This window comes from Podarcis erhardii, assembly GCF_964252035.2.
Source record: "Podarcis erhardii genome assembly, chromosome: 7".
NCBI classification, from domain to species: Eukaryota; Metazoa; Chordata; class Lepidosauria; order Squamata; family Lacertidae; genus Podarcis; species Podarcis erhardii.
Window position 1 is genome coordinate 46,335,371 of NC_138511.1, and position 106,439 is coordinate 46,441,809.

Below are 106,439 nucleotides of genomic sequence, written 5' to 3' on the forward strand. Positions count from 1 at the left end.
GTAGTGTTGGAAGGGACTAAGAGGGTCATCTAGTACAACTGGCTGTTTTCAACTCTTTGTCAGGCTAGATGGTAAATAAGAAATTTAGATGCGTGTGCAACTAAATTTACAAACTAAAGCAAAAATACAGCAGTAGGCAACACATGAAAAAATCCCTAAAGAGCCCGCTTAAATAAAACCAACTGCTGCATCCCATGTTGAGTTGTCAGGGAGCTTTCTGTCATTTTTCTGCACAATCCTGTACACATCTATTCAGATATACAGCTTCAGTCAATAGGATCTACACTCAGGTAAACCTGTATAGGATCGCAGCCTTTAGGCTGTACTTATTTTGATGAGTGTGGATATGCTTTATTTAGTATTTTTTAGGCAGAGGCGGTTAGTTTTGGGTGGCATGGAAGGGCAGTAAATAGTTATTGGATTTATTATTACTGTATTTTTAGTGCCAGGGAAGGGCAGAAGAAGTGCTTAGAATTTCTGCTATAGGTGCCTTGATTTGGTGGGGGTGGGGAGCAAATTGTCTCGATTCGACTGTATTTTTGTTCTCTTACTGCTATTCCTTATTGCTCGGACCTCCAGATGTGGCAAGGGACGTCTCAGCTGCTGGTCTTTTTTGCTGGTTGGTAATTCTAACACACCCAGCTTGGAAAAAATGCAAGTATTTCTATAAAGTCACGGAATATGGAGGGGTTTTGTGTCGTTCTTATAATTTACGTGCCCTGCGTTTGCTGTAAGCCTCGAATATAAACCTCAGAGAACTTAAACGGTGATGGTTTTGTTTTTTTTAACTGTCACGGTTTGGTGAGACGAGATTTTAAAAACGCATTAAGCAAACAAACGCATATTAAAAGAGGCGCATGTGTACAATGTATTCGTATGAAGGCAAGCAAAAACAGAGAAGAAAACAACCGTGAGGGGAGAGAGACCAAGGGGCGCGCCAGTCGCCGCCTCCTGTTCTCAAAGGCAGCCCGCACGGGCCTGTAAAGGGCTCCAGCTCCGCTCTTGGCACGCGCTTCCTTCCTTCCTGGCCGCGCCTCGGTTTCTATGACAACCACGGCCACCTCTTTCCCCCGCTCCCGCCCCTCTGCGTTAAGCGCGGCCCACGACTCGCCTCCGCCAATCACAGCCGGAGAAAGCGGCCGCGCGCCATGTGTGTTGTTATCCCGAGCGCTCACTGATGACGCAATGACGCGAGCGCCAGGCCATAACCCCCCATTTGGGCTTGGGCTGGACCCGGCGCCCACCCCGCCGCGGGCTGAGGTGAGTCGGTGTGGGGCGACTTGGCCGCAGAAGGCACTGAGCTCGACATGGTCTTCTTGCTATTCGGCGTGGTCTTGGCGGGGCCTTGACTCGGGGCGGGGGGGATGTCTTGGGCGCACCAGACCATAGAGGGGCCTGCATTTCTCCCTTGCTCGTGCTGTATCCGAGGCCTGCTTTGCAGGTCCGTCCCCCCCGCCCCGGCCTGGCGTGGAGCTTGAGGGCTTTCGCAGTGCGCCTCTGTAGTCCTTCCGTTTGCCCAAAGTAGCACTTCAGGCTGCTCCTCTTTGGCATTCGTAGCTCTTTCCCCCGTCAGCCTCAAAGCTCTAGTAGGGCAGCGCCTGTCCTTAGAATTCGAGTAAGCAAAGAAGGAAGATGCTTTGGTGCTGACTGTGCTTAGTCCCGTTAAGTTGGTGTCACCATAAGGTCAAGGAAAGGGAATTGTTTATCTCTTAAATAAAGGAAGCTGCGTTGTGCTAGGTAAGACCATTTGTCCGTTTAGTCCAGCATTGGCTACTCCAGCATTTCCCAACCTAGTGTCCTCTTAACTGTTTTGAGCTCCCAGTTCATCACCCACAACCAGCTTAGCCAATGGTCAGAGATGATGGGAGTTGCCCTACAGCATGCGTAAGCACACATGTTCTCCATTGCTTGTAGCAGTTGTTCTTCAGGATGTGAGGCATAGGTCTTTCAAATCACCTGCTCCCTGATCCTTTTACCTGAAGATTTCAAGTACTCCGTCTTGGATCACCTTCCTGCAAAGCATGTGCTGGAGTTTTGGTTCCTCTCTGATTGGTCTGCCATTAAGTAGTTTGGGAGTATTATTCACTTCTATAGCTTGATGCTGGTAGAATTTAGCTCTGGTTGACTGTTACCTGAAAACTCTTGAGTGTAGTGAGAGAGAATGAATGGGAGTAAATATGGCTTGCTACTGTTTCTTAACATATCTGGCCCTCACAGGAAATCAAGTGAGCTTCCATACATGCATCGTATACAGAATTGCTGCCCTGTTTATGCTTGTAGAAAAAAAGGTGGAGGAGGATTAAGTATAGGCTTCAGTGTTGTGTGGGTGCACATCGGTTTTCTTCAACATGCAAGAGGAAGAATAGGTTGTCAATGTATAAAACAGAAAAACAAGGGTGAAAAACAGCTTGTTACTTGTGACTGAAGTTTTCTTCCTACATGATTACTCCTTGTCTAATCTTGTCTTGAAAGCTTTAAAAATATGTGCCGTGGAATAAAACTTGTTAAGACTGTTTACAGAGAACAAGGGTTTTAATGGGCACTTCATTTTCTTGTGTTCTCATAGCAGCTTGAAACATGCTAAAATTTCATGGTACACATGGTCAACACCTGACTCCTGTGGTACTCTTGTAAACTGCCCTTTCAAAAATAGTCTCTCTCAGAGGAGCAGGGCAGTGGCCATCTCTTAGACTGTCCTGTGGCAAGCAAGATTTGGGAGGCACATGTGCTGAATAAATATGAAGGGTGTTATCTGCATGGTTACGGTATAGTAAAGTTGCACTGGTAAAGTAATTGTACACCTGATCTTTAAACCTTAAAATTATGCATTATTGGCTTTTGTAATAAGTGCTGACGCACAAGAATTACCTGCACTTGAAGAAGTAAGAGAGGCCTGGACAAAGCCTGGTTTCCATGGAATTTGAGTGAAATTGATCCAGGGTCTGTGAGTGTCTTCAGCTTCATAGGTAACCTATAATTTGGGTGCAGATGCTCATGAAATGTGAGCACTTCATACCTGTGAAGTGATTCTGGTGACTTTCTCCCTTTCTCACAATATCTCTGCACATTTTTGGATGCAATTAATTAACTTACAGGTTTTCCTCTACTGGAGATTGTATTAAGGAAGCTCTAGCCAACTGGTTTTGGGAGGACTTGGGTTGATATATTGAAACAGTTTGAACTGTATATGTACTAAAAGTTATCTTGAGATGCTCAGAATTGTTGGATCATTTTATTTTTAACTTGATGGAGTTAGCACAGAACTAAGAAGGTCCGAGTCTTGGCTTATCAGTGGAAGTACTGATGTTGTGGCATTTCTTCCTTTGGTTTCATGACAGAGCTGTGGTTTAAAGCACACTTCCACTCCCCCTTCCTAATTAAATTTTCTGGGAAGCCAAGTCTCCTGAGTCATAGTAGAGATAATTTCCAAGTGATTGAATAAGCAGGAGAAAGAATTGAGGTTATTAATATGGTTCAACTCAGACATCACACAGAGGTATGGTTTGTGTCAGTCTTCCTCCAAGCTGGTGTCTTCCAGATGTTTTGGACTACAATTCCCATCAACTCCAGGGATGGTGGAAGTTGTATTCTAATGGGTGCCAGGCACTAAAACCTGAATTAAGCTTATGTGCAGAAAGGAAGGGGGCATTTATGGAATAAATATAGTATGCTCGATAATAGAGTGATGTTGGACAGAAATTAAGTGGTTACCAGCTGTAATGTAAAGGTTGAGCAATAAATTACAATAAGTTACAATAAGTTACAATAAGTTACAATAAGGATTTGCTGAGTTAAGAATTTGAACTGGAATACAAAAGGAGGAGGTGAGAGGAGGTCTGGGAAATAAGTTAATGGAAATAAGTAATGGAAATTGTATTTTTTTAAAAAAGACTGTATTTTTGTATTTTTGTTATTTTTTGTGTATTTTCGTTTTTGTATTAATCTGGAAACTTTAATAACTATTTTTTTAAAAAAAATAAATAAATATAGTATGCTCATCTCTCTCTCTCGCTCTCTTTCCACTCCAGCTTCCTGGGATGTCGTGGAGATTGGAATTGTTCCAGACATGCTTGCTCTGGTGTTGCTCTGGGAGAACACCTTGATGGATGATTAGTACCATTCAGTGATGGGCTGTGGGACTAGCAAAGTACTTCCTGAGCCTCCCAAGGATGTTCATTTGGATCTCGTTAAAAAGGTGGAGCCATATACTGGTTATAAAACTGACATATATAAGCACTTCATCAAGGGTGATGGAGATGCCATCAAATCTGCTATCCCTTCTCCTCCTCGTCACACTAACCCACATGTGGAACAGGCAGAGCCTCGCAAGAACAGAGTGGCAAAGTACCGTGCAAAATTTGATCCCAGAGTGACAGCCAAGTATGATATCAAAGCCCTGATTGGCCGAGGCAGCTTTAGTCGTGTAGTACGGGTGGAGCACAAGGCTACCAAGCAGCCGTATGCAATCAAGTTAATAGAGACTAAGTACCGTGAAGGAAGGGAAGTGTGTGAGTCAGAGCTGTGTGTGTTGCGTCGTGTTCGGCACACCAATATCATCCAGCTCATTGAAGTGTTTGAGACTCAGGAGCGTGTCTACATGGTGATGGAATTGGCCACTGGAGGGGAGTTGTTTGACCGAATCATTGCCAAAGGTTCCTTCACGGAAAGGGATGCTACCCGAGTGCTGCAAATGGTGTTGGATGGAGTTAAATACTTACATACATTGGGCATAACTCACAGGGACTTAAAGCCAGAGAACTTGCTCTATTACCACCCAGGCATGGATTCTAAAATAATGATCACAGACTTTGGGCTGGCGAGTGCTCGAAAGAAGGGAGACGACTGCTTAATGAAGACTACCTGTGGGACACCAGAGTATATTGCCCCAGAGATCTTGGTCAGAAAGCCCTACACAAACTCAGTAGACATGTGGGCACTGGGTGTGATCTCATACATCCTACTAAGTGGGACTATGCCTTTTGAAGATGACAACCGCACCCGCTTGTATCGGCAAATTCTGAAAGGAAAGTACAGTTACTCAGGGGAGGTGAGTGTGTCAAGGTTCCAGCAAGGGAGTTGCCTGTTGTGCCAGTGTATTCTATGATGGTCTGAAATCTCTGGTCTCTACAGGAAACACCCTCATCCTTAAATCTTGAAGCCTACTGCAACCCTGGTCCTTTAAAAGCTACTGCTTTCAGAATATATAGTGTATGTTTTTTTGTTTCAGAAATTAGGCCCCCTTTTGCACAAAATGTCTTACAAGAAACAACAACAATGAGGTTGTCTGGGTGAAAGCAAAAGTAACAAGTGATTTCCAAGCAGTGGGAATCTCTGCCCCTGCTAATGGGAGGTGGTAAGGCCAGGCTTTTTCAGAAATGGAATTGAGAGTCATTTATCCATTTTTTGGAGATGTATTGCATTTCCTCTAAAGAAAAAAAAATCCTCTCAAAATGGTTTGCAAAGAAGAAAAATGTAAAAGAAGTATTAAACTAATACAGTGGTGCCTCGCAAGACGAAATTAATCCGTTCCGTGAGGCTCTTCGTATAGCGGTTTTTTCGTCTTGCGAAGCAAACCCATTGACAGCTTAGCGGATTAGCGCTATTAGCGGTTTAGCGGCTTTTAGCGCATCAGCTGATAAGCGGCTAAGGCTTAGGAAAAGGGGGGGGAAAGGGGAAAAAACCCCGCAGGAACTCGCAAGACATTTTCGTCTTGCGAAGCAAGCCCATATGGAAATTCGTTTTGCGAAGCGCCTCCAAAACGGAAAACCCTTTCGTCTAGCGGGTTTTCCGTCTTGCGAGATGTTCGTCTTGCGGGGCACCACTGTACAAAAATTCTTATTTTTCTTACATAAATTAACATTATTTAACATTTTAGCATTGGAATGGTTGGCTTTTAAGCAGTTTGGGAGGCCTCACTCCTTTGGAAGATAGAAGAATGCATGGGAGCTCTGCCAAGTCTTTACAACAGCTTCAGATGGGATGAGTTGAAAAGCCATTCCCCTCTAGGAGTCTGCCTGTCCTCAGGAAAGATGGAGCTAAATCTAACTTCTGAGTCTTGTCTGGTGCTGTTCAAAAGACCAGTGGACCCTCCAGAAGTTGTTGGACACCAGCTTCCATCAGCTCTGACTAGCATGGCCAATGGCCAGGGCGAATGGGAGCTGTTGTTTAGTAATATTTGGAGAGGCTCACATTCTCTGGAGAGGCAATGCTTTAGAGGCTATTTCTAGGAGGTGCTGGCATGTATCAATTAAATTTGTCATTGTACTGCTTTGGTCTGCTTCATTGTGTGTCTTATGGTTATAGAAAGAAGAATATATGAATGTGGAGATAAGTTCTATACTTCCTTCAATAAGTTACACTCAGAAATAGAAATAATTCAACTATTGCCCCTAGTGGCATCTCAGCAAGAACTGAGCCAAATGTTTTATATATGTAAGAGAGCAATTTTTCAGTCGGGGGTTGAGATGTGACAGTAAAATAACTGACTGAAAAACAAACGAGGTACTTGCTAGTTCTCAGGCTGTGATGACATTTCAGTAATGGATGAAGAGTCCTTTTTATATTATTTGGGGTGTAATGTTCTAGATGCTAAATCAGGATATAAGTTGCTTTTGAAAACATTGAGGCAATTTTCATGGCTGTGCAGGTTTTGATAAGTCTTCCAAATAATGTGCAGTTGGTCACTCTTTGATTTGACTTGTAGCTTCTGTATGTTTGTGGCTGGGTTGTGTCAGGCAGTCAGATTTCACAAGCAAGTAGGTAACCTACAGTAAGTAGGCACCCCATTTATATTCTGTAGAGTAGTAGTAGTAGTTGTTGTTGTTGGTTATTTTGCCATGCCTGTTTTGCTTCCTGTAGACCACAGCCAGTGAATCCAGATGATCCAACTAGTTTCTCTATTCGTGAATTGTGAATGAATCTGACAGCTGCTGTGTCCTGGCACTGATTTAAGCAACATGTTTCACAGTGTTTAGGAATGAGTGATAATCAATGGAGAAGTAGGTCAAAGAACTGATAGCGGGTGGTAGGCTCCCAAGCTCCCACAACCCCCGCCCCCCCCAATAATGGGTGTCTTGAAGAAACCATGCTTCGGCTAACCTGATAAATCTTGGAGAATCAGTTTTCTTCTTCTTATCTTTTCTGGTGTAATGGGAAGAAATCAGCCATAAGCTTGTTTTATCACTGGCCTTCCAAAAACAAATTAAGAGAACTTTTATTACACAGAAATCCTTTAAAACTGCACTGGATGCAGCTGTGGCAAACTGAGTGTAAGACTGAGAATGCGGGAGAAAAAGGCTGCTACAGAAAGGCCCCTACCCCCCTTTTTTAGCTTTAACTCTGTGAAATGAGCACACTTTTATCTGACAGTGGCACTCCCAAGAGGCATGTCTGTGGAGATCCGATCATAGAGTTATAGATTCGCCTGCAGTGACCCTCTGGGCTAAAGCATAAGAAATGTGCTTTTGAACCAGGGAGGAGAGTGTTTGCTAACATAGGCTCTCATAGAATTTCACAGGCAGAGAACTTGCATCATAGAAGAATCCAAAAAAGGTTAGATGTTTTTCCTTCTCTTCCTATCCCCAAAAGAAAAGGTGTACTTTCCAAGACAAGGCTTGCCTCAAATGCTGAACTGAGATTGTGGAGTCCTATTGAGAGAGAGTGCAAGAAGATCAAACGCATCCATTCTTAAGGAAATTAGCCCTGAGTGCTCACTGGAAGGACAGATCGTGAAGCTGAGGCTCCAATACTTTGGCCACCTCATGAGAAGAGAAGACTCCCTGGAAAAGACCCTGATGTTGGGAAAGATGGAGGGCACAAGGAGAAGGGGACGACAGAGGACGAGATGGTTGGACAGCGTTCTCGAAGCCACAAACATGGGTCTGACCAAACTGCGGGAGGCAGTGGAAGACAGAAGTGCCTGGCGTGCTCTGGTCCATGGGGTCATGAAGAGTTGGACACGACTAAACGACTAAACAACAACATTGAGAGAGAGAGATGTGAAAGCTGATATTCAGGCTGACTTGTGAAGTATTTCCATTTTCTTTATGAGAAATGAAGAGAGCTTACAATTTGGGTTCTTTTCCTGGAGCAGAGTGTCTGTTTTCAAGAGGCTAGTAGGCAATTGATGGGAAAGCTATACCTTAATAGCTCATTTAGGTCCTGCTGACCTCAACTACTCTAATTATCATTCTCTGGCTCCTGATGGTATAGAGTTGATGGCAAAGGCATGGCGTTTAAGTCAGTCTGGGGATATGTGACTTGGCAAGCCCTTTTGATGATGTTAGCTCCCTAGGTAAGGGTTACAATGCTTATCGAAGCTGGATCAGTACAGCCTATCCATCAGGAACTAATTGTGTTCTCTCCTGCCTCCCTGCTCCCTGCTGCTCTTTCTTTGCTTTATCAGGGCTTTGCTAAATAAGCTGAAGGAGCTAGTTTTACTGTCAAAAATCCTACAGGTAACATAGCAGAAAACTTCTTCTGTTCTAGTGTTTCAAATAGAGAGGAGAGTTCACATGCTTTTCAGAAATGTATCCTGTCACTCTTTTGCATTTCTGATTTGATGCTAACAAACTAGAAGGCTTCCAACTACTTAAAAGTTGGAATTCAAGGGAGAAGTAGCTATTTGCAACTTGGCATAATATGTGGAGTACAGGTACTGGAGGCTGTTGGCCTGTGGGGAAACTTAGTGCTTGGGAGCTGGTGTAGTGTAGAGGCTGATGTATAAATCAGGAAGTCCCAGCTTCAAATGTCACCTCTACCTTGAACTCATTAAGCTGCTTTAGGCAAGTTACTTTCTCACGGCCCTGGTTCTCCCATCTACAGTATGTGGGATAAAAACGCAGACTTAGGATTGTTGTAAAAATTACTGGAAAATATACATGGAACCAAGGACCTTATACCAAGTCAGGTGGTTGTTTTACTCAGTATTGTTCACAATGATTGGCAGGCAGTCTCAGGCAGGATTTGTTCCCAGCTCGACCTGGAGATGCTGGGTATTGAACCTGGGACCCTTCTGCATGCAAAACAAATGATCTACCTCTGAGTTATGCCTACTTCTTCTTGAAAGCACTTTGCCAATGTTAAAGTACTAAGACTTGCAACAAAATGTTGCAGTGTATCATCACCTTTGTAGAGGAGTGCTCCTCTTCAAGGTTCCAATCAGCCATGTCTTCCACCTTGATTTTCCATCTTTTTGGTCAGGAGATTATCTCCGCAGAATCTTTGCTGCTGTTAGTGCCCCTGCTGAGTCAAGATCAAGATGTCCTTTGGTCACAACAGTGGCAATGCTCAGGCCAGAGTCTGTTTCTGTTTCTAGTTGAATGCTACCATGTCATGCATCACCACAGTTCCCCATACCACTGCCATCCTGTTCCCCAAGCTCAGGTCACTATTCATATCATCTGGAATGATTCCCTCTCTTCCTACCGTTTGTTTTGAAACAGACAATGTAGTGCTGTAGAGAGTTACAGTCCTGGCAAGCTCTGAGTAATATTTGCAATAGTGCATGGAGCCTACGTTTGACAGAGTGGCAGGCAAACAGTTAGTTGTTTTACTATTATGTTCACCCATAATGGAAGCCACTAGCTGCATGTCATAAGAAGAGGAAAGAGTCCTGTTGGATAAGGCCAAAGGCTCATTTAGTCTAGCATCCTATTATCCCAGAAGCAGGATATGAGTGCAGCATCACTCTCCTTACTTGTGACCTAGCAAGCTGTATTTAGAGCCTTCAACAATGAAGACAGAACATACCTATCATGGCCAATAGTCACTTATTAATTTATCTAATCTTGTTTTAAAGCCATGAAAGTTGATGGCCACCAATACATAATTGTGGGAGTGAATTCCATAGTTGAACTATGCCCAGTGTGAAGAAGTACATTGCTTTTCCTGTGCTGAATCATACAACATTCAGCTTCCATTATGAGAGAGGGAGAAAAAGTTATCTCTATCCAATTTCTCCAACTATGCTGCCATGCATCTTAAATGCTGTCAGTCTGGCCTCAGTGGCTCAGCCTTTCAGCAGCCCCTCCTAGAAGGCATCATAAGAGTTGACTGGTACTCCGGCAAATAATTTTTGCATAGAACAACTTGGAAGTTTGTTGAAATAAATTGCATCATTTTTGTATCTTCATTTCTACTTGCCCCCACGTTCTTTGGTGCCTTTCGCTTGAACTGCTGCATTCTCAAATTCTTCCGTATATTGTTTGTGTTTCCTGGCTGCTCTGTCTCTGTGCTTGTTGTCTTAGATCCAGAACATTGTAGTGGTTAGAGTGTCAGGCTAGGAGTGGGGAGAATGGAGTTGAAATTCTCACTGAGCCATGAAGCTCACTGAGTACCCTTGAGCCAGTCAGTTACTACCACATTTTTTGCTCTATAAGACTCACTTTTTCCCTCCTAAAAAGTAAGGGGAAATGTGTGTGCGTCTTATGGAGCGAATGCAGGCTGCGCAGCTATCACAGAAGCCAGAACAGCAAGAGGGATTGCTGCTTTCACTGCGCAGCTATCCCTCTTGCTGTTCTGGCTTCTGAGATTCAGAATTTTTTTTTTCTTGTTTTCCTCCTCCAAAAACTAGGTCCGTCTTGTGGTCTGGTGCGTCTTATAGAGCGAAAAATACGGTATTTCTTTTGAACCTAGCTGACATCTGAAGAGCATTACAAAGATTATTATTAAATTTTTATACTGCCCTTCATCTGAATATTACAGGGCAGTTTACATTATAAAAACACAAAAACACATACCATAAAAAGAAAATAAAACAATGCCTGCCATCGATGGTTTAAAAGACCCTAGATTGTTTAGGAGAAGAGGGATGTTTTTGCCTGACACCTAAAGATAGTAACAAAGGTGCCAGGCAAGGCTCCCTGGAGAGAGCATTCCCCAAGAGGGGAGATAAAGGGTCGGGGAGAAAACCAGTGTGGTGCAGTGATTAAAAGTGTTGGACTATGACAGTGCAGTTCACTGAGTAAATGTGGGCCAGTCGGTCTGTCAGCCTAACCTACCTCACAGGGGAAGGGGAGAACCATACATGCCATGCTGAGCAACATGGAGGAAGGCAGTATAAAAATTTAACAAATCCTCTTTGCCTTGGCTTTTACTTCAAGATCTACTTTTACTTACTAAAGAAGCCCAGTGGAATCTGCGGGGAGTGTTTTAGAGGACATGTCTAGAGTTACTGGAAGCAAAGTAAGAATCCTGAAAACATACTTTGTAAACTTTCCTGATCATAATTTAAAAAGTGTAGGCTGCATTATCTGTCTTGAAAGAGTGGCTGAAATCTATTGTCATGGATATTTGTTGACTCGCTTGAGTAAATGGTCCACCAACGTCACACCCTCCCCTTCCTTTTGCTTTGTGACTCACACCAGCTTTTATTCTCTGATGAATACCACCTTCAGATGGGATGAGGCTTAAACACCTTGACGCACAATGCACTTTGAAGGGTCGTGTTGCATATTTAGCCTGGAACACGATGTGGTGCATAACAGTTTCTGGTTGACATTAGCTTGGGTTAGTGTGAAATGGAGGCATACAGAATTATAAAAGGGAAAGGGAAAGGAACATAACATAAATATTCAAAGACTGCCTTTGTATTTAAGCTCCTCCTAACACCATAGCATCTGCCTTCTTCCCATTTGACACTCAAGCTTAGCTTTTTGCTATAACTTCACCAAGTCAGCTTCACGGGACACAGTCCAAATAAAATTGGGATATCGTAAATATGTGTGATTTTTTCCTCCACTCCTCAATGCAAAAACATGTTTACTCATGGGAATTGGTATCCCAAACATGTAAGGGCTGTGTGCCATGTGGGGATGCAGGAGGAGCAGTGCAAATAAAGGGACAGTTTTTGCTGATGCCAGTGGGAGAGCATCTGCTTTGCATGCAGAAGGCCTCAGTTTCAGTTTCCAGTATCTCCATGTAGGACTGGGAGAAACCCCTTTCTGAAGCCCTGGAGATCTGGTCCACACATGCAATATTGAGCTGGATGGACCAATGGTATATCAGTGTATGGCAGCTTCCTGTGTTCTTGTGCACAGCCCTAAAAGAAAACTAAACATTCCCAAGTCTCATCTAAAAGCAAGCAGGAATTCAGTGCATGTGCATTGATCCCAATGGAAATTTGGCTTGCCTTTACTAGCAGGGATGTGTGTTTATGATGTTATGGTATTATTATTATTACCACATTTATTTATTTATTTATTTATTTATTTATTTAGTTATTTATTTATTTATTTATTTATACCCTGTTTTTCCCCTGACAGAGATTCAAGGCAGCTTACAGATAAAATATCGTGCAGTCAGATATTTTGGTGCTAAAAATATTTATACTTTAAACATCAACTTTAGGCAGGCAGTTTGCCACTTTAACTTTTGTACCCACTTGTCAATCCATAACTCCCTGGATGGCTTACTACAACATATTCATAGCATATAACAAGAAAATATAGCCATAATAATAAAGTGCTGCAATCCTGTATTGACTTACCTGGCAATAAGCTCCACTGAACTCCACTGCGTTTTCTTTTGAGTAGGATTGAACTATCAATGCCAGTAAGAGCCCAGAAAATTGAAAGTGATTTTTCTTTGACCCCCTCCATCACATTTGGCACTGTTACAAAAACGGTCCTGACTTTGGTAGACTTCCACCACACTTTGATAGTAGGGGCATTCAAGAGGTGGCTGATTGTAACAGGAGGGAGCAGGAGGTCTTTTGGTTAATGCTTTTTCTCCATACATCCCTATAAATGACTGCACAGTTCTTCTGAGTCTTCTGAGGATTTGACTTTCCTGCAATAGTTACAGAAGAATGTTCCCAGCAGGAAACTAACCCAACTGAGACTGTAAGGTTGTTTCTTTCTTTCCATTGACTGATATACAGTATTTGATTTTCTTTTTGAAATTTGAAAGGTCTGAATGCCTGTTTCAAAGGATTATTCATTCCAACTCCCTCCTTACCTATAGAAAGGGTGCTCGGAAGGTAAAATTCAATCTGATGCTTTCCATGCTTGGCCACACTGGCTGCTTCAAACATAACATGATGAATGAAATACATTCAAAGACACCAGACAGCACAAATTAGAGGGCCCTTTGAAAGAGGTGTTTCACTTTCCTTGGTCCACTTTGTGCTTTTTTGGCTGGATGTGAAGATTTGGCTGTCTCCTTGGATGGTGCTTTGGAAGCAACTTTTGGATTTTTAAGATAGTCTTCCTAGTGGTCTTATTAGAACCACCCCCACCATGTGTGAGATGCATTAAATGTTGCACATATTTCCCACAGAGGCCTAAAATTGTGCGTATGTACAAGAATGAACAAACAAATCAATGAAAATTCTGACTGGAATAAATAGAGGCTAGAAAATTCAGCTTTTACTGAGAAGAGGAACTGTTTTTAAGTGCACCTGAGAGTTCTGTCTCCTGGAAGAGAAGAGAAATCCATTTACAGAGGAATGTGCTCTTGCGTCCCAGATGAAGAGAGCATTGAGCGAGTATGGGTGAAGGCTGCATGTGACCTGAGGGGCCTCTACTTAAGAGACAGAGTGTTCTGGTCTCTCTCTCTCTCCCCCCCCTTTCTTTCTTTCATTTTTTTTCTTTCAAGACGGAGGAACATTGAAAAGAGCCTGAAATAGGCTGTCTCCATGCCTGAGGTGGAACGTTGAGGTCAGCCTGACAAATGCACACTCTATGATGAGGCTCAGAAGCCTTTTTTGCTCTGCCTCTTTTTCTTATCTCCTACACCTGACCTTAATGCAACTGTTCATCTCAGGCAGAGGTAGCCAACGTGGTGCCCTTCAGTTGCTGTTGGGTTACAACTGCCGTTATCCCTGACCATTGGCCATGCTGGCTGGGGCTGATGGGAGTTGGGGATCCAGCAACATCTGAAGGGCATCATATTGTCTATCTGCAGTGCTGATGTAGTTGACGTGGTTTTGTGCTGAGCTGTGTGGCTAACTAACTGGAACAGTGGTAGAAACTTTTGCAGAATTAGAAACTCGTAGCAATGGTTACCTAGGGTGAGTGCAAATCTGCTCGAAGTAACCAGATATCCTGTAGTAAAGATGTTTCTTTGGGGAAGGGGAGAATGGACCTATATTTGGACCTGTATTGCAAGCTGAATTTGACACTTCTCATTGTCAGTTTCTATGAATTACTAAGCATCTGTATTGTTTTCTGTAAAATGTCCACTTTCCATTATGGTGCATTAATTATAAACTTCTTTGAGTCTCCAGGAGAGTATTTTTCTCAAAAAACATTGGTACCTCGGGTTAAGCACTTAATTCGTTCTGGAGTTTCGTTCCTAACCTGAAACTGTTCTTAACCTGAAGCACCACTTTAGCTAATGGGGCCTCCTGCTGCCGCTGCGCCGCTAGTGCGATTTCTGTTCTCATCCTGAAACAAAGTTCTTAACCCAAGGTACTATTTCTGGGTTAGCGGAGTCTGTAACCTGAAGAATCTGTAGCCCGAGGTACCACTGTAAAGTGAAATAGTTTGAAAATCACACATCAAACACTTGTTTGAGATGGAAGTGAGTTCCTTGAATAATACTGGGACAAAACTAGTATTGCATTTGTTAAAATAAAAGTGATTATTTAGAGAACGTGGAGAATATCAAATCAAGCATACAAATGCACACACTCACAAAGCTTCTAGCTCTGATTTAAATGTGACAGAATGCACAGTACACATTGTAGTTTATTTGCCTTCTGAAGGTGCTCAGTCCATTTAATAAAATGAGAGGGATAGTCTCCCATCAGAATAGAGTGAAGACTTCTTCTGCAGCATGAATCCCCTGAAGAGTAAAGAGGCTATCTCAGTTGTTGCATCCCTTTTAGACTTATTTGTTCACCGTCTTGACATCATAAATACATAGTTTCAACAGACCGTTAAAATATTTTGGGCTTGGGTCCCTTTTGACACAAGCCTGATTTGCCATGCTTAAAGAGAGAGCGAAATATGTTGGCCTTACGTCACAACTGACTGGCAAGTTGTATAAGTAGAGGACAGCAAAGTTGGGCTATAATGCAAATAATTCCATCCCCCCCCGCCCTCCGTCACAGGGCATTGCAAAACCTTGTGAATAACCAAAGTAAACATTCCTGTAAAACTAAAAAAAGAAAGAAACCAAACTAGTTTAACTAATAATGCATGTTTCTTTTGGTCACAGTGGGAACCCACTGAATCCACCAGGCAATATGGTGAATCTATTCAGCTGCATATGGAGCCAGCAGAAGAGCCGTTCTTTCTGCCATACTAAGTCCACACATACAATGCAATTCTTTGGTGACCTAGAGGCTTTTTCTTGCCATTTACACCAGAAGGAAAGTTTCTTCCTTTTCTAATACAATATTTTTATCTTATAAAATACACAAAATCTTATCATAAATAAGTAAATATACAATAGATTATCTTGATACATTTGTCAGGAATATAAACTGATGGAAGTATCCAAAAGACTCAACATCTGTAAATTATTACAAATATTCTGCTCCTCAGAAAATCATGTATAAAACTGTTGTTACATTAATATTAAAATTTCTAAAGATTTATACATTCTCAGAAAAATGTTGCAACTGTGCCTTCTATTTCTGGGAGCCAACATGGTGTAGTGGTTAAGAGCGGTGAACTCATAATCTGGTGAACCAGGTTTGCTTCCCCGCTCCTCCACATGCAGCTGCTGGGTGACCTTGGGCTAGTCACACTTCTCTGAAGTCTCTCAGCCTCACTCACCCCACAGAGTGTTTGTTGTGGGGCGAGGAAGGGAAAGGAGATTGTTAGCCACTTTGAGACTCCTTAAGGGGAGTGAAAGGCGAGATATCAAGTCCAAACTCCTCTTCTTCTCTCCTCAGCTTTTGATATCATCAATCATGGCATCCACCTGGGAGATGGGCTTCAGGGGCACTGTTCCGCCATGCTTTCAATCTTATCTCCACGGCTGGTTCCAGAAGGTAGCATTGGATGAGTGCTCCTTAGCCCCTTGGATTTTGAGTTATAGGGTGCCACAGGACATAATAATGTCTCCGGTGCTATTTAACATCTACATTAAACCATTGGGAGCATTCATTAGGAGTTTTAGAGTAGTGGTAGGCAACCTAAGGCCCAGGGGCCGGATGCAGCCCAATTGCCTTCTAAATCTGGCCCATGGACGGTCCAGGAATCAGTGTGTTTTTACATGAGTAGAATGTGGTGGGCTAGATGAAGGCTGCTCCTTTTCTGTGGAATAGCATTCCTTGTCAATATATGGCAGGTGCCCATTATCTGCCCTTCCCAAAAACAACTGAAGACTTTTTTGTTCTGACAAGCTATCCCAGCTGGAGAAATCCAACTCTTCTGAAAGCTACTAAAAGCAAAGCCATTTTCAACAAATCTATTAGTCTTTGTATTGATATAGACATAACAAACCCAATCAGTTTATTTTTCAACTCTTTTATAGTTGAAACCTTATTTAATCTCCAGCTTTCATCAAAATTTATTGTAGCTGCCATAACTACATGCACTGTAAGTTGAGAACCTACATTTTACTACATTTAACACAAACTAAGAGCAACTGTTACTGTAAAGACAAGAAGGTTTATTGAACTCTTCCAAAAACCAAGCAGACCTTCCCACCCTGCTTGCTCAAATATGTCTCTTATCATTCTGTCCAAGCTCTGGTTTATGTTTACTTTATTCCCACCACTCCTTGTGTGGTCCAGTCTTTCTGAGAATTGGTAGCTTTCTCTGTCCCTCTCCTCCTTTCCCTCCTGCAGTTCTGGGAGAGTGCCAGTCTGGAGTCCCCAAACATGCTTCCCAATTAGTTATTTGTTTGGACCTAAATTCTTTTCTGGAAGAATTGTGTGGTTCTGCTAAAACCTGAGAATCAGCTCAAGCAACCAATCAAGCATTGATTGGTTAAATGGTAAGCTGTTCAGACAGTTGGTTATGGGGAGGAAGCTTCCCGCTGTCAGCTGTTTGTAGCACCTGCTGATACTGGATTTGCCGGCCCAGCTATATAGATTCATGCCCAGTGGCTTGTAGCTTGCAGAGTTCCCATACTGTGGCATGCTGCACATGAGGAACGTCTCTCCTGGGGGAGCCTTTATTTTGAGATATTTCAGGAGATTGATTTCCAGAGTGATTGGGAAACTAACTTACAGCTGTATTATCCTAGACCAAAGGGGGTTCAAATCTTGTAGAGATTGCATGATGAGTACAATTCAAGAGATTTGTCTAGTTACGTGTCTGTCATCTTGAACTTTCTGAGATATATGGAGTGACATTCCTAGTGACATCCAGATCTGATAATGGCTTAACTGCTTGCCAGTACCCACTTAAAACTAGGCAGCACAAAATTTCCTTTATATTGTTCATTTATCAAGGAACACCAGTGGATACATCTGGAGACCTTCATGGTCTATTTTTGCATGATGTGTCAAGTCACCAGACTCTTCCTGTAGACCTGGATTTGCCAACCTCTTTGAGCCTGTGGGCGCATTAGCAAACCAGAAAAATGCTTGAGGGCACCACACACATGCCACAACTCTTCCTCCCCGACTGTAGGGCCTCTAAAATTGTCCCAATGTCACAATTAGGTTTCAAAAAAGGAGTCTTATTAGCCAGATGTAATTTCCGTGGGAGGATGGGACCTTACCATGCACCAGGGAAACCCTCTGTGCCATCGAGCAGTAGTTGTTAGCAGTGATATGTTGCTCTCCTGGCTTCCCAACACTGCATGTCACTGCCAGTTTCTGAAAGGGAGAGGGGCAAGGCATTGGGAGCTTTGATGCAGTGCAGGCACAGTGGTGGAACCAACCTGATGCTACTCCAGGGGAGCAATACTATTAATAGCAGAGCAAGTGACTATGTGTAGGCAGTCAGCTGAATAAACCCATTAGGGCTAGGGCCAACCTAGCCAAGGCCAGTGTTTCTGTTCCCCTTCTTCCCTTGTGGTTCTGTACTCCCCACCCCATCCCATTCCTTGCTATATTGCTGTTTTCACTATTTATGATATTGGTGTTGCTTAATAACTGCTTCAGAAACCAAACATTTAGTTTGGCTGAGCCAGTCCAGTCTCTGGCAAATTTATATATAGTTATCCTTGCCCTGATTTGAGAAATGGGCCACTCTGGTACTCTTGCAGCAGAGAGTCTATTATAGCATTTTAGGCTGGGAGGTGTACGTTTGTGTCTCCACAAATTTTGACTGCATGACTTAGAATCCTGAGAATCTCCTCTCCCTTTTTCTTTAAATGCCTGTTTCCAGCCCTCAAGGTACCAAAGAGAAGCTTGAAAGTGTGTTGGCAATGCCTGTATACTATCAAAAGAAATTGTGGGGAGCAAATGGAAGAGGATTTGCTGTCAGCAGGGTTTCTGTGGCCTACATAACTTCTTGCCTTTCCCCATGACTAGCTGAATAACTTCTATAAATCTTCTAAATTTGCATAGTCTATGCATATTGCAGTATCCAGTATTTCTTGGTGTTGAATTTGATCTACCTTAGACAAGAATTATACCTGCTTTTGGGTTGGTATAACCATGGGTCCTTCTAGCTCAGTTTTGTCAATGCTGGCTGGCAGAGGCTCTCCAGGGTTTCACAGTTTCCCAGCCTTATCTGGAGACATCGGGTATTGAATCCTATGGCACTCAAAGCCAGTGCTCTGCCACTGATCTACAGCCCTTCAAGAGTACAGGGCTGCCATCTGTTTCTGTACTTCTGTGTTGTTAAGAAACACAAGTAACCCAGACAGTACAAAATAAGGGTGGTGCCTGTTGAGGATGGTACCCACCGAAGATGCAGCAATTGTTTACGGCGGCTTTACTTTTTCATTTGAGCAGTGTTTTACAGGGTTTCTGACTGCTTGGCTTGCTCAGGCTTTTGCTGACTACCACCAACTGCCTGGCAATCTGTTTCTCAGGATTCATTAACTTCTTTTCTCTGGTGTGTAGTAAAAAAGTATTTCTTGCTTGAGTGGGTTGATGCATTTAAGCTTGCCTAGTGCTTGGTCTTAAATGTGGCTGCCTTTAGTTGTGCATAGTGTATGCCTGTGTCTTAAGACTCTGTTTCTTAGGATGATGTGTGTCTGTTGTATGTTATCCAATGACCTCTTTTTAACAAGGGGTTTGTGCAAGGGAGACCACGTTGGCTATTTTCATTTGAGAAAACTAGGTTATAGGAGATGATGGCACCAGATGGCCGCATATCCTTAGAGTGCTGTGGATTATTAAAGGGTTTGTCATGCTCTTATCCTTTTTTCCTCCCTCCCGATACTGTCAAGTGCCCATTGCTTAAGATCTGTCATGAGTTGTGTCATCTAAGAGCAGGGGTGGGCCTAATTTCAAAAGCTCTCTGGAAGTGATCAGATCTCTGGCAAGAGTGATCCTATAGGAGAGAAGAAGAAGGGGTGGCAGAAATTAAAAAGGCCAACTCTACCATGTGTGCCTGGATGGATTATCCCCAAGCGAATGCAACTTTCAACAGAAGATAGGTTCCCCATTCCTGTTTTAGAAGCTGTACAGTTCAGGGCCTCAACACACCCTGGTCTGACTTAAGAACTCCTAGGTACCCATACTTTCCTGTTAGATGTTGGTAGGCCCCTCATCAATGGCACAAGAATCTATTGGAAGGAGTACTGGCAATTCTTCTCAATGTCTTATTCATCTTGCTATGCATACAGCTGATCCCACAGTTTTGGTGAGGAAGGCTTATAATTGTGGAAGGGAAAAACCTCTACATTCCTGTCCCTGTTGAAAGCCTGGAGCACACATCATCATAAGATGATAGAGTTGTCCTTCTTCTAGGCTGGGAGATGCCTGTTGTTGCACAGGCAGTCCTGATTCATCCAGCCGATCAGCTCCTGATCCCAGTTTTATTCTTCTTGTTCAGGAATTAGAAGCATGTCCTTGGAAGCCTGCCCTAAGGTCACTGTTGTTGGGGGCTGACACTGTGAGGCCAGAAGTACTGTGATATAATTCTTTCCAGCCCAGATTACATCTGAAAGAATTTTTAAGCTGAACATTAAAACAAGCAATACTTCTGAGTATGGGGACGGGTCAGAGAGGGGCAGTGGTAGTTTCTTCTTTTTTCTCTTAAGAGGCCCAGATAAAGGATAAAGTATTCAAGCTTCTCCTGCTGTTAATGCTGGCTACAGGGAAAATATTGTCCTAGTTCACACAGGAGCCTGTAAACAAGGCTCTGGGTGACTGTAGCAGCAACTAAGGATTCCAACAGCTACTACAGCCAGTTGCAGATAGCCCCCCTCAGTCCTCTCTCATTGTGGCTGCTCACCCTTCCTATGGCAGTAATGCTTGCTTTCTTGCTTCTGCTGGTCCAAGAGGGTGAAGGAAGTAATTGCTTGCTGCAATTTATTGGGAATCCAGTAGCTCTATTTTTATTTTTGCTTCTTTGAATTCTTTGCTTGGAAACCTTTAAGGTGCATCACAGACAGAAGTCACCTGGATCCCCAACTCTTTAATGGATCTCCTCATCTCAGATCAAAATAAACATACCCACTCCAGATGTTTGCCCTTGCCATGAGAAGAGTTTATGAGGAAGTGTGGGCCATTTCTTTTGACTTGGGGTTTTGGACTAACACCCCTAAACTGCACTAAAATGCAAATGTCAGCACAGTTTGCAGTGCCCATTTTGTCACTTACTTTGAAAAGGCCGACAGCAGTATGCCTAGCTCTGATTTGTGATTGAGATGAACAGTCTAGATAATTTTTTGTGTGAGTAAAGTTCAGATTTTAATTTATATTAAGTTGCTGGTCAGCCCATCACGTGCACAGTTAGCTATGTATTGAAATGGCCTCTATGATTTATTTATTTTTAAGCATGGAGAGTAACTGCTAGCTTGGTGCTGAAAGCTCCTTATGGACCAAGAACCTTTGGTCATGTTTTTAAGCTAGATGAGTGGTTCAGATTTTATTTAATCTTTCTTAATGTAAGATTAAAAGCAAGCTTAGAAAGTTCTGGTGGCAAGACCAGCTCCTTGGAAGCTTATTGCAGGATTAGAAGTGTATTTCTTCTTGCTATCCAGAAAGCTCCCTTGTGCTACAACAGACATTAACTCATTTGTCTCACTGTGGAAGATTATAATCCACTTTCCAGTAAAGTAACCCTAGCATTTAGTTCACAGCAGGGCTTAGTGATGAATCGAACTGCCTCCTCAAGAAATCCGAGAGAGTGTGGTGTTACAAAAGTTTCCTTCCTCACAAGCTTCCACTCTATACAAGGCTGTGGTTCTGTCTGCACTACAGACTTGGTGTTGCACAATAAAGCCTTTAATACTGAGCCGAAGGAAATAGACATGTTTCACAACAGCATACAATTAAACTATGGGATTCACTCCAAAGAAGGCAGTGATGGCCACCAACTTGGATGGCTTTAAAAGAGGATTAGACAAATACACAGAGGATAAGGCTATCAGTGGCTACTAACCACAATGGCTTTGTTGGGGGACAGTATTCTTCTGAATTCCACTTGCTGGAAACTGCAGGAGGGGAGAATGTTCTTGTGCTGAGGTCATTCATGCAGGCTTCCCATTGGCATCTGATTGGCCACTGTAACAGAGGCGGTTTTAGGGTAACGAGACTGGTGCGGCACACTGGGTACCATGCTGCAGGGGGCACCACAACAATGCTGTAGAGCAGAGCATGAGAGGCAGGGTGCCACTGAAATTGGAGAGCCCCAAATTCACCACTGACCGTAAGAACAGAGTGCTACATTAGATGGCCTGTTGGTCTGATCCAGCAGGCTCTTATATTCTTTCTTCAATAGTTATCAGCAACTAGAGGACTTGTAGGTCAGTCTCGCTCAGGGGAGCTTGCTGTTGGACTTATAAACAGTATGGCCCCAAATAACAATGTATTATAGGAGAAAGGAAATACAGAAGGAAGACACAGACTGGCTTTGTTCAATGAAATGCAGATACGCAGAATCCATGTGCTCATCTAAACATGTACTTGAGGGCAGCTTTGAGCTGCCATAGGAATATAGGATACAGTAATACCTCCACGAACGTCCGCCTCGTCTAGCGTCCATTCCAGCGAACGTCCACAGCAAACCCGGAAGTACCAGAACGAGTTACTTCTGGGCTTGCCGCATGCGCAGAAGCGCTAAATCGCTCTTTGCACATGCGCAGAAGCGCAAACCGCTCCACTTGCGTGCGCAGATGTGGCACTTTGCCCTGCGTACTTTTCAGCTAGCGGCTCCGGAACAGATCCCAGTCACAAAACAAGGTACAACTGTACATCTAGCTCAGCATCAGCTAGACCAAGACTTATGCTAGACTTATGTAGATTTTTCAGTTTCTTTGTTCTGTATGGGACAATGACAATAAAGATGTATCGTATCGTATCGTATCGTATCGTATTGTCAACCTGGTCCCTACCGCCCACTGGGCGTTTCAGGATTCTAAGTGAGCGGTAGGGGGTTCTATGGCACAAGCTAAATCCTCCTTCCATTGAGCACTGGTGGGCGGTAGGAAAATTTCACCATCAAGAAAGATGTATTAGTGGGCAGTAGGTAAAAAAAGATTGACTACCCCTGAGCTAGACTGACTAGTAACAAGTAGCTCTTTATAGTTTCAGGCAAGAGTCTTTCCCCAGCTCTCCCTGGAGATGTTAGGGGATGAATCTCAGAATTTCAAGCTTATGCTTTCCATTTGAGCTATAGTGCTTCCCTTATTACTGGTTTACCTATAAGAAGGACTCACGTGCTTACCTCTGCTTAAAAACCTCCAATGAAAGGAAGCCCACCACATTCCGAGCTAGTCTGCCTCTCTGCCAAACAGCTTTTACCATCAGAAAGTTCTTCCTAATGTTTAGTTGGAATCTCCATGCTTGTAATTTGAATCTATTGAGGGCCTAACCTTTGGAAAAACAGAAAACAAGCTTGCACTATCTTCTTTGTGACAGCCCTTAAGATATTTGAAAATTGCTATCTTATCTCCTCCCAGTCTCCTCTACTCCAGACTAAACATACCCAACAACACCCTCAATCATTCCTCATAAGGTTTGCAGAACAGCAAGAGTCTTGATCCAGGTTGGTACTTTGGTTGGGGGAGGATTACCTTAACATTTTCTCCATCACTGTTTCATGTTGAAAATCCCTCACACACCCCTCAGAATCTGCTATTTGCTGTTTTGATTGTTTTGATTTTGTTTTTGTTTTTTAAGTGGCAGAGAATCCCAATCATTGGGCTTCCAATATGTGGTGAATATCATGTATACTTTGACCCTCTTTGGGCAAGTTACTTTAAGGCTCAATTTCTATTAATCTGAAAAGGAGAAGTGAAAGATTATACTGTAAAAATGATTTCTCCCCTACCCCCTGCTTCCATTGATGTCGTTCTTCCATCAAAGTTCAACCCTGCTGCTGTGGTTCTGTGAAATGGATCAACTTTGTCAGGAACTTGACAAAGAAGCTGGTAAACTCATCTTGGCTATAACCTCAGCAGGATATACTCTTTTTTCCTTTTTTCTTCAGGAGGGTAGCTTAATTAAATCAAGCCAAAGATACATACAGTACAGCAGGTGAAACCTGCAGCAGCATAAACAGATCAATAAACCGATTTGTGTTTGCTGACCAGAAGAGATTTCTAATTACTAGTGCTCTGTACTCCCCATTTCTGATGGCGTGGGAGTAATTGAAAGCATAAGAAATCCAATTCCCTCTTGTTTGGGAGTTTGTTTCTGTTTAGCTCCACTTAACTGGACTGGTAATGCTGACTCGTCTGTCGAGGCTGAAGGTGGTAATTTATTTCCAGTTGTCTACTTGGGATCCTAGTTCCTTATTCAAGAGTTGCTTAAATTTTTTAGTAGGAGTTTATTTTTAGAGGTTTCAATAGCACATCAAAGTATATATGTGTGTGTATTTATTTATATCTGCCTAAAAGCACACATGTGCCCCAGACTTCCTGCTTCCATACTGTCTGAATCCTGTATCAAAAAGAGAACGAAAGCTTTGCTGATAAATAACTGTGAGCAGCACTGAAGGGGAAATTATCCTCCAATTTGTGAACCTATGGAAATACTGTATATTCTGTATTGTTGTATAATATCTAGGATTTATTGCATGGAGAATCAAATAATATTATTATTACTGTTGTTTTTGTTGTTATTTAATCTATACACTGCTTGCATGCCAAAATGGCTTCTAAGTGGTTTGCAACTATAAAATCAGAATCAAAATACACAATAACATTGAAAGATCCATAATTAAAATATACAATAAAACAAACAATTAAAAAAGCATAATGAAAACAGTGAAAACCCATTTCAGGAGATATGGGAGATAATCCAGCAAGTTTCTTAATACACGTGAAAGTGTTCACACACACCAAAACTGATTTTTAAAACTATTGATTTAGCATGTTTAGAACTTTTCTGAAGTTCTGTCAGAGTGCAAATACTGAAAACCCAAGTATTAGTAAATGCCTTTTGACTTTTCACACAAAACTTAATTAAGAGATGTAGCAGTATGGTTGCTCATTAATCATACGTTTGCTGCCCCTGTAGTTCTGCTGCGCTGAAATCCATTAGTCTCCAGTCATGTACCTGCCAATGTACATCAGCATCTGTGGCTTCTTACACTGCTCTGGGTGAAGGAATAACAAGGGCGAGGCAAGTGATGTGGTTCCTTCCACTTGCCAGAGCAAGTGTGATAGGAATGCACACTTATTTAAAACAAGACTGCTTGCACATTGCCACTCTTACTCCAATGTGGGATGGTCTGTTTGTTATCAACATTAGAATTAATGCTTTCTTCTCTCCCCACCCCGTTTCTTTATAATTTTCAGCCATGGCCCAGCGTGTCCAATCTTGCTAAGGATTTCATTGACCGTCTGCTCACAGTGGATCCTAGTGACCGGATGACAGCTCTTCAAGCCTTAAAGCACCCCTGGGTGGTCAGCATGGCTGCCTCTTCTTCCATGAAGAACCTGCACCGCTCCATATCTCAGAACCTCCTCAAGAGGGCATCATCTCGTTGCCAAAGCACCAAGTCTGCCCAGTCCACCCGCTCCAGCCGCTCCACTAAATCCAATAAGTCCCGGCGGGTACGGGAGCGGGAACTGCGAGAGCTGAACTTGCGCTATCAGCAGCAGTACAATGGCTGACAACTCAGCAGGAGGCTGCCTGGCTTGTTCTTTCTTTGTCATTGGGACATGTTCTGCACTGTGTTCACTAAGTGAGGGGGCCCCAAGCTCCAGCCCTCTTCTCTCAAAGCCCAACTTCCTATGTCCATCTTCCTGCCTTGGGAGATGGAGCTTTAGGGATGCTGCTGCCCCTGGGAGCACATCTCACCTGTGTAGGGTCAGGGGATTAGAAAATCCTGCTTCTTGGCCCAGCCCTGGAAAAACAGTCTACAGTTAGTTGCCTGAAATACTGGAGCCACGCAGAAGAGTCCTTCCCTAGCCAAGAATCTTTGCTACTCCTATTTATTGATTCCCAAGTTTTATCTAGCAAGCCTCTGTTGCTACAGGGTCTGGATGCTACAGGGATGATTTAGGCCAGGGTAGCTAACATGGTACCACCCAAACATTGTTGTACTACAGCTCGTCATCTCTGTTGACTGGCCATGCTGACTGGGGCTTATGGGAGTTGGAGTCCAGCAGTAACTGAAAGGCACCACATTGGCTATTGCTGACTTAGGCTGTTGGTTAAAATCAGGATCATGGAACCCCATGGGTCCACAGGTGCAGAAGGAGATTACTGAGTTCCTCTTCTGGCTGCAGCCTTTTGCACTGCATCAGACATTGCCCCAGAAGTTTTTGTGACATCAGTTGGGGGTTTTCTGCACCCAAGAGAGAGGGTAGGGGAGCCTGTAAGTCCCAGTTCATGTGTGGAACACTGTGCACAGCTCTCTGAATCTTGGGCTATGCATTTTCACAGTTTCAGTTTTCACTTGGCTTTGCACTTAAATGGCTGCTTTCCATCCATACAGCTGTGAAATGGGGACCAAATTCTCCTTTGATACTTGTTGGAGGAAATCAGAATTAGTGCTGCTCCTCTCACTGTCCTGTGTGTTGAAGGCTGGAGAAATGGTTGTGCCTTAACTACACTAATTTTGTTGGCTGGGAATGGCTTTTCCTCCCACTATTTTGGAGCCTTATCTTGCTCTCTGTTGTATCTTTCCACTTAACGCTGGAATGAATTATAGGAAACCCGGTCATCATTCTGACTCAATCAGTGCTCAGATGTGTGACTCAGTACTGCAACATTGCAAGTGACTGAGGAGACATCAGACAGCTTTCTTCCCTCTTCTGACCTCCTGTACACACACCGGGGGGGGGGTGTCTCTCATCACAGGGGTGACATCAAAAGTCTGTTTCTCTCATTAAAGGCTTGAGTGGGTTCAAACAACTGCTGTGCTTGCCTCTACAGCTGGCACACTGGGGTGCAGGCAATGCAGCTTAGAATCATAAAATCACATAGCTTAAAGGGACCCAAAGATAATCTACGCTGCATGCCCCCCCCCCCGGATTAACCCACTTTCCCTTGGTTTTAGTGTGCTGCAAATAAAGAGCCAGAGAGCAAATCAGGTGCTCACACCAGAGCTGCCTCTTGAATTAAGTAATATGAAAAAAATTAAGACAGCAAGCTTGGTGCTTATTACAGCAGCAAATTGCCAGAGTCAGTAGCCAGTCTGAGCAGAGAGAGAACGTGTTTCTGTAGGGATTTTCTGTCTCCAGTTAGACTTTTATCTAAAAGTGCAGCAAAATGATGTAATGAGGTACCAGAGTCCTGAAATAATAGGATGGCCTGGGGGTGGGATAAATTTATTTGGGATATAGGAGCAAGTCTTGTTGTTCTGCCCTTTCATTCACCCCAGTAGATAAGGTCAAGAAAAAAGGGCAGCTATTGGAGTTTCCAACTTTAAATCAATATTTCTCTGTCCTGTTCATGATTGGCATTGTGCCCTCACATCAGCTGCTCTGTTTCACAGAAACCAGCTACTTCCAGCCTCTGGTGGCACATCCTGTTTCCAAGAGCAACTCTCTTGTGCTGGTTAATGTGTCAGGATACATTGTCAGACATCAGCTTAAGGACATTGCGTCAGTCATGGTAGGCAGGTGGCCATATCATTTTGGGCAGTTAAATTTTATTGACGTCAACAAAGGCACTTCCTGTCCCAATGAACAGTGACTCAGTGGAGGTGTTAGGAGTAAAGGTGTACGAAGTGCCTGGGAGTGATACCATTGCAGTGGGGTAGCCCTTGGGTGCTCCCAAGTGTGCATTTCCCTATGACAGAGAGGGAGGGAGTGATGGTGCAGCAGTAGCTGGGATGTTGAATCGCTCATTAGTAAGGATGTGAGTCTGCCTTGTCCTCACCTTGTTGAGACATCAGCATTACATAGGAAAAGTAATGTAACACACAGCTTGTGTGCTTAAGAAGCTTTAATCCACTACAGTGGGATTGATTCATGTCCATGTGTTCCTGCAGTAGTTCTAGAGGTACATTATGCAGAACCAGTTTCTCAGCCCAGGGTGACATCTAGTGGTCCAACATTCTCTGTCAGTAACCAGGCTCCTATTGATGCTTGGCTTTACCTCATACAGTGGTTTCACTTAGGTTACTTTGCAGTTGGAGATGCACCTGCTATTTATGTGTCACCAGTGAGTATTGCCCACTACTGGTGGCACACTGGTCTTTCCATTGACTTTTGTGGTGTGTATGTGACTGCTTCAGGAGACACCCCAGCATGGGTGGTAGTGGTAAAGGTCTCTGCCTTGTCTCTCTATTTCCAGTTGTCTATTCTGGATAGGACACCAATTTTATAGAGGGTTATTCCTTTAGACTCACTCACACTTTCCCCCACAGTTATTTCTATTACACGGTGGGGAAATTGCCAAATGTGAGGTGCCTATGTTCAACAGCCCTGGTGGTGAGAAATCTCTGTGTTAAGGAATTATTAAGTTTGTAGGTCAAAAGAAAATGACCACATGACCTCTCACTGTTGTTCCGTCCTCGATTGCAGAACTCTTAGCCCATGCTTTTGCTTCTCCTGCTCAGAGTTCATGCCAGTGAACCGGATTCATTGTGTGCATTTGCTTAAAAACAAAAAGCAACAAGATGGCAACACTCGGGTACTGAATTGTCTCTAGATGTTGACGTTGGTCTCTATCTTATACCACCCCTTCCCTCCCTGTTGGAACAGTAAATATTGTAAATATATTGGAACTTAGCAATACTGTGTAAAAAACAAACCAACCCCTACAGCATCTCGGATCTAGTGGTGCAAAATCCACCTATCCACTGTGGAATGGGATAAGGTCAATGATTGCCACTTCAGAGAATGCCAGCTTCAGATTATGTGATGTTTTTGTTGATAAGAGAGGACTCACCCCAGAGACATAACTGGGAATGGGGATAGGGGTATCATGGACAAGAGGCAGCTTCTAACTGGGTTGTGGCATTTGAAATGTCTCACGTTTTTGAGCCTGGAGATTCTACATGATTACTTCCTCCTACTGGTTTCCAAGTACTCTGTGTACAGGAGTTCCCCTTCTGTATCAGCAGATTCTTCATGATGACTTCCTCCTACTGGTTTCCAAAATTGCCCTTGCCCCTTTGGATAGTACCTAGAAGTGTAATTGTGCCTTAACACCAGCCAGCAGGGATAAGGAGGTGTATTCTGCTGGGACAAAGGGCCTTGGGGTAGTTTAATCAGAAAGGGGACAGGCTAGCATCTGCTATGTCTCTTCTCTTAGTGTTGGGAAAGTTAGTTTCTGTTGCTATAAAGGCAGTGCCCCAGTCATTAATGCCTAGTTCTTTGAAGTCCCCCACTCCATATGGGACCAAGCCCACACTCACAGTGGTTAGAGGCTTCCTTGCCCTCATAGCCTTACTAAGCAAACTCTGATGGCCAGCTGTAACAATCTGGAAGAGCTGGGTCTTCCAAGGGAACCTTTTGGCTTGGTCCTTCTAAGCTGTGGTGCTTCTGTTTTGAGATGCATTGGGATGCTTCCAAATGGAGTTTTTTCCTTTTCTTTTTCTGGACTCATGTATGCTCCTACATGAGTGGGCTTCAAGAGGTCCTTAGGCTTACAAAACCATTTCCACATGCATGTCAGATGGTGTTCCCTCCCTCTTCAACTTTTCCTGTGTCCTCCACTCCTTGTACAGCATTGAAGACTATCCCCAAGAATTTTGGGGAGTAGCTTGTTGAGCCAGCACAGAGGTCTTCAGTCATAAAGGAGAGCCTCCCAAAGTTCGCATGATAATTCATTGCATTGTCATTTTGGGTCCTAGCCAGTGCTTTTTTCCCTAAAAAATGTTTTGGGGTACTCTCATTCTGTCTGAGACTCAGGAAACACCATGGCAGGAAATGAGGCCGCCATCGGGGGTAGCAACTGAACTGACGATTCACCATGCTAGAGAAGAAACTATTTTTTTTAGTTTCTACTCCCGTTAGATTCACAAAATCTTTAAGGGGTATGCATACCCCTACATCCCCCCAGAAAAAACCCACAAACCACTGGTCCTGGCCATGGAGCATGCCTGAAACTAGTAAGCCAGATGGAAGATATGTCAACCCTGTGCTGATACCAGGTTGGGGAGACAGCAACATGTGTAATGCAGCCACTTTGAGGTTTTTCCCCCTACAATTGAGTGATTTATAAATTTTATGAAATAATAATGGAGTTGCTACAGGTAGCACAATCTGCAGGAATAAATGTCTCTCCCCCCCCCCATTCCATGTCCTCCTTTCTTCCTTCTCTGATGCTGTGGAGCAGTTTTAAACCCCCATCTGGAAGCTCCCTTGGTCTTTATTTCTGATGTGCTGATTACTTTATTCATCTGTTGAAGAGTTATATGGTCCCTTTCTTAGAGTGCAGATGCCACTGCTACTGAAATATACTGTGACTGAAGCACAGACTTCTGCATGAGTTGTCCTTGTCCTCATCCAATTGCTACCTTATAAGGAAAGAAGTCTGGTGGGGAAGTCCCTGATGTGATGGCATGTTATGGAGATAGTGAAGGCAACATGGCACTTTTTAGCTGCCATAATGTGTATTTTGGCCCTCGGCTAACCAGACAGACAGCTGAACCTGCCATTACATGAGTCTCTGGTTTGGTGGCCAAGCAGTGGCCTGGGATGCCCTGGCTGAGGCTGAATTCTTCTCTGACACACACTAACACCAAAAGTATGGGATTGTCTTCATTGCAGTTGAGTGAAATGTGTTTGTCAACCATGTTGTTTAATCCAAATATGAATGAGACAGCTGAGATGGTCCTCTGAAAAATCTGTCAGTAGCAAATGCCCGGGGGGAGCACTAGAAAAAGGTGTGTGTGGAGAGAGGAAGGAAGGAAGGAAGGAGGGGCTCGGTTGCATCATTCTGCCTATGCAGCTTTTCCATACCTTTTGAAAAGTTGCCTGTTCTGCATGCCTTATACAATTTTCATGCTGCATTTGCCAACCAGTGCCTTATCTGAAGCAATCAGTCTCTGCCCTCAGAAATCCAGGGTTCACTTGCAGCCCTGAGTCAAGCTCCAAAGAACTGCACAGTTAGTAATGCACATCAACTAGTCTTCCATGTTTGTGTTTGTCGTACTCCTGTTCCCCCCTTTCCCCCATGCTCTGCTACAGACAGTTTTTGAACTTGGGAGTCTGCTATGACACAAGGGCCTCCGGTTCAAAGGGAGGAGCAATAAAATAAAAAAATCTCCCACTGGGCACTTTCTAGCCTGACACTGTTCTGTGGATCTCAGCTGTAGCATTTGTCCCCCACTAGCAGAGACATAGCAAAGAATGTGAAGTGCATTAATTGACTGAGGGTGGCTATCCGAAACAACCAGGTGCCCTGCTTTCTGGTTGGGCAGCCCCTGTGTTGAAAAATCCATTTGTCTCTGCTTTTCCATCACTCGGTCCTCTCTTCTGCTTCATCTTTGCTTGTCTGCCTCTGTAGTGTGTAATGAAAGGTTGTTTATAAAGTTGTGGATTTCAAGCTTTCCATTTGCAGTGTACATTCTAGCCCAACTCGTCTGCAAAGGAACCCTTCCCTGCTTGCCCATCAGAGAACCCCAGCACACTGCAGAGGATTCTGGGGCTTGTAGGGCTTGCCCTGAGCAATGGCTGCTGGTTAGGCGTTGTTGGGTGTTGCCATTTAACCTGTACTAAAGTAGAATGCCTTAGAACACATGACACCTACTACTGGCTATGCATTGCTGGGAAAGATTGGTAGTGATGGGCAAGCTGCCTATTGGGAAAGCTCGTTTGCCGCTACTGATTTTTCTCACTAATAAGTATTCAAAGAACCTCTGGGTTCTTGGAGTACACTTTGAAAACCACTGTTTTAAATAAACAAGGCTGCAGTTCTATAGCCACTTACCTGGGAGTCAGCACCATTGAACTCAGTGGGATTTATTTCTGAGTAGACATGCACAGGACTGCACTGTGTAAGACACACTGTCTCTGGCTAGTAGCAGGCTACTTTCCAAGCCGCCTGCAGTCTGGTGGCCTTTGGAGTGGGGGGCGCCACCTCTTGGCCTCCACCTGCCCTTATCTTCTCCCCTGTCCTGTGAATGGTTCACTTTTGACCCTGCAGTGCTTCTTGGAAGTCCTCCACTGCAGGTCTTAAGGAACTCGCTTTCACTTTTCAGACATTCTCCCCCACCCCCTGCTCATCACACTCAAGTTGCCAAAAAAGATTGTTCCTAATCTCTCTCTCCCTGTTCTCAATGGGACAGTGAGATTTTACTTTTTGTCTCAAGTATTCATGTCTGTGATTTTTGCCTTAGGTGCCTCTTTTATTTTTTACACTATGGAATCTCTACTTTTTTAGAGTGTGATTTGATACATGGCAATTAACCTGTAATGTTGAAATTAGTGTATAGAATTATTTATTTTGTGTATTCAGTCTGTTTTTAAATTTGTAAAAGTATTCTGTTTATTCAGTAAAGTGTTGATCCTCACTTAGTGATCAGTGTATTTCATTTGGCGGGTGTGGTGTGGTGACTGCTTTATTGAATACATTGTCATTGTCTTTATATTGGTTCCTTTATGTGCATTTTAGTGGATGCTCAGGCATACTTTATGAAGGGAGCCCTCTCAGGATAGCAAACGTTCCTAATCTTTCCTCTGCTTTTCTTCCACCTGCATCTGTTTGATATTTCTCTTGGGATGTCAATTACTTGCTGAGCACAGGATGGAGTACTGTATGTGCCCCCCCCCCCCCCGATGGAGACTGGAGCAAAGTGGTTTGTATGATGTGTATTTCAAAGGTATTTTTAATGACAATGAAAGACTGGAGAGTTACTATTATTATTTATTAAATTGTTCAGCTTCCCAGCAGCATCTACCTCATTGTTGAAAATGGAACCTTGGTTCAATCCAGCAGAAATCACATGACCTTTCCACTCCTCAATAGAGTTCCAATACATAGCCACAAACTGAAAGTGTGAGAAGTTATGCCTGAGAAAATAGATGTTGTAATCCAATATTTCTTGTGTCCTCATCACATTTTCATGTGAATCTATGCCACCAGAGTTCAGACTGTTGTATTCCGTATCTGCACATGGAGGCAATTGGGATCTTCGTAGGTGCTGTGTAGCGTGAGAAGCTAAGCTACATGGATGGGTGCTTCATCTGAAAAAAAATGCTTAACACATGCTTTTGGAGAAAGACACTTTCAGCATAGTGCTTCCTCAGTATCTCTGACTCTCTTTGAGTTAACACTCTTACCTGGCAGGAGGAGGCTCCAGTCCCTGCAGCATATAGATCATAGATGTGGTGATACAGTTGCCTCAGTATTGCTGGCACTAGCTTACTCTCACCAGGGATAGAGCCACGTGCTGTAGATTGGCAGCTGAGCCACTTGCTACTGAAACAAATCAACCTCAGGTAGGGAAAGGCTAGGCAAAGTGGTGCCTGGTGCCCATTCAGACTGATAGGGTGGAGGGTAGGAAGACTCAACCATAGGCAGAGCCAGAGCTAATGGCAAGCAGAGACAACTAACTTTGGCTTTGTCCATATTCTCCTGCCTGCTGAATTCTACAAGAACAACACAAAGAGTGCCATCCACTCTTATGTAGGGTGGGGCTCACCTCCCCCCCATTTTATTCATGTTGGCAACCCTTGAAGCAGGGCCATTTCACTGGCTCTGCTGCAATACAAGCTCCCTCGGGCACCTTTCTCAACTGTGACCTGACTGCAGCTGCTTATCTTGTCTCTCCATCAGTCACTACCCAAGGAGAGGAAGGAAGCAAAAACCACGGGTGGCACAGACCTGATTTGGTGATAGGTACACTGGCATTACTCACCACAGATAGTGCCAAGCAGGTCTAGGTAGGCAGCAGCTGTCCACAGGAAAGACATTTCAGTAAGGCCCCAAGGGAACATCAGATCTCCTGGTACCCCTTATTTTATATGGGCTCCTCATCTGCACCAAGCAGCTTATTGGCAGTTGCACTTCTCTGTGTGTCCTTGAGCTGATAATAGCAGAAGGCCCAATTTAGCCTTGTGTTAAGTGCAGGTGCTGGACCAAAATGCTTCCTCACCAGGACCCACAAAGCCTCCAACAGTATCTATTCCTCATAACTGTCTCTTTATGAATGGGAAACACAACATTCAGAATTAGGTGTGTGGTTTTTAATTCCCGTGCTTAATGGCTCAGCTATAGAACTATCTGAAGAAACATGGTGTTCCGTGCTCCACACGTGTCCAAGTGGTGAGAGTTTGCAAGCACTGGGAAGAGAGATTGATTATTAAAACACTTTTAAGACTGCAGTTAAGTGAAAAGAAAGGGTTCTTCTAACAAGTCAGTACCCTTAACAAATGACAGTTCCCAGGAGTTTTTGCTGAGAGCCATGGCTGTTAAGTGATATATCACTGCTTTAAATGTAAGGTGAAGGTGTAGCCAAAGGTGTCACTCCAAAGCAGCTCTTTTCACCCTAAAAAGCCATTGCATGTAATAGTGCAGTGCGACCACAGCCAGGACATCAAAGCATACTGTCGTTCCTTCTCAACACTTTAGCAATTGAGTGTAATAGGCATGCATTCTCTGTTGGCGTGTGACTTGGAATAACAGAGTTTTTCCATATTTGTCTATTGCAAAACAGTTGGGAAGTCCTAGTTTGAGCAAAAGAGAGAGAAAAGAGGAAGCCACTTCAAAAGAAATGTTGGGTTCTTACCATTTTTGAAAATGTGGTAATTTATGTACAAACTGCATCATTTTCAGTCATTTCCCTTTTGCACTAGAGCTCTTCTTACACTCGTTCTCCGACACCTATTTGCAAAGCCTGAGCTCTGCAGGAGGCACAGGATGGCTCTTCTCAACATCACAGACACACACTCGAGCAACACGGTGGCAGAGGTGTCATGGGTAAAGGCCAGCTTGCTTCCAAGCCTCTTCCTTGGGGCTTGCTTCCTGGTTGGCATGCCTGGGAATTGTCTTGTAGTCTGGACGGTTCTTACTAAGTTCCCCCAGCGCTCCTTCACCATTAATGTCATCTTGAACTTGGCCTTGGCTGACTTAATGGTCATGTTGACAGCGCCATTCTGGATCTACTACTTTCTCAACAGCTGGGTCTTTGGAAATGTCATGTGCAGACTTCTCCTCTACCTCGTCTACTTAACTGTGTATGCCAGCATCTTCTTCATCACCCTGATGAGCCTGCACCGCTTTGCTGTTGTGGTCTTTCCGTTCACCTCCCAAATGTGGCGGAGGCAACATGTGGTGTGCCGGACTTTGCTGGCAGTTTGGTTGCTGGCAGGTGTCTTTGCATGCCCAACTTTGATATCTGCATCAAGCCTGAACAAGGTTGGAGAGTGTACGGATGAAATATATTTCTCAGATGAGCATCGCCTTGTGGTCAACATTCTGGAGACCTTATTTGCCTTCATCATCCCATTTTCTATTCTCTCCATCTGCTATTCCTGCATGATGAGAAGGATTCGGACACTGAGACGCTGCAAGGAAATGAAAACTGGGAAGCTGGTTGCAGCTGTGGTGGGTGCCTTCTTTGTGTGCTGTCTTCCTTACCACATCTTAAATCTCGTCATAATCTCTGCATTGTTGCTGAAATATACTCAGCCGGGGAAGGCAATGGCCTTGCTAGAGACAGCTGAAGCTCTAACAAACCTTCATGGGTCTGTAGCTTTTTTAAGCAGCTGCCTGAACCCCGTCCTCTATGCTTTTGCTGCCCGGAGCTTCCGTGGGGGACTACGAGAGACCAATTTTGCCAAGTTATTTGCCAAAATGCATGAAGACACAGAGGAGAAATCTACTAAGGACATTACTGTTTCAATGCAGGTTCTGTAACTCCAGGGGAGTAAGGGAGTAACTTTAGAATAAAATATTCCTCCTCTGATATGAGCATTTTCTGTATATATTAATAAGCAAAGGAAGAACCTCAGAGGTTGCTGGGGTAAAATAAATGGATGTGAGACCAAAGCAATGCTGTTGTGGCACCTGGCAATCTGAGGGAGACCCAGAGAGTTTTTGTGTGCAGCAACAACCTTATCTGTGATTCATTAGCTACTTTCCAATGTGGAGAACTCTTTATGTCTATCCTAGCCAAGTAACTTTTCTCCTTGTATCCAGGTAAACATATTCCGGGGGCATGTAGATTGCAATGACAGAGCTTCCGTACTTAGCATAAACATATGTTGCAAACCAGTTGAGTAGTCCTAGTTTGAGTACAAGAACAGAAAGGGGAAGCCCCCCTTCAAAAGCAATGTTTGGCTTTTACCAACATTTTGAGAAAATGTGGTAATGTACCTACATCATCTGCATCAGCCCCAGTCATTTCCTTTTTGCACTGGTGTTGTAGTTTCACTCATTTTCTGACACCTATTTGCAAAGGCTGAACTCTGCATTGGCTCCCCCCAATATTACAATGATGTATGGGAACAACACAGTGGCAGAGGTGTCATGGGTGAAGGCCAGCTTGCTTCCAAGCCTCTTCCTTGGGGCTTGCTTCCTGGTTGGCATGCCTGGGAATTGTCTTGTGGTCTGGACTGTTCTTACCAAGTTCCCCCAGCGCTCCTTCACCATTAATGTCATCTTGAACTTGGCCTTGGCTGACTTAATGGTCATGTTGACAGCGCCATTCTGGATCTACTATTTTCTCAACAGCTGGGTCTTTGGAAATGTCATGTGCAGACTTCTCATCTACCTCGTCTACTTAACTGTGTATGCCAGCATCTTCTTCATCACCCTGATGAGCCTGCACCGCTTTGCTGTTGTGGTCTTTCCGTTCGCCTCCCAAATGTGGCGGAGGCCACATGTGGTGTGCAGGATGTTGCTGGCAGTTTGGTTGCTGGCAGGTGTCTTTGCATGCCCAACTCTGGTATCGGCATCGACCAAGAACAAGGTTGGAGAGTGTACAGATGATATGTATTTCTCGGATGAGCACCGCCTTGCAGTCAATGTTCTGGAGACCTTGTTTGCCTTCGTGATCCCGTTTTCTATTCTCTCCATCTGCTACTCCTGCATGATGAGAAGGATTCGGACACTGAGACGCCGCAAGGAAATGAAAACTGGGAAGCTGGTTGCAGCTGTGGTGGGTGCCTTCTTTGTGTGCTGGCTGCCTTACCACATCTTAAATCTCGTCATAATCTCTGCATTGTTGCTGAAATATGCTCAACCAGAGAAGGCAAAGGCCTTGCTAGAGACAACTGAAGCGCTAAACAACCTTCATGGGTCCGTATGCTTTTTAAGCAGCTGCCTGAACCCCATCCTCTATGCTTTTGCTGCCCGGAGCTTCCGTGGGGGACTACGAGAGACCAATTTTGCCAAGTTATTTGCCAAAATGCAGGAAGACACAGAGCAGAAACTTACTAGAGAAGGTACTGCTTCAGTGCAGGATCTGTAACTCCAGGGGAGTAAGGGGGTAACTTTAGACTAAAATATTCCTCCTCTGATACGAGCATTTTCTGTATATATTAATAAGCAAAGGAAGAACCTCAGAGGTTGCTGGGGTAAAATAATGGATTTGAGACCAACACAATGCTGTTGTGGCACCTGGCAATCTGAGGGAGACCCAGAGAGTTTTTGTGTGCAGCAACAACCTTATCTGTGGTTCATTAGCAACTTTGGAATGTGGAGAACTCTTGTCGTCTATTCTATCCAAGCAACTTTCCTCCTTGTATCCAGGCTATTACCTGCTTACATTTTTGCTCTGACCAGGACACCTCACAATATCTCCATGAAAGAACCATGAGCCCTGGCTGCATTAAGATGTGCTAACTCTACTCAGTCCTTCTTAGGGATGGACAAATCTATCAATTTCAGTTTCTCCCACTTTCCCATTTTTTCAATCTTAAGTTCAGTTCTTCACATTTCCACATCAGTTTTTTTTTAAGTCCTCATGAATATTCATCAGCATTTTAGCGTGGATTTCTTTTAGTAACTACATTTTTGTATGCATATTAACCTGATATACACATTTTTGCAAAGCTATTTTCACCAAAAAAATGCAGACTGGTGTTTTATTTTCACAAATATAAGCAATGATATGCACATTTTCATCTAGCACTTGCATTTTTGTACCTATTACGTGGCTGGAGAACTGCACTGCAAAACTGGAAGAAGTGCAGATTTAAATGGCTGTTTCACTTCATGTATTTTTTAAGAAAAATACAAATTAGGTAGGTTCATCTTTAAATATGAATGAATTGAATTTACCCCCCGTCCCTAGTTCTGCTGGCTACTTGGGTACCCAAGATAGAAGATGCTCATGGCAGGTTCTTTCCCGAAGTTTTCCAGTGCTTACAATAATCAAGTCAACCTTCTATCTGCAGAAATTGCTGCAGAACTGAAATTGCTGACCAGAGATACCACCTTGAAATATTATTGTGTCTGGTGGGAATCTGTTTTGGCTATCCTGCTATCCCAGCATTCCTTTGCTAAAGCCCAAACTTTTAAAGTATTTTGAATAAGGGCACAGCTAGCAGCAATACTCTTACAATACTTATGTTGAGTTAATTCATCATTTTTTTAGTTTTTAAAATTTATTTTCAAACTGTGAAAATGCAAATATCAATTTTCTGGTTATCATGCTAATTTATCATTGTTGATTGCAACAAGAATTTGAATGCCCCAACGGGGGGTGGGGATGGAATGGGAACTAATGCATGATAAAGTTATCATTCAGAAGTTAAATGGTTGGTATTAAAATGTTTGCAGTTTGTATCTATCTATCTATATGTCACATAGATACACAAATACATGGTACAGGGAGGGCAGCATGAGACACCTAGTTATAACTAACTAATTATGTGACCCCTGAGCATCAAAGGCTTCTGCTGCTGCCAAAAGTCCTCGAGATGGGGTATTATTGCTTGGTGATTGTTGCTAGGGTTAAGATTTAATTTTGAAGATGTATTATTTTGGGTGTTATTAGTCCTCATTAGAAATTATCAGTGGATTGTTTCATCTTATTGTATATTTATTAATAAGAGATGTTTTCATTAGCCTATTGTTTATATAACTATTTACATGTTGTTCTGTCTTGCAAATGCTCATGAATTATGTAAACTTTTTGAAGTTGTAAGCTGCTTTGAGCATGATCTATGATGAAAAAACAGCATACAAATAAACAATGATGACACATAGGAATGGCTGACAACTTATTTTCTCATCTTGGGTAGACCTCTGGGTATAGGGTGGTATATAAATGATAATGATGATGATAATAATAATAGCAGCAGCTGAGATGATATGATGCCATCTTCAGGCAAATTCTACTTTATTTTGCACTAGTTGGGCTCCACCTGGAATACTATGTCTAGTTTTGGATGCTTTAAGAAGTATTTATTTAAAAAACAGAATAGGTTTAGAGGAGGGCAGTGCAGATTATCCATGAGACAGGAAACAAGTTGTTTGAGTAAAAGTTGAAGGAACTTGGTAAGTTTAGCATGGAAAAGACCTACCAGCAGTGCTTTCCCCCCTGAAGATTCTCAAGGTACTGGCACTTTTTTTTCCTAGAAGAAAAGCACTGCCTACCAGGGACATGTTAGCCATCTTAAAATATCTGAAGATCTGACATTTCTTTGCTACCCCAGATTAGGGCTATGTACACGTTAGTGCCTTAAAGTGCAGCAAGGGCATTTCCTCCCCCTCCCCCCGCTGTGTTTCAAGTTGCATTTCTACTTGCTGTACCCACCAGAAAGTAAGTGGGGTGTCTTCACCCAATGTGCTTTACCTGCTTTGTTTCCCCATCCCAGAAACCCCCACAACTCCTATTCAAGGAAGCTGTTATCTGTGCATGCTGCACTTGGGGGCACTTTTCCTTATCGTTTTTTCATGAGGCTGGTAGTGCTAAATCCCTGAAGAGAAGGGACCACATGGAGATAATTAAGGGAACACTTTGTCCGAAAAAGGCACTGTGAGAAAGTGTGGTTTATGTGGCAATTTTTGGAAATGCCAGTTCCTGTTTTTGTTGAAGCTGGTGAAAGAGCATAATTTCCTCTTACATTTTCAGACATGGAATCAGGGTGGTTGCCTTGTGTGTGTGTGTTTGTTTGTGTGAATGAATGAAGGAAGACTTCCAGTTGTGTATGATATTTGTAGTTAACAATTTGGAATGAGTTGTTATGTTTCCTATCCCTCCTTCTGAAAATAAAACGAAACTAAGTTTAGGATTTGCACAGCAAATCCTGAACCATGGAGTTGAGGAATTTCCAGTGTCACCAAAGTGTTTACACTTTTGACATTTCCTCACCTCAGGGTCAGCACAGGGAAGAAATTAGTTCAATTCATAATTCAAACCTACAAAATTTGCACTTCTAAAACCTATACAAACTAAAACAGATCTCTTTAAAATGTCACACTTCTCCATATTTTGCAATGCAATTTTGCAACCCCAGAATGCGTACAAAAATGTGTATATTGGTCAAAACAACGTACAAAAATGTGTTCTATTAGGACAAAATAACTTGCAAAAATTCATATACTTGGCACAACTGTATATAAGTTTGTTTATTGGGAGAAATGCACATTAAAATACCTAATAAATTTCCTGCAGACTTGCTTTTAAAAAACATTATAGACGTATCTGGAAATGAAGCAAATAGCCTCAAGTTCAGAGACTGGAAACAAACTTCATGTGATGTGATTGGCTGCTGCAGCCTTCCGACAATGAGGACAGCATGACTCTAAGCTCTACCTGGGTGAAATTAGGTTGCTTTGGTTCCTGAGCACATGTTTGCTTAAATAGGGCCATCTCACTTCATCTGTGTTAGGTAAGAAGAAAGTGGCCTCAGCCAAACAGAACCTTCAACTGTGGTTTAATGTTATAGGAACAAAGTAGTGAGGCTATGTGGTTTCTTTCCCCCTTCCCTCCTCCATTGCTTCTGCTCTTGACTTGTCATGCCATCTGAACATGACAAACTGGTCAGTGTTAACTATGGGTAAGTGAATGTTGTAACACCATTATGACTTCGAACCATTGTTTGTTACATGCAAGTTCCTGCCTATTTATCATTTCGTTTACTCTGACGAGTTTGAAGTTGAAGGGACATAGCACTAGTTAGAAATGACTGACTGGCTTTCTGTATGTTTCTGAATCATGAGTTTACTCCTAGAATAAGATTTTATTGTACAGAGCCTGACGCTTTCTTACAGGAATTGATAATTGAACTTTGCTGGTAACACATGATTAGTATGCTGATCTTTGCATGAAGTAATAGGAAGTCAGGATATTTACTCATCCCTTCCAGGACCAGTTTGTCGTCAAGAGATGGAGGAGTGCACCTTTGGGAGTGGAGTCTATGGGGTGCAAGCCTGGGCAGTGTGTATGGAAGTCCTGGGCTGCCCAGACAACAAGAACCACCCTGCTCTTGGCCCCACTGATGTGGTCTAGAGGAAAGGAAAGCAAGACAAGACATTTGGCATCAGCTTGGCAGCAGGAGTTGCCGGAAGGAGGCATACAAGATGCCATCCAACCGCCTTAGAAACTCCACTCTGGATTTGTGTAGGAAGAGTTTGATTATGTGATGTGTGAAAGAAGTATTTCCTTTTGTCTGACTTCACTACCACTGAATGTGGTGATGGCCATTAGCTTGGAAGGCTGTAAAGGAGATTAGATAGATTTGCAGAGGATAAAGCTATCAAAGGCAGTAACTAATCATTATTTAAATAACCAGGTTAATAGGCATGGAATTTGTGTATGAAAGTGAAGATCAACATCATGAGAATTCAGGATTTGTGGTGATTGTCTTTGCATTCCAACTCTGATATTCACATAGAGCCAGAAGGTGAAAGCTGAAGGATATGATGGATTGCATGAATTTCTTGAGAAGCTGTGTTACTGCATCACCCCAGGCCATTTCCTCTGCATTTACCATGAACCTCTATATAAGATGGTGCTCACTCACTCTTTGCAACTGCTAATCCCCGAATGAGATCCACAATGGCTCTCAATAGTTCTACAGAGACTGGATTGAACAACACAGGGGTGGACACTTTGTGGTTGCAGCGCACTTTGCTTCCAAACCTGATTCTTAGTGCTTGCTTCCTGACTGGCATACCTGGGAATAGCTTTGTGCTCTGGATCATCCTAACCAAGTTTCCCCGGAGATCATTCACCATTGCACTCATCCTGAACTTAGCCACGGCTGACTTAATGGCATTGCTCACAGTGCCATTTTGGATTTATGACTTTGTGACCAGCTGGAACTTGGGAGAGGCTTCTTGCAAGCTCCTTGTGTACTTTAACTACTTAACGATGTACGCCAGTATCTTTTTAATCACCCTGATGAGCCTGCATCGCTTTGCTGTGGTGGTTCTTCCAGTTGCTTCCAAAAGGTGGCAGAGACCGCATGTGGTATACATAACTTTCGTGGCAGTTTGGTTGTTAGCAGTTGCCTTTGCGTCTCCAACTCTGATATTCACGTCAAGCCAGAATGTGGAAGGAGATTGCTCAGATGACGTGTATGGTGCCCAATGGCAGCAGATTGTGGATAATGTGGTGGAGACTTTGTTCAGCTTTGTGATCCCCTTTGCTGTGATCGCCATCTGCTATTCCTGTGTGACAAGGAAGGTTGGGACTCTGAAATTCCATCAGAAGATGAAGACCAAGAAGCGGATTATTGCTGTGGTTGGGGGCTTCTTTGTGTGCTGGCTCCCTTACCACATCTTCAGCCTCCTCACCGTCTGTGCACTGTTGCTGCAAAGCACCTTCCCAGGTGTGGCAAAAACTCTGGATCATGCCGACAAGGTTGTCTCAAACATTCACTGGGCTGTAGCCTTTTTAAGCAGCACTGTCAACCCCATCCTGTATGCCTTTGCTGCACAGAGTTTCCGTGGGGAACTACAGGGGACCAGTTTTGCCAAGTTATTTTTCAAGCTGCAAGAAGACACTGATGAAACATCTGCTAACAGTACAACCACCAAGAGGTAGGGCAGAGTCATAACTAAAACTTATTGGTTTGAACTGAGTTTCATCCATGTAAGCACATGATCGTGGATTTCAACAGTTCTGGGCAAAATGGAAGCCTCTAGTTTCCAACGGTTGTGATATTCATTTCCAGTGACAAGGGTATAGCTAAAGCTAAATAGATGAGCAGCAGGGAAAGATTCCCTCGGGGTCTTCTCTTGAACCTGACAAGTTTCTATGTGCATAGCAACCACATTTCTGGTTTGCTTGCAACTATCCCATGTGGAGAACTCCGTCTGTCTACTGCAGCCCATAAACTCTCCTGCCTGCCCCCAGTCTTGTTACCTGCTTCTTATCAAAGTCTGTAAAATATTCATTTTATCCCTGTCCCTTCCAGGCCTTCCAGTGACAACGGTATAGATGAAGCTAAACTGCCTCAGCCCAATATACTTGAAGGAGCATCTCCACCCCCATTGTTCAGCCCGGACACTGAGGTCCAGTGCCGAGGGCCTTCTGCGGGTTCCCTCACTGCGAGAAGTGAGGTTACAGGGAACGAGGCAGAGGGCCTTCTCAGTAGTGGCGCCTGCCCTGTGGAACACCCTCCCATCAGATGTCAAGGAAATAAACAACTATCTGACTTTTAGAAGACACCTGAAGGCAGCCCTGTTTAGGGAAGTTTTTAATCTTTGATGTTTTATTGTATTTTTAATATTCTGTTGGGAGCCGCCCAGAGTGTCTGGGGAAACCCAGCCAGATGGGTGGGGTATAAATAAACTATTACTACTACTACTACTACTACTACTACTACTACTACTACTACTATTACCAGTGCTTTTTTCAGGGCAGGACAAGGAGGGGTACGCATACCCCTAAACATTTTGTGAATCTAAGTTTGGCCTCATTGAAGGGCAGTATTTCAATATGAGTAGGAAAATGAGAGTACCACTAAACTTTTTTTTAAATAAAAGCACTGATTATTATTATTACTACTAAAAGAGCAGGTGGGTGGGGGATGGAACCTGGTATAATATAATACTGTATTTTATAAGATATCTAAGATAATAAGAATATATTAAAAGCCCTTGTTTTGATATTAGCTTTATGATGTTGGTTTGATGTGTTATTGTTGAGATCAGCACTTATTAAACTATCTGATGTAGTCATCCAGCAATTCCTGCCCACCCAATGTGCCAGGCATCAGTACATTTGATCTCTGAAGTGTCCCACCCAACCTGGGCTGTGGTTGAGTTCAGCATGGACTAGCAATGGCTTATGGACAGCACCAGTCTGTGGACCACCACTTTGAGATAGCACTGGTCTAAGATGTTGTTGTTGTTAATACCCCACTCCTCTGCTTGGGTTGCCCCAGTCACTCTGGGTGGCTTCTTGCAGGCTTGCTTATAAATAGTCTTTTTATTGTTCACTCATTGTGAGGCTTTTAAATGTTATAAACTGCTTTCAATAGGTTTCTCCAGAAAAGTGCCTTTAAAATATTGTGAAATAAAATAAATGGACCCAGTATCTGTTGTGTGGTATTATGTTTGCTGGTGGAACATCCCAGCTGGGGAAACTCCTGTTGATTGTAGGAGAGCCAGTGTGGTGTAGTGGTTAAGAGCGGTAGACTCGTAATCTAGGGAACCGGGTTTGCGTCTCCGCTCCTCCACATGCAGCTGCTAGGTGACCTTGGGCCAGTCACACTTCTTTGAAGTATCTCAGCCCCACTCACCTCACAGAGTGTTTGTTGTGGGGGAGGAAGGGAAAGGAGAATGTTAGCCGCTTTGAGACTCCTTCGGGTAGTGATAAAGCGGGATATCAAATCCAAACTCTTCTCTTGTAGGCATGAAGTCACCCAAGATGAAACATGAAACAGCACTGCCTTGTGCATGAACTCTCATCATTTGCATATGGCATATAAAATCAAGGTGGGAATAACTAGTGCTTGTGGTTGCTTGGTATTCAATGAAGTATACTCTGTGCATGTTCAGAGGCAAACTTTTCTTTCTTATAACTTCTCTTAAGCCTGGCAGTGCTACATTCCTGGAAGAAGAAAACAGTAGTTGTCATGAGGGGGCAACTGCCACCAAGCCCATTTGGGGGAATAACTTTTTGGCAGGATTGTTTCTGAAGTTCCAGCCCAGAATTTGATCTTTATTTTGCTGCCAGGTATGTTCCAGAGGACAGGGGCTCTCAAAAGCAGGCTTTGTCAGTCAGAGACAACCAGAAACCAAGCTTTAAATCAATTTTTTTGTTAGCCACCTTGCACTATATAATCCGCTCAGAACTTTTAATTGAACAATATCATACTAAGAATGCATAAACAGATGTTAACTCACTTTAAGGGAACATAGGAGATAAAAGTCAACTGTATACTTATTGAAAGCTGGACATATCTTTCAATATATTGAAAAAGAATTAAAACATAAGAAGATGATCCTCACTGGATATGAAGAAATAACATCGTTTGAATCACATTTCTTGAGACAGTTACACCATTTTCATTTTTCTCTTTTGGGACTTGGGTTTGTTCCTTTTGCATCTGTCCAGTGTAAATAAAACTATGTATTGTGTATGATAAAAAAAATCTTATTAAAAATACAGCAGGTTATTAAATGACATAACATAAGAAACATTTCTGGTTGAAAAAGTCCCCAATATGAATATGCGATGTTTTCTAGAAAGAAAATCCAAAGGCTTTATTAGAAATCAGTGTGCTTATAACAGACATTCAAGGGACTGTAGCCTTTTTAAGTTGCTCTCTGAAGTACTATATGACACTTCCATGGGGGACTACAAAAGCCCAATTTTGCCAAGTTATTTGTGGATGATAAATCTGCTAAGGATACTACTGGTGCAATGTAGCATTTGTAATTCCAGATTTAGGCACCATATGTGCAATACATTTGAAGTGGCATTATGCCACTTTTTAACAGTCACATAGAATCATAGAATCATAGAGTTGGAAGAGACCACAAGGGCCATCGAGTCCAACCCCCTGCCAAGCAGGGAATCCTGGGAATCCTGGGAACTGTGATTTGTTAAGAAAGTTGTTAAGAGAGCCCTATTCTCCTCACAGAGCTACTGTTACCAGAGTGGTTGAACAATCAATACTTTTTCTCAGGGAACTCTGAGAATTGTAGCTTTGTGACAGGAACAGTGGGCCTCTTAACAATCCTTAGCACCCACAGAGTCATGGGACCTATTTAAGGGTGCTGGGAGTTGTGAGGAGACCCTTAACAAACTACAGGTCCCCAGTTTTTTTAGGAGAAGTCATGTGTGTATATGGGAGCTTTAAATGAATGGTGTGACTGTAATTTAAAGCAACACATCAGCTCTATTTTCTTCTTGACAGCCCTTAAGGAATCTGAAGACAACTATTATGTCACCCTGTCATCTTTTATTCTCCAATCTAAATGCACTTATCTCCTTCAAACATTTCTTATAGGATTTGGTTTCCAGATCCCTCACCATACTGGTCATGTACCAGTGGTGAAAGGAGAAAGGGGTCGACCAAGGATGGAGCTTTCATTTTGCTGCATTCTATTGTTTTTGGAGTGGCATTGTTCTGTGAAGTTCACATGGTGCACATGGAACATGGCAGGCAATCGTGGTTAGCTGGGGTTAAGGGAAATGCACTCTGTAGATGCTCAGAGGCAAACCTTTATTTCTTATTATTTCTCATGAATCTGGTAGTGGTAAATCCCTGAAGAGCAGGTGTTGTGAGCAGGTAGCTGATGAAATCCTTTGCTTGAAAAAAGCCCCATGAGAAAGTGTGTTTTTGAGAAAAGAAATGCAAGTTTATGTTTTATACCTGTTAAAGGAGGGGAAAGAACATCACTTCCTGTTGTAGTTTTCAAAATGTGTGGCTTGTGGTGGGGGGAAGAACTTCTGTTTTTCTCTGCAGGGACAGCAGAAATGATTTCTAGATGTGTACTTAACAGATTTTGAAATGAATTGTTTTGCATCCACACTTACGCCACTATGTAACCAGCCCTTACACCAGGGTTGGGTTGGGTAACCATATGTACTACCTTACAGAGGACAGTCCTCTATTTGAAGAAAGCCTCTATCTCTGTCCTTGCAGGGGACTAGAGATGGGAGAATCTGTTAATTTTGGTTTCCCCCAGTTTTGCATTCCAGTCTTAAGTTCAGTTGTCCACATTTCCACATCAGTTTTGCAAGTTAGAAAGATAAAAAAGGTTCTCATGAAAATTCACCAGCATTTTAGTGTGAATTTCTCTTGCATGAAGTTTTGCCAATTTTTTTGCAAAGCAATTTCCCCTAATATATTGCACTTTGGTATGCTATTTTCACCAACATATATATTTATTTATGCACACTTAACCTCAGTATTTGCATTTTTGTCACTTTGCTTGGCTGGAGAAATGCAGTGCAAGATTCAGAAAAGTGCTAATTTTGATGAATGGTTGTGTTTTGGTTCCCATATTGATAGTGAAGCGGCGAATTAGGTAGATTCACCTTTAAATGTGAACTGATTCAAATCCCCCCCCCCCCAATCCCCACAGCGAAGCTAGCATGCAAAGAGATGGCGGCTTATCTCTTCCTTTCCTGATTGGCCAGGAGTTTAGGGCCCAAGATATGCTGAAGTGGTTGGTTCCCATTGCACTAGGAAGAAAAAAAAGGATAAGCCTGTCTTCCCTAAGTGCCGTGTTCACCATAAGGGCTACATGCCTTTAATTTAGAAAAGAAAAACTGAGTGCTATTTATCTAGAAAACATTATCTAGCAAGCATATTCGGTTCTTAAGCATGAATTGATAAATATGTTGCTCTTGTGCTCCATGATTGTGCCCCATGATTTGCATAGTTCTAGGATAAAGCACATTACGCTGTCTGCATAATTTGTAATGACAATGCAATAAGCAGTGCTCTTTTGGGAGTAGAGGCCAGAACTGGCTTTGGTGCCATTTGCCAATCATATTAATCTTTTCTAAATGCTACAAGAGATGGGCTTCAGTGTACTAGTTGGTCTGCACAAGTGTTACACTCATATACTGTGTAGAATTCATAAGTGGGTTTGGGTGTGGATGTGATCTGAGCATATATTAACACCCAAAACCACACAACCCACAGAAAACTAGTGCAACTGGTGCGTAATAGACAACCATTCTTGTGTATTATCTTGCATAGAATATAGAGCAGGTGTGGAGAGCCTTTGGCCCGGCAGATGCTGCTGAACTCCCAACAGTCATAGCAAACATGGCCACTGGCTGGGGATGATGGAAATTGTAGTTCAGCAACATCTGGAGGGCCAAAGGTTCCTCACACATGGTAAGGAGACTGCATGTGGCTGTGCATGGCTGTGAATATGGGAGAGAGAACACAAAACTGACTAAATTTAGCCCCGCCCCCACAAAATGGCACCATGTGTTTTGGATTGCTGGAATGTAAAAAAAAACCCACCAACAACAGGCTCAATCCCCACTCAAGTTCCATCTTGCCAGGTCATCAGCTACCATCCTGGCAAAGTTAGCAATGCAGCTGTAGACATATCAGCATCTGTGGACGTATCAGGCACATTTGGACTTCCCAAGGCAGAAGGGTGGCTCCGGAGCTGGAACAAAAATGTTGCTAAAAACTGGGCGATAGTTCTCAGGCAGTACTTGAGGATTCTGCACCATGATCTCCAGCACGTTGTTGTGGATTTCTTTAGAGATGTCGCCACGCAAGTGGAGGAGCATGGAAACGTGGTCTTCGCTGGTGAAACAACAGGCACAAAACGTGTTACCTCTCCCTTGGCCTCCTGCTGCCAACCAGGACTGGCCCTACCTTTAGAAAGAGTGAGGCAGCCACTCCACAAGGGGATGCTAGTGGGTGGAGAGTTGGAGAAGAGAGCTGTATGTTTTCCATTGTGGCCTACCCTCCAATCCCTTAGCTAGGCTGCTGTTCTCAGGTACACTGGAGGAAAGGTACCTGATGCCAGTGCTGAAGGAAGATTGCTTTGGTGGAAATGGCCTTGTGGGCCAACGTGGACCCCCTGGCAGGCCAAGATTAGACTGCAGGTTGGAGAGTTATTACCCTTGCGTTATTGCTGGGGCGACTGCCAGAAAATGTTTTTGGCCTTGAATTTGGAGAACGGAAGGGATGCCTAAGGCCTCAGATCCAAGACCTGGCATCTCCAAGCAAAAGAATTCCAGCTCTCACAGTGCTGAAAAAGAACAATGATTCTCTCTGTGTTGTATTTCCTGTGCTTCCTGTTTAGGGGCAAAATGCAAATCCAGTGCTTGGGGAAGCAGTGGTGGAAGATGGGAAAGTGTATTTGCTTTGAGTGCCCTACCTGATATCAGGATATTTTGTCACGAATCCCAGTACTTCCAGGCTCAGCATGGAGGGGTCCTTGAGACTGACGAGCTCCTGCAGGTCAGCAATAACTCTGAGAGTCTGTTCATTCTCCTCCAGGCCCTGGGAAAGGAAGCAGGAGGCAAACTATACCATACCAGGAGGACAGAGCAGATGGACCGATGTGGAGGCTGCAAGATGAATTATGATTGTCGAGTGACTATTACTACTGTTAGCAGTTGCAGTTATACTGCATGTGGTTTTGCATTTTTATACATTGATTTTTGTTGAGATGGGTAAACCTCTCGGAGATTTTTTAAAAATAAATATAACATGGTATACAAGTTCAATAGATAAAGAATACCGTATCATACTGTGCCATAATAAAAATAAATAAAAAATTGTCTAGTAGCTCCTTATAGACCAACTAAGTTTGTTCTGGTATAAGCTTTTGTGTGCATGCTCACTTCTTCAGATACCTGCACACAAAAGCTTATACCAGAACAAACTTAGTTGGTCTAGAAGGTGCTACTAGACAATTTTTTATTTTTTATTTATTCTTATTTCTACTGCGTCAGACCAACATGGCTACCTACCTGATACTGTACCATAGACATTAAAGCAGAGAGCAGCCCAGTCGTTGCTAGACTACCTTCCACAGCATCCTTGAACAAAGTTCAACTAGGGAACAACTAGCAGCTGTTGGCAGAGCCAGCCTCATGACCAGGTGTTCTGCACAGTTGTTTATTCCCCAACCCCAACCCACCTTGCTGCACCAAACTGGCTTGGGTTGCCACCTCATGACCAAAAGGATGATTGCCTGATGTGACTTTTTCATGCAGGTACTGAAATGCAAAGACACCTCAGGAGTAAGCAGCAACTCTAGCTTGGTATTATCGGCCAGACTTGCTAGCCAACAAAGTTGATCTCCCAATAATTCGGCCCTAGGAGAAACCTGCACAGGTTTCTTTGGAAGCTGGAAGTCATGCAACTAGATGCTAGGGATGTTGAAAATTTTGCCCAGTCCACATTTTAAGTGAATTTATTCCATTCTTACTTCCCAGACTAATACAGGAACTGGAATGCAGTTATCCTTCAGTTGTTGAATATCTTAAAATTTTGCAATATAGTTCATGGCTCAAAAATATACAAAAATGTGTACTTCGGGTTAAACTGCATATATAAAATGTGAATTTCCCCCCAGTTTAAAACTAAACAAATAGCGGACTTCCGGGTTGGCGCCATCGCCGAATGGCGGACTCCCTCCGAGCTCCGGAGGGAGCCTGCTCAGCAGGGGCTGGGTTCTACCGCGTCGGCGTCGCGGGGACCCTCAAAAACCATGGGCGCTGAAACCCATGGGCATGGTGACTCGGCGGGCACCGTTTGCGCCCCCCCAACCCGCGAAGGAGCCTTTTTAAAGGCTACAGAGCGGGTGCCGGGGGGGGGTGTGCTATGAGTCCTCCGCTTCCCCTGCCGAGCGAAGCCGCATGCCATTTGGCGGAGAGCGCTGACTTCTTCCATTGAAAATTCGGATTAAAAAGAACAACCCGTGAGTAATTGGAAACTGGACTTAAAAAGGGAGAAAATTTTAAATTCGGAGCAAGCGGGGGAGGTGCAAAAAGGAAGTCCGTCTCCCCCCTGTCGTAGAGGATTTAAAGCAAAGGATTTAACAACTAAGATCGAGTGCTACCTTATTTTGATAAAGTCACTAATTTCACGATGGAAAATTATAAGACTGGGCTGGAGGAGAAAAGTAGAATGTGAGCTAAAATGCAACCCCGCTCCCCGGGAACTGGGAGCGATCCGCGAGAGCGCCGGGAGAGGAGAAACAGAGGCTTTGACAGCTGTCAAAGGAGCTGTCAAAGCTGAAGAATAAAAAGAGAACTTTGTTATGAGGACTTTGCCGGTTACATTTGTTACAAATTAGATATAAATTGTTTAAAATAAGGAATAACAAGTTACTTTGACTGTTGGGTGCGATCTGGAAGGAAACTGAGTTACTATAATCCCTCTAGAGGGGCTGTGGGACACTACAAGTATTGCTGGCATGGAATTTGAATTGGACTTTTTATCTCCTGGGAAACTGCAGAAATGGAACACTATTTTGTCTACAGAGGTCTCTACACTAAAGGAGACAATAGATTTATCTATTGAAGAATGGAAGGGACTTGACGTAAAGTTTTGTTCCTGAATAACAAAGCCTCTGTAGGGGATTTAGAAGCTTTTGGAATTGGAACATTTTTGCAGGAGAGCAGGAAAAGAAACTAGAGGAAAGTGAGGAGAGAGAATAATAAGAACAACATGGACAACAAGAATTGGACAAAGCTGGAAGTGGGAACATTTGGGACATCCAGATTTGAAAGGTCTAAAGAAACAAAATTGGAGTTTTTACTCTTAAATACAGAGATCTGGATGGAAAAAATGGACCTTTTTGAGATAGAGCTTTTCCAAGATTGGACGCTTGAAACTAAAGATGATCAAAAAGACGGCAAAGACTATTAAAAAGACGGCAAAGTGGACTTGTGAAGGATTTCGGCCTAGATGTGGGATCTCCAGGATGACAACAGGCATTGATGGACATTGGGGAACGCAACCGGGAAAGGGGGGAGGGAAATTTGGAATCCAAAGGGTGTTAAATTATATTTTATTCTTTGTTCTATTTTTTTTATTTTAATCTGTTCTGCATATTAAAAAGGGGAACTCGTGGAAGGGAGCGGGGTCGATTTTAGGGGATGGAAAAACATTCTTAACATTGGGTTAACTATAATAAGTTTAAAATTTGGGGTAGGAACTTGCTGAATCTATTTGAAGGAATTGGAATACAAGAGGGGGTGGGGTGGGGAAGTCCTGGCAAGATGCTAATGAAAACAAGGTTATAAAATGGATGTTTTATTTCTTTTCTTTTTTCTGTTATATTTGAAAATGTTCAATAAATATTATTAAAAAAAAATAAAACTAAACAAATAGCTGGTTGATGTGGAAAGAGTAAATAACTAACTTATGAATGAACACGTGCAAAACTGACATGATCTGGGAATAGAATGATCTATTCATCCCTATTGGATGCATATTTAATCTTTGCTGGCCACGCACACAACTCTGTATTCAGCTTGGTGAGCAAAGTCAATCTCCCTTTCCTCTGTGATCACCAGCAGCTGCCAGCCCCATCCTTGGAACGTGTTTAGCAAATCATGATAGGTGTTAGCTGTTCCTTTCTCTCACCAGGCTGCAAAAGAGCTCCATCAGCTGAGAGGCGTCTTGCACCATCTGCCTGGCCATCCGGCTTCTCTCCTCAGCGTTCCGGCAGACTAGCCTTTTCTGCAAGAGAGCCCTCACGTACTGGCTCATGACCAAGCGCTCAGTCTCTGACAGGAGGTGCTGGACATCAAGGGGGGAAAATTGCCATGGTCATTCTAGTTAATGGGAGCTGCACTGAGACAAAAGGCAGAAATGCAGTGTGTGTGTTTCCTGCAGTGGTGGCTGGTGCCCACTGGGCCTGGTAGGGCAGGAGGCAGGGAGGTCAACAGTAGGGGGAGCCAGAAACAATGGCAGGCAGAGATAACTAATTCTAGGTTTGTCCCCATCTTGCTGGTGATGGGTGGCGCTGAAGCTGGCAATGGGCATGGCCAGAGCAAAAAGTGGGAAGGACTACCTTTGACACACTCTCTCTCTCTTTCTCTCTCTCCCCTCTCCCCCCGTCTCTTTCTTCCACCCCATTTTCTTTCTCTTTCTGAGAAGTTTGCAGAGAGCTTACCCTCACTTTCTGTCATTCCACCAGTCTTGGCTCCCTGCCCCTTTCTTGCCAGGCCCCCCTCACCCACTTGAAATCCAAAGCCCAAAGGCCACATGTAAACCTCAGGCTGCAGACCCCCCACTTCTAGAATCTAGAGGCAATACTCAAATGGTAGACCACCCTCCCTGAAGCTAGCCAACCAGCAGTGCACAGATCTCCCCACCGCTGTCAGCCCCCAGCTATGGAGGGATCTTACCATGCTGATTGGCCTGCGAGTTCTGCAGAAGAATTTCATGTGCATTTCTACCACCTCGCATATGCTGCTCAGCACCTGGGATTCACCAGACAGCCATTGACGGGAGGGCATCTGAGCAAACGGAGGCTGGGACAGAACAAGGGACGTATTAAGTTGTTTTAAAAAGGTCTCTCTCTCTCTCTCTCTCTCTCTCTCTCTCTCACACACACACACACACACACACACACACACCACCTTCCAGAAGGAAGTCCAGAATGGCTTATAGCAACAACAAAAAATACAGGCAAACCTACAAAATGGCATAGAGCTCCTCTGCAAACACTACATGTTACGTTTCCTTTAAAAGACCTGCTCAAGGAAGTATGTTTTGGTTTGCCTCTTGCAGGGTCAAGCTCTGGTGTATCTCCTTTGAGCAGAAGATCTATAGCTGTGAAGGCAGAGCAGATAGTTAGCCTGGCTTCCACCAATTCACCCTCATCAGGAGCTTGGCTGCTGCAAACTAGGGCTCCACAAGCTTCTTTGTGCTTGCTTGCAAGCACAGGCACTCAGGACCCCTCCAGACATCTTTTTTAAAAACTGCATTCATCATTATTTGTGCTCATGGTGGTATTAGGGCAGTCGGAAGTGGGAATCTCTAATCCGTTTACTATATGTCAGAGGCGGGGAACCTTTTTCAGTCCGAGGGCCACATTCCTTTCTGGGCAAGCTTTTGAGGGCCACATGCCACTGGTGGGCAGGGCCAGAGGCAAAAGTGGGCAGAGCAATGCATGTTGACTTTACCTTCACACAGTAGGTTAGTTTTGACAATCTCACACAACGCTCTCTTATCTTCCATCCAGGCAAGCAGGAAGCATTGTCAAAGTTCAGGGGTATATTCTAGCCTGGGAAAAACTCGTGTGTGGGTGTGAAACAGGGTCAGCAAGGGACATGGCCTTGGGAGAGTTCCAAGGGCCAGACAGAGAGGCCTGCAGGTCCACATTTGGTCCCTAGGGCTGCGGGTCCCCACCTCTACCATAGGCTTTCTTAATAACAATGGGTACCTGCAGATCTTTCAGCATCTCCTCCAGCAGCAGCTGGCATGCCTTCTTCTGGGCTTTCTCCAGGGCAACGTGAAGGGTTGATGACATCTTGCTGGCCTCTGAGGATGTTGATCTGCCTTCACACAGGGCTGCAATGGAGGTGCTGCCAGTGGAGGGAAGAGGAATAGCTGGGAAGCGGGCTTGCATGTATCCTGCTAGCAAGAGAAGCCCAGATACAGCAGGCATGTGGAAGGAATCAATCACAGGAGTTGGGAATACCTGAGAGCCTGGCAGTTGTTGAGGGTTGATAGCAAGTAAGGCACATAGCACTTGGAGGTTGCAGGTTCTCGTTGATGCTCCTTGCCAAATCCCACCAGGTCTTCATACAGGCTGCAGAGAACACAGCAGTTGTCATGGCATCTTGCACACCAGTAGCCAACCCCCCCCCCCATCCCATGTGTCTTGAGAGTGAAACAGTGCAGAGTTCCACATATGATGAAGAATAAGCAGACCTATGCCCCACCTTCAGTATACATTTAAAGCACTTTTGCCACTTTGCCACTTTAACAGTGGTTTCTCCCACAGAAACCTGAGAATTGTAGTTTGTTAAGGGTGCTGAGAGTTGTTAGGAAACTGTTTTTCCCCTCACAGAGCTACAATTTTCAGCATGGCTTAACAGTCAGTGCCTCTTCGCAGGAATCATAGATCTGTAAGGAAAATGTGTCTTTAACAAACTACAGTTTGGGATGAATGAACTTGTAATCTTGAAGCGCCCTCTGATGGCTTTAGAAGAATTAGACAAATTCATGAAGGGACAATGGCTACTAACCACTATTGTTAAATACTGCCTCCAGGATCGGAGGCAGACAACTTGTTTACTGAGCTTATGAGGAGGTTAGACTACATCTGGTCTTTACTGAGCTTTTTTCTGATTTGTTTGTGTGGTGATTATACAACAATGAGGATTCATCCTGTTTTGCTTGCGAGTTGATTTTACCTCTTTCTATTAGATATTTGCCCATCCTACACTTTTTAGTGCATTTCTCTATCACTTTCCTAACTGCAAATAGTCAGGAATTTGTTTTAAACTGGATTTGTTGTGCTAGGTCAACACAGAGCTTTCATCCACCTTCATTTCTGGTATGGGCTTACATTCTTTTTGCATAATACTGACAGATCTGGAAGTAATGCCTCTTCTGGGGAAGAGCAGAGGAAGAGAGAGAGAGCTATTGCACTCATGTCCTGTTTGCAGGATCTCCACAGAGCTATGTATGGGAAGCAAGATGCTGGACTAGGCAGGCCTTTGGTCTGATCCCTCAGGGGTGTTCTTGTGGCGCAGAAATAACATACCTCATTTCAAGCCCACTAAAGGTTTTCTGTAAGGAAAAAGGAGCCTCAGTTGGAGCAGCATTAGGGAAATGAGCCTCCACAGCCCTCCAGTGAAAGAAAGGGGAAAGGAGCAGGGATCCTTAGCAGGAATGATAACCAAACTCAAGCAAGAACCCAAGATGTCTCATTGGGCTGGGCCTGAAGGTCCTATTGCTGGTGAATTAATGTTAGGGACATGGGAAGCTACCTTATACTGAGTCAGATCATTGGTCCGTCAATGTATTGTCATCACTGATGGGCAGCAATTCTCAAGGGTTTAAGACAGCAGTCTTTCCCAGTCCTCCCTGCAGATGCCCTACTTGGGACCTTTGGCATGCAAAGCAGGTGAGTCATGATGCTTTCCCTACTGAGCTGTGCTGTGATGAGCATCCTTTTCTTGCCTCTCAGTCCCTACTCTGCATCAGCAGCATGGAGAGAGAACTGACCTGCCCAGAAAGACCTCAAGCTCCTCCAGGGCCATGTTGCACAACTTCTGCTGCAGAGTATCTGAGATGAGGGATGCCACTCGGATATTTTCATCCAGCATCTGGGGCAGGCAAAGAAAGAGAGGAAGGCGATTAGATGAGTGGGGATCAAACACATGGCTTTGCTTCTGCAGCCAATAGGACACGCTGTACAGGAATCAGGTAGGCTTCCCTGCAGTGCATTGTCTTTCTTCTCTGACCTTCATGACAATCATGGGAAGGCTGGTCTGGAAGCAGCCTTGATAGTCTGATTCGGGCTCCTCTTCACTGAACCACTCTTTAAACTCCATCTCCAGCGTCTTCTGCATCCACTGAGCAAAGCTGGCCTAGAAGAACAAGCGGAGATGGTTTATGGCAACAGAGGTTGAGGAACCTTATTCACCCCGAGGCCCGCATTTTTGTTTGGATAACCTTCTGAGGGCCAAGTGCCTATAGTGGGCATGGCTGGAGACAAAAGCAGGCGGAGCAACAAATGTGAATGTCACCTTTGCATATGGGCTAATTTCTCCACATGAAGCTCTCTATCTTCCATCCAGACACATTCCAGCCAAGAAAAAGCACTCATGGGTATAGCCTGGGGAAAGTTCCCAGGGCCAGATAGAGAGGCCTGGGTGGGGTGGGGTGGACAAATTTGGCTCTCAGACCTGAGTAACCATTCTCTTTTTAAGTGAAGACCAGGGACCCTCCACTGCACACAAGCCACTCACAACCCCAGCAGTGTTCATATTCATTTGCCTAGCTCCTTTCTCCTGCGGATGAGAAACATCTCTTTAGTGGGGCAGCTGATATACAGTACATACGGCTCAGATCCACACCACACATTCACAGTACATTTAATGCACATTGCTTCCCCCGAAGAATCCAGAGAGCTACAGTTTGTTAAGGGTGCTGGGAAATATAGCTCTGTGTGGATATGACCTGCAGTATGTGTTCGACCTCCACCTCTGGTCTTCCTGAAAACCTGCCACCTCCTATTTTTATCCCTATTTCTCTCCACTGCTGTGAAACAATGGATGCTTCCAGACTGTCACTATTTTCAGGTGGAATTCAGCCACAGGCCAGCAGATTCAGGTTTGCTCAATTATAGTTGATTAGAAGGTCTTGCACAACAAACCTGTTTCCCTGAAAGGTAGCACTTTCTGTGCTATTTTTGGGTGGGATTCGATCTCATGCAGCAAACCTGTCTCCCAAATCAGGATGAATGTTCGTTAAATAGCCAACACCTTCCAACCTCCCCAGCAAACAAATCAGGATGAATGCTCAATAAACAGGTGATCTGGAAGTGCCCGATGAAAACTCCAGAGACTAGAGGGTCTTAAGAGGCAAACTGCACAGAAGTAACACGTTTTGGCTGAAGGCTACTTATTCAGAATAAAAGCAGTTTGGGGTAGAGACCTATTTTGAACAGAACAGAGGAGGAATGCTTAGCCCTTTCTTCACCAGCCATTTCCCCATCTGCTCCAAATCGCCCTCTTGACCCTCAGAGTCCCATGTGCGTGGTTGCCTGAGTTTGGAACCCTGAGCAGAGCCAAATCAGTTGGGGAGACAATCTGGACCAGGAAAATGGGTGGTGGGAAAAGGGTAAAGCACCACTGCCTCATCTATCCCCTACCTGTTCAAAATGGGCATCTCCTGAAGGTGCTTTTCTTCAGAAAGAGGAGACAACAAGGACGCTTTACACAACTTTGTGTATAGCATAGCATGGCATCCAGTAATATGCCACTTGTCCCTTATTCACAGGAATATGCTGGATACTGAGACAACTGGTTCCTCTAGCTCAGTAGTGGTCCATCCAGCCCACAGCAGCTCTCTAGACTTTCAGATGGAATATTTCCACATTCACTGGTAAGAAAAGATCTCTGCCTGAATATTTGGAGAACTTCATATTAACACTCTCCATCACCCAGGTTTCTAGGCCAACCAGCAAATCTAAATATATTAGTGCTTCAATATCCACAGTCATTTTGTTCCCCATAGTCTTCACGACTCACCTGTACTTTCCCTACATAGGTCTCCTCCAAGTAGTCTACTGTATCCACAGGAAGCAGAGGACCCAAGACTGCGATGTCCACTTCAGGTAGAAGGCTTGGGTGGGTCATCATTTCTGAGCTGTGGAACACAAGAAGGGTCAGGAGCAAAAGGTACCTAAGTTCAACTTTCCACTTTCAGGCTGTTCAGTACACCTGAAACAGGATTATGTGTGCATATTTCTAGTATTCTTGTACGGGGAAATGCAGCCCATTGTCAAATCTGCTTCTTTGCAAATGCCACCCGACAGTTGCCTGCTGGTACAACAGAGAACATGACTGGATAAACACCCACCTGTTTAAAGCATTATCCTATCACTTTAACAGTCACAGCTTCCCCAAAGCATCCTGGGAACTCTGCTTCGTCAAGAGTGGTGAGAGTTCTCAGTAGACCAGTGGTGGCCAAACTTGGCCCTCCAGCTGTTTTGGGACTACAATTCCAATCATCCCTGACCACTGGTCCTGTTAGCTAGGGATGATGGGAGTTGTAGTCCAAAAACAGCTGGGGGGCCAGGTTTGGCCACCACTGAAGTAGACCTTTCACAAACAACAGTTCCCAGAATTCTTTGGGGGGAGCCATGACTGTTAAAGTGGCCCACGAGTGCTTCAGATGGATGGTGGTTGGGATTCCAAGTCAGAGTTATGGGCGGTAGGCAAATGTAAGCCCCAGCACTTCTTTTTCTAAAAAAATTAATGACCCCTCACTTCCCCTATGAACTCCAACACCTGCCATTAGGAGCACTGACCTTGGGTAAACATGGAGTGCCCACTGGAGAAGAGTAAAGACCTCCTGCTTTTCCAGCTCCCGAGTGAGGATGTGATGCAGGTGTTTGGCAAGGCTTTGATGATACATGGCAGCAAAGGCTGCGACGATATTGTAGTGAGGCGGGCAGCACTGGGCCATCAGGTCTTTCACAACACACAGTTCAGCCAGGATGCTGTTCTGCAAGGACGTCAAATGCTGAGCAAGGTGCTGTCCTTGGGCATTGCTTGGCATGGCCTGGAAGTGGGAAGCGACTATGGTGTCCTGTATAACCTGGAAGAACTTCTGCCTCCAGCACTTGGGGCGCCCTGGTGGGAGGAAGCCAGAAGGAAGCTGAGTTCTCAGCAGCAAGGCAGCATCAATGCTCTCCTCACGCTCAATAATGCGTAGCGTGGACACAAAGAGGGAGGGGTCCTCAGACACCAGTCTTGTGCTGTGGGCCACAACGTGCCACAGGTGCTGGGCAAGGGCATCGTTCAGTTCCAGGAGGCCCCTGAAGTAGGACTCCACACTGGCCAGGTGCGAGGAGCTGAGCAGGTTGTGGTGATGCAGCTGGAACAGGATGCTGTCCCGTAAACTCTCTAGCTCCATGAATCCTGCATGGGCTTCCAGCAGGTGGTGATTCTGCAGGAGGTCAAAGGTCTCGGAAAGGAGTTTGTGTACTGTGTAGGAAAGAAGAAAGGGAGAAAGGGCTTCAAAACCATAACCTGGGGAAGAAAGAGGAATGATATCCAGTGTGGTTAGAGCAGTGGTTAGAGCAGGGGTTTGGAACCCTCTGTCCAAGGGCTGGGCAGATGAGGGGGAAAGGGGTGCTGTACAAAGTATGCAGCTCCTCTACAAGATTATCTGCTGCAAGACGATCAAGCCAGAGAGGGAAATGTCTCAGCTGAAAGGTAGGTGCGTTGCTTGCAGATATATAGAAGGTCATCCCATGTGTTTTGGAATTGCATGCATGCAGTTTTCCAGATGCAATGGCATTTAGATATTTGAGGTTATGAATAGCCTCTTTACCCTTGGCTGAGTGCTCTGTGCTGGTGTTTTGTTATTCTGATATGATTGTTTTGCAGTTTAATTTCATAATTTTAGTTGTTCATTGCACTCATTCTAATTGTGTGGTTTTTGTAACCCACTCTGGGACCATTTGGTGAAGAGTGAGGCACAGATGTAACAAGTGGATATAATAATAAATAACACATATTACAAACTGAAGCTCACCTGAGAAAAGTTGGGGCAATGTCTGGGCAACTGAACCCAGCTGGGCATGTTCCACTGCCACCTCCCGTAGTCTCTGCAGGCTCTGAAAAGGGTCGGTGCTGGATGCCAAGGACTGGCATATGTTTCTCAATGCTTGCCGCACATGTTGAACATCTGCAGTGGCTGAGTGCAACTGCTCCAGGCCTGTGCTCACACCCTCTAGGTAGGACTGCACAGTTGACTAGGGACAGAGAGAATCAAGTGGCAAAGAGGACACAGAGACTTCACAGGCAGGTCAAAGGGCCGTGGCTCAGTGATAAAACATCTGCTTTCCATGCTGAAAGTCCTAAATTCAATCCCCAGCATCTCCAACTAAGGCTGGGATGGACCCCTGCTTGAAACCTGGAGAGCCGCTGCCAGTCAGTGTAGACAATACTGTGCTAGCTAGCTCTGACTCAGTATAATGCAGCTTCCAGTGGGATCTCCAAAACCTTGTTCTATTAAATTCATAATCAAGGCTGCTTAAACCAGTGAGATTTCAGGATCAAGCTGCATTAATACTTGAAAGAGTGGCTCTCCTAGTATATGCCAACCTGACAACCAAGGTTTTGGTCAATGCCCAACAGACAGTGACCCAGGATAGGGTCTTTTCTGCTGTGGTGTCCTGGATGTGGCATCACCTGCCTCTGTAGGTGTGCCAGGTATCATCAGTATATCAGCTGGCATAAAGACACACCTCTCCACTTGGACCTTTGGGACCCCACTGGCATTGGTGTTGGGTGATTTTGGATTGAAATCCTTTTTTGCCAAGGTTATTCAAGGCTGCTAGTGTTAATCTAGTTTTATCCTGGGACAGAGCAACGGGAACTCACCCTATCATGGGAATTCAAACCGCAGACCTTACGATCGGCAAGCCCAGGAGGCTCAGTGGTTTAGACCACAGCACCACCCACGTCCCTAGAACCTTGGTTATTGGGTGGTTTATAAATAAATCTAGGCATAGCCAAGGCCTGGCATCTGGGATTGCTACTGATGGGCACTTGCCAAGGCCCATAACTCAGCATCAAGCCCTGAAACTCCCTGATCTTGCTGGTTCTCTTTTTTACAAACAACAACAGCCCTTGCCCGCTTTGAGCACGCCGCAAGTGATAGGGGTAGGGAGAAAGTGCAGCTGCCTTCGGTCACATGACCCTTCTGGTGAACCCATCCAATGGCCATCCAAAAGCTGGAAGAGCCAACCCAGGTGTTCAGGGAACAGTCAGTGGAGGCTGGTACATTAGGGCAAGTGGGGCACTGCCCCACCAGCCTCAGTCTGCTGTCACCCACCCCCCAACTGCCTGCCTCCATACTTACAATGGGTTCAGGAGGTGGCATTGCCTGTCCCCTTCCTCTTCCTTACTCAGTGTGGCCACTCCTCAACAAGGAGGAGGATGGTGACAAAGCTAGAATCAGTTGTGTCTGCTTGTCATTGGCATTTGGCTGCACTTCATGTTGGGTTCCCTGACTTCCGCCCTCCCAATCCCAATGGGCACTGGCCAGCACTGGTTCCAGCGCTGCAACTACCAACCTTTATGCGGGATTGGATGGAACTGTTGCGTTGTATCTCTCGGATCCGATACTCCTCAAGGCCCTCTAATTTGTCAGGTCGGTAAAAGACCCCAGATGCCCATTTTAAGGCAGCTCCTCTGGCTAATTTTTCAGCCTTCTCCACTTCTGGCCATTCTTGGTCTAAAACAGAGAAGGAAGAGGGAGAAGAAGGAAATCCACACATACAGCTGCGAGTCTTTGCAAGACAGGAATTGCTCTTCCATCCCCAGCTGCTCCCCTGGAATGCAGGAAGGAAACAGGATGTGACCGCCTACCCACGATCTGGATAGCCTAGGGGGAGAGGTGGAATATCGGTGGAGGGGAAGCTTCTGGGGCTTGGAGACACAATGACCTGGGAAAAGGAGGCACACTTGTATTGTCAGACGTCTGGCTTCAGAGACAAGAGACGAGGCGAGAGAGGGGGCGTTAGAAGGGCGTATGGAGTCTGATAACTAATTCCCTCTACTGTATCTGAAGAAGTCTGCATGCAAACGAAAGCTCATACCAATAACAAACTTAGTTGGTCTCTAAGGTGCTACTGGAAGGAATTTTTTTTTATTTTGTTCCCTCTACTAAAGAATAGCTGTTCTATTTATAATGGGCATAAGGGCAATTATGAGGCTGCTAGCATGCTACCAGAGTTAGTTCAAGCTTTTGCTTTTAGCATTCAAAGCCCTGTACAACTTGGGGTCAGGTTACCTGAGGGATCGTCCAGCAACTTTGCAGTGGAGGCTGGAAGATAGGAAATTTCGCAAAGGCAAATGGATTATCGCACTATAAACAGCCACAGCTTCCCCCAAAGAATTCTGGGAACTGTAGTTTGCTAAGGGTGCTGAGAGTTGTTAGGAATGCTCTATTGCCCTCACAGTCCTGCAATTCCCAGAGTTCCAATAGCCAGGGCCACCCCTTGAACTGGTTATTAGTAAGGAGTTGGCAAGTGGCTGCGGGGAGATTTAACTTGGTGGAGCAGTGCCCCATTTGCCCTGATGGACCAGCCTCCACTGCAATTGTGTTCCTCCGGGGGGGGGGGCATTGTTAAGAGTTCTCCATGCTGCAGATGTATGCATGAGGTCAACTAAAACCCAGGTCTTAAGTGTTGTTGTGGCTTCAGCTCTATGGAATCTGCTCCCTGGTGAAATTAGACAAGCACTTGGGTTTTTAGGCAGTTACTGAAAGCTTTCAAAGAGGACTTACTCTGAGGAGTGACTCAGCCGTTTTATACTCAGGAGTGACTCAGCCATTTTTAATGGCATATTGTAATTTAAGACTTTCAAGATTTGCTTTTTTAAATGTTACATACAGTGGTACCTCGGTTTATGAACTTAATCCATTCCAGAAGCCCGTTCTTAAACTGAAGCGCTTTCCCTAATGAGGCCTCCTGCCGCCGGTGCCCTTCTATCATTTGGCTTCCGTTCCTAGACTGAGGTAAAGTTCGCAAACTGGGACACTACTTCCAGTTTTGTGGAGTTCGTAAACCAAATAGTTCATAAACAGGGCTGTTCTTAAACCGAGGTACCACATATTTCTGTTGTACACTGCTTTGGAAACTTTAGTTTGGAAGTGGTTTGAAACTCATTAAAGAAATAAATAAAGGGTGAATTCAAATGACTGGGCAAATCTGTACCATGTAGGATCAATCTTCCCCAATATGATGCCCTCCAGATGTTTTGAAATACACTGCCCATTAGTTGTGCTGGGTGGGTCCACTGGGAGTTGCAATCCAAAACGTCTGGAAGGCTGATATAAAGAAACCCAACATTGCCACTCCTCTCCATCCAAAGCATGAAGGTGTTGTAACCCTAGGCTTCACCTTGTGATAAGAGGCCTACAGACCAGAAGTAGCCCACTGTGTCCCCTCCAGATATTGTTGGACTACAACTCCTATTATCCTTGACTATTGCCCAGCTGGCTTGTGGCTGATGGGAGTTAGAGTCCAACAACATCCAGAGGCACCATGTTGTCTAATCCTGCACTACTTTATTTATTTCTTTTATATCCCACCTTTTTCTCCAAGGAGCTTAAGCTGACATATGGTTCTTCCACGCCCCACATGTAATGCCAACAACAACCCTGTGAAGTAGATTAGGCTGAGAGCCAGTGATTGGTCCAAGGTTACCCAGTAAACATCATGGCTGAGTGGGATTTGAACCCTGGCCCCCCAGAGCCTACTCTGACACTCTAACCACCGCTCCACATTGACTCTAGACTCTAGACTGACAGCACCCGACATAGCGGCATACACTAGAGTGGCCGTGTGTCCTGCTTTCAGAGGACACTTCTCTACTTGAAGGGCTGCCAGGGGCCAGTCCTTTATTTAAAAGTGTCCTCTACCAGAGCACCACACAGTAAGGTTTTAAAGCATCTATGGTATTGCTCCCAGTGAGGACAGACAGTGGACAGACAAACCAATCTCTGGCTCTGATTTTTCTAGCCCATTTATTTCCAAAAAGGACAGTTACTATGACATGTAAGTATCTCTCTGAGACCTCTGCCTTCCTGCATGACCCCAAGAATGCAATATTATCTAGGAAAAAGTATCTGTGACATCTCACAGCCCAGGTGGATAAAGTTTAAGTGCTTTTCTTAAAGTGGAAGGTGCCTGGAACCCATATACTGATGGTTAGGCTAAAATTGTCTGGCACTTTCCTCCTTAAGGAAAGCACTTTAAAATCATAACCTCATTCATTGTACGTGTGCCGAGATGTCAGGTACAGTATTTTTTCCCCTCATCAATTGCAAGAACAGGGAGTTCTTTCTCAAGTAGGGAGAGAGAGAGAAATCAACACAGCTAGGAGACTTGCTGAACCCAAAGCCCATCTAGGAAGGGCCCCATATGCCTCACCCCACCCCACTGAATGGTACAGTCACTGGGATCCTGTAGCTGCATTTCCCGTTACCTTTGGATCTGGTGGAATCCTCCTCCTCTGCAGACATGCCCATAGATTCAGCTGCAGTGCACAGGTCCAGAGCTTAGGGCTGGGCTGAGCAGAGGAAGCAGAGCCAGCAATAGCAGTTTCCGTCAGTGATACTACTTCCAGCTCCTCAGGGGCTTGTTCTGTAACACTGCAGATAGACTCAGGATGTAGGAACAGGAGGGCGGAGGAAACAGAAAATGCACTCGAAAGTTTAATTCTTAGGGAATGCAGATTAAGCAGCACAGAACAACTCTGGTATATATGCATGCCTGGGTTGTGGTCACCAGGATTCCTGCATGTCCCTCTGCCTTCAGCGGTAGCTACTGGTATTTGGGACTAGTAAGGAAGGCAGGGAGATCAGCAATAGGTGGAGACAGGCAGGCAGAATGACAAGCAGAATCAACCTCTAGCTTGTTGTAAGTAAGGAGGAAGACAGGTCCACAAGGGTCATTTAGTCCAACCCCCGCAATGCAGGAATCTTTTGCCCAATGTGGAACTCGAACCCACAACCCTAAGATTAAGAATTTCATGTTCTACCAACTGAGGACATGTTCTTTCAGATATTTGGAGCCCAAGTCATACAGGGATTTAAACACTAATGCACCTTGAATTGGGGCCATAAATAAACTGACAACCAATATACTGAGTTCCTTTTTTGGAACCTAACACAGCATGTTAAAACACACACATATAATGTGGCTGAATAGACAAATAATATGAAGTGCTTCTTTTCTCAATGAAAGGGTTATCTAATGATCAATTGCTTGAGTTAGTCAATGTGCCCCATCCTGGATAGTTATTGCTTATTTGTTTATTTTACATTATTTCCTTTCCTCTGAAAGTGGCTTACAGGTAAAACAAGAGCCACTAGAAACATAGAAAAATCAATAATTAAAATACAATGAAACACTGATAGAATTAAAAATATATAATATATAAAATATGTATAAAACATACCAATAATTACAATAAAAACAGCACAGCACCAGGTCACATGACTTAAATGAATGGAGATAGTATTCAGCTTAAGTCCTGGCCTGCAGCCCCAGCAAGCTTTTGCTCATCCAGCCAAGCCCTGTGTGAGCTGGGGTGAGCCAACTATGCCAGCGTATTCCTAGCTGAACTTGCATTCAGACTTACACTGGGGTAGCTGAGCTCAGAGTTAAATAACACTGAGGAAAACTTTTGCCTGACAGCTATTAGTATGGTTTCCACTGGGTGTGCATTAATGTGGTGGCACAACTTATAGGGGGATCTCAAGCTGTAAGAAATCCAGTTCCCACCCCTGCACTGCAAGACCAGATATTTCTAAAGTGGGTTGCTACACTCACCATTCAGCTGTGATCTACATGCCAAAGAAGTATTTCAGTGTAAGTGCTATCTGGTAAGATAACCCATCCATCCAACCAGTTGCAACCATAGATTATCAAATCAGCAGGAAACAGTTTGTGTCTGAGGACAGTGATAACTGGGACACACAACAAGGGCTAAGAGAGGCGAGAAGGACATATATACAGATGTTGAGATAGGTGAAAAGCAAGAGACTTTGGAATAAGGGGGTGTCATAGGTGCATTATGGCAGTAAGGTCCTAGATTAGAAAGTTATTGCTGTACTTTATAAATCTTTTGGGGACATTGATGACTATTATGGAATAACACTTTGCGCATAATTCTTATTTCATTTGCTCTCACAACTACCCTGAGATAGATCATCACCGTTTACACTTTGCAAATGGGAAAGGAGTGACTTGTTTCAAGCTTAGGCCATCAGTGCCAGGAGCTGAAGATCAGCTCTCTACCCATTATGGGGCAGTGGCTCCCGCATGAAAGGTGTCTGGATTTGTACGGATTAAATCGCTAAACACAAGTCCCTAAATTGGATGTTTCTAGTCATGCGATTTCTTTCAGTTCTGCAAAAGATTTGACTTAAATAAAAAAAAAAAGTTTCTGTCCTGTAGTAGCAAACTACTGTACTGTAGTTTGCAATTTGCCGTACGGCAGCCTACAAGTGGAACCCGCAACAAAATGTTGCATCATTGAGTGTGCACTGATTTAACCATTTGGCAACAGAAGTCCACCACTCATAAAGAGGAGAGCATAACAAACCCACCGGACAGAGCTATATTCTGCTCTTATGGACAAGAAGACAACGGAGAGGGGGGCGGGGAAACGTTCATTTTCCGAACATCCCACAGGCGCAACCCTTTGGAATCCTCAAGGCGCCACCAGTGTTTACACGCCACTGGCCAGCAGGGGACGCTACAACGGCGCGAGAGGGGAAGCCGGTGGTGGTGGTGGTGGTGGGCGGAGCCGAGCAGAAGGAGGCGGGAGGGAGCGTGGCGGCGCTCCGCCCTCTCTCCCAAGATGGAGCCTTCCCTCCTCCTCCCTCCTCCCGTCGTGCCCTGCGGCGGCCGGAAGCGGCAGAGGGGTCAGCGCGCGGGGGCCGTACCGGAGACCCGGGAGCTGCACCGGCCTCGGCGGCGGAGGGCCTGAGCCGGACGTGGATGGCGGAGTCCGCGGCGCAGGCACCGGGGGGCGCCCCGAGCCGGCACGAGAAGAGCCTGGGGCTGCTCACGACCAAGTTCGTGTCTCTGCTGCAGGAGGCCAAGGACGGCGTGCTCGACCTCAAGCTGGTGAGGAGGAGGAGGAGGAGGAGGAGAGAGCGGGGAAAACGGGGTGGCCGGGGGGGGGGTCCTGCTGGCTCCCATCAGGGCAAGAAGCACTCCTGCTGGGCAGACTTAGGGCTTCTTGGATCTACTTTGTTCCCCCTCCTCCCCCAAAAATCCCCCCTTCACCAGCCAGAGGGAGCTGAACACACACACACACGTGTGTCACTCAGCTAGTAAGAACAAGGTGCCAGGATCTGGGATGGGTTCCCTTGTACCACAACGGTATTGATATCACAACCCTTTTACGCTTAGATTAGCTTTCTTCATTTCAACAACAGCCCCATTAGTGATCCTTTTTTGGGGGGGGGTTGTGTTGCTGCTATGAAAACAGTTAAGAAACCCTTGCCAGTAGATCCCAATTGCTTTCTGCCCACCCGATGGTATAGACAAGGGAAAGGAGGCAGCGTGGAGTGGCGGTGGCAGGATTTGCCTCTTGGGGCCGGATCGGGCTTACGGAAAGTAAGAATCGGGCCCTATTAGGTATCTGTTCCGACCACCTCCTTTTGTCTGGAGCTTTGGTCTGTTGCTGTGTGTCCACATTTGGGATCTCTTGACTCCGTTCCATCTTCCCATGCAGGGTTGGATGTGTGTGTGTGTTAGGAAAAATCCCAGTTAATAGATCCTGCCTTGAATTGGGTTTTTCTCTCTCTCTGTCCTCAGACCAAATGAGCAAACTTTGGGAGCCAACTGCTTCCCCACCTGTTTGCTAGCTCTTCCTCTGACCTCCCTCACCTCATATCAAGGAAGCATGACCGTTAAAGTGCAGCATCCGCCAAAAGGGGAGATAATGCTGAGTTGCATGTTGGGTATGGACTGCAGGAGTGCATGAAGGGATCTCTGCGGGTGGGGGTGTTACACTGAGCTGGTTGCATATGTATAACTTAGTCGCAGGTGTGATCAGTCTGTTGCCAGTGCAGAACTCCAGCAGTTGCAGGAGCTTCTGCTTTACCGCAACAGTGGCTTCTGTGTGAAAGGGACTGCAGGTGTTCGCAACCTTGCCTGAAGTGCTTAACCTTAACTGAAATCTGCTTTTGGTTCCACTGCAGTGCAGGCAGATGGGGAAGCAGGCAGACGCCTCTGCAGTTCAAAACGGTTTAGGACCAAACACTGGAAATCTAGAGTAGAAAAAGTGGGCAGGAAGAAGCTTTTAATGCTATGAACCACCAACTGTTTAAACAACAACAAAAAAGCATTAGTATAGTGTTACTGAATCCAGATGTGGCTTCTTATGTGAACTAGGCCAGTAAGCTGCATGGCCATCTAAGGGCCTTTGGTTTGGAAGGGAACAGCAGTGGGAAGGAGCCCTGCTGGAGCCCTGTCTAAGGTGATTGATGATGGCTTTGACAGCATAGGTCTGTGTATCTTTGCACCAAAGCAAACCCCCCTCTGTTCAGGTGGTGCTTACTCCTACGGAAGTGCAAGGAGGGTTGCAGCTTGAGACTTTTCATCAAGGCAGCTCTTGTATTTTGCTAACTCCAGAGGAGCAGACATAAGAAGCTGCCTTGTTCCCCCTAGCTCAATATTATCTAAACTTTAAATTACTGGCAAAAGCTTGCCAGGGTTTAAGATCGGAGGGTTGCATACAGTTTAGCGCCACTCAGAGTAGATCCATTGAAATTAATGGGCATTATTAATATAGGTCCATTAATTTCAGTGGGTCTACTCTGAGTAGAACTTGTGTACAATCCAGGGTCCTTCCTATCCCTACTTAGAGATGCTAAGGATTCTTTTTCATGCAGGGTCTGTTAGCAGCAGCATATGTCCATGGGCACTTTATGTATGTTCTTATGTAGTAGTCATACTGTTCTTGTGAATGACAAAGTTACACTTACATATTTAACAAACATGAACTGTGCTGCATGTTGCTGACCATAGCTCAGTGGTAGAGCACATGTTTTGTGTGCAGAAGGTTCAGAGTTCAATCGCTGGCATTTGAAGATTAAAATAAAATCTAACGGCAGGTAATGTGAGCTGCTGCCAATGAGAGCAGACAATACCACGTTACGTGGACACATAGCGTAAGCTGCTCTTACACAACTCCCTTTGATCCATTTGTGCTCCCAGCATTGTGTGACTGAAAGACATCTGAATATTTTTATATCTGGGTGAAGTTACGAGTCCTCTTAATTTCTCTAGAACCTGCTTTCTAATAGTAAGCGCTCTAATCTACCTACCTTTTCACCTTTACCTTGAGAAAAGGGCATCTTGGTATCTACAAAATCTACAAAATCTTTGTTAACACATCAGGGATTTGTTAACACATTGCATTTTATGCAACCATGATATGGGGGATTTTGATTTTCCCCCTCTATTGCATCTTACTGCTGGATATGCTTCCAGGCATTACCTGTTTCTGCATGCTAGACATTTGGTGAAGCTGAGGATCCAGAAAAGTCACAGAATACAACCCAGCTGCCCTGCAGCGATACTGCCTAAAGAGGATATAGAGAGTTTGGTTCTTACACTGGGTACTGATAATCCACATCACTGTTCATTGATGTTCTGAACAGTGGATATATAATAGTAATAGTAATAAATAGGAAATCATCTTTTATATGTTATAGATTTTGGGATTGCAATATTATCATCATGATGATTATGATATTACATTATCCTGTTCTTCCTGCAGGGAGCCCAAGACAATTTACATATTTCCCTCTCCTGTCTCCCATTCACAATAACTTGGCTAGATAAGATTAGGCTGAGAGAGTGACTGCTCCAAGCAAGGCTTTATGGCTGAGTGCAGATTTGGATTCCTCACCCAGTTCTCTAGCCACTACACCATGTTGTCTCTGTGTGTGGCAGTGTAGCAGAGAAAGCAATGCCACACAGGTACACTTTTCTGCCATGAAAGGTAGGATTTGTGCCCTCATCTGCCATGACATCAGGCCGTCTTTGGGGCCACTTGGAAGGAACCCCAGGATGGCAGATGGGTTGCAGCTTCTCTTGCTGAACTTCTGTTTTGTTTATAAACTAACCCCCTGAAATGGAACATGTGGGAGGCAAAGAGATTTAATTGATGGTTCCTCTCCCAAACCCAAGACACTGAGTCCAGGCCTGTTCCTATGTATAACTGACAAAGTGGCTGGAGGTGTTTTTTTGTTTTGTCAGCTTCCTGCTGTTCTCTGAGTGGCTCAGGCATTCGTGAGCAGGGCATGATAATGTTTTGGGTTTCCTACACAGGCAGCAGATACCTTGGCAGTGCGGCAGAAGCGGCGCATTTATGACATCACAAATGTCCTTGAGGGCATAGGGCTGATTGAGAAGAAGTCCAAGAACAGTATACAGTGGAAGTAAGTGCTCGTGAATTGGAGCAAGGATTGGTGATCCTGAAACTAGGCTCTGTTCTCAGTGATGCATGGGGGGCAGTTGCATTTGAGGAGTGTGGCACAGTCATAGCTTGCATTTGAGTAGTTGACTGTGTCCTGAGTGCAGCATTTAAGGCAGTTTTGAGTAAGCTTCACCAATGGTCATGCTGTACTCCTGTTTGCTGAGTGGTCACAAATAGTAGGGAAATAGCTTATGAAATTGAGCTGTAAGGGGAGTTGCAGGTACCCACAACATTGGGATTTAGGTGCCTGCTTAAACTCATCTCTTTGCATTTGCTTTTCCTAAGCAGTGATCCAGTTATGTTTGATGTATTAAGCAGATATACTAATTTGGGATGTATTTTATAATTGTTTTACGAATATAAATTTATTTTATGCTGTTTGCCGCCATGATATTTTCCCCTTGATGTTGGCAGTATAGCATTTATAGGTTCAAACTTATAAAAAATGTACCTCACCTAAAACCTAATGACATGATATACTATTTGGGAGTAAAAACATGACTGAAGTTTGGAGGAACTCTCTTCCGAGGGAACTGTGTTGGTGGAAGGAGATCTTTGAATATTTTATTATTATTATTTATTGCATTTATAGCCCACCTTTTTCTCCAAGGAGCTCAAGATGGTCACAAGGTTTCTCCCCATTCTTCATTTAATCCCCACAACAACCCTGTGAAGTTGGTTAGGCTAAGAGGCAGTGACTAGCCCCAGGTCACACAGTGAGATTCATGGCCCGGTGGCAATTTGAACCCTGGTCTCCCAGATCCTAGTCCTGCACACTAACCACTGCACCATACTGGATAGAGACATAATATCTAAAGGGCTGTCAATTCCTCTCTGGAAGGTTTGAGCTTGGAAACAAAGGGGAGGAATAGTTTGTGCTCAGCGTGACTGAGCAATCCTGTGGGTTTGGGGAGGTATTTTGCAGTTGCAATGGCAGTGCCTCTGATAGCTCATGCCCTCTAGGGAAGCTCTGCAAGAAGTGGCCTCTCTCATTTTTCTTGCTTCCAATTCTCGTTCCCTCCAGAGGAGTAGGTCCTGGCTGCAACACTCGTGAAATTGCCCACAAGCTGATAGAGCTGAAGGCAGAGATTGAGGACCTGGAGCAGCGGGAGCGGGAACTGGAGCAGCAAAAGATGTGGGTGCAGCAAAGCATCAAAAATGTGACGGACGATGTACAAAACAGCCGATATCCTTCTGAGTGCACCGTAGTCCTTTTTCCTTCTTCCCCCTTTCAAACTAACAAACTACAGTTCCCAGGATTCTTTGGGGGAAAGCCATAACTATTCATTGTTATTTGGAACTACTTTATAATACAGGTGGGTGGGTGGAGCTTAAAAAGTGTTAAGTAAATGTATTGGATCCCAAATGTCCTCCTCTGCTGCTGCTTTTGTAGAGATGCACCCAGTAGGTGGGGCACATAGGACACATTCTGACCAGCGTGTTCTGCAGCACCGACTGATAACTAGATCTGTTGTTCACTTGTTTCTTCCAATTCCCTTAAACATCTTGAAGTGTTCTTTTGTCCAATGATCTCGTTGTTTCTGGATGCATCTGGTTTTCCCCCTTAACTTCAGGAACGTTAGCCTATGTGACTGATGAGGACCTCTGCAAATGCTTTCCAGGTGAGGATGTGGTGTATCCTAGCTAGATTCCCCTCCTGTATGCCATACCTTTTCCTTGGTGCTCTCCAGGTGTTATTAGGCTACAACTCCGATCATCTCTGATCATTGACTATGCTGGTGGGTGGGGGAGCTCAGCAACGTTGGGGACCCCACTCCTTGCTCTAGGAACAAATGAACTGAGCTGGGCAAGAGTTCCAGAGTTTAGAGCCTGTTTTTCTTAGAAATCAGGCAAACCTTCACAGCTCTCAGAAAGTGCAGTAGCCCTTGTCTTACTACCCAGGCTGGATTCCCCTCATGTATACTCTGTTTTGCCATCACCTTGCTTTAGTCACTTAGGTCTACTAGCATTAGCCAGATAAATATTGTGAATGAAATGGCCTTTTGCTCTGAAAAAATACAAGCAGCCTTAAAAAAAAAACAATACACAAATGCTCACACTGCCCTTCTGTATCTGAGAACTGTACGCAAGTCTGGGAGATGTCCTTTTTTCCTGCCAATGTTACTGGCCGTGTTACAGGTTTGCAGACCAGGTAAAGCATGGATGGGGAAGTGTTGTCCCTGCTGATGTGGCTGAACTATGACTTCCATCAACCCTGGCCATTGGCCAACCTTGTGAAGCTGATGGGAGTTGGCATCTAGCCACATCTGGAGGGCCACAGGTCTCCCATCTCTTGAGGGAAGAGGTGAAAAAGGAGGAAAGAGAAAGAGTGCACGTCTGGGCTTGCAACGGCTTGCTGCTCCATTCCTCACCTAGATCAGATTAGTAAATGCTGCGTTTGCTCTCTTGTTCCAGGTGACACACTGCTAGCCATCCGAGCCCCATCGGGTACTCAGTTAGAGGTTCCTGTCCCTGAGGTAGGTGGCACGTGGGTAACAAAGGAATGGTCCCTGGTTGCAAAGAGGCTATGGTGGAAGCCTTATATGAGGGATCGCTAGCCTTTGGCCCTCTTGGTGTTGTTGGGCTCCTGTTGGTGCCACCATAGCTCATGTTCTGCCTGCAGGAGGTCCCAGGTTTAATCCCGAGCACTTCCAGTTAAAATGTGGTCGGGCAGGAAAAAACCTGTGGCTGAAACCTCAAGGAACTGGTGACCCTTGGAACACTCAGCAGCATCTCGCATTGCAGGTTGATGCTGGCTGCAAGTTGTCAAGGAGCTTTCATTTCGCATTTTCTTGCACAACAACATTCATCTGGCACAAAACATTTTGCCAGTGGAACAAGTATCCCGCTAAGATTGTTGAGATTCCTGCGTTGCAGGGGGTTAAACTAGATGCCCCCAGAGTCCTCTCCACCTACAGTTCTATGATTCTAAGTAACTTAACACTATATTGGATACAGTCCTTTACACACATAGATGCATCACTGCGCTGGCTTGGGTGCCTTACCTTGCAGCAATCTCTCTCCCTTTCTTTAGGGCTTAAATGGTCAGAAGAAATACCAGATCCACCTGAAAAGTACAAGCGGTCCAATTGATGTCCTGCTTGTAAATAAAGACGCCTGGAGCTCTCCTCCAGTGGTACTACCTGTCCCTCCCCCGGAAGACCTCATTCAGTGTCAGCCGGTCACACTCTCTAAGGCACAGAGACCACCTGTTGCCCACTTCCAAGAAGCATCTCTTCCCAGTGGTACCCACCCTTCTGCGCCTGTTCCCAACAGCACACAGGACCAGGTCTCTGCTGTGCAGAAAGCAGCCAACGCCACAGGTGAGTCGCAGAGGAGCTTTCCCTTCCTGTAACCTCTCTCGAATATGACACTGAAGTCGAGTCACTTGGCCTTGCTGTCAGCCTCTTCCAGATGAAAGGCGTTGGCAGGCTTCGCTAGAGGCCTGCCTTCTTCAGCAGTCACCTGAGAACTTTCGAACCTGGCCTAGGCAAGGTTAGGAAGCCTCCAACATCACTGTCCCTTTTCAAAACTGCACCCAAACTGGACTGGGGATCCTGTAGCCCTCCAGATATTGTCAGGCTGCAGCTCTCATCTTCCCTAACCATGGGCCACACTGGTTGGTGCTGATGGGAGCTGGAGTTCAGCAACATTTGGAGGGCCACAGGTTCCCCCCACATGCTGTGAAGCCTTCCTATTTCATCAAACCTTAAGGGAGAATTTAAATTTTCCGAGTTTTTTCCATCGTATGTGTAGCCTCCTTGTGATTTTATAATTGTTTGGCTTTTTGTTTATTTGCTTTAGTGTAAATTAGTTTGAATTCTTGGAAAGTAGTATAGCCAGGCAGCTGTAAAGTACTTGGGTCTCAAACTGGAATAATATATTTACAGTGGACTGTACCAGCTTTTCCCATCATGTTTAAAAATTATAGTTGTATATAAATTATCTGACATAATTTTCAGTACATACAATTATTGTAAGCCAATAACACATACGTTCCTTTTTTCTAGTTCTGAAACAGCACATTCTTTCATATATGTAGTTACTGTATTTCTTATCCCAAATTAAGATACGGAAAGCACATAACATCCATTCATTGTAATCATCACTAGTCTTAATGTATTTATTTCTTTAAACACATTATTAAATAGGCCACCATCAAAGTGGTATACACTGAGAATGAAACACAGAAATGCAAGCTCAAAGAACAGTAAAATCAATTCAGCAAACTCAAACAATAAAACTTTCCATACAGGCTCTTAAAAACAACAGTGCTATTTTATCAAATATAAAATTGATCTTCCATTAACGTCTGGCTTACACCTTGGGGTAAGATTTCCTTTTAAAAAGCCCGTATTCAGTAGGCGACTAATCATCCTCATGTGAGGTGCCTGGCTCGTAATTGATTCAGGAGAACTGGATCTACAACACTTCTTATACATTCAGAAACCCAATCAAGTATTGACAGCTGTTTTCTCTACTGTTCCATTGTTGGGAGAGAGAGAAAACCAGTCCTTCCCCCCAACACACTCCCAAGTTTCCCTTCTACACATCCATCCTTCCTTAAACTTGATATTGTGCGTGTACTAACATATTCCATGTATCAGTGATGGGGAACCTGTGACCCTCCAAAAGAGAAATTGTTGGACACAGCCACAGCCAGCATGCCCGATAGTACTACAAAAACATCTGAAAGGCCACAGGTTCCCCATATATGGCTTACATACCAATTTAACAATCTGCCTACTGCAAGTGCATCAGAAAAGGGCAAGTTTTTTCTGTGGCAGGTCTGCCTGAGACAAATATTTGCTTTGCATTGTGCATTTGTTTGTGTGTATGTGTGTTCTCTCTCTTTTTTCTCTCGAGGATTAAATTGCGGTCTACCACTCCTCACTCCTGGAATGTGTGTTGAATTGTTAAGGCAGTGGCTTGGTTTTTTTGTCTAAAATTCTAACCTCAAACCTACCTTTGATAACTGTTTACAGGTTGACTCTTTGGGAAAGCTGTATCTTCCCAGTTGTTAGGTTTTAATAAAAAGTATAGCTGGGTTTTTTTGTTTTTTAAAGTTGCGTAATAGGTTGTTATTGTGGTAAGAATTTACTTCTACACCACCTTGCTCTCAGGCGAGGGTAAATAAAACACAGAACCAAGGAAATAATTTGAGGCTAGCGCCCAATTAGGAACCCAGCATTTATTGTAGCAATAAGACAGAGCTCAACTTAAGTGGTTGTTCTAGCTGAACCACTAGTTAAGAAGTCGCCTGCCACTAAGAGAGTTAGAACAAGGGTTTTATACTCACAGGACACAAAAGAGTCATAAAACATCTAAACGTTCTTAAAACATCAACATCCTTCTACATACATCAGGAAAAGTTACAGGTCATGAGAAGCAAAACACGCGTGGCTTAATCTTGATCCCCACAATCAGCTTGGGGTGCCCCAAGAGTGCCCAGGCCATATGGTCTCAAATGTAGCATTTCTATCACTGTTCCCGTGGCAAGCAGCCCTTCATCAGGTTGTTGACATTCCTTCCTTTATCTCACTTTCCTTGGGGAAGCTTCAAGGATAGCTGATTTTATACTCTGGTCCTAACTCATGATAGATTTAGAATAACATCCTGGAGGGCCATTTGTGCCACTTTCAGGGTCAGATAGAAAAGGAATGCAGCGTGGAAGTCATAAAATGCAAACACAGAGAATATTGGAATGTTTTAAAAATCTACACCCTGGGTCTCTAATTCTTACATCATTGTGATACTGTTCATGTTGGTTAAGTTGCATCTGGCCTGTGGTGCATCTGTCTGGAGAATGGCGGATAGCATAACAGAAAGCTTTTGGATATATGAAAATTCATCCCCTTCATGTGGGAAAAGGCATGTTGAGGAGAAAAGTTCTAATCAATGACCTATGAAGGCTAGTAACTTCTGTGGCGTATTTATAAGGCTTAGGGGATGCCTGTGGGCATTTAATGCAACACTGTACTGCCCTGGAGTTTGCTGGTTGAGTGTCATGTCCTATTCAGTGTGCAATCCATGAAATGTTGCAAAATTGTCGCCATCTATGTCTTACACCTTTGCAGATAGTGGCGTCTCAACGGCAGAATCGAGAAGCAGCGGGGAGCTGGACCCACTTGCCCCCTCGACAGCACCAGCCAGCCCACCTGCTGGGCTGGACACGCAGCCCCTCCAGTCCTCCGCCTTGCTGGACAGCAGCTCCATCCTGCCCAGTCCCTCCACCTCCTTTGAGCCAATCAAGCCAGACCCCACAGAAAGTGAGAATTCTTTGGTTGCTGCCTTTTGGGTTGGGAGTTCCTCTGTTCCCAAATGGGCATGGCACAGAGTCCCTCTTTTTCCAGAAACTGGAGCAGCTTTGTAATGGTTGCTATGGTTAAAAGTCTGCCATGGAGCAATGTTTGTGTGCATGTGGTTTGTTTTGGGTTTTTTTGAATAGCAAAGCATCTGCTTTGCCATGTGCAACAAGGGTGGAGAACTGGGTGTGGCCAGCAGGCCAGATTGACCCCACCTCCCCCTGTCACAGGCCACTTTTGCAAGGTGGGTGGAGCTCCTCGCCACAAGTCTGATGCCACAAGTCTCACTTTGGGGGCATGCAGTGCATATTAAAGAAAACCCCAACGTAATGCTGTATTGGAGCGGGCAATGAAATGGGATTTCTAAAATACTGGTAGGCAGGGTTGTGGGCAGGATATTTAGGTCAGTTTTTGTACTTTTTTCATGTCCATGGCTTCCTACAAGGAATCCTACGATCTTTAGTTGTGTGGGAATGAGTGTCTCCAGACATTACTAGCTACTCTCAGAACTACAGTTCCCATGATTCTTTGAGGCCCGGTTCACAGACAAGGCTCAACTGGAGCAGTTGCGAAAGGCAAATGGGAAGCATCAGCTTTTTGGCTGAAGCTAACTTTCAGTTGCTGCATCCAGCAAGGGCAAACCGTGGCTGGTTTAAAATATTGTTTGTTTAAATGAGCAAAGCTAAAGCCCTAGCTTCTGATCCTGGCTTGTACTGTACAAATAAAACCATAGCTTAAATTAACCATTGTTCCAAGGTTGGAAGTAGCAACATATTCTGGATAAGTAAGATCTGGTGCTTCTGAGCACCTCATGTGAACAGAGGCTACCAAACAGGGGAGAGCACCCTGTACAGGTTACCGCACTTTGGACATTATTGGAGCAGCATGGAAACCACTGCCGTCTCTTCTGTTTTTCAGTACCGGAACTTCCCAAAGAGCTTTCGGAGATGTTTGATCCAACAAGAGGTGTGTTGCTTCAGCAGAACTATATTTGTTTCACTTTTCTGGGGCAACGTGAGGGACCTTTGAACCTTCTTGATCTCACATTTTCTCCCATGTTTTCAGAGGCCCTTACTATACTCTGTTTGGAGAAAGCAAATATCATGGCAGAGTGGCCCTCTGCTGGATACATGTGAAATAACAGCTAGCTCAGGGATGCTCATGCTGTGGTGGTGACACTGCCCTTGCTGTGAAACTAGGGTGCCTGTAGCTATTGCTTTGTCTTGTACAGTATTACTTGGTGCATTGCAAGCTGGCATCTGTTAATAAGCAGTTCCTTTAGGCCTCATTGATCTGTTTGGGTCATCTGGAATGTAACACTTCTCCCTGGGCGTCCAACACTTACCCCAAAAATAATGGGAATTGTAGATCTGTAGGAGTGAACTACAGTTCCCAGGATTCTTTGGGGGAAAGTCATGTGTTGACTGTATTATAAATACACAGTTGGGGTGTGCAACTGACTGCTTCTGTTTACAGTTAACATCCAGGTAGTTAACATCCATCAAAGCCAAAGCTGGCTTCTTTATCATGAGAGTGTATTCTAAACTGACATACCTGAGCCTTTGTTTGAAATGATACAGAATATTCTATTGTACAATCCCAAAGCAGAGTGTGTGGTTGTAATGCAACTCTTTCTTCACACAGAATGCATGAATTCTGAGCTGCTCGAAGAACTAATGTCATCTGATGGTAAGGATTAAGCCTTTTGCTATTTCCCAGTTTTGGGGTGGAGATGGGTTTGGGTAAGGCTAGAAAGTTAGGGTATAGGAAATTGAGTTGGTCCAGTTGAACTGTAAGCAAATGGTAAAGCTCAGCTGAACTGTAATCAACTGAGTAGGTTAATGCACACTGGTCTCAAACTAACACAGGTGTGGGTCTGTTTACAAGCAGGACATCATTTGGACCCCTTGTACTCCTGATGTTGCTGAATTACAACTCCCATCATCACTGGCCATCTGCCATGCTTACTGGGGCCGATGGGAGTTGTAGTACAACAACATCTAGAAGGCCAAAGGTTCTCCATATCTGGACTAACTGGTTAGGATCCACAAGCTAAGTGGTTAGGATCCACAAGAAGTGACCTAAAGTTGCACGTCTTATTTTTGTTTTAACTGTCCCTTCCACCCACCACAAAACATAAAGCATATGTTTATCTTTGCTGCCCCCTTTTTGAAAAACAACATACATGTTGGTTCTGTAGTAGTTTAATTGCCATGGCTGTTCATCCCCCAAAATCCAGGGGTTTGTAGATGGGTGAAGATACTAAGCACTTCGTGTTGTGGGTCCTTAACCCCACCAGTTCCTCTTCTTTCCCCACCCTGCAGCTACACTTCCTCAGAGAGAAGGAGTAAATGTGACATTGGTATATCTGCAGTTTATTTGTGTGCCCTAAAAGAGGCATAGAAGAGCAAAGGAGCTTATAGGTTCTAAAGTTAAAGCAGGGTACCGTGTTTGAAGGTTGGGTTTAATGGTGAGTCCTGAGGGTCAAGCTACAAGTTGACATGGGCAATCTGCTCCTTGGGTCTTCTAAGGTCTTCTACTTTTGGTAAAGCATGCAGGGCAGGGAGGCATGTGGGTCGGGTGTTGCAGCATGTGGGAGGGCCCTTGCCCTGGTTTTTGTTGCCAAAGGGCCAGCATACAGGCACAGTGAGCCAGACACAGCCTGACTGTACTCCTTTCCCTTCAACAGTATTTGCTCCTTTACTCCGTCTCTCCCCGCCTCCTGGTGACCACGACTACATCTACAACCTGGATGAGAGCGAAGGAGTGTGTGACCTTTTCGATGTGCCTATCCTCAACCTCTGACTCCTGGCATATGGATGGACTTTAGGATACGTGTTTTTTTAAAAAACAAACAAACCAGTCTTTGGAAAAACCTGGTGTTTTTTTGGATTCCTTTTCTGCTCTAGTGCTTGAGTGACACACTTGGCTGCTCTGGTCTTGACTGAAGATCAACAGGGATGGACTTGTGGACCAAGCAGCAGCAGCAGGAGCAGCAGCTCCCTTTCCTGGCTTCTTTTCTTCCTTTCCTATGTTGCACAAGGCAGTCCCCTGGTTTCCCTCTTGCTCCATTTTTGGCTGTCCTTTCACTAGATCTGAGGCCTCCTTCCCAGCAGCCTGCGGTCAATTCTTCCGGAACAGCAGAAGAGCTTCCTTGGGTCTGCAAGCCTGGCTTGGCTCCCCTACACTCCTGGTGGCACTTTCTGGAGAAAATAGGGCTGAACAACAGGGGCATGGAAGGCTCGTGCTGTCTTGTCTTTATAGCTTGTCTCTATGTATTTCAGAGGTGCTCATTTCCTGTTCTTTCTCTGGCAACTACACACTTGACACAAGGAACGAGGGGGAGAGGGGGAAGCGACGCCTCGTCAACCCTGCCTTGGATCCATTTTATGTATGGAAGGTGCTCAGAAGCTTCTTCCCGAGTTTCAGCCGCTTCTGTTTCACTTTGAGAGCACGACGATCACTCAGTCTTGCAAGCCGAAACATGTCCAGTTCTTCTCCTTTAGCCGTGTAGAGGTGCCAGTTTTGCACAGTCACTTTTCCTCCAAAGAGTCCGGATGGAGAAACAAATTGCCCCCTCCCCAACAGCCAAGTTGTTTAGGGATGGGGAAGCTTGGCTGGGATTGCCTGCAATGCAAGGCCCTGAGCTCGACAGTGAGAGCCCAAGATGGAGGGGCTTGGATTGAGGAAAGGGGCCAAGTCTGGGTGATTTATTTCAATATCCTCCGTCAATGCTGAAGGTGGGCTTTTTTGAGTGCATTCGAGCTACTGCATTTTCCCCTTTCCAAATTGCTGGTTTCATTTGGATGCCCGTCCGTGCAGCTTACCTTCTCTCCCAGAGTCTGTATGCGACACATCTTCCCCACCTTCCAGCACTGAGTATTGCTCACCTCCCGTGCAGCTTACCTTCTCTCCCAGAGTCTGTATGCGACACATCTTCCCCACCTTCCAGCACTGAGTATTGCTCACCTCCCCACCTGCACCCGTGAGGATCTGGGTTGGTGAACCTCCTCCTATGACTCCTTTGCACTTCTCAACCTCTTTCCTGTAACCGCAGTGTTGCTCTCCAGTCTGCAGTTGTGCTTTTACCAGATGCCAGCCCCTAAATCACGCTCCCTGGCCCATAACCTTTGCACAGTTCTCGGCCGCAGGCACTGAATATGAAGGTGGTGCTGCCTTGCACCCTAACCTTAAAAACTGCTGCTTGGGTGAAGAGTTTGATTTCAGTGGGATTTAGACCTGCAGCCCTAAGCACACTCACCACTAAGCCGCCCATATTAAATCAGGGAATGTTTGTGTTGTCATGTGGTAGCTTTTGGCCAGCAAGAGCTAGTTTAAGCTGGCTGCCCTGTCCTGCTTCCTAAGAGTGGCCACAAGGGTGTAAGTGGTGCAGCCGATACTTCCCTCCGTATGGAATATACAGCCCTACAATTCCTTGGCATCCTTTCCAGAGTGGGAACTTGTTAATACTCTGCTTCCAGATGCTTAGTGTTTAGAGAAGCCTCTGGTGTCCTGTTTAGCAGGGATGGGCAACGTGGTGTCCTCCAGATGTTGTACTCCAACTCCCATCAGCCCCAGCCCACATGGTCAGGGAACTTTGCGAGTTCTAGTCTAGCCACACCTGGAGGGCTACCCATGTGCTTAGGCACTTGTGAGGACACCTTCCTGGCCTGCATGTCTCTGTTTCCAGAGCAGTTCCTGCATTGCACAGATGCTCTAGGAAGCCCAGAGGTGTGTCGCATTTCTTCCTCCCCAATAGACTCACAGGCTTCTTGGTGTCTTTCGGAGGGATCTGTTTAGCAGCTGAACCGTCACTTCCCTTTGCTATAAATTTCTTGCCTTCTCTTTAGATGACGTCCTGGAAAAGATACCTAAATAAAATGTACAATGGGAAGGGGGGGTGGAAATGAACTTTGATTCATATATAAAGATTATTTTTATACTTTTTGCAGCAAGAGACTTGCCTGTAATATTTGTACAGTTTTTGTTTTTTTTGAGTGAATAAACAAAACCTTTCCAAAGCTGTTTGCTGTCAGCATGTTGGAACAAGCCATTTCATGTCCTCTGCAGCCTGGCTGATGCTGTGTATTGCAAGGCAGAGTTTAAAGAGATTCTAATGCTAAAGAAGGATTTCCATTGCACGGAGCGTCTGGAAAAGAAGCAACAACTGCCTCTTTTGGTTTCTTTTTCAAATAGTCTCATCCAGTCTCAAATTAGGCAATAAATCAGGTGCAGCTAATATTTGCCCCTCCAGATGTTGGTTTGCACCTCCCATCAACCCTGGTCATCAGCCATGCTCTGTGGAGCTCATGAGAGGTGAAGCCCATTAGCATCTGAGGGCACCATGTTGGCTCTGGTTGCATCTGTCAGTCTAGGCAGTCAAACTGCTGGAAGGTTGCAGTGCCTTCTGTGGCTGTAGAGACTGATGCAGGAGGGGCAGATGAAGGCCGGCCTCTGCTTGTGCTGCTGCTGCAGATGCACGGTGGCGTTTCTTTTTTTATATATATAAGATATTTATTGAAATTTTCAAAAATAATACATTGTAAAACAAAACGAAAAAAGACAACAAAAATACCAAAAATACAAAAATAAAAACAACTAAAAAAAGAAAAAACACATAAAATTTCCATTTACTTATTTTCTTTTAACTTATTTTCCCGACCTCCTCATACCTCCCTTTCTTATATTCCAATTCAGATCGTTTGTTCAACAAATCCTCACCACTAAATTTTTTTTTTCTTATTTCAAAACCTTATTTTCCATATTTCTTAAGCATTACAGCTGGAAACCACTTAATTTCTGTCCAACATCATACTAACATTCATTGATTTTACAATATTTCTGCAAATAGTCTTTACACTTCTTCCAATCTTCCTCCGCCGACTCCTCTCCCTGGTCTCGGATTCTGCCGGTCATTTCTGCCAGTCCCATATAGTCGATCATCTTCATCTGCCATTCTTCCAGAGTGGGTAGATCTTGTGTCTTCCAATATTTTGCGATAAGTGTTCTTGCTGCTGTTGTCGCATACATAAAAAAAGTTCTGTTCTTCTTTGGCACCAATTGGCCAACCATGCCCAGGAGAAAGGCCTCTGGCTTCTTCAAGAAGGTATATTTAAATACCTTTTTCCATTTCATTATAGATCATTTCCCAGAAAGCCTTAATCCTTGGGCATGTCCACCAAAGGTGAAAGAATGTACCTTCAGTCTCTTTACATTTCCAACATTTATTATCGTGCAAATGATAAATTTTTGCAAGCTTGACTGGGGTCATGTACCACCTGTAAATCATTTTCATAATATTTTCTCTTAAGGCATTACAGGCCGTAAATTTCAGATCGGTGGTCCGTAACTATTCCCAGTCAGCAAACATAATATTATGTCCAACATCCTGTGCCCATTTAATCATAGCAGACTTCACCGTTTCATCTTGGGTGTTCCATTTCAGCAGCAAGTTATACATCTTTGACAAAATCTTAGTTTTGGGTTCTAACAATTCAGTTTCTAATTTCGATTTTTCCACCTGGAATCCAATTTTCTTGTCCAATTTATAAGCCTCCATTATCTGATAATAATGAAGCCAGTCTCGCACTTTATTTTTTAGTTTCTCAAAACTCTGCAATTTCAATTTGTCTCCTTCTGCACTGTGGCGTTTCTTCTCTCTGCGCTCCTCCCAGCAGCCATTCCTCCTCCGGTCACTGCTATGGATGCACAACCTAACTGATGGTCTCCAGGTGCTGCGGTTGCCTGCATCATGGAGTTGGGGTTGCCAGCCTTCTTGCCACCTTTGCAGACATCTTTGTAACACAGAGTTGATCTGCCAATGGGTCTGGTACCGGGAGCCAGCTCCCCTAGAGCACATCCTTGAGCATTCTGCTATCTTCCGTTCTGTGGACGTGACCAAGCCAGTGTAGACGTCGCTGAGACAAGAGAGTGAACATGCTGGCTACCCAGTGGTGGAACTTATCAAATAGCACCCGGGTCAGCCATGTGGGGTGTGCCCTCGAAGATGGCACGGCCCAGGGGGAGCCCGCTGCAGCAGGGACACATTCATGCGCCCCAGTCCAGGAGAGTGGGTGGCAGCATTGCTGCCTACTCTCCTCTGCCAGAGCTGCTGGTTGATTGCCCACACCGGCAGGGTGTGAGAGGGGACTCTGTGGGGTGTGGGTGTGCCTGGATCATGCCCCACCATGGTGCGCCCAGAGCCACCCCCCCCACGCTACTCCACTGTGACTACCCCAAAGGTACTGTGCATTGCCTTGCTTAGTGGGTTTGGGGACTCTTGCCCTGAGGCTCCTGCCGCCCACAGAGCCTTATCCTGATGGCAGATTGCTGCTCAGGAAAGACCAAACGGTTAGGGAGCATCTTGCTCTGGGTACCGCCCATCCCAAACCATACTGACTTTTAGAAATCCCGGACCACAAAGCCCGGCAGGAGAGGAATCATTGCCACTTAACCACTGATGGAGGCTGGGATTATGGCCACCACCTTTTTGATTTTGCCAAGCCCCGCTCCCCTTTCGACGGCAACCTCTTCACGCCCGCACCCTCGACATGCAAAAATGCGGCACCCTGGAACCTTTTGCTGGAAACGGGGAGAAGCTTCCCCACTTTTACACGAAGCCGGTGCCGCGACGGCATTTGCCGGAGAGGGGCCGGGAAGCGAGGCGTCTGGGGGCCTGAGGATCCGGTGATGGGCTGCGCGCCGCCGGCCGGGGGCGCCCCGGCGTGTTGGACGGGACTGGAGGGATCCGGACTTCCTAGCCCTCCCCAGGGGCGGGGACGCTCGCCTTCCTCCTCCGCACCCGTGGTTGGGGGGGGGGGGAGCCCAGCCACCGCCCCGGAACTACCGAGAGTTGAGCAGGAGGAGGCCGGGCCAGCGCGTTCTGGCGGCGAAGATCGGAAGACGAGGCGGGAGGAGGAGGCGAAGGAGACGGCGAGCGCCCGGACGAGACCTCCTTGGCGCGTCCTCTGGGGACCCCATCAAGGGCACCTGTTTGCAGAGGTGCGCGCCGGTCCCTTGCAGGAACCAGGCTGGGGCTGCTCTCTGCAGGGCGCCTTCTTTTCCCGGAGGAGGCGGGCGGCGTGGTTCATCCGGGCCGCCGTCCCTTTCCACTCTCCCGCGGCGGGTATGTCTCCACCCCTCGTTTGGGGGCGAAGGGAGGCAGCCACAGTTTGGAGGGCAGAGGCTGAAAGCGAAGCAGGGGGGAGGATCCATCGTACCCCCGCAGGGATCGAGGGACGTGGGGGAGAACTGGGGGATCTGCAAGCGGCGGGACGGTGCGAGGGAAGCTTTGCAAAATCCTGCCAGATCAGAGTAGCTGCATGTCGTGTTCAAAGTTCCAGAGAGAGGAATTTTGACTTTGGGACAAAAAGGGTTAAGCGGCTAATTACTGGTTTCCGGAGTCAGGGGTGATTTGGTTCCATTTCGTAATTTATTTCTCCTTATGATATCCGCTCCAAAAAAAGTTATATTTCAGGGATAGCCTGAGAGCTGGGGTATTTTTTTGGAGCTTGAGCAAGTGCAAAGTGCCTTGTGGTTTTACTTCACCATCTTTAAAATGTGGGAAGACAACCTTGCTGTGTTTGGAGGTCCTCTTGTTCATTGGGGAAGGGCCTTAGCTCAATGGTAGAACATCTGCTTTGCATGCAGAAGGTTCCAAGCTCAATCCTTGGCATCTCAGGTGGTACTGGGAGAGATTGCCTGCCTGAAACTCTGGAGAGCTGCTACCAATCAATGTAGACAATACTAAGCTGGATGGACCAAGAGTCCAACTCATTTTTAGGCAGCTCCGTGTTCCTGTTGTGCTCAGTGGATCCCTGGACATCTGCCTCGAAGTTCTGCCCTGGGTGTTATAAACCAGGGGTTGGAAACTTCCTTCAGTCCAAGGGATGCATTTCCTTCCAAGCCACCTTTGGTAGGTAGTGCTACAGGCAAAAGTGGGCGGAGCAATTGATGTGAATTTTTGCCTTTGTGAAGTAGGCTAGTATCTACACCTATTAACCCACCTGTCTCTATCCTCCATCCAGGCAAGCAAGAGCCATTATCAGAGTTCAAGGACGCATTTCAGCCAAGCGCTGGCTCACACACTCAAGGAGGGTGTGAACAAAACGGGTGAGGGTTTGTGGCCTGGGGAGAGTCCCATGGGCCAGACTGAAAGGTGTGGATCTGGGCCTGCAATTCCCCTCCCCTGTTACAAAGCTTTGAGAACCTAGCAGCAAATACGCAAAACGAGCTTCTGGTTCCTAAATGGGCTTCCTCGCTCTCAGTGGCAGGGGATTCCAGAGGATTCCTCTTGTGGCTACTTCTCTAAAGGCCTTCTTAACTCCTGTGTTCTTCTCTCAGGTGGGAGCAGGTGAGGCAGCACCATGCCACCCTCCAAAGATGTTGTGAAAATTGCTGTCCAGATGATGGGCGCCATCCCCCAGCTCATTGAGCTTAATCAGGTGAATGCCTTGCTGCCTTACCATTCTGTGCTTTTTCCTAGGAAGGGGTTCCTGGCTTAACTGTTACCCTAAGTGCTCTACAAAGCAGGACCACGTCCAGGTTGGGATCCTTCTGGGCATATTTTATCTAGAATGGAAATGGTTTTGTTTCTCCTGTGTATGGAATCTGGTCTCCATGTGCCATGTGCTTTTAATTTCAGGCCAAGCCGCTGTCGGCAGTTGTGAAAGAGGTCTGTGACGCGTGAGTAGCCTCTGCTTTCCACCTTCACCTTGAATTAGAGCAGCTTAGAGGGCAAGGAGTGAACTGCCGACTGTTACACAGACCTTTTCCAGCTAGAAAGCCATACTCCATAAATTTCTGCAAAAATCTACCATAGTTTTCTATGAACATGTTGAGCTTTAACTTTGTTTACTCTTTCCAGCTTTATGCATGAGTAATATCTTCAACTCTGTTGTTATACGCCCAAGACTGCATGTATGCACATGCACCACAATTCTGTCTAAGCCCAAAATGTCATGTTGGCTGCAGGATTTGGTTTCCTCAAACTCTGGCTGCAGGCATTCCCTTTTACTTTTAAATAACTTATTGCGCTAGAGATGGTTGCAAAGATATGCCTGAAAGTGTGTTTGTGAACAAAGCCTGGTTAGATGTCTGTTGCTGGAGTGGTAACTGAATAAGATTTTCAGAGTCCAATGATGGAGCTTCTGTGTCCTATGTAAGCAAAACAGAATCTTGTTGCTCCTTAAAGGCTGCCAAACTTATGATGGAGTCAGTTTGGACTCTAGTTTGCAAAACGTATGCCATAATAAATCTGCTAAGGTGCCACAAGACAGATGATTTTTGCTGCCACACAGGGAGTGGTGCTTTACAAAGCTCTTGGGCTTTGTTCATGATTAGCAAAACCAGAATATATGTATAAACATTGCAGAATAAACGGAGCAAAACATATGTTTTACAAAATTGCACAATGAGTTTTCATGTGCATGATTTATGGAAGCTTCAGAATTCAACTGATTTTGGCATAGAATTTAATTCATTTTAGGGCAGTTCACACACAGCCCTAAACACTTCTTAAAAGTGTGAATAAATAGAGGTAGTTTTTTTTCTCTCTTTTAAAGGGCTGTTCTCTGTTTAAAGAAAGCTGAAATGGTTTGAGTATTAGTCTATCAATCTACCTTTTCATTCATTTGCATATAGGTAAAAACAGTACTACCTTCATTGTTAGAGATAGTATGCCTCTGGATGTCAGTGGCTTGGGAATCGTAAGTGAGGAGAGCAGTGGGGCACTCAGGTCCCCTCTTTGGGGCTTCCCATAGGCACCAGGTTGGCCATCGTGAGAACAGGGTGTTGGACCTGATGAGCCCTTGGCCTGACCCAGCAGGGCTCTTCTTATGAAGTCTGAAGCAAGAAGCTTACATTTTTAGGTTTTTAGTGATGCCTGCATTTGTCCTCGGAGGCATCCACTTGGAAGAGTCGTTCCCTCTTCTTTCTGGTGGCTCCTGAAATGGTGATTGACATCTGCATTTTTTAAAAAGTATTTAAATTAAAAAGAATCAGGGACCATTCTTATTGACATTCAAAAAAGCAAACAGTGTTGCTGCTCTTAAAAAAACAAAACAGCTTAGGTCATTCCGCCCCCCCCCCCCCATGTTGAACTGAATACTGTAGAAATTGATCTGCCCATCAGAAGCATTTTGCCTCCTTGTGGGATGGGAATATGTCCTTTAGAGCTGGTCGAATTTGCCTGAGGACATGCAGATGCTTTTGTGATCCCTGCTGTTGTAGAACTCTGACGGGTGGTCTCCAATACAGGTGGAACTTGAATAATTCGGAGCGCTACGCTCTGCAGTATGTGGATGGGCAGCAAGCGTACATCACAGAATCGGTGAGTACATTTGGCTTATATCATTGGTCTTCTTTCCTAGTGGTTGCCCCCTGCTTGATTCTATATTCTGTGCCAAATTTTGATTGTGCAACCATTTTCTTTTCTTGTTTTTGCCAGAATCGCGGGGAGATTAAGAATGGGAGCATTCTGCAACTGACCACCGCTCCGGTAGGCTCAGTTATGCAATTGTTAAGATGAAAAATGTACAATGAGATAACTGTGGTCCCTCAATAACTGTGTCATGCCCACTTTGATGGGCAGCTCTCAGAGGGTTGACCGGGCATCCATGTGGCCCTTGACCAGAAAAGGGTTAACTGCTCCTTTACGCCAACTCTGGTATAAAGAAGGAAGTGCAATACTTCCATCTGTTTCTGATGTTCAGGCTGTGAGTGATGTTGCTTACACAATAACCAAGTGTCACTATCCAGCCACCCACACCCGAGGGAGGTGTCACTTAGATTTGCAGAAGGACCAAAGATCTGTAGGAGGAATAGTTCCAAGCAAGTGGTGAGGGTGGGGACACAGGAAACAGTCTAGTCAGGATTGAGCCCTAGAATGCTGATGGACTGAATTGCTGGTTGGTGGCATATGAGAATGGAAGAGCAAGTGGAAAGGGAAATATAACGGCATACTCTAGAGTAGAGCATGGATGTCTGGCTGGCATCAATAGAAGTGTTTCATGCTTCAACATTTTGTTGCAGTTCTCACTTGTTCTGCGTATCTACTTTTATCTTGCATTATTTTTTAAAGCATTTTTCAGATGTCCCCTCCTTGCCTGAGGTGTGATTTTTACCCTTTCCTAAATCTATTTTGTTCATTTGTTCTATTTAAAAACATTTTTATACTGCCATTATAACAGAAGAAAACTCCTCCCGATGAGATTTAGAATTAAAACATGGTCAGAATGCAATAAAACATTTAAAGGTCAGCAGAAAAGCTCCACAAACATCCAGCCCTAGAAATACCAAAATATAGTATATAATTGCGACAAAAGGCAAAAATATTTGTGGTCCTTGCTATTGTCTTGTTTTTATTGACTTGTGTTCCGTTTTTCGTTCTTCTTCCACACTGAGATGGGGGACCTGGAATGGTGCATGGTATTCCAAATGTGTCTGCTGCTTGGATCTGTCTAAAATTAAAAAGCCAAAACTTCTGCTTGGCAGGACCAAGAGGCAGCAAAGTTACATGGTGGGATTCAAAGCAACAACGTGGATGTGAAGTCTGAGTCTTTGAAGAAGCTGGCGGGCCTCTCCCGAGACGTCGCCTTTGCCCAGGAGTTCATTAGCAGAAATGGCCTCAACCAGCTCTTCCTCATTGTGGAAGAAGATAACAAGTGAGTATCCCAGGTGGGGGAGGAAGCTTCAGAGACCCCCAAACTTCACAGGGGAACATAGGAAGCTGCCTTGTACCAAGTCAGACCATTGGTCCAACTAACTCAGTACTGTCTTCACTGACTGGCAGTGGCTCTCCAGGACCCCTGGGGCCTTCTGCATGCAAAGCAGATGCTGTCACTGAACCAGGACTTCCCCCATGCACTTTGGCTGCAGCTGATGCTTCTTTCTGGCCAACTCTGAGGATCTTTTATGCAGAATACCTTCATAAAGGATTTGCCAGTGTATAACACATGGATGAGGGACCTGTGGTCTTCCAGATTTTCTAGGACTCCAACCCCCATCCATCCTTGAACATTGGCCATGCAGGCTGAGGCTGATAGGAGATGGAATTCTAGGGCCTCAGTTTCCCCATGCCTGTCATATCTCCATTTCTATAGCTAGGCTGAGGGGAATCCTTCTCAGCAGTCGGTGGTTTGGTTTGCAGCTGGCAGGTCTCATGTATTGAGAAGGACTATAACTTGTAACCCAGAAACCTGTAGATAATTTAGCAGCATCCAACTGTGCTTTCAGACTTCTGAAATCCAATTTGCATTTTATAGTCAACTGGGAAGTCCTTTTTTTCAACCCCAAATGTAGCTTGGTGGAGGAGGTGGGGTGGATTTTCATTGGGATCATTGTGTTTGGGGAAGGGTTAAAGTAGCATTCCTTCAACTGTACTCGCAATCGATATTCCCCAACTCCCCACCCAGCTGCAGTTTGGGGTGCTAGAGGAATAAAAGAACAGACCTAGGGAGACGATGCAGTTTGGAAACAGGAAAGATTAAAGCCATAGAGTTCACAGACACAAATGGCTAGAGAACTCTGTACGGGCTGCAGCTAGTCAAGACAGCTGTGTGATAGGCCATCTACACCTGGAGAAGTTATGTCAAAAACAAAAAAGGAAGCCTACCATGGAAAAGATAGGGGGAGCATGTTAGGATTAAGATGTGACACAGGAATCCCCATAAAAAGTGGCTAAAGGCAGTATGTCTATTCCATAGTAACTGCCCATTGCAGAACCAGCCCCCAAGAGCAGACCTGGGTTTTTTCATTCCTCCCGTTGTACAGTGTTCTCCCCCCATTTTCTTTTTTCTCCATGGCCATGTTATCCTTGCAACAACCTTACAAATAACTGCTTTGACAGGGTGTTTTTTTGAAAACACACACAGACGACAACAACAACATCCAAAAATCAAGTGTTATATAAATGTTATGAAATAAATAAATAAAACCTTTGAGGTAGGATAGGTTGAGAAAGAGAAACTATAGTAAGGGGGGGGTGTGGAAAGCAGCAACTGTACAGAGTAGTACTCAGTGAAGTTTTATTCAGAGCAGATCTATTGAAATTAATGGACCTAGTCATGTTTGTTCATTGCACTGCATCTATCCTTAGTAAAACTTGGTTGACTCTCACCCATAAATGCTCCAGAATTAATTAAGTAATTTTTTAATGTTTGAAGTAAATTTTCTTTCCATATTCCATTTGCCAAATTTGGGGTTTCTGGGGGCAGAAGTTGAAGTTTTCTTAACTCTTCACCACCTGCTTGTGGTTTCTGAAGTTCTCCCTTGGCCTTTTCTAGGAATTTGAGCTTATACAGAACTTCCTTCTCGTCACCTCTCGCTCTCCTTCTCTCTCCTTCTCTCCTTTGTCTTCCTTTCTCTTTCTCCCCCTCTCTCTTCCTTTCTAGGTGTCTCTAATGCATCCTTCCTGTCGTTTCTGGGTGTCTCTGTTCCAGCTGCACTTTGGCCCTCCTGGGTGGCCTCTCTGGGACTCTCTTACCCTGTTTGCTGTCTGTTGCTCCAGTATAGGGGAGATTCTAGCCTATGCTCTGAAGGCCTTCGTGGAGCTGATGGAGCACGATTTCGTTTCCTGGGAGACTCTCAGTCCGGCATTCATCAAAAAGGCAAGGTTACCTATCTATTATTGGCACCTCATCTTGTTTTTGCAACCCATTGGAAACAAGCTCAAGGGCTTTTGGCATATCCACACCATACTTTTAAAGCACACCCAACAGACATTTAAAGCACATGACTTCTGCCAAAGAATCCTGGGATCTGTAGTTCCCCACTCACAGAGCTATAACTCACTGTAGTCGAGGTGGCAAGCCAAGGACCTGTGCACACCTGGAGCTGGCTCTGATGTTAAGGACTGAACCTAGGGTGTTCTGCTCTATAGCACCTCTAGGCAAGTCCCCACACAGGATATGTTTCCTTTCTAAAGTGCAGGGGTGGTGCATCCCATTTTCAGTGCAGGGGTGGTGCATCCCATTTTCAGTGCAGGGGTGGTGCATCCCATTTTCCACTTGAGACGAAATGAGAAGTCCTGCCTTGCCCTGCCACTGCACCACTCACACCGAAGCATCCCTTATCTAGGTTGCGTGGCGCAAAGTGGTGGTGATGATGGTGGCAGGTTCTGGAGAGATCTCATGATATTTTGTTGAGATCCCATGAGATCTCACGGGAAGTCAGCGCTGATGCTGCCATTGTTTCTGCCCTGTCAGTGGAGGTGGTGGGGTGCTGCCTTGGGGAGTGGGTTGGCCCTGCTCCAATACATCCTAGGAACTGTGAATCTTCCCAGGATATTCTACCATACAATTTGTGTTTGTTTTAAATTGTGTCAGCTGTCTTGAGTCCTGGTTCTGGAAATAATTGGGATCTAAATAAATAAATAAAACCAATTATCTTCACCCTTGGAAAACTACAGTTTCCAGGATTCAATGGGAGACTCCAGGAAAAACATAGGTGAGGCTGGGGCTTTGGCCCCTCCCAGACTTATGATTCTGTCCATTCCTGTTCCTTGGCTGCAGATCGTGAGCTATGTCAACATAGTCCCGATGGATGCCTCAATCCAGCAGATTTCATTGGCCATCTTGGAGAACATGGTGCCAACCAGCCATTCTCTCTTTGAGCTGGTCAAGCAGCAAGTGACTCTGGATCGTCTCATTGGCCTTTTGCAAGTGTAAGCCCAGAACAAACCACCTCCAATTTAGTTTTCCTCCCTACAGGTGCCATTTTTTTCTTCTATTTCTACTCTTCTCGGTTTTACTGCTCAGGTGTCGGTATAAAAGCATTCTTCCCATCAAGGCCTCCATTGTCCGCTCTCTAAGCACAGCCTTCCCCAACCTAGTTATCCTCCAGATGTTTGGGACTCCCATACAAGCTGCGCTGGCTGGGGCTGATGGGAGTTGGGAATCCAGAACACCTGGAAGGTGCCAGGTTGCCAGAGGCAGCTTTAGGAATCCTGTCCTTGTGTGCCTAGTTAGCAGTATGACAAGCATTCATCTGTAGGTTTTAGTACCTGCGTCTTGCAACTAACTAAACTTTTCGTGCATTCAGCATGAATATACATGGGGGACCTTTGGTACGGCACACAGGGGGTGCGAATGAGATCCAGTCTCCTCCAGCATTTGAAGAATACTAATCTTTTGCTTTTCCTCTAGAACGAACCAGCAGCTGCAGCTGAAAGCCATGGCTCTTCTTATTGCTCTGCTCCTCAATGCCAAAGAGCCCGACAGGAGGGTAAGGGAGATCTGTTGGCCCCAGAAGGGCAAGAGGAGGAGCAGGTAGTCCTTAGCCAGTGGTGTTGGTGTAGGAGATTCACTTCCTGTGAATCCTGGTAGAGCCCCCTCTAGCGGTGGCATCAAATATTGGGGGTGGGGGTGGAAAGGTAACATCCTCATTCCCAGCGTCTCCCAGTCTCTCCCAAGCAGAACTTTAGCCAGTGCACATGTGCTTTCTCCTAGGTTTACAGCTATTGTGGATGTGCTAAATTCTGGACCGTTAGTGGGGAGTGGGGGGTTGGTTAGAGCAGGTGTGACTAACCTTTTGAAACCTAAGAGCCTAATTGAAGATGGTCCACCCCCGCACCCCCCGTGAGGTTTGCATGCCCGTGGTAGGCTTGGCCAAAGTGACCAGTGCTTGCTCACTTATTTGCTCATCTGTGCATGCATACACACAACAAACATGCTACTTTCCATACATACAGTAGATGCACACAGACATTCAGACAGGCAGAGACAGCCCGTTGTTCTTTTGCTGATCAGCAGAGAGTGGGGGGAGGGCGATGTTACCTTCCACATCATTTTACTTCCCTGTGGCATCACTGGTCTTGCAGGAAAGGAGCCTCTCTTAGCCCAGTACGGGTGTTAGATGGAAAAAAGGAGAGGAAAGGGCCTCTTCTCTCTTTGGTGCAGCACTATTTCAAGAAGATCTCCAAGGTTCAGGAAAGAGAGCTCCTCCTTTCCTGAGCCTCTTAGAACCTCTTTGCATTGGTGTCAGGCTGGGAGAGCAAAGAGGTGCCTGGTCTTGGCAGAGGGCTAGCAGGCCATGAGTCACCACCCTTGTCCTGCAGCCTGCTTAGGGCATGCACGGGGAGCTTGTGAATTGACAAGGGTGCCAAGTAATCTGTGGGTGGGGAACTTTGCCACCTGATGCAAGAAATTGGAACTTGGATGCTTGCACAGATGTGCTGGGGACCTGTGCCCATAGCTGAAAGAAAGGTGGGGTGGGAGGTTTGTTTTGGGGCTGACTCCCTGACTCCTTTCTCCTTCCAGGGCATGATGGAGTATCTGGGGAGGAAGAACCTCCGGCAATTTATCCACAAGGTGAAAGCATGCAAGTGGCCTGCGGTGGGGTGTGTGGCATAGATTTCCTCGTCATAAGCATTGTGCTTTCTCACCTGTGTGCCCACTTCTCAGGCACAGGGATGGAGAAGCTTTATTGGCCTGAGGGCTGCAACCTCCCAAGGGCCGCGTGCCAGTGGTGGGCAGAGCCAGAGGCAAAAGTGGGTGGGACAACAAATGGGAATTGTTACCTTTGTACAACAGGCTGCTTTCTATGCACACCCCTCTCTAGCCCCCACCCCAGGCAAGCAAGGGCTTGAAGACATAGTTCAGCCAGATAAGGAGGGTCTGGGCCTGTGATGGTGCAGCTGGGAAAGCCCGGGAGAGTCCTAAGGGCTGGATAGAGAGGCCCCTAGGCCTGAGGATTCCCATCCCCAGTCTTACATTTTGACTGACTAGCCTGATTCTCTGGGTCCTCACTCTAGCTTTCTCCCCTTCTTCTGTGTCTTCTCTTCTGCCCATTTTGCCTTGGTGGATGGTACCCCTTGTCCCCACTGAGCTCTGCTGTGAGGAGTTGGAATATCGCATCAGGGGATAAGGGGTGGGGGTTGGAGGGAGGGAAGGATGACAATGCAGGTGACTCTGCTGTTCTCTGTCCTTAGAACATCATCCATGCCTCTGAGCCCATTGGGGATGAGATGGCCCACTACCTCTATGTGCTGCAGTCTCTCACGCTGAACCTCCTGGAGCAGAAGATGAGGACCCCTATGGACCCCTATTTACAGGTCTGCTCCCTTTTCCTCATTTTCGTGGCTTGCCTCTCAACTTCATTGTATTGCCCCAAAGTTTGATGGCCTAGGATCATTGATCCCAGATTGCTGCAATCATCTGGAGAAGCCCTCCTGACTGGTCCCACAGTTACCTCGTATTTAGTTTAGTTTTCCATGCCTTTTAGCTTAGCAACCCCAGAACCTTGGAACACTCTTCCTGTTGAAATCTGTCAGTTCTGATATTTTGTTGCGTGCTGAAAACATGCTTGTTGTGCAAACCTGGATCAGCATCCAGCACCTTCCCACTAGTCACCTCCCCCATGCCCACCCCAGATTGGAAATTTGTGGAAAAAGGAAAAACTGTTCCACAGCAGAACTACAGTGGTGCCTCGCAAGACGAAATTAATCCGTTCCGTGAGGCTCTTCGTCTAGTGGTTTTTTCGTCTTGCGAAGCAAGCCCATTGACAGCTTAGCGGTTTAGCGGCTTTTAGCGGATCAGCTGATAAGCGGCTTATCAGCGGATCGGCTTAGGGAAAGGGGGGGAAACCCGCAGGAACTCACAAGACATTTTGTCTTGCGAAACAAGCCCATAGGGAAATTTGTTTTGCGAAGCGCCTCCAAAGCGGAAAACCCTTTCGTCTAGCGGGTTTTCCGTCTTGCGAGGCGTTCGTCTTGCGGGGCACCACTGTACACCTTCATTGTCGCATAAACAGTTCAACTCTCAATGGAGTGGAGTTTTAGCACCTTGTAAATAAGCCCCACAGAAATTGTAACCCTTTTGGGGGCTGGCTGAGAAGGGGTGGAGAGCTCCGTTCTCCTGTATGCCTCTGTCACCTTGCCACCTATGCCTGCCAGGCCAGTGTTTAAATGCAAGCTTGCAGAAGGTGCCAGGCTCATTCCCCAGCCTCTCCAGCTCATAAGGCAAACCCTGCTGATATTCTCTGTGCAGGATCAGAGGGAGCTCCTCCAGTCCCTGCGACATGCGGCCTTTGTCTCCGAGAACGAATCCTATGCCAGCAGCTCTAACACCGAGCGCCGGCACTCCCTTTGTGCCAAAGAGTTCCGGAAGCTGGGCTTTGTGGTAAGTTCCTCATAGACTGGAGTGGAGGACCCTTTTCAGCTCAAGGGTTGCATTCCCTCATGGGGAACCTTATGGGGGCCACATGCCAGGGGTTGATGGGGCCAGGGGCAAATATGTATGGGGAGCAGCAGCTGTGGCTCTTACTTCAGGACAGCTGACTACACGCCAGCTTTGCAGAAATCAGAGGTTTCTAGACACTCCTTTGAGGCAAGCAGGAGGCATTGTCACAGTTCAGAAACACATTTCACCTTGGCAAAAGGGCTCAAGGAGGGCCAGGGAAGGGCTGTGGCTTGAGTGATGTGTGACAGTTCAGATGTCCTGTCAGAGAGGCCCAGAGGGTCACATTGGGCCTCGATGCCCAGTATAGATTATATGAGAGCAAGAAGAGAGCACAGCAAGTATTCAAAGTATTCAAAGTACCCACAGGGCAAGTTTTGTTGAGAGGGTGGCATCGCCTGTGTCGGCACCTAACAGCTGCCAGGGTTCCAGAACCAAAGCAGGGCCCACCGTTGACCCAGCAAGCCAGTCAAAGAGACCAAATTTCATGTCTTTGTCAGACTCTTCAGACACCTTCTTGGTTTCCACCTTGGCTGGGACTGCTGACACCTGCATTGCCCTCCTGCTTTTATAAATATTTGGCCCAGCTCTTCAGACAACCCTGGGCAGCTGGGTCGTGCTGGCATTTTATGTTCTGCCATGGTGGCTAGGCCCAGCCAGACTTGTAGTACTGCTACTCATCCCTAAGTCAGCTTGTCAGGGCCTGGCAGTGAAGGAGAGCTCTCTGCCCCTCAGCATTTTGAGACACTACCTCTTTATTGTGTCTTTTGTGTTGTTTTGTGTGTGTCTCCTCCCCTCCCTCACCAGTCTAAGCAGCCCTAATATTGCTGTTATGTCTTTCTTTTTCAGAATAACACTAACCCTGCCCTGGATTTGCAGCGCAGCCCTCCAGGGCTCCTTGCTCTAGACAGCATGGTCTATTTCTCCAGACACTTCCCAAGTGCCTACAGCAGGGTAATGGAAGAGCTTGTTTGCTTTGTGACGCTGGTCCTTTCCTCACCCCCCCCCCCCCCGCTCTTAACTTATAGCAGAACTTCAGGAATCAGTAGCAGCCATGTGCTTGGGATGGGGCTGGCTCCAGGTTTGAGATGCCCCCACCCTGGGCAGAGTGTCCCTCTGGTGGGCTTTCCTCTGTGATGGGGAATAAATCTGATTTGGTTCAGAACTTAACAGAAACCTACCTGATTTGGACTTTCTAAAACAATAGGCAAACTGAAGCACAACTATCCTTCCAAATTTGCACTTCTCTGAATTTCATGACACTGTTCTCCAACCAGTCTCAAAAGCAAGCTCAAGGAGGCAGTATTATATATTATTATATATTATTATATTATATTATATTATATTATATTATATTATATTATATTATATTATATTATATTATATTATATTATATTATATTATATTATATTATATTATATTATATTATTATATTTATAATACTGCCTCCCTGAGCTTGCTTTTGAGACTCTTGCAGGCCTGAGGAGGTTGTGACATTCTCCCTTTTCCTCTCAGTTCATTCTTGAGAACAGCAGCCGAGAAGATAAACACGAGTGCCCATTTGCCCGGGGTAGCATCCAGCTCTGCTTCATGCTCTGTGAGATCCTTCACGTGGGGGAGCCTTGTGAGTATTAGTACTTCCCTTCTCTCTCTGAACCCAGGATGCCTTGCGACTCTGGTCCCTCTGCCGGCATTCACACACTGCCATTGAGGCCTTCTTTATGAGCCGGCAGGGCTGGCAGTAAGGTTTCTTTCTCCCAGTTCCAGTGCATTCACAGCTTTTCATAGGAAAATGTTTCTCCACTGCTGTAGGACTGGTACCATAGACAGGAGGTAAATTGGCGTCTACGTGCAGTATTTGGAGCATTTTGTGGCAAATTGGCAAGGCTTTCTGATTCACAGTTGTCTAACAGCCCTTTACAAAGTGCTTTCTCTTCCTAAACTAGATTGCTGAAAAAGAATATGGTGTGGGAAAAAGGAGTGGATTTGTGTGGAAGGATGTGTGAGTGTGGTTCTGGTTCTGGTCACATATTTCTGGACTTGGAGGTGTGTCCTGTTCCTTAGTTCTTAACCTATGTCCACCAACCTGAGACAATATTTTGCCCTGGTTCTGGTTGGTGGATCCTAGAGTTACAGTAAAAAAGCAAAGTAGATCCCACAAGTCTAAAGTCTGCCATACCCCCACCCCTTCCAGCTGTGGAAGAGCTGAGAAGGAAACAACAAAAGGAACGGTCAAGGCCTAAAAAATGGGAGGGGGGGACTAAGTTGCATAGCTGTAACCAACCAGTCCCCCTGGATGGAAAAAGGATTTATAGTGGTGTCCAGCTGTAGAGGATGAACGTAGGCATTTAAAAATATGGTGCTCTGGGAAGACAGAGGGAGCTCTCCTCCCCCACCCCCCACAGCCCTTAGGGAAGCAGTGAGGAACTTCTGGCCTTTGTCAGACTCCAGCTCCTATCATCCCTGACCATTGGGCCACACTGGTGAGGGCTGATGGGAATTGGAGTTCAGGCTGTCCACCCATGCTTTAGGACAGAGCTTTCCAAACTGTGTGTCGCAACATGTGTGTCAGCTGCAGTGTGTGTGTGTGTGTGTGTGTGTCATGCAAATGCTCCCTGTGCTCCTTCCAGGGCTGGAAAGGGGTTAGTTCAATCTCCAGTTTGTTAGTAAAACTGAATTGCTTTGTCACGAAATGATGCATGGTCTAAAAAGTGTGTCACCAACAAGAAGAGTTTGGAAAGCTCTGCTTTAGGACATTCACATCTTGTTCTGCGAGACTTCTGAGAGAAATGGGAAGGTGGTATTATGGGGAGAGAAGCTCTCCATGGAAGTTCTTGGGTGGTTATCAAATTTGGAGGAGCAGAAAGGAGAGAGGAGGAGATGATTTAAAAAAAACAGACCCAGGGATTGTGTTTCTCTTTTACGACAGGCTCTGAGACAGCCCAGGCCTTCTACCCCATGTTTTTCGGCCAAGAAAGCTTTTTTGAGGAACTCTTCTGCATCTGCATCCAGCTGTTGAACAAGACCTGGAAGGAGATGCGTGCGACACAGGAAGACTTTGACAAGGTGAGGCCTAGCAGCAGGGACTTTGGGGCACAGGCTCAGGATGCAAATGTGCTTGTGCTAATTGATATGTATAGGTGAATTTTATTCTCCCATGTACCCCTTTTATCTTTCTCACAACAACTCTATGAGGCAAGTTAGGTTGATAGAGAGAGACTGACTTGCTGTCACCCAATAAGCTTCACCGTCAGTCCCACGCATACCCATTGGCATCGTATGACAAGATGAAAACCAAAACTAATTGAACTAGAATACCATTTTTAAAAATCTTACATAAAATCCAGTAATTGACCAAACAACAACAACAAAAATGAATTCGTATATGCTGCTCTACCAGATACATACCTAAATTTTAAAATCCCATTAAACAAATTTCCAGTTTTAGTTTTCGTAGGTGACTGTTAACCAGGACAAAATATTGGTCTTGAGCTATTGGATACTGAATTGAAATACTCCATCCTGTGCTGTGCTTACATGGAGGCCAGAGAGGGGCTGGCTTCCTTATCTATAGTTTTTAGATGGCTACTATTCATTTATTTCAATTGGTATGCTGCTTTTCCACATAAAAGTGCCAAAAGCCGCTCACAATGCCACAGCGGTCGTGCACATTGATACATTTGGCATGATTTTTGTCGCAAACTAGATGGGAGTCGGGGAACAAAAGTGTGTCTTGATTCTGTTTACGTCTCCCCCAGCCTTTCTTTTGTAATTTGAGCACTTGCTGTATGAACATGCTTGAGGGGGCTTTCAAGAGTTTAGGGGAGAGAGGAATTTGGTGGTGATTGGGATAGGGCATCATATCCATTTGCTTGCCCATTGCATGAATCTCTGGCCCTGCAGGTGATGCAGGTGGTTCGGGAGCAGATCACCAGAATCCTCACCCTAAGGCCTACTTCGCTGGAGCTCTTCAAGAGTCGAGTGAATAGCCTAAACTACAGCGAGATCCTGCGTCTTCGGCAGACGGAGCGGATGCACCAGGAGGAGATCCTAGCTGCGCCCGTCCTGTGAGTAAGGAGGCTTTGCTATATGTTTGTGCCTTGTATCAATACTTTTAGTATATCTGGTGCCTGAAGAGATACCTCAAGGTATCAATCCCTGCTCTAGATTTGGATTTCCTGCTCAAGAGGGATGTTGGACCTTATGGCTTACAGGCTTTGTGATTCTAATTCTTACAGCCCTAAATCAAAGGGTGGAGAAACTGTGACTCCCCAGATGTTGTGGACCACAATTCCCACCATCCTTAACCATTGGCTGTGCTAGTAGGGGCTGATGGTAGTTGTAGTCCAACAACTCTAGGGGAAGGGCCATAGCTCAATGGGAGAGATCTGCTTTGCTTGCAGTTCAGTGCTGGAACAGAATGGGAGGATGTTCTGCTCTCTGGGAATACCTGAACAGAGAGAATGTTCTCATTCCGGCAGTAGGGATGAGGCTGGAGGACTGTTGAAAGGTCATGGGGCCTTGTGATATTAGGCAGTGTTACTCTTTCCTCCACTGTGCTTTGCCCCAGGGAATTGAGAGAGCGCCTGAAACCTGAGCTTCTCAAGCTGATCCAACAGCAGAGACTCCTCCACCTCTGCGAAGGGACGCTCTTCCGCAAAATTAGCAGCCGGCGGAGACAGGGTAAGTGGCTGGAGGCCATGTTCTCCACTGAGGGATTGCAAGGGCAGCTGGAGCTTGCATGTCTTGGGCTTCTGATGGGAGAGGAGTCTACTAGGAAACAAGTGAGTCAGGAAGTTGGAAGGCAAGGAGCTCATACTGGATCTACTGCAGGAAGGGCTCTTGTAGCCATAATCTCCATGCTGTGACTTGTTTTCTCTTTGCTAGATAAGCTCTGGTTCTGCCGCCTTTCTCCCAACCACAAATTTCTGCATTATGGAGATGTTGAAGAGGGCATAGAAAGTCTGCCACTTGAGAGCCTGCCAGAGAAAGGTATGCGGACCTGTCCCTTGTGTCGCATCTGACCTTCAATATTCCTGCTCCCACTATGGCTTCTGAGGCTGCTTTGCTTCCTCTGTTGTGCTACTCACAAGACCAAAGGTGGGAAGCCACCAAAGCAAGAATGAGAACCGAGAATCCCTAAAGTGGGTATCTCAGAAATATGAGGCCACCACTGAAAAGACCCTCCCTCCCTCCCTCCCTCCCTCCCTCCCTCCCTCCCTCCCTCCCTTTCTTTCTTTCTTTCTTTCTTTCTTTCTTTTATATCCTGCTCTTGCTACCAAAGGGCAGCAAACATGAAGAGATAAAAACATCATAAAAACAATTCCAATACAGATGCAGGCTAGGAAACATCTCAACTTAAAAGCCTTGTTGAGCGAGGTCTTCAGTAGATTCCTGTCTAATATTCAAAGGGGGGAGGGATTCCAAAGGGCAGGTGATACAACACTAAAGGTCCGATTCCTATATTGTGTGGAATAGACTCCCTGATCAGATGGCAACTGCAGGAGGACCTCACCTGCAGAGCACAGTGCTCAATTGAGTATATAAGGGCTGAGATGATAGTTCGTTTATCTGAAAGTGCCCATCAACCCAATACATCTTGATGGTGGGCCCATACGCAGGGTCTCATCAAGGTTGATCTTAAAGGAGTATATAAAAGCAGCCCTCCTGGAGGTGGAAGGAGAGGCTGCCACCCTCCCAGAGGAGGAACAAGTCTTCCCTTGGGGCATCTGGTCAAGGACATCCTGCCAAGATCCATCTAGTCAAGCATCCTCCCCATGCGCTCATCCAAGTGCTTGCAAACCAGGGGTGGGGGACCTGTGGCTCTCCAAATGTTGCTGGACTCCAGTTCCTATCATTCCTGACCACTGGCCATGCTGGCTGGAGCTGATGGGAATTGGAGTCCGACGACGACTGGAGCACCACCACTGCTGCACCCCTGGCTTGAAGAAACTCATGTGGGAGGGTTTGGATTGAGCACATTCTTATCCCTGCTCCCGAATCCTGTGGTTCTCCTGGTTTGAGCTCTGCACATCTGTCTTTGTTGCCTGGTGGTGTATTAATCTGTGCGTGCTTCTTTGCCCAAAGTTCCTGTGGCAGATATGAAAGCATTGCTTACTGGCCGGGAATGCCCACAAACCAAGGAGAAGAGCTCTGGCAAACAGAACAAGGTCAGTTTGCATCCTGTTCTTCTTTTCCTCTCACATATATAAATAGGGGGATTGTGCACATGTATGCAAGCTACCTCCTCCCCCCTACTGTTACTTAAGTCCTGCTGGATCAGGCCAGTGGGCCATTTAGTCCAGCATCCTGTTCTCAGTGGCCAGCCAGATGCCTGTGGCAAACCCACAAGCAGGACCTGAACAGAAAAGCATCAGTGCTCCACCAGCTTCATTCACCAGCTTCATTTAGCATTAAATACTCATATTGATTTTTTAATGGAGTTCAAATTGTAATATAATAAAATACAATAAAATAAAACACAATAAAATAAAAAAGCAGTAACAATACATTGAAAAAGCATACAGCATCTAGCATAGTGCATTAAAGTTGCTACACTAGGCAGAAAAATGGCCCAAGACCCTCAGAAATTTTCAAGTGGCCTATGGGTTTCTGATGGTTTTCAAATTGTTTTGAAATGTTTTAAAGTTGTTTTTATTTTAACTTTTAAAACTGCATTGTGTTAACTTTTTGAAGTTTGATGTCTGTCTTGTTGTCTTGGGCTCCTTTGGTTGGAAAGCCAGAATAGAAATTTAGTAAGTAAGTAATTCTGCTGAGTGGGGACCTGGACTTCTGCCCCAAGGTCTGATGGAACTGCATCACTGAAAACGCCTGGCATCTCTTCTCACTTTCCTCCCTGCAGGATCTCCTAGATCTTGCCTTTTCCATCAGCTATGATGTTGGGGAACATTTGAATTTCATTGCTCCTACGCGCTATGAGGTGAGTAGCTACGTGCTGCAGAGGCTCTCCTATATCTTAACAGAATTGGGTTTTTGTCTCTCTCTGCAATAGAGCAGGGTTCAAGTGGAACCTGCAAGAACATGCTGAAGAATGAAGTGCTCTTGTTCACAGTTCCCCTCAGCCATGCTCTATGCATGGCTCTATCCTCTCCATGATAACCAGACAGCATTTTGTAGCTGCGTAGCATCCTCAAAGGAACATAGGAAGTTGCCTTGGACTGGGCCATCTAGCTTATTATTGCTGTCTACTGACTGGCACTGGCTCTCCTGGATTTCAGGCAGCACCTTCTCCTAGCCTTACCTGGAGATGCTAGGGACTGAACCGAGGACCTTCTGCGTGCAAGGCGATGCTGTACCACTGAGCTAGGACCCTTCTCCCCTTAAGTGGCTACTCAGTCCTCCTCAGGCTGTTTGGGGGTTTCTCTCCACTGTGTACTCATGCAAACTTTGGGGATTCCCCCATGCCTGCTGCAAGGAGGGTGTTGTTTTGGCTACAAAAGCAATGGCAGGCACACCTGAACAATTGAAAAGAGAGGGAATGCTTAGGCGCAGAGAAGGGACAGCAGTAGTTCTCTAGCAGTCAGACCCAGCACGAATTCTGAAGTGGTCTCCGGTGTGTTAAACATATCCGTTAACTCAGTGGGTTGTATCCAGCTAAGCTTTACTCAGAGTATGCCCATTAAAGTGAATGAACCTAAGCCAGTCATACCCATGGGCTTACTCTGAGAAGGGCTAGCATTGGCTATAACCCTCTGATCCTTGCTTTGCCCCTTTGCGGCAAGGCGAAAATAGCACAGGGAGACTATTAGTGCTCTGCTGGATCACACCAGCTTCCTGTCAGAAAGTGCTTGTGTGAACCCCTCCTTCAGCGCACAGGCTGGAGCTTAGGAGTTAATGGATGATGGGACGAGCAAACCCCCTTTTCCTTGTTCTTCAGTTCTGCTTATGGACCGATGGGTTGAACGTGCTCCTGGGCCGAGAGATGGCGAGCGAGCGGACGCAGAGTGACCTGGACATCTTGCTGTCTATGGAGCTCAAACTGCGGTTGCTGGACCTGGAGAACATCCCCATCCCAGATGCTCCACCAGCCATCCCAAAGCCCCCCAGCAACTTAAACTTCTGCTATGATTTCACCCATATAGAACAGTAAAGGCTACCTCTTTCTAGCCTGCTCTGCTTCTCATATCCGCTGGCTCATTTTGGATGATCCTCCAAACCAGATCAGGAACACGCTGCAGATTTTCCCTCCCCCCAACCCCTGCTTAGGTACCAGTTCACTTCCCCATGTCATGTTTGCTGTAACCATTGTTTCCCATGATGCTGAAACTGAAAAAAACACACACTAAGCTTAGTGCTAGCTGGTAAGTCACGTTTGAGTGACACTTTGAAATAATTTTGTTTGGAGTGTAGTGCTGACCCACAGATTGCCTTATTCAGTTATCATAGCAAACCAAATTGCAATGAATCAACATTATCACAAGCAAGGGAGAAAGAGTGTGCCAGTCTGCGGCATGTTCTCAATCCTCCAAACTAAGCCCATGTATCTAGAATCTTAATTCTGAGTTCAAAAAACCCAAGACACATTTGCAGATATATATGTATGTATATAAACCTGACCTAACTTGCTTTCTTCCAGCTACAGCATTTGAGACCTCTCAGAATTTTGAATAATTTCCTCCAGGTTGTTTTGCCAGGGACTTGGGAACGTATTGGAGGACAAAACAGGTCTTAAAGATCGAAAACTGAACACTATGAAAGGGAAACGGAGATGAGCCACTGATTCCTACCCACGGGGCTCTCTTGTATTTATAGCCAACACCTGCAACAATGAGTGCTAGAAAGTTGCTTTAAAAGAAAGAAGAGAGAGGCTTGCCTTCTGTGGATCCTGGGTTGTATTTTTAGATACCCTATTTTAGACTTTCCCATGTGATGATAATCCACCGCACAGAGACGTTGATTCTGTCAGCAAAACTGCTGCTTTACCAATGGATTGTATTTCACATTTAGCCTTGCTATACAGTGAGGTTGCCTCAGTTATGCAGGTGACCTATATTATGCAAAATTAAAGGAGTTGGGGAAACATGGTCGGGGAGGGGGGGACAGAGTCCTCCCCTCCCTCGCTTTTCTGAGGAATACATAAATAGATCTCCCACCTTAGAAACTTTGACTCCTTCCACAGAGAGAGTGGCAATGCCACCTCTTTCCTAGTTCTGTTTAGCTAAATACTGCCTATGAGATCTCTCTTTGCCGCATTTTGAAAGGCAGAAACAAGCACTTTACAAAACTGGCTCCCTTGCTCTATGAGAACAGCATCAGGTATGTTTTGTCACCTGCCTGAGCAACAAGAGAGCTGTGACAGGGTGAGGCACTCTGCCTAAAACTGTAGCATAACTATCTTTTCAGGGACCTTTTCCCCATAGCTGTAGCAAGGGAGGAACATATGGAGAGAGGTGTTTCTTCTTTCTTTATCCCCTCTTTCCAGAATGCTTCCTTTCTTCATAGGCTGCTGAATCAGTGCCTACTTCAGAGAAAAGCTCTTAAAATGCATCCAAAGTTTTCTTGAAAATATTTTCAGGATGTGACATGGTACTTGTTAAGCCAGGGGTGTGTGTGTATCTGTTGCTTTTGAACTATCTCCCTCAATTATGCACTGACAAAAGATGGATTCAATGGCCAATGTCAATCATGCAAATTAAGCAGCTTTAAGTAACTTCTTATTTTGCACTTCTTACCATTCCACATACTTTTTTCTTTCTTTTTCTTTTGCTAGCCTCCCAGTGGCGGTGGGATAAAGGGAGATGGGAGATACCTATGCAGACACTAAAGTCCCATGTGGGGGGGAGGGAATTTTGGCCCTCCAGATGTTGCTGAACTACATCTCCCATGAGCCCCAGCATTCATCGCCAATGGCAGGGATGATGGGACATTGTAGTTCAGAAACATGTGGAGAGCCAAAGTTTCCCCACAGGTTGGCTAAGGCCAGGAAGCTGACACTCAGGTGGCATTCCCATGGGCAGCCGATTCCTTTGTTCTTCTGTTAAGTCATTTTGTAAGTAAATGTGAATTTGATTTTCTTGTGAAATTTTCTAGATGTAACACACACACACATACACATATATATGTATTTTCACAGCACTATGCCTCTTTAGAAACACTGAGTCCAATTGCACTGGAGCGGCTATTTCCTAGCCTCCTACCCCCTTGCCTGTCTGTGTTATTCATCAATCTTGCAGCACTGTAGCTGCCCACTATCATAGGAAACATTTCCACCTTCAGTATCTCCTGTAAAGGACTTCCTAGACTCCTTGAATTCCTTCCTGCTCAGGTGCTTCTACTGTAACATGTTCACTGTGGTACTGCCTCTGGCACAGAGGCCTTAATATTATTATTAATAATAAAGGGAATTAACTTTATGGAGTTTTTTTGGTAACTGCTGTGAGTGGTTGAAGCTTTGCGATGACTGTGCACAAACCAGAGGAATCTGTTTCCCTGCTTGCCATTGTGAAAGCAGGTGGTTCCTCTTGATGTGTGATGCTTTGGAGGTCGTGACTGGGATTAAAAAAAGCCTAGTGAACGGATGGCCCAACCTGTGGCCCTCATGTTGTTGGACTCCAGCTCCCATCAGCCCCACCTATTATGGCGCATGGTGAGGGATTATGAGACCTGTAGTCCAGCAACATCTAGAGGACCATAGATTCCCTGTCTCCCTTTTAAAACAAGTGAGCTGCACTCTTCAGGCCACACTAGCAGCTGCTTTTTTGAAGTACTCTGCAGAGGAGCCCCTACATGAGAAGCCTAATGGCGTACGTGGAAGTAAGTGAACATTATGCAGCTGCCTTACGGTTGTGGGTTCTCATCAGGCCTGGTATCAGTATGGTGGCATCCCTGGGCAGCAGCCACAGCCCAGCAGGGCTCTAACTGGGATGAGCCCTGAGCGTGACTTAGCTTTCTCTGGTTTGGGGCTCACAGTCTCTGAAGCTCAAAATAGGAGGGCTCAGCCCTGAAAGGACACTGCAGCCATGGCGGTCTGCACGAAAGAATGAAGTGGTTTTCAAGAGGTCAGA

At 45.2% G+C, this 106,439-nt stretch overlaps 7 protein-coding genes and 2 long non-coding RNA genes across 16 annotated transcripts; 7 read left to right on the forward strand and 2 right to left on the reverse strand.

Moving 5' to 3' along the window:
- Nucleotides 1-1,133: 1,133 nt before the first annotated feature.
- On the forward strand, nucleotides 1,134-31,889 carry PSKH1 (protein serine kinase H1). 2 transcript variants are annotated; one of them, XM_081870516.1, is made up of 3 exons: nucleotides 1,134-1,260; nucleotides 4,029-5,047; nucleotides 24,772-31,889. In XM_081870516.1, the coding sequence occupies exons 2-3, from the start codon at nucleotides 4,127-4,129 to the stop codon at nucleotides 25,087-25,089; spliced, it is 1,239 nt and encodes a 412-aa protein (XP_081726642.1). In that variant the 5' UTR covers nucleotides 1,134-1,260; nucleotides 4,029-4,126; the 3' UTR covers nucleotides 25,090-31,889. The 2 variants fall into 2 exon arrangements, with proteins under 2 accessions (XP_081726642.1, XP_081726643.1); XM_081870517.1 differs by lacking the exon at nucleotides 1,134-1,260 and adding an exon at nucleotides 1,386-1,737.
- Nucleotides 31,890-33,338: 1,449 nt separating this feature from the next.
- Nucleotides 33,339-35,236, forward strand: LOC309346679 (leukotriene B4 receptor 1-like; the record flags this gene model as incomplete). Its single annotated transcript, XM_081870579.1, has 1 exon — nucleotides 33,339-35,236. The coding sequence occupies exon 1, from the start codon at nucleotides 34,130-34,132 to the stop codon at nucleotides 35,234-35,236; it is 1,107 nt and encodes a 368-aa protein (XP_081726705.1). The 5' UTR covers nucleotides 33,339-34,129.
- Nucleotides 35,237-35,801: 565 nt separating this feature from the next.
- LOC309346680 (leukotriene B4 receptor 1-like) lies at nucleotides 35,802-38,530 on the forward strand. Its single transcript, XM_081870580.1, has one exon. It carries the CDS (start codon nucleotides 35,814-35,816, stop codon nucleotides 36,789-36,791), a length of 978 nt encoding a protein of 325 aa, XP_081726706.1. The 5' UTR covers nucleotides 35,802-35,813; the 3' UTR covers nucleotides 36,792-38,530.
- Nucleotides 38,531-41,330: 2,800 nt separating this feature from the next.
- Nucleotides 41,331-42,320, forward strand: LOC309347196 (leukotriene B4 receptor 1-like; the record flags this gene model as incomplete). The annotated part of the gene is made up of 1 exon (XM_081871537.1): nucleotides 41,331-42,320. One exon carries the CDS (start codon nucleotides 41,331-41,333, stop codon nucleotides 42,318-42,320), a length of 990 nt encoding a protein of 329 aa, XP_081727663.1.
- A 1,476-nt stretch (nucleotides 42,321-43,796) lies between these two features.
- LOC309347690 lies at nucleotides 43,797-44,228 on the forward strand. Its single transcript, XR_014159017.1, has 2 exons — nucleotides 43,797-43,890; nucleotides 44,142-44,228. It is a non-coding gene; the product is annotated as an uncharacterized lncRNA (long non-coding RNA).
- Nucleotides 44,229-45,290: 1,062 nt separating this feature from the next.
- EXOC3L1 (exocyst complex component 3 like 1) lies at nucleotides 45,291-66,118 on the reverse strand. Of its 3 annotated transcripts, none has more exons than XM_081872408.1 (13): nucleotides 63,921-66,118; nucleotides 61,004-61,261; nucleotides 59,458-59,677; nucleotides 58,226-58,904; nucleotides 57,444-57,561; nucleotides 55,653-55,778; nucleotides 55,414-55,514; nucleotides 53,879-53,989; nucleotides 53,621-53,762; nucleotides 52,581-52,706; nucleotides 51,814-51,969; nucleotides 48,590-48,714; nucleotides 45,291-47,866 (listed from the first exon to the last, which is right to left on the reverse strand). In XM_081872408.1, exons 1-13 carry the CDS (start codon nucleotides 64,203-64,205, stop codon nucleotides 47,782-47,784), a joined length of 2,532 nt encoding a protein of 843 aa, XP_081728534.1. In that variant the 5' UTR covers nucleotides 64,206-66,118; the 3' UTR covers nucleotides 45,291-47,781. The 3 variants fall into 3 exon arrangements, with proteins under 3 accessions (XP_081728534.1, XP_081728533.1, XP_081728535.1); XM_081872407.1 differs by having other exon boundaries at nucleotides 45,291-48,009; nucleotides 63,921-66,117; XM_081872409.1 differs by having other exon boundaries at nucleotides 45,291-48,009; nucleotides 61,004-61,164; nucleotides 63,921-64,089.
- A 212-nt stretch (nucleotides 66,119-66,330) lies between these two features.
- E2F4 (E2F transcription factor 4) lies at nucleotides 66,331-81,264 on the forward strand. Its single transcript, XM_081872412.1, has 11 exons — nucleotides 66,331-66,571; nucleotides 69,791-69,900; nucleotides 70,963-71,124; nucleotides 71,517-71,560; nucleotides 72,354-72,415; nucleotides 72,973-73,261; nucleotides 76,016-76,207; nucleotides 77,162-77,209; nucleotides 77,888-77,932; nucleotides 78,933-80,138; nucleotides 80,234-81,264. The coding sequence occupies exons 1-10, from the start codon at nucleotides 66,443-66,445 to the stop codon at nucleotides 79,046-79,048; spliced, it is 1,197 nt and encodes a 398-aa protein (XP_081728538.1). The 5' UTR covers nucleotides 66,331-66,442; the 3' UTR covers nucleotides 79,049-80,138; nucleotides 80,234-81,264.
- On the reverse strand, nucleotides 79,781-80,278 carry LOC309347689. Its single transcript, XR_014159016.1, has 2 exons — nucleotides 80,150-80,278; nucleotides 79,781-80,070 (listed from the first exon to the last, which is right to left on the reverse strand). It is a non-coding gene; the product is annotated as an uncharacterized lncRNA (long non-coding RNA).
- A 2,732-nt stretch (nucleotides 81,265-83,996) lies between the features above and the next one.
- On the forward strand, nucleotides 83,997-105,788 carry ELMO3 (engulfment and cell motility 3). 5 transcript variants are annotated; one of them, XM_081871940.1, is made up of 22 exons: nucleotides 83,997-84,368; nucleotides 85,270-85,354; nucleotides 85,586-85,686; nucleotides 85,887-85,927; nucleotides 87,500-87,572; nucleotides 87,690-87,740; nucleotides 88,736-88,905; nucleotides 90,750-90,849; nucleotides 91,753-91,904; nucleotides 92,386-92,464; nucleotides 93,499-93,549; nucleotides 94,170-94,292; nucleotides 95,227-95,358; nucleotides 96,265-96,369; nucleotides 96,931-97,039; nucleotides 98,345-98,481; nucleotides 99,319-99,482; nucleotides 99,986-100,098; nucleotides 100,303-100,407; nucleotides 101,503-101,585; nucleotides 102,278-102,355; nucleotides 103,313-105,788. In XM_081871940.1, exons 3-22 carry the CDS (start codon nucleotides 85,609-85,611, stop codon nucleotides 103,523-103,525), a joined length of 2,157 nt encoding a protein of 718 aa, XP_081728066.1. In that variant the 5' UTR covers nucleotides 83,997-84,368; nucleotides 85,270-85,354; nucleotides 85,586-85,608; the 3' UTR covers nucleotides 103,526-105,788. The 5 variants fall into 5 exon arrangements, with proteins under 5 accessions (XP_081728066.1, XP_081728067.1, XP_081728068.1 ...); XM_081871941.1 differs by having other exon boundaries at nucleotides 83,997-84,244; XM_081871942.1 differs by lacking the exon at nucleotides 83,997-84,368 and having other exon boundaries at nucleotides 84,733-85,400.
- The last annotated feature ends 651 nt before the right edge of the window (nucleotides 105,789-106,439 follow it).

Bases quoted from the DNA above. Each gene is read 5' to 3' on its own strand.
- PSKH1 (XM_081870516.1), top strand. From the start codon at position 4,127: ATGGGCTGTGGGACTAGCAAAGTACTTCCTGAGCCTCCCAAGGATGTT. The intron at 5,048-24,771 runs GTGAGTGTGTCA...TATAATTTTCAG, and splicing joins AGTACAGTTACTCAGGGGAG to CCATGGCCCAGCGTGTCCAA.
- LOC309346680 (XM_081870580.1), top strand. From the start codon at position 35,814: ATGATGTATGGGAACAACACAGTGGCAGAGGTGTCATGGGTGAAGGCC.
- EXOC3L1 (XM_081872407.1), bottom strand. From the start codon at position 64,205: ATGCATATATACCAGAGTTGTTCTGTGCTGCTTAATCTGCATTCCCTA. The intron at 57,562-58,225 runs GTCAGTGCTCCT...TGTGTTCCACAG, and splicing joins GCACTCCATGTTTACCCAAG to CTCAGAAATGATGACCCACC. The intron at 48,715-51,813 runs GTGAGAGAAAGG...TTCCTTTCCCAG, and splicing joins TGGAGCTCTTTTGCAGCCTG to GGCCTGGAGGAGAATGAACA.
- E2F4 (XM_081872412.1), top strand. From the start codon at position 66,443: ATGGCGGAGTCCGCGGCGCAGGCACCGGGGGGCGCCCCGAGCCGGCAC. The intron at 69,901-70,962 runs GTAAGTGCTCGT...CGTTCCCTCCAG, and splicing joins AAGAACAGTATACAGTGGAA to AGGAGTAGGTCCTGGCTGCA. The intron at 77,933-78,932 runs GTAAGGATTAAG...TCCCTTCAACAG, and splicing joins AGAACTAATGTCATCTGATG to TATTTGCTCCTTTACTCCGT.
- ELMO3 (XM_081871940.1), top strand. From the start codon at position 85,609: ATGCCACCCTCCAAAGATGTTGTGAAAATTGCTGTCCAGATGATGGGC. The intron at 87,741-88,735 runs GTAGGCTCAGTT...TCTGCTTGGCAG, and splicing joins TGCAACTGACCACCGCTCCG to GACCAAGAGGCAGCAAAGTT. The intron at 93,550-94,169 runs GTGAAAGCATGC...CTCTGTCCTTAG, and splicing joins TCCGGCAATTTATCCACAAG to AACATCATCCATGCCTCTGA.